The following is a 144,179-nucleotide window of genomic DNA, read 5'->3' as shown; positions in this document are numbered from 1 at the left end:
TACTGCTACAGAGACTGCTTGTGCTATAAGCAGGCAGAAGCTGTGCAACTGTGTCTGTAGCCTACATAGGACCATCCTTCACTGTCGAGTCACTCTGCCAGCCAGGCACCCATCAGGGACATTGGGTTTTGTGATGGTTTTCCTGGTCATCTAACTGTCCTTTCTTGCACAGCTCCAGAGTGGTGAGGTTAAACCTCCTAACCCTGTGAATACATTCACGAGAGCAGTGATTCCCCAGGTTTTCTCAACAACGTACCCCATTTCCTGGCACACTTACCACTGAATTCTTTTTTATTATTATTTAAATTCAATCAGCCAATATATAAATCACTGACCACTGAATTCTTTTTGAAGAAGAAAATTTTGGTGGAGAGCAACCCAACAAGGAAAGGACGTGTGGCTACTAAAATAGTAACATTTAACAAAATTGTGGCCTTAGAGGAAATTAACCTTCTACAGAATGTCCATAATAAGGCTCTGAGTACTAATATTTCAAGAAGGTGGTTCAAGAGGGCCACGCAGGAAGATCCTGAACTCATCTCTTCCCACGGACACAAAAAGTCTACACTTGAATATAGAAAAATTTGAATGGCTAAAGAAGATGTGGCTCATACATACAATGGGAATACCCACCATCTGCATTGACATGGATGGAACTGGAAGGTATTATGTTGAGCCAAATAAGTCAAGCAGAGAAAGGCAATTATCGTACGGTTTCCCTCATACATGGGACATAAGGAATAGCGCAGAGGACCATAGGGGAAGGGAAGGGAAACTGAAATCAGAGAGGGAGACAAACCATGAGAGACTCTGGACTCTGGGAAACAATATGAGGGTTACAGAAGGGAGGGGTGGCATGGGTGGATGGGATAACCAGGGTGATGGGTATTGAAGAGAGCATGTGCTGTGATGAGCGCTGGGTGTTATATGCAACTAATGAATCACTGAACACTACAACAAAAACTTATGATATCCTATATGCTAGCTAACTAAAAATAATAATAATAATAATAAAGTTTTTGAATTAAAAAAAAAAAGAAGAATTCCCTCTGAAAGAGACCTGAAAACTACCTGAAAAAGCTTTTCCATAACACAGGATAAGGGACCCACTGAGGTGGGTGAGAGAGGCAGAGGCATGGTTTTGCCAAAACCTCACAAACCACAGTTAGGAGAGATCTTAAAAATATGGAACTAATCCCTGAAGAGCAAGGGGTTTGTGCCCCCTATCAGGCACCCCAACCTTTGGGACCTGCATGACAGAGATGAGCCTCCCAAATGTCATGTGTGAAAACCTACAGGGTGAACATCCAGGAAAGCCATAGGGCAGTAGAACTCACCCTAGAAAAGCAGCAAAAAGAAAAAAAAAAAAAAAAGGATCTTAAAAAATGAAGATAGCCTAAGGAACCCAAGGGACAGCATCAAGTGCATCAACTCACACACTAGGGGTCGTAAGAGGAGAAGAGAGGGAAAAAGAAAGAGAAAAACATATTTGAAGAATTAATGGCTGAAAAATTCTCTAGCCTGGGAAAGAACACAGACATCCATTCCAGGAAGCCCAAAAAGTTTCAAATAAGATGAACCCAGAAGACCCACACCTAGATATGGTATAATTAAAATGTCAAAAGTTAAGGATAAAGAGACAGTGTAAAAGCAGCAAAAGAAAAATGGCTTGTTATGTAAAAGGAAACCCCTATTAAGACTATTAGAAGACTGCATAGTAAAAACTATGCAGGACAGAAAGGAGTGGCACAATATAGTCCTAGTGCTAAAAGGAAAAAACTGAGAGGAATATGTTACTGGAAAGGTTTTCAGTCAGAATCGAAGGAGAGGTAAAAAGCTTTCCAGAAAAACAAAAGCTAATTCTGAAGAAAACAAAACACTAAACTAGTCTTATAATAAATGTTAAGGTATTTACCCCAAAGATACAGATATAGTGAAAAAAAAAAAAAGGGCTATATGTACCACAATGTTCATAGCAGCAATGGCCACAATCGCCAAACTGTGGAAAGAGCCAAAGTGTCCTTTAATAGACTAACGGATAAAGATGTGGTTCATATATACAATGGAATATTACTCAGCCATGAGAAACAATGAATACCCAACTTTTGTATCCATATGGATGGGACTGGAAGAGATCATGCTGAATGAAATAAGTCAAGCAGAGAAAGTCCATTATCAGATGATTTCACTTACTTGTGGAACATAAGGAATAACATGGAGGACATTAGGAGAAGGAAAGGAAAAGTGAAGTGGGGGAAATCGGAGGGGGAGACAAACCATGAGAGACTGTGGACTCTGAGAAACAAACAGAGTTTTGGAGGGAGGAGCATGGGGGAATGGGTGAGCCTGGTGGTGAGTATTAAGGAGGGTATGGATTACATGGAGCACTGAGTGTCATACACAAACAATGAATCATGGAACAGTACATCAAAAACTAATGATGTACTGTATGGTGACTATGGTGGGTGGGATACATAAACAATGAATCTTGGAACACTGAAAAAAATACAATTAAATTTAAAAAAATAAAGCACATACAACCAAGTAAAAAAATAAAATAAAATAATAAATGTTAAAGGGACTTCTTTAAGCTGAAAAGACAAGGCACTAATTAGTAACAAGGAAAATACAGAAGTAAAAATCTCACTGGTATAAGTAAGTACACAGTCACAGTAGTGGATTAATCACTTATGAAGCTAGTATAAAGGTTAAAGAACAAAAGTAGGAAAAATAACCATAACAAAAACAATTAAGGCAGACACAAAATAAGGAAATGTAAAACATGACATCAAAACATAAGTTGGGGGGGCAGTTAATATAGAGATCTAGAATGCATTCATAATTAATTGGTATCAACTTGAAATGGGTTGCCTTATATAGAGAGGCAATAGTATTTATGAGCCACAAAGCAAAAACCCATAGTAGACACACAAAAAATAATGAGAAAGGAATCTAAACATAACACTATAAGAAGTCATCAATCCACAAGGGAAGAAACCAGGAGAAGAAAGGAACAGAGAGAAGCTACAAAACAACCAGAAAACTATTAACAAAATGGCAATACCTATCCATAATTTCTTTAAATATAAGTGTACTGAACTCTCTAATTAAAAACATAGAGTGGATGAATGGATAAAAAACACTGAGACCCGTCCATATGCTATCTACAAGGGACTCACTTCAGAGGTAAAGACACATACAGCCTGAAAAGGAAGGGATAAAAAAACATGTTTTAAGCAAACAGAAACCTCAAGGAAGCAGGAGTGACATTGGAATACAGTATGGAGGTACCTCCAAAAACTAAATTAGAACTACTATACAATCCATCAGTTCTAGTTCTGGGCAGTTATTTAAAGAAAACAAAAACACTAATTCAAAAAGACACATGCTTCGCTATGTTTATTGGAGCATTATTTACAATAGCCAAATTATGGAAATAACTTAAATGTCCATTCATGGATGAATGGATAAAGGTGTGGTGGCCATATATACAAAAAAAAAAAATACTTATCAGCTATAAAAAAGAGTGAAATCTTGCCATTGTGACAGCATGGGTGAACCTCAAGAGTATTATGCTAAGGGAAATAAGTCAGGCAGAAAAAGACAAACAACAGATAGTTTCTTTTCTACCTGGAATCTAAAACACAAAATAGATGAACAAACAGTACAGCACAAAACTCACAGATACAGACCAGAGATCAGATTGGTGGTTGACAGAGGGGAGGGAACTTGGAGTAGGCAAAATGAGTGAAGTAATTCAAGAAGTACAAACTCCCAGTTTTAAAATAAGTAAGTTAAAGGTTGTAATATACAGCGTCGTGACTATAGTTAGTAATATTGCATTATGAATTTGAAAGTTGCTAAGAAAGTAATCTTAAAAGGTATCACAAGGAAGAAAATGTTGCAAATTTGTACAATGACAGATAGTAAACACACTTAACTGTGGTGATTTTCACGCAAGGTGTACAAATGTGGAATCATTATGTTGTACCCCTGGAACTAACACAATGTTATACTGCAATTACACTTCAATTAAGGAAAGAAAAGAAAAGGAAAGGAAAGAAAAGAAAAGAAAACAGCCCTGTACCAGACCTAGTGTGTCAAAATTTTTAAGGATGGGTCCCAAGAAGAGGTACTTCAAAAAAGTTTTCCTGAGATGGAACCGGGGAGGGAGACAAACCGTAAGACTCTTAATCTAAGGAAACAAACAGAAGATTGCTGGGGGCTAGGGAGTAGGGATAGGGCGGCTGGGTGATGGACATTGGAAAGGGTATGTGCTATGATGGGTGCTGTGAACTGTGTAAGACTAATGATTCACAGACCTGTACCCCTGAAACAAATAATACATTATATGTTAAAAAAAGTGTTTTTTTTTTTTCCTGGCACTTAAAAACAAAAATGGAAGCACCAAGTGATATTTGGTATTTTGTTATTTGACATGTTTGATTTCCCAAACCTAAGCCCTGATTTAGATTCGTAGATCTCGAACTAGTCTGATTCAGTCTGGAATGGGGCCTGAGATTCTGTATTTCCGAAAAGCTCCTAAGGTGCTGTAGCTCTCTGAGAACCACACTTTGAGTCGAGTCGTACAGTTCAGGAAATGCAAATGCAAGAATGAATGGCTTTTCTCCAAAATCCGCCAAGGGCTGTACCTGAAGTCAATTAGCATATGGGGACCTTATTTACAAGTCCCTCTCCCCAAACCAAGTCATTTTTCAGGGCAGAGAGTGGGTCTTTGTTATCGCTATGGCTTTCCATCTCAATACAATTCTCAGCACATTAGGAGCACAATAAATGGGCTTTGAATTGAATAAATACCATGATGTCCTTAGGGTCCAATCTGTGGAGCCAACTGAAAGTGAGGCATTGCTATAATGCAGGCCTTCTGCCACTTCCAGTCATAAATTCCAATTGGATGAAGTCCAATGCGAAGCTGTGTGTTACCAAAGCCTGCTCTGTAGGGGGTAGGGTCAAAGCAGGCCTCTGGAATATTAATAATTCTGAGCAGTGACCACAGCTATGATATTTACAGACCCATGAGGCACAGGGGACAGCCTGAGTTTGCGCACACAGCTATAGACTCCAAGGACTTATTCTGCTCCAAATGGAGCATGTATATTGGCCAAGGCTGCCAAAAGCCATACGGTTCATTAGCTTTCACTATAGAGAGAATGTGCCAGGTCTGGTGCTAAAATGACATAAGGAAGCACATTTGACAGCAATGGTCAAAGGAAAAAGCACAGTGGGAGCAGAACTGCTCTGCGGGCCTCTGCTCATGCCTTTGGAACAGGAGAAAAATACCTCTGTCTCTCCATTTGGAGGCCCAGGCTGGTTGGAATCTGACAAGGACTTATTACTTTCGAAACTTTTTTCAGGGATTTGGTTTCTTACCCTGGATTCTACTTGCATGGTGATGGATGTTTTTTCCCCTGAATATTTTTTGATACTATGACTATTTGTGTGGTTTATGAGTTACATATTGGGAGAGGGTCAAGAGACAGAAAGGAACATAGAGAGAGAAAGCACCAGAAAGAGACAGAGAGGTAGAGAAGGTTAGGAGGAAGAGAAAGAAACATAGTTGCAAGTAGAAGGAAAAAGGCAGAGAACAGTAGAGAAAGGTGTGAGGAGTCAGGGAAGGGTTGGGGGAAGGAAAGCACCAGGCCAAGGTTCCCCCTTCTTTTTGGTTCCTTATACTCAAGGATGGTCATTGTATCCTTCAAAAGGTACTTACACAGGACACCCCTTAAGCCCTACAGGAAGTACAGAACTAGCCTGCTGGGTCCTGCCCTCAGCCCTAAACCCTCACTTTGTGTTCTCACCATGAACTCTTCTCCTATGTTGTTTCTGCCACCATCACTCTCACTTTCTGGCTCAGGTGCAGTCACATTGTAAGGACCTATTTAGCAGGAGGCTTTCATTAAGGATAAAAAATAACCTTGTTGTTTAACCCTTAAACTGTCTCTGCTCCCCTTCCCCCAGGGGATTTACTTAAAAACAAGTCCCGGAAACCAGCTCCAGGTAACAAAGCCCAGATACAAGGGTGGGCCAGGCCAGGTGGAGACATCCGATCAGTGGGGGGACTCATACTGTCTCCCTAGCTACCAAGGAATATGGGCCCCGCCCTTTGGGCACCTTTTGGGCACCAATTCTGACCAAGGTGATAGGCTGGTTCAAATGTCTACTAGGGTAAATTGTAATTCAATTGGTCACCTAGCATGACTGTGCAGCTTTCTCTGTGTGTTACAGTTTCATTGGCCACCTGTGCATGGCCAGGCCTGAAAGCATGGCCTTTGCCCTCAAAAGCTAGTCTGTAAAACAGAGAAAGGTCGCCCTCTCTCTAAGAGGTGCGGCCCTGGCCAGTCAGTTTGATTCTTGATGCTTGGCGTGAAATAAGCTTTGCTTGACCTTTGCTTTATATCAGTCTCGCTCCTTTAATCATAGACCCATTCTGGAGCGGGGGGAGCATAACAACATTTTATGGGTTAAAACTCAGTAGTGGTTGGAATAATTAAGATCTAGTCTCTTAGTAAGCTTAACAGTTACAATACAATATTTTTATCTATATTTACTACACTGTGCATTAGGTCTCTAAGGCTTATTTACTACTTGCTTCAAATGTGTATCCTTAAACCACATCCAACATACCCCCCAACCCTGCATCCCCTAGAAACCATTTTACTCCCTGTTTATACAAGTTTGGCTGAAAAGAAATGATACTTAATGACAAGATAGAGGTGCTAATTATCCCTACAGTGGCAATCATAATAGGTAAGTGTTTAAAGTCAACATGGTGCACATCTTAAAATTACACAGTGCTACATGTCAAATATATGTCAATAAACAAAAAACTTCCTCTGGCTATTAGAACCCCACTTCATCTGATCCTGCTACACTGAAATTTCCTTACTGAGTTTTCACCATGCCTTCAGCAATCTTCTCTGCCCACAGCCTGTGATAAGATCTCAACCTGTGCTTCCCACACCTCCCCACCCCATCCAAGGTTTAGTTACCACATGGGATTTTACCAATAGCTCCCTGTTTCCCAAAGTGTGTGCCCTGGACTAGTTACTTCAGAATCACAGGGGCAGGAGTAGAGGAAGAAGGGAGGAATTTTTTTTTTTTTTAACCTGCAGGTTCCTGGATCCGGCACCCCACACTACTGAAACAAACTGGGGAGGAGGGATGTCAGAAAGCTGGATTTCTCATTTCTGACCCACAAGATTCTGATATACAGGATAGTTTGAAAACTTCAATAAGACTGGCTCGGGGCACCTGGGTGGCTCAGTGGTTTGGGCCTCTGCCTTTGGTTCGGGTCGTGATCTCGGGGTTCTGGGATCGAGCCCCATGTCAGGCTCTCTGCTTGGTGGGGGCATGCTTTCCCCCCTCTCCCTCTGCCTACTTGTGATCCCTCTCTGTCAGATAAATAAATAAAATCTTAAAAAAAAAAAAAACCAACAACTAGTATTTCAGCCTTCTCAAGTTCTTCCTTCTTCAAGACTCAAAAGATCAGAGACCACCCTCCTCCCTTCCCCCAACACACAGGGTGCTATCCTGAACCTGGGCAGACACACAAATCACCGAATCCCTCCAGCCCTACATTTTCTCATCTAAGAACAGGAGGTGGCATCTAAGTGAAGAGAAACAGGGGAGGACAGATAATAAGCACAGGAGTGCAGCGAGCCTGGCCTGATGGGAATGAGGGGAAGCTAGAGGCTGCAGGCTCTGAGGGCACCACTGCTCGTCTCCTCCATCACAGTCAATCGTGGCTAGGTGGACGTGCCACCCAGAGATGCAAAATATTTTGAATTTTTAAGAGATGCCAGGAATTTAGATTTTTATGTTAACTTTTCTGGCTTTTAATTTCTGGCTAAAAATGTTACGATGCCAAACAAATACATGTGGGGGCATATTCAGGCTGTGAGTCCACATTTGTAACCTCCAGACTAGAGCTCTTCAGGGTTACCTTTAGCATGAGAGTACAGGGATATGCTGACCCTGAACTTCCCTGGCTAAGTTAAATAAGTTGTTCTGTGCTTGTTGGTGCATCTCTGCTGCCCCCTGTCCTTTCCAGGAAAAAACAAAGTTTTTGACTACCCCGGGCCCAGTACATGGGTATCTGATTTTTGGAAGGTGCTAGACAAATGGTTCTCAAACTTTAGCACTCACCTGGAGGGCTTGTTAAAACACAGACTGCTTAGCACAAGCTCCAACAATTGTGATTCAGAGAATCTGAGGTAGGGCCTAAGAATTTGCACTTTTGACAAGATCCTGGGTGATGTTGCTGCGGCACTTTGAGAACCACTGCTATAAAGCCCTACTTACTACCTAACATGGGTTCTTTTCCCTTGGGTTAGCACTCAGTCCTTAGCTTCTCTCTCATTCCTGAGTCACTTTAACAGCAGTCACTTTGAGCATTCCTGGGGTTGCTCCCATGATCAAGAGCAGTTTGACAATTGTAACGGTCACTGTTGAGTGTTTGCTGGGTGCCAGCCAATCGTCTGAGCGCTTCACTGTATTAGCCTTAATCTTCATCATGACTCTCTCTTTTTTTTAAAAGATTTTATTTATTTATTTGACAGGGAGAGATCATAAGCAGGCAAGGAGGCAGACAGAGAGAGACAGGGAAACAGGCTCCCTACTGAGCAGAGAGCCCAACTCAGGCCTCGATCCCAGGACCCTGAGATCATGACCTGAACCAAAGGCAGATGTTTAACCCACTGAGCCATCCAGGTGCCCTCATCATGACTCTCTTAGGAAGGCATTATCACTCCCCATTTCTACAGGAGGAACTAAGGCCCAGAGAAGTTAAGTAACAGTGAATGGCATAGTGGGCATCCAAACCAAAAATGTCTGACTCCAGGCTCTCTTCATCCTAGTATTCACAAACCAACCTGGGACACTTTTGAGAGCAAAAGGAGACCCTATTAATCATTTCATCTAGACAACAGGTATAAATCATGACTCTCACAGGCAAACTAGGACATAAGTTTCTTTGTATTCTGTCATTCCAAAGGTACTCTTTGAGTGGTCTACAACTTCCTGAAAAGGGTACAGATTTTGCAGCTATTTACATTCTAGCTCAACTGAGAAAAATGTGAAAGAATCTAGCTCAGGGCCCCCTACATGGTAAAAATCCAATGTCTGTTTCCTTCAGTTGAGCTTCTAAATCCTTACTGGCGAATATGAGCAAGTGTACTATCTGACCCTGATTCTTGAAGCTTTCAGAGTACAGTGGATAGGAAAAAAAAAAAATCTGAAAGCAAACCCTCAAAAGATCATACTAAGACTAATAATCCATGGCTCCACATAACAGTTCAGAGAGGGTGACTCCCTCGGGTCTTAAATTTTTAGAGTGGGATTTGAATTGAGTTTTGAAGACTGAGAAGAAGATGGGACGTGTAGAATCAGAGAAAGCTAGAGAAAGACAAAAGAGTTCATGCAGAAGCTAAAGACTAAGAAGCATTTCTGTGATGGAACTCTGTTGGATATTTTAACTCCACCCAAACTTTGAAATATTCCAGACGACAAAATAAAGAAATATCTTTATTTTATGTATTTATTTATTTTTAGTTTTGTATACTCTGTCATTATTTTGCACCCACTCAGAAACCCCTAGAGAACCCAATGAAGATTTCATTCTCCAGGGCACAGAAGTACAGACGGAGAAACTTCTGAGGAGAATTGGCCTGTGGTTTTTAAGAACTTATGAATTTAGGGATTTTGAAGCAAATCCTGCCCATCACAATGATTTTTACAGTAAGAGCAACAGCTGCTGGGTACTTAGTCCTCCTGTTTTAGTACAAAGGAAGGGCAATTTCATCATACTTTCTCTCAGTTCGAAGAGCGGGAAATTCTAAACAGGCTCAATACTGCCCTCTAGTGTGCGAATGGGGCAGAGGAGAGGATCATAGAGCATATTTGGTTGTGCCAAAGCCAGCTGGAAGACTGGAGAAGACGAAAGAGATGTTCTTGTATCTGCAGAAGGTCTCTGAATTAATAAATATATCCAACTTCCCTAAAAATACAAATAATAATATCTATTATGGTGTTTCCCATAGAATATAATGTTCTGTGAAGCACCAGTCCTACATGATAATCCATTGACACAGCCCCTCCCAGGGCTCATGGTTAACTAAGGAGTTTTCTGCACATAAGTGTCAACTACAGAGGTTGTGTTCAGTAAAGCCTCAAACAGCAAAGGCTCTGGGAAGTTATGCAAGTGATGAAATCCCATTTCCCACACATATGTGACCACTGAACATTTTTCTGTTTTGTTTTCTTATAAATCTATGTCATTCCTTTGGACAACTGCTCACGGAGCATATTTTGGACAATGTTAGAAGAAAAACCACAGTGTTCTTGCCTCAAGCTCTCTATATGATGAAAGAATTCCTGTTCCTTAGGCTTGTGAAGATAGAACTCAGTAGTAGATCAGCAGAACTAAGATACAAAAGGGCAGAAGAACAGGTATTGACAGAAACCAAATACCTAGTCCGTGGCACCAAGGACTGGAAAGTCCCACAAGAGGCTAAGAGGCCATCCAGTTCCTTCCTACCTCCCACCCTATCTTGGTCTTTACGTAGGACACAAAGCTTCTCACAGTTCTCCTAATGTACCATACTCATTCTCTCTCTGAGTTCAACTGAGGTTGAGTTCAAATGTCCCCTTCTTCAAATTTTCTCATGACTCTAGGCATCTCAGACACCTATTATGTGCACACCATAGCACTAAGAATACAGACCTGAAAGACAAAGAGCATACTCTCAACAAGCTCATGATTTCTACTGCTGGAGAAAGACGTGAGGAGCAGAAGACACGAGTTCTATTCTAAGGAAGACCTCAACAGATGAAGAAAGAGTATGTTGCAAATACATTATCTTTTAGAACAATCCAACATGGTTCTTGCTGTGATCACATGGAATTCCTAGAATAAACAAAACTTTTCTCATGGTAAGCATTCTGTAGATATCAGCTTGCATTGTTGTTGTTACTACTACTATATCATATGTTACATTTCTTTGGAATTACTTTATTCTCATTTTGTTGTCCAAGGAAATAGAAGGGTAAGATGCTAATCTACTCCACAAGTGGTTTAGTTGGTGAAATCACTTCTTTACCCAATACCAAAAGCTATGAAACTTGAGTTCTCTATGTGTAAAATGATGCTACCAATAATTCTATTTTGGCTAAGTCCATTGATTCTTCAGTTTCTTCCTTCATTTATTTAACCAAGTAGTTATGTAGTTCCTAATATATGCCAGACTTTGTGCCAGGGATAGGGAATATAGTAATAAGTAAGACAGTTACGGTCTCTGTCTTCCTGGAGGTTGCTATATTCCAGGATTTTGGAGAAGATTTAAGATGAAGTTATGTTATATGAACATATTTTGCGAGATGTAGGTCTGGATAAATGTAAAGTATCATTATAATTTAACAACTTATCAACAGTACTGTTGATAAGCTTTACCTCCTCTTTCTGGAATAGAGCATACCATAGGGCTTACTTGGCACTATGGTTTCACAGGCATCTTCAGAAATATCTGCTGAGTGAATTAATGAGTAGAGGAATTAATTAAAAGTATCATTACTGAAATTCCATTTGCTGGATAAGTAGTAATAATGATGAAAAGAAGGGAAATCAACAAGAATACATATGAATCCATGAGCTCCTCTTATGTGATAAATATGATACCAAGGACTTTATAATCATTGGCATCTTAACATTTGGTATCATATTCCCATTTTAGAAATGAGAAAAAGTGAAGTTCAAGGGCTTCACTTGCACAGGGCTTCAAACTGTAAGCATGGATAGTAAAGGGACCAGTGACCTGAGAGCACATTCACATTTTCCTTCCCTTTAAGGGGAAATTTCATTCTTTCCTCAGATCCCATTTATTATTGGGGAACACAGTCTTCTTTTTCAAACTAAACTGAGAAAAGATGAAGCAGTGCATGCTACCTAATATGTTGCAGCTGGAGAAGAGTACCTTGGCAATTAGCTGAAATTAATGTCCCGAAGGCAATCATTACCAGCCCCAGCCTAATAGGAACCTAGGGTATCTCTGATAATGCAGTCTTGATTCCTTTCAACATTTTCCCCAATAAAGTGAAACAAACAACAGATTCCTTAATACCAAAAGGCCAGGAGTCTCTGAGATGAGTGAGACTTGAAGCAGAACTCACACCTCTGGGGCTGGAGAACTCACTCTTTGGAAAGTCTGCTATATATTGAGTTGAAACCTGCCTCCTGTTGCTTCTATTAATTGGCTTTGATTTGGGGGCCAGACATCCAGGACATATGATGTGCTATTCACATGATTAGTGTTTCCATATTGTTCTAATGTTACTTGTGGTATTAATACTATTAATACTATTATACACTTAATATTTTTTCTTTCAGCTTATTCTAACTTAGACACCTTTTTTAATCTCAAAAATTAAGCATTAATATTGTGAAATCATTGGTTTGATGTGTTCACTTCATATTTTTCTAATAAATATTAATTATAGTATCAACATTGTATTAATTACACATATTATGTGTATTATGATTTTATTAAATATTAGTGGTGGTATAGCTATCTCATTTTGAGAAACACCATACATGTGCCTTCTCTACACAGTAATTCCCTCCTTATCCATGGGGGATATGTTCTAAGACCCCCAGTGGATGCCTGAAACAGCAGATAGTAATGGACCCTATATATACTTTGTTTTTTTCTTATTCACACCTGCCTATAATAAAGTTTAATTTCTAAATTAGGCACAGTAAGATACTGTGATAATAAAAATAAAAATAAAATAAATAAAAAATTAAAAAAATAAAAATAAGAATAATAAAAATAAAGTAGAACAATTGTAACAATTTACTGTAATAAAAGTTATGTGAATGATCTCTGTCTCAAAATACCTCATTGTAATGTGCTCACCCTCTTCTTGTCATGATGTGAAAAGATAAAATGTCTACGTGATGAGATGAAATCAAGTGAATGACTTAGGTATTGTGATGTATATTAGGCTACTACTGACCTTCTGAGTATATGTCAGAAGGACCAGCTGCTTCTGGACTGTGGCTCACTATGGTAACTGAAATCATGAGAAACAAAACTATGGATAAGAGAAGGATACTATGTATATACTACTTGAAAATAACAGAGGTTTCATTAGAACAAACATACCCAGTACTTTCAATCACATAATATTATGTAAAATTAATTTACCATCCTGGTTATTTGCTCCAGTTTTTTATGCCTGTTTTGGTTTGGGGAGGTCAGTCTCATATAAGATTTTCTCATTATATATGGTTGGTTTTATTAATATAATCGGTGTTTTCATTACCTTTCCTAGTTGTCCAACTACTGCATGTATTTCTAAAGAGTTCACTGATCCTTCCAATCAAGAAATGGGCAGAAGACATAAACAGACATTTCTGTGAAGAAGACATCCAGATGACCAACAGACAAATGAAAAAGTGCTCCACATCACTTGGCATCAGGGAAATACAAACCAAAACCACAATGAGACACCACCTCACACCAGTCAGAATGGCTAAATTTAACAAGTCAGGAAACTACAGATATTTGTGAGGATGCAGAGAAAGGGGAACCCTCCTACACTGTTGGTGGAAATGCAAGCTGGTTCATCCACTCTGTAAAACAGCACGGAGATTCCTCAAAAAGTTGAAAATAAAACCCACCACCTGGTACCCCAACCTCCCACCTCCCCGCCACTTCAAAACCCTCAGATGGTTTTTCAGAGTCCATAGTCTCTCATGATTCACCTCCCCTTCCAATTTACCCCAACTCCATTCTCCTCTCTAACACCCCTTGTCCTCCATGATATTTGTTATGCTCCACAAATAAGTGAAACCATATGATAATTGACTCTCTCTGCTTGACTTATTTCACTCAGCATAATCTTTTCCAGCCCCATCCATGTTGCTACAAAAGTTGGGTATTCATCCTTTCTGATGGAGGCATAATATTCCATAGTGTATATGGACCACATCTTCCTTATCCATTCGTCCGTTGAAGGGCACCTTGGTTCTTTCCATAGTTTGGCGACTGTGGCCATTGCTGCTATAAACATTGGGGTACAGATGGCCCTTCTTTTCACGACATCTGTATCTTTGGGGTAAATACCCAGGAGTGCAATGGCAGGGTCATAGGGAAGTTCTATTTTTAATTTCTTGAGGAATCTCCACACTATTCTCCAAAGAGGCTGCACCAACTTGCATTCCCACCAACAGTGTAAGAGGGTTCCCCTTTCTCCACATCCTCTCCAACACATGTTGTTTCCTGTTTTGTTAATTTTGGCCATTCTAACCGGTGTAAGGTGATATCTCAATGTGGTTTTAATTTGAATCTCCCTGAGGGCTAGTGATGATGAACATTTTTTCATGTGTCTGATAGCCATTTGTATGTCTTGATTGGAGAAGTGTCTGTTCATATCTTCTTCCCATTTTTTGATATGTTTGCCTGTTTCATGTGTGCTGAGTTTGAGGAATCCAGGAGATCCTGGATATCAACCTTTTGTCTGTACTGTCATTTGCAAATATCTTCTCCTATTCCGTGGGTTGCCTCTTTGGTTTTTTGACTGTTTCCTTTGCATGGAGCACTGGGTGTGGTGAAAAAATAATGAATACTGTTTCTCTGAAAATAAATAAATTAATTTAAAAAAAAAGTTGAAAATAGAGCTACTCTATGACCCAGCAATAACACTACTGGGTATTTACCCTAAAGATACAAATGTAATGATCCAAAGGGGCATGTGCACCCAAACATTTATAGCAGCAATGTCCACAATAGTCAAACTATGGAAAGAACCTAGATGTCTATCAACAGATGAATGGATGAAGAAGAAGTATGTATATATATATATATACACATATGTATCAAAATACCTCATATATATATATAATGGAATACTATGCAGCCTTCAAAAATACTGAAATCTTACCATTTGCAATGACATGGATGGAACTAAAGGGTATTATGCTGAGCAAAATAAGTTAATCAGAGAAAGACAATTATCATATGATCTCTCTGATATGAAGAATCTGAGAGACAGGGCAGGGGGTTGTGGGAGGTATGGGAAGAAAAAATTAAACAAGATGGGATCGGGAGGGAGAAAAACCATAAGAGACTCTTAATCTCAAGAAAGAAACTGAGGGGGTTGCTGGGGGCTGGGGGTAGGGATAGGGTGGTTGGGTGATGGACATTGGGGAGGGTATGTGCTATGGTGAATGCTGTGAAATGTATAAGCCTAATGATTCGCAGACCTGTACCCCTGGGGCAAATAATACATTACATGTTAATAAAAATAATTTTTAAAAAATAGTTCACTGGTCCTTAACACCTTTCAGCCTTATTTTATCCATGCAAGTGTTATAGCATCTTTTCTCATCTTCATTTTTTTTGCCAGTAAAGAATGTTCTTTCCCTGCCCCAGCTTATTTTTTTAAATTTAATTTAATATTTTCAGTGTTCCAAAAATCATTGTTTATGTACCACACCCAGTGCTCCATGCAATACGTGCCCTCCATAAAAACCACCACCAGACTCACCCAACCTTTCAGCCCCCATGCCCTCTAAAACCCTCAGTTTGTTTCTCAGAGTCCACAGTCTCTCATGGTTTGTCTCCCCCTTCAATTTCCCCCAACTCCCTTCTCCTCTCCATCTCCCAATGTCCTCCATGTTATTCCCTATATTCCATAAGTGAAACCATATAATTGTCTCTCTCTGCTTGACTTATTTTCCTGCCCCAGCTTATTGAGGTACAATTGACATATAATGTTGTATAAGTTTATGGTATATAATATTTGATTTGATATACTTATTGCAAAATGATTACCACCATAACATTAGCTAACATCTTTATCACCTCACATAATTATCATTTATTTTTTATGGTTTAAGATCTACTCTCTTAGCACTTTGAAGTATTTAATTCAATATTGTTAACTGCAATACCCATGATATATATTAGATCCTCAGAACTTATTTCTCATACAACTGGAAGTTTGTATCCTATGATCAACATCTTCCCATTTCCCCCATCCTCCTAACCCTTGGAAATCCACTATTTAATTCTCTGTTTCTATTATTTCAGCTTTTTTAGATCAACATGTAAGTGATATCATACATTGTCTCTCTCTTTCTGGTTATTGCACTTAGTATAATACCAAATTGAAGAGGATACAAAATAATAAATAAGATATTTTGTGTTCAAGGATTGGAAGAAAAAAATACTGTTAAAGTGTCTCTATTACCAAAAGCCATCTATAAATTCAATGCAATTTCTAAAAAAATTCCAATGACATTTTTCACAGAAATAGAAAAACAATTCTAAAACTTGTGTGGAACCACAAAGACTTTGAATAGCCAATGTAATCCTGAGAAGGATTATCAAAGCTCCAAGAATCACACATCCTGATTTAAAATTATACTACAAAGCTATAGTAATCAAAACAGCACAGTATTGGTACAAAAATAAACAGGTAGACCAATGGAACAGAATTGAAAGTCTAGAAGAAAATCCGGGTGTATACGGTGAACTAATATTTGACAAGGCAGCCAAGAACACTCAGTACAAAAGTCTCTTCAACACTCAGTGGGAAAGTCCCTTCAATAAATGGTGCTAAAGAAACCAGATATTCACATGCAGAAGAATGAAATTTTCCCTATGTGATACCATTCACAAAAATTAACTTATAATTCATTAAAGACTTAAACATAAGACTGGAAACCATAAAACTTCTAAAAGGAAACATAGGCAGAAGTTTTTATCTTGATTAAGTCCCAAAAGTTCATTTTCACTTTTGTTTCCCTTGCCTTTGGAGATGTGTCTTAAAAGAAGTTGCTGTGACCAATGTCAAAAATGTTACTGCTTATGTTCTCCTCTAGGATTTTGATGGACTCCTGTCTCACATTGAGGTCTTTCATCCATTTAGGGTTTATTATTGTGTATGGTGTAAGAGAATGGTAAAGTTTCATTCTTCTGTATATAGCTGTCGAGTTTTCCCAACACTATTTATTGAAGAGATTGTCTTCTCAAAAAATGGCTAAAATTAACAAGTCAGGAAACTACAGATATTCACAAGGATGCAGAAAAAGGGGAACCCTCCTACACTGTGGTTAGATATTTGGATATTTGGATATATCAAAAAAATTGGATATTTATTCCTGCTTTGTTGAAGATTAGTGGAGCATAGAGTTGAGGATCCATATCTGGACTCTCTATTTTGTTCCACTGATCTATGTGTCTGCTTTTGTGCCAGTACCATACTATCTTGGTATCTTGGTGATCACAGTTTTGTAATATAGCTTGAAATCAGGCAATGTGATGCCCCCTGCTTTGTTTTTATTTTTTAACATTTCCTTGGTGATTTGGGGTCTTTTCTGGTTCCATACAAATTTTAGGGTTGTATGTTCCAGCACTTTGAAAAATGATGATGGTATTTTGATTGGGATGGCATTGAAAGTATAAATTGCTCTGGGTAGCACAGACATTTTAAAAATGTTTATTCTTCCTAATCCACAAGTGTGAGATAGTTTTCCATCTTTTTGTGTCTTCTTCAATTTCCTTCATAAATGTTCTGTAGTTTCTAAAATATAGATCTTTTAATTCTTTGGTTAGGTTTATCTCAAGGTATCTCAAGGTTTTGTTGCTATTGTAAATGGAATCACTTCCCTAATTTCTCTTTCTAACGTTGTTAGGTGTAGGAAAGCAACTGATTTCTGTGCATTGGTTTTGTATCCTGCCATATTACTGAATTGCTGTATGAGCGCTAGTAATTTGGGGGTGGAGTATTTTGAGTTTTCACATAAAGTATCATATCATCTGTGAAGAGAGAGAGTTTGATTTCTTCTTTGCCAATTTAAATACCTCCTATTTCTTTTTGCTGTCTGATTGTTGTTGTTAGGACTTCCAGTACTATGTTGAACAATAGTGGTGAGAGTGGGCATCCTTGTCATGTTCCTGATCTTAAGGGAAAGGCTCTCAGCTTCTGCACAGCAAAGAAAACAGTCAACAAAACAAAGAGACAACCCATGTAATGGGAAAAGATATTTGCAATGACACCTGGTATCCAAGATCTATGTGCTATGGTGAGTGCTGTGAGATGTGTAAGCCTGGTGATTCACAGACCTTTACCTCTGGGGCAAATAATACATTATATGCTAATAAAAATAATTAAATAAAAAAGAACTTCTCAAAGCCAACACCCAAAAAATAAATAATCAAGTCAAAAAATGGGCAGAAGACATGAACAAACATTCTCCAAAGAAGACATAGAAATGGCTAACAGACATACGTGAAAATATACAACATCATTAGCCAGCAGGGAAATTCAAGTCAAAACCACATTGAGATACCATCTTACAAGAGTTAGAATGGCAAAAATTGAAAGGCAGGAAACAACAAATGTTGGAGAGGTTGTGAAGAAGGAGGAACCCTCTTACACTCTTGGTGGGAATGCAAGTTGGTACAGCCACTTTGTAAAACAGTGTGGAGGTGCCTCAAAAAGTTAAAAATAGAACTACACTACGACCCAGCAATTGCACTACTGGGTAATTACAACAAAGATACAGATATAGTGAAAAGAAAGGCCACATGAACCCCAATGTTCATCACAACAATGTCCACAATAGCCAAAGTGTGGAAGGAACTGAGGTGCCCTTCAACAGATGAATGGATAAAGAAGATGTGGTCCATATATACAATGGAATATTACTCAGGCATCAGAAAGGATGAATACCCAACTTTTGCATCGACATGGATGGAACTGGAGGAGATTATGCTAAGTGAAATAAGTCAAACAGAAAAAGACAATTATCATATAGTTTCATTTATTTGTGGAACATAAGGAATAGCATGGAGGACATTAGGAGAAGGAAGGGAAAAATAAAAGAGGGAAATAAAGGGGAGAAATGAATCATGAGAGACTATGGACTCTGAGAAACAAACTGAGGGTTTTAGAAGGGAGAGGAGTAGGGGGATGGGTGAACCTCATGTTGAGTATTAAGGAGGGCACAGATTGCATGGAACACTGGGTGTTATACACAAACAATGAATCAGGAACAGTACATCAAAAACTAATGATGTACTGTATGGTGACTACATACATGGTGACATAATAAAAAAATTCTGCATTTGCAAAACTAACATATAACAGCTATCTTGAAGAATATCAAATCCACTGCTAAGCGATTTGATTCGGAAACACTGAAAACCTTAGTCACTATATCTGCACAAAATAGAGGCTCATATAGAATGAAGATGAGGTAGACTTTGACCTTGTGAGGAGTCTCAGTGTGCACACTAGTGTGATACTTCTAAACGCTGGTCTGCTAAGCCAGAAAGTAGAATTTTAAATGAGTTTGTCTGTAGTCTTTAACTGTAGCACAATTCCATTGGAAAGGAAACAAATGTTTTCTGGATTGATCCCCCAGTCCTGCAACTACTGCTTCTGTAAGCTACCACTATCTTGTTTCTACCGGATGAGTAACACAGTAATGCCATCTCTAACCACTGGGCTTCTCCAACCACATTCAAGGACACATAAGAAATCCAGTTCCTTTCCCTTAAGAGTTGCTGTCCTAGAAACAGGGATACAATCTTCTTCCCATCCTACAGAGGGGACAGAAGGCCAATCAGCATGGGAACCATTTCTAAGTGATGTAGGAGACTGATGGCTCCCAAAGGAAAGACAGGCTGCTGGCTGTGCCATATGGACTTCAATTCCTGGACATTCATACACCCCTTTGGGAGAGAGTTGAGATGGCATTCTTTCAATGGGTACAGCCTTTCTGCAACCTTGGCTCTATTTCTTAGCTCTTAGAGGGTGGGTAACATGCAAACTTTTCCAGTAGAAGGCTGTGTTTCTGGTTGCCAAAAATGCACTTGGACATGGAACTGTTGCAGAAGGCCTCTGGGGGAGCCTCTGTGTTTTTGCAGGGTTGTGGGTTGCTAGGTCTGGGATAACTTGGGGCAGGCTGCATTGCTCACAAATCCTTAAATGAAGTGTATCAGCAGAGGAACACAGGATAAACTTCCCTGGCTTTTCTGTCATGGTTGGCAAAGCCAACTATAGAGCTGCCATGTTAAAGACCTCATGCAAGGTATGTCCAGCTGAAAGCATGGAACGACTTGGTCAGACCAGATGGTTGGTCAGTGTGGGAGCGAGCTAGTCATCTACCAATGCTTGCTTAAGGTAATTTGAAACATTTTTTTAATAATAATTTTATTAGAACAACTTTCCACCTGCTTCTAAATAGCAGAGAAGCCAAGTCTACATAACTAGGGAGAATTTCATTACAGTGGAAACTGTCTTACACACATTGTTTTCTTTTGTAGTCCAGTAACTATGCTCTGCAGAGACATCAGGCTGAGACTTCCCAGGATGCACCACATCAATGATGCCAGTGTCAACCTGGATTCTCAGAGAACCTGAAATCTGATTCAATTTATAATGTGATCTGCTTGGTTGCTCGAACAAACTGAATGCCTTCCTGCAGCCCTAATGAAAGGCTTATGTCAGCATCTGGATATACCCTCTGGATATAGCCCCACTACTCAGTAGAGTGAATCTTCCCTGCATTGGATGGATGCTTCTGAAGACACCAACATGTCTTAACAATGGCTAGCTGACTCAGAGAACTTTCTTTAACTTGTGGGGATTGGTATTTGAGGTTCCATATCTGTTTCCAACCTAACAGCATGGAAAATCTGTCTCCACAGCTGCCCAGTGTGCTCTGATGAACATGGAAATAAAGGTGTATTTAGATGTTCACACAATACAATGGGAGAAATTATGTTATTTCGCCAAGTGGCTGTTTTGATGCCCTTCCCCTTCTCTGGCTGAAATTATTGCCATAATCTCCTAATGATCTCCCTTCTCCACCCCCACCATCCCCTTAGTCTGTTCTCAACACAGCAGCCAAAGTCATGGTGTTCAGACCTAGGTCAGATCATGTCACTGCTCTGTTCAGAACCTTCCAAAGACTTCACACATCACTCAGAGTAAATGAAAGTGGAAGTTCTCAAGCTAACCTGTAAGGCCTTATTGATTCTAACATCATCTCCTGCTGTTCTTCTCTTTCTGCTCAGTTACACTGGTCTCCTTGCTCTTTCTGGGCACATTCCTACCTCGGGTCCTTATTCTCACCTTTTTTTTGGGGGGGGGTAACCAGATGAGTCGTTCTGGATTTGCTTCAATACAGTCTTCTCAGTGAACCCTTCTCTGACCCCTCCTAACCTACTAGCACCCCCCTCTCTGCTTCTTTGTCTACTTTTTCACTTCGGTATTTATCAATGTCTAATACACTATAAATTTCACTCATCTGTTTCATTTATTGTCTTTTCTGGACAAATAATCTCTGGGAGCAATGATTTTTGCTTAATTTGTTCTCTGTTGAATCCTTGTGATCTAAAGTGTGTTTGATATAAGCACTCAGCAAATATGCGTTCAGTAAATGAATTATATCACTTAATTCTCTCAAAAAACATGTGAAGCAGACTCTGCTATGTTCATCTTACTGACAAAGAAAATAAGGCCTAGAGAGGTTAAGTGACTTGCCCAAGGTTGCATTGATTGTCATCAAGGTTTCCTTGTCCTGTTCCTTTACTGTGGGGCACCATTATATTGCTTCTCCTGACAGCATGCATACTATGCAATATTCCTAAATTCAGTAGCTTTCAGATACAGTCCTACCACCTCTAACAATACCTAGTTGCTTCCACACCAGTTCCTAGAGACTAAAGTTATCAGCACTTGACCATAATTTCTCTTAGGCTTTCTAAAGTAAAAAGCCATACATTTTCATGTGGTAGCTCCTGCTCTGTCCACAATGGAACGGGAGAGAATGCTCTCTTTTAGCCCAGTCCAGTCAGATACTAAATAGAAATCACAAATGAGAACATTCTAAGTACACTGTCCATAACATATTGGCTATAAAATGTTACTTCATAAAGCTTTTTTATTATGTGTGCTTCCTGACCACTCCAGGTAAGAATGTTGACCTTAGACTCAGAAAGTCCCACTTCAAATTTCAATTCTGCTGTATGCTAGGTGAGTGACCAAGGGTAAACTACTTAGGTATCTGTTTGACAAGACTTCCTCTAACTATTTAATATTTTTTTAAAGATTTTATTTATTTATTTGACAGACAGAGATCACAAGTAGACAGAGAGGCAGGCAGAGAGAGAGGAGGAAGCAGGCTCCCGAATAAGCAGAGAGCCCGATGCGGGGCTTGATCCCAGGACCCTGAGATTATGACCTGAGCTGAAGGCAGAGGCATAACCCACTGAGCCACCCAGGCACCCCTAATTATTTAATATTTTTTAAAGATTTTTATAGTACATTATTAGTTTTTAGTATAATGTTCAATGATTCATTAGTTGCATATAGCACCAGTGCTCATCACATTACAATAAAAAAAGAAAAACAAAAACAAAACACAAGACTTCCTAACCACAGGGGACGATTTTAAGTTGTGAACGAGATTATGTTCCTGAAGCACTGGTGAACATGATGAGAATGCACAGAGCATTTAGATGTAATAAGGACACGGTAACATAATTATCCAGAGTAGGGATCTAAAGAAGACCTATGGCTAGTGGCTTGTCTCCATTTCATGGTTACAGCCACACTCTTGATCCCAGAAAACCTGTTTAATAAATGAATCTACTACTGATACATTAGCCCAAGTTAGAGTGTGTGAATTAATTCGTTACTATGGCTAAAAAGAAAAAAAAATCATCAAATCATCAATCAATTTTAAAAATGTTAACAAACTTCCATTATGTTCTCTTCATTACCAGGTCCTGCGCTTAAAAAAAAGAAAAGAAATCTGCATAAAATACAGTATAGTAGTATATTTGTGGACATGAATATTTATAAAGGGAAAAAAAAGTTAATAGTACCCTCCAGTAAGTGGGGAGGGCCAAAAATACCCCAGTGGCCATCAGCATTAAAGAGGTACAGATTCTTCCCAGAAAAGGAGGATTCTGAGTAGAGGTGATACTTTGGGCTAGCCTTACATGGGAGCTGCATCTAAATAAGTAGCAGGAAAGCAGATGTATCTTTAGAGGAATAGGCTGGGCTGAGAGCTGAACCTGAAAAGAAGAGTAGGGTCAGAAACTAGAAGTTCTTGAATAACAGTTGAAGAACTTTGGACTTGATCTTACAAGCAATGGGAGAATGGGTCAATGTTTAAGAAGAAGAATGACATGGAATCAAAGAAAGCTGGAATGATGGAGCTAGAAGTTGTCTCATCCAGTTCAGCCTCCACCCAGGAATGAGAAGGAAATTGAGGACTGAAAAACGAAGTGACTTGACCAAGAGACCATGTCAGTCAATCCCTGACAAAACCAAGACCCACTCAGGTCTGATTCCTAGTCTGGTATGCTTTCTACCGTGTGATCTTCACAAAAGGGCAGCACATCCATGACTAATTTTAGAGATCATAAAACAAAACAAAACAAAACAAAAAAGTCTTATATCGCTCATCCTATCTCCTTATGTGGGAAAAAACCATAAATATAAAATGTACTTTTCCTGTTGCTAAATTTTAAAATCATTATATGATCTAAGATAATTAGGTCCAGTGTTCTAGTGAGCAAAAGAGAGGAACAAGAGTTAACAAGTATCTATGCTTGTCCTTCCAATAGCCTGAAATCAAATGACACTTGCTTTTCCTTCACATTGGATCCTCTCTCCTTGAAATCTCACTTCTTCCCTTCATCCATTATTCAATCAGAAGGTTATTTTTTTTTTAAAAAAAAAAAAAAGGTCTTAATTCCAGGTTCTATCCCTTGTCTGAGCCTTGCAACTAGGTCCTGGCTTGCCAAGAGCCAAGTTGTTTCGCTTCTTCTTCTTCTTCTTTTTTTTTTTTTTCCTTTTTAAGAAACTAGAATTGATTAGGTCTTAGTTGGAATAAAATTTGTTTTTAATTTACATAATTGAAATAAAATTTAAACTTCTGCCTGGTGTATTGAGAGGAGTCAAATAATAAGTTGACAGTGAAATTGTTGTCCCTCCATAGGGCCGAGGACTGCATGGGAGTATGATTTGTCTGGACCAAGAAGTGATGATGGAGATGACCTTGTGATAGGCTGAATGCTGGATGGGGATCTGGTATGGATACAAAATATGTTTCTCCAGAAATTATTTCCTGCAAACAAAATACCTCACTCTACTGAATTCTTGGATGTGCTTTTGTTTGTACCTCTGTTAATGGAAGGTTGGCAGGTGAGTGGGTGAAGTAGATGACAAGATGATCTTAGAGATTCACCGAAGCCCTATAAGAACTTTATTCAATGTTAACCAAAATGTCTCAAAATCAGTTTTTCAGGATTTTAATCATTAGGAGAAAAAAGTGTATGCCATTTTGCATTGTCTATGTTCTTATACCTCATACTATATTCCATACTCAGAGACAACAAAGTATTCACTTATTAAAGGCCCCAAGAAGTTCTACAGTAAGTAAACTTTGCTCAAACAGCTATTGCCCAAACTTATTTGATCGTGGGAATCCTTTCTTTTCCCTTAAGAAATTCTTAGTCTGATTTTCCTAAGTTTGTAATTTAGACAACAATGAGTGAAAAACAAAAGAATAAATACTGTAAGAACTTGTCATATTCCATATCTGCTAACAAAGGAACATGATTCAGTAATTCATGATAGCATTCTCTAGAGAAGAAAAACACAAAGTGGTAAATATGATCTATAGTCACATAGGAAAGGCTACATGAAGGGATAATTCAAAAAATGATTCCAGAACTGCTCACCTGTTAGTTTGTTAAAATAATGTTATTTTAGAAAGTTCACATATTCTGAAGGTAAATTTCTATATAAAACAAATATTACTATATTTGTAAAAATACATTCAAATATAATGAAGAATTCACAGCAGAAACACAAAAGTCCTGTAAACTCCCTTTAGTATCAACAACCCCCACTTAACCATGTTTTCAATAAAGTCTTTTCTTACACATTATCTTATTTGAGTCACTCAACTATTCTGATTCTCCAGTTTATACATAAAGAAAGGAAAACTCAGAGAAGCTAAGTATAGGGGATGTGGTGTGCTAGCCACATTCCCCTTAGCACCAAGTGTCCCTTCTTCAGACAAAATTGTAGGCTACTGATGGATCATAGCTGAGCCCCTCCCTAGAAAGGAAGTTGATTTGTACAAAGTCAGGTCCCCTACCCAAGATAACCCTCATCTACTGACCTGACAGGATAAGGATACAAAGCTTCATCCCCTTGCCTCCATTCAGAACATCTCTGAAGGGCCTTCCCACATTCACTGTTTCTAAACTGTAGCAACTTTGCCACAATTCCCTTTTACCTTACCCCATTTCTCATTCCCTCTTTCAGTACGGGTGTTTGGGTTTCCCCAGTTAAATTTTGGCATGCAAAACTCCACCACAGTGCCTGGTGCCTGGGGAACCAAACCTAATGTCTCCAACTAACCTGACTAAAGTTACTCTACTAGCAAATAATAAAAACAGAACCTGGATGCAAATTCTGTGCTCTGTCAGCACACCGATCTGCCACGTGGCAGGTGGGCCCATGAATGGATGTGACCTCTGCCCCCACATCTCCTGCCATAAGGCACCTCATTTGCTAACTTCAGGCACACTGCCCCCCTTTGCCTTCCTTGAACATGAAGCCATACTCAATCCCATCTTAGGGCTTTGCATTACCTCTTCCCTCAGTCTGGAAATTTCTTCCTCCAAATCATTACATGACTGGTTTTCTCATCATTCAGTGCTCAGATCCTAGGGCAACACATCAAAGATGCCTTCCAAATTAGGTAATTTACCTATTCTGGCCTTTCTTCCCTAGCATACCACACTGCTGTATATTCATATTAGCCCTTACTACTCTGCCATTAGCTTATTCTTTAATTTGTATAATGTCTTCTCCCCCAGTGCTTGATCTGCAGAAAAATGTCATCCCTATGAGAGAAGGGACTTTATGAGTATTCTCAGTGTTTTGAATAATGGATCTCAAAGTGTGATCCATAAAACTCTGATCAAATTATTTTCATAATAAGACATTAAATGTCTTTTTTTTTTTCTTACTGTGTTGACATTTTTCTGTGATGTGTGAAAGCAATCGTAGGTAAAACCACTGGTTCCTTAGCACAAATCATGAAGTAGCCATGAAGCTGTACAGACAGGGACTCCTCATTTTAAGTTCCTTCCAGAAAAATAAATGAATAAAATAAAAAATGTTTTAAAAAGATTTTATTTATTTATTTAACAGAGAGAGAGAGAGCAAGCACAAGCAAGGGGAGTGGGAGAGGGAGAGGCAGAAGCCAGCTCCCCAATGAGCAGGGAGTCCTGTGTGGGCCTTGATTCCAATACCCTAGGGTCATGACTTGAGCCAAAGGCAGACGCTTAACCAACTGAGCCACCCAGCTCCCTCATAAAATAAAAACATTTATTAAAGAATGTTCTCAACAAAACAACAAAAAATGTTTAAAAATTGTGACTTTGGAGTACACATCTCTTTTATATTCCATGTGATAAAAGGAAAGCACCTATAAAGCATGCCCCCTCAAAAATGGAGCATAATGGTTACCTTGAGGAAAAGCATTTCTGCAATTGTTTGGCTATAAGCAGCACTAGCCACCTTTTTCATGAAACCCAATTGTTACTTGAAAGAACAACCAACAGTCAAATTATGGTCATTTACATTTGGATATACGGTAGACATTTTCTCAAAAATGAATGAAAATGACACTTTAAGGAAAACAGCTAACAGTATAGTTGATGATAAAATTGAAATTTTCCAGTGAAAATGAGAATTTTGGAAAACCACATCTGCCACTATCATTTTGACAGCATCGGAATACTTAAAGACTTTTTTGGGTATGATAGTGATATTAGCAAATGTGTGATTTAAAAATATCATACATAGTCTTTTGTAATGTGTCAACTTTTAGACTATCTGGATAACTCAGTGAACTATCATTTTCCAAGTGAATGACGGATACAGTTACAAAATTATGCATGGTTAAAGGGTCAGTTTCAAGTGCCACAATAGACTAATGTATTTTAATGTACCAGAGTATGAAAATGTAATTGATATGGTTTCAAATTCCTCCTTGCAACTAAGTTTTTTTTTTTTTTAAAGATGTATTTATTTATTTATTGACAGAGTGATTGAGAGAGAGAGCACAAGTAGGCAGAGTGGCAGGCAGAGGGGACAGGCAGAGGGAGAGGAAGAAGTAGGCTTCCCACTAAGCAGGAAGCAGGATGCAGGGCTTGATCCCAGGATCTGGGATCCTGACCTGAGCCAAAGGCAGCTGCTTAACCAACTGAGCCACCCAGGCACCCTGCAACTAAGTTTTAAGAACTTACTATTAATCAAGTTTTATTTTGGCATCAAAGAAGATTATCTACAATCATCTGAAAGGCTATCAAAATACTTTCCCTTTTCCAACTGCATAACTATATGAGCAGATTTTCTTTATATACTTTAACCAAAACACATATCACAACAGATTGAATGCAGCTATCAGATGAAGCCGGATACTAAAGAAGTTTGTGAAAATGTAAAACAATGTCATTTTTCTTACTATTTTTTGTGGTTTTGAAAAGCAAAGCTATGCTATGATATTTATAAATGTTATTTGTGTTAACATGTTACTGATTTATTATTATTAAAGTCAATTGATCAATCTTTTAAAAAGTTTTTGGGTTTTAACTTCTACACTGGTAAATATTGGTAAATGTTGACAGATAGAACCCACATAAACAGAAGTTCTTTGGGGTCCTCAATAATTTTTAAGTGCGTAAGGGGATCCTAAGACCAAAAATTTTGGGAAACTCTGGCTTGAAATCAGTGCTGGCATAAGATTGACTTCAAAACTATTTATTGAATGATTTCAATATTTGTAAAAGGAAATAGGTAATAAAAATACACTCCCAGTTGGATTATAGATCAAGTCTCTGCACGTTACAAAAATAGAATATTGTATTCATCTGACTGAATGCGTATACTATCCTTGTAGCTCAAATTAGGTAGCTGTCAAGAAAGAGAGTATCCATCCCAAGTTTGATGGCCTTGAAAGGAAATCTCCATTTCCTATGGACAGCCAAAATCTCAGGTATTTTTAGAATGCAGGAGGTCTATCGGTTTAAAATTAGTTCTCATAAACCTGGCCTTGCCCAGTAGTGTTCTTTACCCATGTCCAAAGAACATTTATGAAAGGGAAGAATTCAGCACAGTCATGAACTCACATAGATACGAGTTCATAATCTATTCTCTACCCATCAGATTGCCTAAAGACATGGCGGGAAGTGCTGTTTGAACAGGAAGTGTGCTTTGGGAACCCAGACACTTGAAGTGTCTCTTTAATGGAGATGTGTCAAATCAAATCTATGGTCACGACCACCAAGCTGCACTTTTTCCTCAAGCTACCCTCTCAAACTAGGGCATGATAACTAGAGGGAAGAAAAACAACAACAACAGCAACAACAACAATAAAACTAAGATTATCATCTGAATAGGGGACTCTTTGGCAGTGCCAATGTTATGAAAGCTAAAATTAATGAGCACTGAAGGGAGCATTCTGAATATGGAGACTCAAAGATGACAATGGGGATTTCTGCCCAACATTTCCTGGAGCTGGCCTGGGGACTTTCAACAGTTTTAAAGCAAGCTTTAAAAACAGATTTTTTTTTTTTAAAGCAAGATTTAAAAACATTAAAAACCATGAAAGACTATGGACTCTGAAAAACAATCTGAGGGGTTTGAAGCGGCGGGGGGTGGGAGGTTGGGGAAACCAGGTGGTGGGTATTAGAGAGGGCACGGATTACATGGAGCACGGGGTGTGGTGCAAAAACAATGAATACTGTTATGCTGAACATAAATAAATTTTTAAAAAAGAATTGAAAAAAAATAGCAGATTTTTCGCAATAGTCCAGACCAGCTTTCATAAGAAGAATGCAAGAGACTTGCCTCAAATTTTGGAGCAAGAAGATTGCTTTACCTGAATTATAGCAACACCTTAATTAACTAGAACCAAAACAAGAAGATCTTTCAATTAAACACTTTTTAAATTTTGTTGTTATTATGTTCAATTAACCAGCATATAGTATATCATTAGTTTTTGATGTAGTGTTCAACAATTCATTAGTTAGGTCCTACATTTAAAAAATGAAGTGATCAGAAAACCAAGAGACATAAATAAATTTATGAGGAAAGGACTACTTTCAGAGAGTATCTGTGGTTAATTATCCTTTCAACTCAGTCTTCTGTACTTTCAGTGTTCAGTGCAATTGACAGAGTTGCAATTATGGCTCAAAATGATGATTCAGAGAAATGAGGCACTCACCAACTCCTTATGCATCTTAGAAAGTTAACAGACACAATTTATTATTGAAAACTTTTCATTATGTCTTGAGATAACTAGGAAGCCCATGAAGTTTTAAAGGGCTAGACTACAAATTAGCTAAACATATTTCCCTGGTGTGACACAGTTATACTGATAGACACTATTAGTAATAAATGGTTTGTTACTAATAATAGCTAAGATATTGGGGTGGATACAAGATCATCTTTATCATACCAAAACAGAGATAATAGTTTTTTAATGCATTTTACTCTCCTTTCCTTCTATGGACTTGACCTTCACTCTGCTTGACCTGGTCATTTATTTGATGGGGAAGTGGAGATGTCACAAAGGAGTTCACAGTTAATGTTCATTCAAAATAAGATTTCAAAGCAAGAAATAAGGTGTGGTATTGGATTTTTTGTTCAGAAAGTTTTCCAATCCTTTTATCTCCTTTTTCGCATGGGCCATTCCCAGAAGATTCAGCCCTAAGACCTCTGTGGGGTGGTGAATATACCCCTTAAATTGTTACAGAAGCTTGGAATTCATAGTAATAGAGTATGATATAAAAGAGTACAAGATAAAAGTCCTATCTTTCCCTCAATATGCTCAGGCACCAATCTCAGGAAAAAAGGAAAGTAGAGACAGAAGGCAAAATGGATAGATGATGTGTCTTGATATTCTCTTCTCCCACCTTTGGCTTCAAAACGGAAGTTACTTTAGGAAAGTGGAGAAAACTCTGAAGAGAGAAGGGCACCTCCTATCTCTCACACCCCTTTTGAGGCTCTGGAAGGTGCCACAAATCACAGGCTTCCCCATGGCATCTGGGGCATAGTCACATCAGAGCAAGTTTGACAGCCACGTGGTGAGGCTGAAGGTGGCCTTGAGTTGAGGTTATTATTAAAAAATGCTTTTTGTACCCATTTAAGGTAAATGTGGTATTGAGAGCCTAGAGGACTATGGTAGAGTCTTTTCTATGGCTAGTGCGTGAAATGATCCTGCAACAGTTGCTAGGTGGACCTTTATACCAGAGGAGAAAGAAGAAGCCAAGTTAGCAAAGAGGGGAATGGACAGTACTCCCCAAGAGCACTGACCGGGTCAAAGAATGCTTAGCATTAGAAGTCAGCTCTTCCCCTTCTCACAAGGTCACATGAGCCACCTCATCCTTCCATCCCCCCATATACCTAGACTCCTCTTACAGAATAATCAAGGAGGTGACCAGAAAACTAAAATCTCTGAGACACTGAACACTTTCTAAAGGGAGTATTTCAGGGAACAGGTGTTACTGAAGTGTTTAAGTAGCTAGGACTAAAATTTGTTTTACCCCTTTCTATCAGAAATAGTTTGGAATTAGTTATAAAGTAATAAAATTGCATTTTCCTTACACGTTTCAGTTGTTGGATGAGTGAATTTGTGGCCAGCTATGCGGATGGAAGAGTGCTGAAATCAACTAGGATTTCAAGGGCCTGTGGACGTCCTACACCTATATCTTAGGAAGATTAACAAATGCCCAAACTAAGATTAGGGAGATAGATGTAGAATAATCAGCAGATGGGAGGAACAAGATAAGTTCTCATGAAGCTCTTTCTTGAATTCTGAAAATTCTAAAAGACTAATTGTTATCCTACAAAAGAACCCTCCAGTTCTAGTTTGGACTCAGACCACTAATTCACTGACCTGAGACTTCTTCTAAGACACTGTGGAGAAAATGACAGGACTCTATAACAAGGTCAGAAAGAATACAGATAGTGATGTGGATGCCAAGACCTGTTTAAGAAAGCCCTGAGAAGCAGAGTGAAAGCCACATTGATCCTACAAGGGCTAACTCATCTAGTACCACTTTGTCACTCAAGCCAGGCAAGCAGAGGTTAGAAGGGGAACCTGATAGATGACTGGGTAGAATTATCAACAAACAAGCTACTCACTCCCAATGCTGTAGGACCCACTGTGGTTCAGTTCTGCTGAGTATACTTTGCTCCAGTGGTGAGCAACTTGGGGGAGTCATGGAGTCAATGTCAGGGGATCGTCAAACCTCTTTGGGGCTTGAGTAGTGACCCCCAGTGGTAGGAGGTGAGCTAACAACACCAGAGTTTACCAATGCAGAATTGGAGGGCTTGGAGGATGGAGAGAAAATTAGATATTCAAAACAGACTTGGGGCAACCAACTTGAAAAAGGTGGCTCTTACATGTAAGTGAAAATTATTTATGAGTATGTCAGAGTTTACCAAGGAAGAAATGAAATGGGGTACTATTTTGAAAATAACAATGTGTTTTACTTTTGCTTTTCCTGGTGCATGGTTCAGCAAATCCATCTGCAGAGGGGAGAAATTAGGAATGCTGCAATTAGAATGCAAAGAAAAAACACATTAATGATTTTCAAAATTGGTCCCTTTTATAATAGCCTCCCTCTCACTCATTTGCATAACAATGTGCTTTTTGGCTTGTGGAAGAGGTGGAGTCTGGGTCTCAGCCTTGAATTACACATATATTATACATACCCCACAATAGAGCTCATCTATTTCACAGTGTTTGATCTTGGCATATCTCAGGGCATCTGTCAAAAATGCAAGTGGCACCGACCACCTGTGCTTTGGCAGGAAACAGATTCAGAACAACTGCTTGAGACAATGAACCTGTGGTTTGGATAATAGGCAGCTTGGAGGAATATTAGGGCTGGTATGGGGTGCGTTGGGGGAGACCAAGCAATGGGCATGTGATCTTGGTCCAGTAGCTTCACCTCTCTGAGTTTTAGTTCTCACTTCTGTGGAAGGAGAGAGCTGAAGGCCATTTCTAAGAGACTTTCCAGAGGGGAGAACCATGAACTCTTCAACTCCTCAAGACATGGGATTGAACCCCCTGAGGAGTTCCCAAGGATACCAGAAGAGACACAACTGTGTCCTGGTCTATAGAAGGGACCCCTGAGAAGAGCTTCACCAGGCCCCACAAGATGGCTTGGCGGGGAGGATCACTTAGTTACCTGGTCTCTGGCATCTGCTTTCTTCTCTAGTTCCTCATTACTTTCTTCCAGCCCCCACCTCAAATACCACAAAGCCCTCAAGATGTCACCTCCGCAGAGACACCATCCTCGAATAGCCTGAACTTTAAGTCCCATTCCCCAGTTTTTCTTTGACTTTATTTTAATTTCTGCATTGCACCCACTACTCTGTACAGTTATTATATTCACATAGGTGTTTCCTGTTTTTCATTTGTCTCTCCATAAAGCAAGGAGGCTCTGCCACCTGGATATATGGTTTACCCAGCTACTGTCACAGTTTCCCCTAGAATCCAGGTTGCAGGTCTAATTTAGGGGCCTTTCCTCCTGTTTACCCAGAATGTAAGTTGGGTGCTGCAACCAGCCAGCCCTTGGCCTGCATCCTCGTTCAGATTCCTGGTAGCCCAGTGTCACCAATAAAGCCATTCTATCTCTGAGCCTCAGTTTCCTTGTCTGTAAAATGGGAGCAGCTATATCTGCCTCACACAATGCTTGGAAAGCACATACTGTGTTGTAAGGACTCAGTAAACATTAGTCGTCCCTAATATGACTACTATTGTTATCCTCCTATTTCAACTCCAGAATATTTAGCTTGGCTACTCCAAATTTACATACTGAATGCTGTGTTTATTTTGTGAGAGCTCAGACCCAAATCTATGCCTCTCAAGCCCCTATATTTCTACTCTAGCCACATGTAGCTCTGCCACCAAACTTCCTAAAGGATGGCTGACCTGACCAGAGTTACCCATGGTTGCCTAAAGTTAGTAGATCTCTAATACAGTGCTTGGGAAAAGAATTACTCCTCTTAGCAATTTTCTGATGAATTAGTGATCTCACCAGAGAAACCCTCTGTCAGGGTCTTATGGACAGTCCTATTAGGAGTCTGGGGTACCTTCCTGCTTCTTTGATGACACAGAGGAGGGGGAGTGTTGTTGAACTGCAGTGATTCTGAACCTACAGTGTAAAAGGGGTTACTGTGAACCCAAATTGTTACCAATTATGTCCACTGTTGCTAATCTGGGCTATAGACAGGATTCTAGAAATAATGACACTAGGAGGTTAACTATAAGCATCCCATTTATCAAACCCTGACACCAGCTGTGTCCTCACTCTTACTTCTTTAGCCTAAAAGTAAAGAAAAAAAAAAGGTGTCTAGTTAACTAAGGACTATTATTTATCAAATTTTCGTTAACTGAGGTTTACCACCATTCACATCAGGCAAACCACCTCTTGCATCCTTTGAATCAACCTTAAAAAAGGGAAAAGAGGGGCGCCGGGGTGGCTCAGTGGGTTAAAGCCTCTGCTTTCAGCTCGGGTCATGATCCCAGGGTCCTGGGATTGAGCCCCACGTCAGGCTCTCTGCTCAGCAGGGAGCCTGCTTCCTCCTCTCTCTCTGTCTGCCCACCTCTCTGCCTACATGTGATCTCTATCTGTCAAATAAATAAATAAAATCTTAAAAAAGAAAAAAAGGGAAAAGAATCTATTTTCTTCACTTTCTTATCAGTGTGTGTTGACCTGCCTTCCAACGGTCTGTGGACTTCCCCCTCTGGGTCTGTACCCAAGGCTCTGGGTTAGAGTCTAGAGTCCACCTAAAACATTTGCATTTTTGGATCCCAGCTAACAACAAGCGAATGTTTCAATTGTTCAGTTATGCAATTTTCCTATTTCTGAAACAGGAATGTCCTGCTTACCAGAGAGGATCCATGTGGACAGATAGTGGATGAAGGAGTCCAGAAGAAAGGGAGAGGGATGAGGCAGAAGGTGGCAGGAGGGTCAGCAGAAAGGCAGTGAGGGCAAGAGAAATGATGGGAGAGCTGACTGAAGCTCTTGGCTGGGGAGAGCTTGCAGTGTGAGCGCAAGGTTTCGCTCTTGGCCTAAGAAAACCTTTGCAGGGGCCTAAATAAAACTTTTTAACTTAAAAAACTTCAGCAGTAATGAGTTCCAGCTGTGTGGCAGAGTATATTCCCAAGTCCGAATAGTTTCCCTAGAAAGAAACAATTGTGTCTGCCCCTGACTTCTTAACTCTTTCATCCCTGTGGGAGAAACTCTCCTGGGTCTGTTCTTTGGTTCTTGGAAGTGGCATGGGTTGAGTGGCTCTGGTGTCCTTTGCAAGGTGAGCCTGAAGCAGGTTCATGTAGCCTCTCCCTTACCCACTATTTACCCCCAACCCTTTCACAGCCACCATCTCAATCAGGAGGCTGCTGGCCAAATCCTGCATGTTGTCTGTTGTCTGTTTTTGTCAATAGAGGGTACCGTACTGTGGCTAAGCTACTGTTTATAGCTGCTTTCCTGCTACATTGGAGTCGAGTAGTTGTGAAGTCTAATATATTCATGACCTGGTCCTTTACAGAAAAAGATTGTGGAGTCCTGATTAAATAAAATGTACATTTACCCGAGGCTTGCCTGTCTATATCAGTATCAAAGTTTTGGTCTTATTTCACCGTAGAATTAGGCAAACAAGTATCTTCAGAGATCATAGAATTCAATCCATTTATGATAAAAGCTAAGTTTCTCAAAGTAAAGAGGCTCATCCAGGGTTAGGTAATGGTTGAGTTGGGGTTAGTATGAAGTTCCTTCCCCAGCCCCCTAACTCCAAGACCAGTACCCATTCTGTTAAAAATATGGCGGCTTTCCTAACAGGGGAACTCATTCACACACAAATGAACCAAAGTGATAGACAGGACATTGCTTTCCATGACCAATAGCAAAATACCCACACCAAGCTGGTTTTCAGAAGGGACATATGATTAAGATCTTTATGCTATGTTTTCTCATGGAAATACTCCAGTGTTTGCTAAAACATATTTTGTAACTTGTGTGTGTGATGCTTTGATCTTTTAATAGTTTAATATCCATATCACTGAATCCAACAGAGAGAAAAAAAAAAAGTACTCTCTGCTCATTTGATCAAATACTATGAACAGTGGCAAGAACTTGCACAGTAATTTTAATGTGCTAACACACACATATATCAAATATGGAATATGATATTTTTTCCTTTAAGTTAAAATTTTTTTTTCCCTAAGAATCTTTCAAGGATAAAGTTTGCCTCTGCCTAACGGACTAAAGTTTCTTAAGAAAGAAAGTAACAGATATTTTGAAATGTATGCATTCTTTTTAGCTTTATTAGAACTTCAATGCTACACTCACACAATAGTGTAAACTTACAATTGAACTGGAGTCAGTCTAAGTCAGAGTCCTTGAACAACCGAAATTCAGTTTTTGGGACCCCTTTCCCATCACTCAACATGTAGGGAAAAGAACCTCATAGTAACAAAATAAATGGATGGAAATTTAGTTTAAGAATTGACAAAACAACCTCTGGAAGATGTCTCTAGAGTCAGTATAGACACGGAATGCGGAAGATGAGTAATTTCCTGGGGTCCCTACAGTTTGTTAGGTATAAGACCCTTGGGGGGCTGGGACAGTGGATTATGGGAAGCAGCCAGTAGAAAAGGTGGAGTCACCAGCAGGAACAGACCAAGAAACAAGGTTTACGTTCTTACAACCAGCCCTGAATCATATCATTCCAGGCATGAAAGCTCCTTTTAACTCACACCCATGGGCTTCTCCAGCCTTGTATCTCACTATCTCTAACCCCAGTGCTGAGCATCAACCCAACAGGGTCCTCATAAAGCACCCATTCTCTCAAAAGAGAGGAAGAGGTGAGTAGTGTGAACCCAGTAGCTTGATTCTCTGGGTTCAAAGGCTAGGTCTATTCTCTACCTGTTTTGTAACTTTGAGCAATTTATTTAATCTCTCAGTGCCTTTGTTTCCTCATCAGGAACATGATGTCCTCTCATGTCAGTGCCTGTCTCATAGGCTGTTATGAGGTTTAAATAAATAAATACATGTTAAGTGTGGAAGATAGAGCTTATTACCTCCAGTGTTAAAACATGCTGTTCCCTCAGCTTGGAACACTTTCATGCTACCTGGGCAGGAAAGTGATTTTTGCTCACTCTCCCACCTTGTCTGTTCCCATAAAAGCCTGGGTAACATTTCCTATCTCTGGGTTCACATGAAACCCTCACTAGTATATTTTATCTACTTGTCTGATTCTTCCATTGGCCTGAGTACTCTGGCAACAGTAATTTGGTCTTAAGCATCCCAGGGTCAAGGCACAATGTCTAGCATTGACTATACACCAGAGTATACTTTTTAAATGAATGCATAATGTACGAATGAATGAATGTATGAATAAATCAATAAGCAAACAAACGAAAACCGAATTTCTCTTCCATTGATCTGGACCCTAGATTATGTCCATGATACTCACCTATCTGGCTTTGAGTGGGTTAACGCGAAGAAATTTCCTCCTCAAGACGTTTCACTTCCATCTCAAAAAAAAAAAAAAAAATGGTATCGTACATTGATTTTGATAGAACAAAGCATTTTACTGTCACCTTCCAGAAATTCTTAGTAGCAAATATATAAATATATAGTGCCTCTCGTGTCAGTGGTACTTCCTGGGGTTGGGAAGGGTCAAACCAACACTGTACATGGTGGCCTGGCTGTCCTTCCTAAGGCAAGAAGCCAAACTGATATATGTAGAAATAAGTATTTCGCTACCTTTAAAACTTAGAAATCAGACTATTCTGTGAACCTACTGCTTGGTCTGGATGGGTACTCTTTTGTGGAGAACTGAGAATCTGTCTAATACCACACTGGGACACAACACGTGTCAGTCTCTTTGTTTGTTTTTTCCATCCTCCTTGACCGTCCCTACTCTGGGACTTCTATAGGCTTTTCCTCCCAACAGTGAGATATGCAATAAAAAGAGCATGTACTGGAAGCCAAGATACTCAGTTTTTGTTTCCGGCTCTACCAACAATCACTTGGGTGATCCTGGAAAAATCTATTACTTGATTTGAATCTCAGTTCCACCCTTAGAAAATTAAAAATAAAACAATCTGAAGATCACAAAACTCTCTGGAAAGATAAAGTACTATCATTATCAACATTATCATCAATAATAAAATATTATTAACAAAGAAAAATATATTATTATTTGGTAACAATAATAATTATATTTAAAATATTTAAATGTTATTTAGTAATAATACTGTTTCTAATACTAATAATAAATGCACCATGAATGCCACATTTTACATCGATTTGAATATTCTATAAATTAGGTGAGACAGCATATTAGTTCAGGGATGTTATCTAATACCATCCTTATCTTAGAATAGAGAGCCTAGGAGGGACTGACTCTTCCAAGTGTTGATCAGTAAGAGAGGAAGACTATGTAATACCTCCATAGCAGAATTTGAATCAGGGGAGCAACAGGAAGGCATGGGAAGCCTAAAAGGAGATAGAAATCTTGTCCCAAAAGGATTGTCTCAGTGTTTGGCACAAGGATTTCGCTGGACATGGTGTTCAGGGCCCTGAGTTTTTTTTTAATGGAAAGCTCAGAATTGTGTTGTGCACCATAACTTGCACATTTTTTGTGAATCAAACACTACAGTGACCCTGTTGATCTCAAAGGGTCAGTCCTAATTCTGGTTAAGGGAAAGATTATAACAAGAGCATTGTCTAAACAGAACTCTCACCCTTAAGATAGAAAGTTCCAGATCTTAGTGAAACCTTAGTCATGCCTTGGGGTTCAGAACGATGTTGCAACCTTACAGTTAAGATGTTTTGATGTAAAGATACTAGTGTTAGGACCAAGAACACAGATAATGTAGTCCAACAACATTTCTCCTAGAAATGAGGAATCTTAGGTAACTTGCCCAAAGTCCTACATCAAACCAGTATAAGAGCCATAATCCCAACCAAGTTACCCCAAATTGAGATATTAACTGGTCACTTTACTCCAAACACCTATACACCAATGAAGAGCAAACAAGAGTTCTTCAGGAACATCTGCACGCTCCATTAACGGGAGTTTTATGAATGCCTGTATCCAGTTACTCCCTGTGTAGTCACACAGACCCTGAACACCCCCCAGTTTTCTCCTGAGATTTGTCACTACATATTCATGGTGTAGCAATATAGACTGACAGGTGGGTGAGGCAGCAAAACAAAGACAAGGAACATGATGGACTGAAGCATGATGGATGTTGGAAATAATTCTTATGCAGATCTTTAGAACTGGTGTCAGGGTCGGTACCAGGCACAGAATTCTGGCCAGTGCTGGTCCTCTCTCTTGTCTCTCCTTCCCACTTGTTCTTTGGGAGAAGACTATACCACCAAGTGGATGCTCCTTTTCACTCCTTTATGTACAAACTGGGGCTCACCATAGTTCTATATGATGTTCTGTTTTTGCTTGGGACAATCAGCATTCATTGTTACTGGCTTTATGATCTCTCCTGAATCTCAGGAGCTGTAAGCTAGAGAACTACGTTTCCCAGACTCCAGTGTTATATCCAGTGTGATTGATATCCAGTGTGCTAGTGAGATCCACTGACTTAAGATGTGGAAGAGAGGTTATAGCCATCATTTGCTTTTGGAAGGAGCAACGTGTGGTGCCATGCAGACAGGAGGTTTTACAGTAGGCTCCTGAAACTTACATGCCTCAAGCCTGGGAAGGAGCTGGTTTCCAAGCTCTGGACAGCTTCCAAGTTCTATGACTCTTGAAACCACAACTTAAAAGCTAGTGGCAGTGCTCCTGACTCTTGCCCTTTCAGCCATAAATGGTTTTGTAAGTGCTTATATACCCCATGTTAAATACTTTTTTACTTCACAAATCTAGAGTGATTTTATTTTCTTTTCTGAATTCTGCCTGATAAAACCAGCCTTCCACTTACCATTGTATGATTGTGGGCAAGTGACTTCTCCATTCTGAGTCTCAGCTTCCATTCTGTAAAAAAGAGTTTGGAGGATCTAACGCTTGAAGATTGCTTCTAATTTTAGCATCAGTAAAACTCCATGAAACTATAAGTTCTCTTTCATAGGTTTGTGAGCAAAGGGGAGAAGGGAAGGGAAACTTGCCTTTCAAGAATCTAAATATGTCCTGTAGGTTGAGGATACAGTCCTCTAGTAGCCACAGAATATCTCCAGTAGCTGAAAGATATCCAGCTATTACTTACAGGCATGGGTTTGTGACAGACTACTCAGTGGTACACTTCTCTCCTGGAAAGAATACTAGTTGCATTATCACTCCTTTACAAAAGTGGAGCTCATCTTACCCAGAATCCCAAGAAAAGCTTACATATCTGCCTTATCTAAACAAAACTCATTTGCTCCTTTCCACCACCAAATATCAACTTCCTCTCTTATTTCCCAACCTAAATATGAGAGGCATTAATTTGAGTTAAGGCATTATCCCATCTGAGCTCTTTTTCAGGAAATCAGATCTCTAAGACATTTGTGGCAAATATCATCAGCCATTTCATTCTGTGAGATTTAGGGTGGTCAATGCTGTCAGTGCCCCACCCACAATCCTTCAGCTTTTGCTATTCAATGTGCCCAAGTTACTTCCAAATGTAGGTATCAGCATTGCTTTGCCTGAATTCTTTCTCTAAAACAGAAGAAAGCCAATATTCCCATGTGCGAGAAAGTCTAGAAGTGCTAGAGAATTAATACCCTTCAATCAGTGACTGACAAGGTGGTGTATAAATCTCCCAGCTCTCTCGTCCCTGGGTGGGATAACTTGGAGTAAGGTGGCATATTTCCCACAGAGTTTTTCAGAATCTCCACATGGAACTTGACCACTGGTAAATAACTCATAATACACACCTTATTGGTTGTCTTCCCTTCCAGTTTCTCTTCTCAAATAAACCACATGAATTTGAATCCTTGCCTCAGGCTCTGCTTCTGAGGCAACTCAACTAAGGCACTTAGTTTATCAAATTGTTTTCTTCATGACAGTCAGTTTCATCAAGGGACTGTGATAGTGGAATTTTTTATAGGTAAAGAGAGCAAGTAAATTCTGGAGTTAGGGCTGGAGACCAGCCTGGGTCAGGGGCTGTAGCAAGCACCTGGATGCCCCCAAGGGACTGTAGAAAAGCCAGATTAGAACAGGAAGCAGGTTGAAAAACATGTAACACTTCTTTAGTGTCATCACATAAAAAGCTCTGACATGTAACAAGGGCTTAGAGTGTTTGTAGTCTTACTGGGTAGGCCACTTTCTGTAGTCCAAGCCCTGAATATCAGGTTATTCATTTCATTCCTTCATTCATTGATTCAGTCACATATTCACTCATTCAACAATCAAAATCATTTCTTAGATGCTTTTGTTGTGTTAGGAGCTGTGTTTAGTGCTAGGAAGAAAAGATGAATAGGACACAGCCCCTGCCTTTGAGGTGTTACCAAAGGGCCATGAACGGAAGTCCTTACTAGAACCAAGGATACCTTCCCATTCAGGCTTGCTTGGCTGGACCCTTTGTAAAGAGGTCTTTGCTTGGTTCTGAAGGGGTGGGCTGCACACTGTATTTTGCTCATTCAAAGCAAATAAGCAATAATGTAATGGCAGGAAGCCTCATAAAATGGTTATTTCTATTCCCGGACTGCTCTGGGGTTCCATCTAATTTATAAACATTGTTTTATGAAAAATTGAGATCATTCTTGGAAGTGCCTAGAGAGAGTGACCTTTGCTTGTTTTGGTGCAGTGTTTGTGTGTGAATGTGTACACAGCTATTGTTGCTAAGGAGGCAATAGCCAGCCTGGGTTAATGGCTGTCTTTCCATTCTGCACATTTCCTTAGTCAGGGCGGGTGTGACTGATATCCCCTCCACACCCAGTTCTCCCCAGAAAGAAATGGAGTCAGCAGCCTGAGTGCCCGGAGAGGCTGGCCTCCTTATGGCACAATAAGGGTAAATTCCAACGATGCCTCTAGATGTTTTCAGACCCAGAAGTCTTTGGGCACATGAAACAGAGCTTCTATCAGCTCGGACTTCTGGAATTTGATGCAAACCCCCACAGACAGAGCTTGGCAGAAGCTTAGGATGGTGGGAAAGTATGGCTTATGTGGGGGGAACAGAGAATCAGACCCAAGAGAAGTTTAGGAATGATTAGTCTCAGGAACAATTCAGCATAAGAATGAAGAGTACTTAGGAAAAATCACCTTCCGGCTCTGCCACTTAACTTGCTATCTGGCCCTGGGCACATCTCTTAACCTCTCTCAACCTGTTTCTCAAATGTCCCTAAAAATACCTGTCTTCTTTTGTATGAACTAGTTCAACAAATATTTATGAAGTGTGTAAAATAGCAGCTCACCAGGTGTTTGGTAGGGCTCTTTCCTTTGTGTGAAATGTTCTTTCCTCAGGTATCTGCCTAGATCACCTCCTCCCTTCATTTAAGTTTAGACTCAAATGTCTCTTCAGGTAAGGAGTCTCCCCTGATCCCCAGGTTAATGAGCAGTCCTGTTTCTCCTTATTCTGTACCCCTCTTCTCTGTTTTCCTTTTCTTCAAGGACTTATCATTACCTAAAATTATGTCATATATCTTCTTAGATTAAATAGTTTATTTTTATTTCTGTCTTCTCTAACTAGAATATATGTACCATAAGGGCAAAGATGCTCTGTTCATGCTTGCATCCCAGTGCCCACAATGTTGCCAAGCACCTAACATTTGCTCAATATAAGTTAAATCAACAGCTATTATGTATTGCTATTCCTCCCTTTATGTAACCCAGAGTGTATATTTTGGGTCAACTTAGTAATAGGAAGACCAGATCAAACGTTAATGTTCATAAAAATGCCCCATCAGAATTTGCCAGGCTCGGTTAGGCTTGTAATTGGAAGAATGCATATTTTCCCTTATCCGCAAATGTCACTGTCTTCCCATGGGTATCATTCTATCTCTTTCTTCCCACCAGTCTGCCACCACAGTTTGTTTTAGCCCTGGGGCTGTTTTGGAAGTGAATCTTTTGACTCCGGGTTTATTTTTTTCTTTTTATGGACCAGTGACACTACAGAGGAAAAGCATCCTGCCGCCGCTCCTCTGAAAGCCCTTGGAGGAGGTTGCAGTAGGCTGCACAGCTCCCTGGGGGCTTTGCTGGAGCCATCACACCCATGAGGTAATGGATGTGACCCTCTCACATCGCCAGAGCACGTAAGAGCTAATTTGGAGAGCAAATTTCGAGAAGGGGTTGAAGTAATTGGCCCCAAGGGTCCCTGGGTGGGGCCATGCGGAGAAGACAGACTTTTCACTGGGCTGGCATGGTCTAACTCAGAATTAAACAATAATTAATTGGCAAGAATAAAAAGAAAGACAGAAGCAAAAATGTACATGGTAGCCCACCACTCTCAAAGGCTATTGGTGCTTCTATAGGGGTATTGCTGAACTAGATAGAAGTCAAAATAAGACAGTGGGATAGTAGCTGATACAAGGTCATACAGCTTGTTAGTGGCAGAGCTAGAATTAAATTTTTGTTTTCTCTATGCTGGCTAGACTATAAGTAAATTTAAGACAAGACTGTCTGACTTATTCATCATGGATCCCTCAGCACCCAGGACAGTACTCAGCACTTACATACTTGGAACATTCTATATGTCCATATATTCACCATTTTGAACTAATGTATTTAGAGAAAAAGAAGTCAAAAAGGCAGAGAGACCGTAAGGTTGAGTGGCTGCAGTGGTTATCCCTGAGAATTTATTATAAAGTCAGCATTTCTCTCTCTGTCCTCTGTTCTACTCCATCACAGTTGTCTCCCAGCATCTTGAGCAGGAAGTCCAAGGATCTTCCAAGAGAGCTTTGCTGAAATCTGAGCATTATTGTTTATTCATTCCAGGGTCATTTTTAAAAAGGAAATAATTTTGGGCCCCTGGGTGGCTCGGTTGGTTAAGCAGTTGCCTCGGCTCAGGTCATGATCCCAGGGTCCTGGAATCAAGTCCTGCATTGGGCTCTCTGTTCAGCAGACAGCCTGCTTCTCCCTCTCTCTCTGCCTAATGTGCTATCTCTCTGTCAAATTAAAAAAAAAAAAAAACTTAAAAAAAAAAGGAAATCATTTTTAGATTTATGTCTATATTACCAACAGGTCAACTGAATACAGTTCATAAACTCACTGGTGCCTCAATGGCCTGACCACAGCTGACTAGCTAAATAGCTAATTGCAAAGGGGCAAAATGATAGGCAGCACTTTGTGGGAGGAAATGCAGATTCATGAGTTCTAGCCTGAGAGGTTCTAACTCAGTAAAACCACCGTATAGCCTATGAATATGCATTTTCACAAGAATCCTGATGAATCTGAAGCAGCTGAAACATTGGGTGCAAAAGCCCTCATGTAGAAGCCAAGAGATAAAAGTTCTAGATGGGGATATGCCTCTGGGTGACTATGAGCACTTACCCAATTCACTTAACCTCCCTGGACATGACTTCCTCATCTGGACAATGAGCACACCATTTAAGGCCTGCAAACAGGCAACTTGGTGACTCAATATGGCATTGAGAAAAGTTTAGTATTGGCATTTTTTTTCAGGGCTCTGGGCACTTTTATTCTTGTAGGCCCACCAAATCTGTCAAGCATGTTAAAATCAATCATATTCCACATTCCAAATGAAATGTAATATAGCTGCAGTTTGTTGGTTAGTTGGTATGCAACATTTTATAGGCATCTAATTAATACATTACCTTTAATTTTGATTTTTTTTTATGTTTTGAAGCATATCTATCTACCTAGATAGATTCTTGGAATCTAGATACTAAGTCCTCATTAACACTAATGGATGAAACTGTTCTAATTTTCTTTGGCCGACAGAGTATTTTAATAAGCAATAAAACTGGCCGGGAGCTAGCCTGATAAGGATACAAGCTATTTAGCCTCTAGGGTCTTATGCACCATTCATTTCACACATTTGTGTTATCTACCTGGCCTTAGAATTGTTACTCATGATCTTTCATGTGAAAAATTTTAAGATGCCTTCCAGCCCCAATTCTTATTACTTCTTGACTTGTGACTTCCCTGTCTGCAAAGCATACCTCTAGGGCATAAACTGACTAATGGATCTGAGATAGACAGTTGGCTCTATTTGATCATTTAAGATTATCCATTTGTGATAGAGAATAAATTTTTGGCTAGATCCAAGCCTTAACTTCTCTACACACTTGCTTAAAATTGCCAAGGGTATTAACACGTAGACCAATGAATTCTCCACACCTACATGGCAAAGCCATCCACAAAGTCATGCAAGTACTATGTTCACCATTATTCTAGAAACTCTCTTCATGGATTGTGAAGCCAATATCTATAAATAAATGAATGAAGAAAAAGCAGTAGAGAAAAGATGGAAGAAAGGAAAGGAAAGGGAAGGAAGGGAAGGAAAAAGAAGAAAGAAAAGAAAGAAAATGAGGAGTGTTCATCAAGTTGAAATCTCCTCGGTTGTATAATTTAGTCTGGGAAAGGAATCATCACTTGGGAAGCAGGGAAAAAGAGAAAACAAGTTTTGTAAATATTTGATTTTGATTAATTTCCTCTCACACAGGTACTAGAATTTAGTACCTTGATTTTGTATCTTAGTGCCTGGATTATCTGGGCAATGCTTTCATGAACTTGTTCATGAACTGATGAAGTTTTCTGATCCTAGCAAGCCTCACCCACCTAGAATTTAAGTTCTGTGAAGGCAGGAACCACATCTATCTGGTTTAGTACTACATCTCCAGGATCTTGCCAAGAGTGAGCTTGCAATAAATGTTTATCACATGAATAAACAGGAGTTGCTTTTATAATACTTATACTGCTACCAAGTGGCAATAAAGAAAATAAATGTTTTTTTTTCAAAGATTTTATTCATTTATTGGAGACAGAAAGATACAGAGAGAAAGCATGAGCCGGGGGAGAGGCAGAGGGAGAGGGAGAACCAGACTCCCCACTGAGGTAGGAGCCCAACACAGGGCTCTATCCCAGGACCTGGAGATATGACCTGGATCTAAAGCAGATTCTTAACCATCTGAGCCACCCAAGTGCCCCCCAAATAAATAATTTTTAAGCTGCCAGAAAATCTGAAAATAACACTACCAAAAAAGACAGGTATATAATTCTATCCAAATTAAATTGACATTTATTCTATGTATCTGGAATCTAGACAGAAAATAAGTTATTTGGGTAAATTTTTGGTTTGTTATTATATGACTTATATGTGACTATCATCACACTATCCCAATTCTAATTCAATAGCAACTTATTAGAGCTATAGAACTGCTGTCGGATAGTATTGCTATGGGGAGTGCCTCTGGTTTTTATCAAATAATCTGCAGGTTAATATTTTGTTGGAACAACTTTACTTTCTGTGTTTTAATTTCTGTGTCAAATGCCAATATGGAAGAGTGTTCAGTGCCTTGGGTTAGCTTGGAATTGATGAAATGCCATTTGATGAAGTGAGCTTTGTGGTATAGTAATATATCTTACACTTGTTAGAAGCAAAAGATGAGTTTTTAAAAATTCAAAACCAGGGAGGCCTGAGTGTCTCAGTCAGTTGAACATCTGACTCTTGATTTCAGCTCAGGTCATGATCTTGGTGTCCTGAGATTGAGCCCCACCTTGCTCTCTGCACTCAGTGGGAAGTCTGCTTGAGATTCTCTCCCTTCCCATTTGCCCCTCTCCCAATCTCTCTCTAAAATAAATAAATCTTCAAAAAAAAATTCAAAATTAATTTCTAAATAACCATAAAGCTAATGTTAACACAAAGCTTCAATATAGATTGTCATAAATAAAATATCCCAAATAAGGAAGTTTTTATTTTTTTTTGGTTTGACAATTTATATCAAGTGTATTTGATGTTTTGTTGTAGTTATTAGAACCAAGAAAAAGATCATCTGTTTATGAAAGTAGATTATCTGTTTATTCAATCACTGTATTAAAATATAAGCAAAAGAACAATTGGTAATTTAGAACACACAAGGAAAAGTATTTGAAATTGTAATGTCAAAGTGACAACAGATTTCATCACTCATTTTTAGGCTTACTCTTTAAATTTATTTTTACCTTTAACTTAATCTCTATTCTACCATTCTCTTTTTTTTTCCCACGTCATGGCAGATTTTTAGCCTTTAGAAAAGCATTTCCAAAGACTGGTATTCATACCACTTTAGATGGATCACAGACAATTATTTTTAAATTTATATATTAGAAAAAATATAATCATTTTTTAAAACCATGAGTTCTCAGATATTAAGCTCTTTGAAAAATAGGTTTATACAAAGGCATAAGACAGTTTATAGAATACACTAGATAAATAACAGTAGGGTATCCTGATAGGGAAAAAAAATCATGAATTTAGTATATAAATGACTAAATCTTGGAAAATTCTGCTTAAAATAGCCACCTGGCTTATTTGGCATCCAAACACCCAGTAAATTTTCCCTTAACTCTTCTAACTCTATTCTGAAAAGGCCTTGAGTTGGTCAGAGATATCACTCTTGTTCCAGCTGTAACTCTTCAACATTATTTAGCATCTCAGTCTTATTTTTGGACTTCTATGAAAAAGTGAACATTTCTCCCATTTTCCCAGAACATTTCACACTATCATTGGCTCCCTGGCTAAACCTTGTAGCTTACAAATCATACCTCCCTATCCCATACCTTCTTCTCTTCCTCAGAAGAGCCAGTTCTGACTCGTATTTGACATTAAATACAGTCAATAGTCTGGATTCACTGGCAGTAGCTTTGAGAGCAGAGATTAGCATAGGAAGAGCCTTCCCATCAAATGACAATTCGAATGAAAGTTAACCACCAATTACATAATGGGCCTGTGGATGTATATTTCCAGTTAAATTTTAAAGAGGGATAATATTACTAATCACATGATGGAAGCATTTCTTAAGTGTGCTCTATTAAACATTAGTCCTCTACATTGATCAGAGGGAAGAAAAGAGTTTCAAAGCCAAATAAATTCAAGAAACACTATTAAATCCCCTCTCTTGGCGTCGGACATGGTGAAACATTATAGGAGAGTGGTCAGATATGCAAGTTCTGTAACTAGACGGCTTGGGTTTGAAACTCAGCTACCATTCAAGGTCTCTGGACCTCTATTTTCTTCATTTGTAAAATGAAGAGTGGTATTAATGCCCCCTCATAGGGTTATTATGAGGATTAAATGGGCCAATTATAGGTGAAGCACTTAGCACAGTGCCAGACACAGTGTGAGCCTGCCTCAGTATTGATTTTACACCACAAAAGCCTATCAAAGGTTCTGAGAAGTCCTATGGGGAGTACAGGTTTTAACTTTGTTTAAGCCAGAGAGTTACCCAGAACTTATTTGACTATCGAACCATTTATTCAAGTATAATTCTTCAGAATTAATATTTGTGGGATCAATCATTTGAGAAACACTACTCCAAAAGCTTGGGTTTGAAAGCTAGGAATTCAGAAACCCTATTGTTTCCTTGAGAGTGCTCTTCTACTTAAGGATATACTGCCCTCTGGTGGACTGAAGGGTCTTGGCCAGAAACCTAAAATAGGAAGAACCAAGCTCTGCACAGGTGCAGTTAAGAAAAGTGAAACAAACAAATGATTTTAAGATGTGTTTTATGATGTTAAGATGTGTTTTAAAATAGTTTGAAGAGGAGTTTTTATTAAAATACTTAAGAAGGGCACATATTTCATGGAGCACTGGGTGTGGTACATAAACAGTGAATCTTGGAACACTGAAAAAATAAAATTATATTTAAAAAAATATTGAACAATGAGAAAAAAATACTAAACATAAAACTAGATACTAATGGGCAGAAGGAACATCAGGAGCTAAGGTTTTAAGTTGTCCCCTATGAAAAGACTGTCTTGGCATTCTTCTCTTCCTCAACTAGAATATGACCCAGGCCAGCACAGCATAGGTAGTTGACATATATTTGCAGAAAAAATGAGTGGTTGATTGATTTCTCTACAAAGAGGGACAGAAAATTAAGATTGAATGTTGTTTTTCCAATCAGCTCTTAGGGAAATGCAGGTAGACATAAAGTTCCAGATAATATGGCTTGGAATTTTTTTCTCTGGGATGATGCAGTACATGCCAAAGAATGAAAGTAAGCTAATAACGCATTTTTAAAAAAATATTCTTGCCTTTATTTTTTTTATTTTAATTTTTAGTGTTCCAAGATTCAGCTAATAACATTTTAACAAAGAGTCAAGTAGGATTAAAATTCAAAGGTGCTTAATAGTTAAACAGCAAATTTAATTAACCAAAGTAGCCAAATCCATAAAAATTACAACCTTATACTTAAGTTTTTCTTTGAAACTGCAACATAAGAAAGTGGAAGGTGGGACCAATTGTCCTCAACAGACTCGTGTCAAAGATGTCCCTACTTGCCATTCTTACTCTTGTCCTTTTTCTTTCTCTTCCTTTCCCACCTCCTCCTTCTTCCCCTTCTCCTTCTCTTTATTCTTATATGGGAGCTCTTGTTGAATACAGTTGGGAATTATAGATATAAATGTAGTGATCTATTAGCAAAGCTGAGAAAGATTAGGTTGACAGTCAAAACTTGGGCTTTGTTTAGTTAGGAGCCTTAGGGTTGCAAGAACTCTAAGTGACTTTGATTGGATTAAGCAGAAGTAAGGACCTTATCAGAAACATCTTATGGAAATGAGTTTCCAATGTACAGAATGAATGGAAGCAGAAAGGTCAAGATTCTTCAGCAAGAGAAATTCATGGAGATTCTGTCATGAACCATGGACAGTTTCTAATGATAGTTTCTGCGGCTCAGTTTCCAATCTAGAGAAAGAGGAGCTGATTGGCCAAACTGAGGTCAGATGTGTGCTGAATATTTTCTGTTTGCTTCTCCAGGTCCATTCTCCACGCATATACCCTGTTCTGTGGCCCAGGGAGGTCAACCTGTATGGGCTGAAATACTTTCTATGCCTTTTGGATGTCCTTATACCTTGCCCTCTTTGTACCTAGTCCCAATATTAAATTATTCCAATTTACTCCACTTGAGTATTTCTTCTGTTTCCTCTGGAACATGATAGATCCAAAGATCTACCACATAATCCATCAGGCAATTATTTAACCTCTCTGGGCTACAGTCTTCTCAGCTGAAAGGTCCGATCAATAGCACACAGGGTAATGGTGAAGCTTAGATGAATTAAAACATATAAAGCTTGGCACATTTAAAACAAACAAAAAAAAAACCTTCAATAAAATTTGACTCTTATCATCATCATTTTGTCTTTGCAATGAAGTTATTAAATATATATATATATATATATATATATATATATATATATATATATATGATTCAAAATGTTATCTTTCTAAGGTTTTCACATAAGCACTTTCCAAAATCAGGAAAAATTTATGTGAGGCCAAGTGACCCCATTTTGGGGAGAGGGAACTGGATCACAATGGTCTGGCGCCCTTCCCAGTGGAAGTAAGTAGCACATTCTTAGCGTTATGGATTGACTTATATTAACATCTTAGAGATGGCTATAAATACCTCTTACACCTACTAATTGCCCCCTACTGCTAAACAAAATGAGAACAGGTCCTCAGAAGAGCACCACAGGCAGATGCTGCTCCTTTTTTCCTTAGAAAAACACACTACCTGCTGACCCATTCTGCAGGAAAAAAATATTCCCATGAGGAAAATCATTCTTTTTCCAGGGAAAGCTCTGGACCAGAAACTCTGGCGGGGGGAGGGGGGGCTTATTTATTTTATTTGTAGCATAAAGCCAGTTCCACAGTGTCTTCTTAACTTCAGTACTCCAGATCTATGTTACTCTAGAAAGGAAAAGACTAGCTGAGAAGGATCCATCCTTGGAATATGGCTCCATTTGTTCATGAAGGTTTTTTTTTTTTTAACCCCTTTCCTGAAGGGAAGTTATAGGAGTAACTACAGGAGTAACATAAAACGAAGGCGGCATGACCCAGTTGATGAAATTTGAGGTCTAAACAGAGAAACCTGGCTTTGAATCCTAATTTGTTCAGTTATTGGCTGGACGATCTTGGGAAAGATTTGCATCCTTTCTGAGCTGAAGTATCTTCCAGTAAAGTGAGGGATACTTCCTATTTTTGTGGGATTCTTGTGGGGATTAAGTGAGAGAAGATATAAAGTGCCTAACATGGTGCCTGGCATACTCAATAAATAATGACTATGATTGACAGTCATAGTAGTAGTTTTTACTTATTCTTTGTTCATGCCCTTGCTTGTCATGCAGAGTAACTCCAAAACATCTTGTAGACCCATAGACCTTCAGTTAAAAGGGGACAAAAGATCTGGCTACTTCAACATCCTCCTCCCCATCCCCACTCCCATGCTATAGAAAACTCAACAGAGCCAACTGAGCAGAATGTAGGGATCCTTCTGAGACCTCCAGCTGGCTTAAGTTTAAACATATAGTAAATAGTATGCATTTATTAAGATTTCACTTTATGTCAGACACTGCACTAAAAAGTCTATAAATATTTTCTAATATTAATCCTCAGAATAATCTGTTGTAACTTCCACTGTTGCTCCCATTTTAGAGATTATGAAACTAAGGTTCGAAAGGGCTAAGTGACCTTAGACCTTAGACCTCACTTATCTAGGCTTCACTGAAAGTTTCTTATTTAATTACTCTGGGGTGGATTCTGGGCGTGGACATTTTTTTAAAGATCCCCAAGTAGTTCTAATGTGCAACCAATGTTGAAAACCACTGGTGTAGACTCTCCTTGCCCTTGATGGGCTCTTGATGGTGTCAGTCATAGAGCGTCTTGGAGGCCCTTAGAGATTTGTTTACCTTGACATTCAGTTCAGAACTAATTAGCTGATCCTCATACACTAGGCAATAATAAATTGTGTAAATTCTGATTGGGACACCGCTTTGCATAGAAATATAAAACTTTCCAAGGAGAACATTTTTCTGCATTACTAAGAGTAGTCAAGTTTCCTTTGGAAAATGGCAACAGCCAAATCTTTCCCTACTAATCATGTATTACCAAAAACTTGCCTTAAAATACTGCAAGAGAGCCAACACCATTCAGTAAATTACACCATGTAACTGGCTTAGGCCTCATTAGGCTTGCCCTCTTTGGCTTTGTTAAGGGAACAGCCACTTCCCTTTGCAATCCCCCTTCTGGGAATGGATTTCTTCACTTTTCCCTGAAAGGTCAGGACATCCCACTTTCCCTGAATCCCTCATCAAGCAGTGGCAGCTCAGCCTTTTGCTATCTTCTTGCGCAGCTCCCTTGAGAGTGAATTTTGCTTACAAATAAGAGATGTCTGTAATTTTGGATAGTTTACATTTGAAAAAGAGACAGAACAATTTTATTTTGAATGAGGATCCTTGTAGTGAATCCTGTTAGATATCTATCGGGCTTTCCCCTTCCCCTTTTCTACTGAGACAGGATTTTTAAGGTACCACTCCCTTCTTCTGTATACCCAGGTATGCTCATATTCACTTGAGCTCACTATCCCACTAGCTCCTCCAAATGCTTCTTTATCTTCCTCCACTCTGACTTAGAGCCTGGGTGCTTGACCTGGTGATAGGTATGCATTCCAGCATCAAAGCCTCCCTTGCACTGTGGCTTTCAGCAAGTGGTACAACAATAACATTGGAACATTTATTCTGATGGCATCTTCCACTATTAAGTAGTTGCAGGTTGACAGCATTTCTCTAGGAACGGAGAAAGAGCCTCTTGGGCAACCCTCTCCATTTGATTCTTTACATGAGTATTCTAGTAACAGCTCCCTACTCCTTGGTCTGAGGATTAGTAATGGCTCCCTCTTGTTGCTAGTTCTTGGGTACTCCACCATTACTGAGTTCCTAACTCGGCCTACAACTTTGAAAATAATGACCTATTTAATAAAAGGGAAACTCTAACACTGTTGGTGGAAATGCATGCTGGTGTATCCACTCTGAAAAGCAGTATGGAGCAGCTTCCTCAAGAAGCTAAAAAATAGAGCTACCCTAGAACCCAGCAATTGCACTTCTAGTATTTACCCCAAAGATACAAACGTAGTGATCCAAAGCGGTACCTGCACACCAATATTTATAGCAACAATATCCACAATAGCCAAACTATGGAAAGAGCCCTTATGTCCATAGACGGATGAATGGATAAAGATGTGGTATTTATATACATTGGAACATTACTCAGCCATCAGAAAGGATGAAATCTTACCATTTACATCAACGTGGATGGAAATGGAGGGTATTATGCCAAGCAAAATATGTTAGTAAGAAAAAGGCAATTATCATATGGTTTCACTCCTATGCGGAATATAAGAAACAGTGCAGAGGATCACAGAGGATGGGAGGGAAAAGAGAATGGGAAGAAAGAAAAGAAAAGAGAATGGGAGACTCTTAACTATGGGAAAGAGACTGAGGGGATTGCTGGAGGAGAAGGGGTGGGGGCATGGGGTTTCTGGGTGGGTATTAAGGAGGGCACTTGATCGATCATGAGCACTGGTGTTATACGCAACTGATGAATTACTGAACTCCACATCTGAAACTGATTGTGTTCTATGTGTTGGGTAATTGAATTTAAATAAAAAAATAAATTCTCCTACTTCGCTAGTTTTAATATATCATCTGCTTCCTGCTGGGATCCAAATACATCATGTGACTCACATCCCCAGTGTCAAGGCCTGGCTCCTGATGAGTCTAGTCTAGTCTGGTCTGGTCTGGTCTGGTCACAGTATCCCATTTGGCAGCAGGAATCATCTAAGACCCCGGCATTAAGATAATCAGTGCATGGTATTCCCTTAAGAAATGTTTTAGATCTAGAGATGGGCACTTGACTTAAGTTGGCCAATTATATGAAAACAACTTTAGTACGTTCAGGCTACAGTAACAAAATAGCACAGACTGAGTAGTTTATACATAGTATAAACTAGTTAAACCTAATCTATTTTTCACAGTACTGGAGCCTGAGAAGTTTAGGATCAAGTCGCCAGCATGGTTGAGGTCTGGTGAAGTCCCTCTTCTGGTTTGTAGCTGGCATTTTCTCATGGTCTTCACATGGTGGAAGGGAAGAAGGGTCTCTGTGAGGTTCTTTTATGAGGATACTGATCCCATTCCCGAGGGCTCCACCTTTATGTCCCAAGAAACTCCCAAATACCCTAGGTCCTAATGCTATCATTTTTTGAGGTAAGGGTTTCAACACATAAATTTGGGGGGGGGGTACAAACATTCAGGCCACAGCAGAAGGGAAGCACCTAGCCTCAGCTTCTGCCAGTAGCCATCCTGTGATCATGAAGAAAGTCACTAGGAAGACAAAGCACATGCATAAGGCAGAGCCCAAAATAATGACACTAGAATCCCAGTTATCACATGTATGGACTTACTGTTATGGGGAATAGAAAATTTCCTTATAAGTTAAACCAGTTTTAGTTGGGTTTTTTATTTTTGTCTTTCTGCAATTTGCTACTAAAAGCACCATAACTAATATAGTTTTATCAGCATTTCCTTCATTTTTATAGCAGCCTTATGCTTTAAAACAACTCCCATGTATTGTTCCAGTTGATTTTTTTTCAATACCCATGTGATTGATTATTATAGTGATAGCTAAGGAAATAAGTAATAATAATAACTATGTGCCACATACCATTCAAAACACTTCATCTATAAATATTCATTTGGTTAAGCATCACAACAACTCTGTTCAGTAGGTACTATTATTATACCTATCACAGTATGACAGACGGCAGAGAGAAATAAAAAATACACATCAGGTACCTAGCTGCTAAATGGTGAAGTTGGACTTTGAATTCAGGCAGTCAAATTCCAGATTATGTGTTCTTTATCACTATATTCTACCACGTTGTGGATTGGAAAAGGTAGGTACGTATTCTTAATGCTCATTTTTCAAGTGGAGAAACCACTGTTCAGAGAACCAAAGAGATAGACTCTGGACTCACATTAGATCTATTAAATATTCTCCATGAGTTCTATTTCCACTATGACACATTTCCCACCCAGTCAGATTTCCATCCCTAGGGCCTTTCTAACAGTTTATGGAGCAATCAATGAAAGTAAGAATTCTTTACCCCTCTAAATTGTCCTTGAATTGAACTGGGACAATGTGTGAGGACAGACTCTCTTTACCCCTCCAAACTGTCCTGGAATTGAACTGGGACAATGTGTGAGGACAGACTCTCTTTACCCCTCCAAATTGTCCTTGAATTGAACTGGGACAATGTGTGAGGACAGACTCTCTTTACCCCTCCAAATTGTCCTTGAATTGAACTGGGACAATGTGTGAGGACAGACTCCCTCTAGAGGTCACTAAGCATGGCTGCAGCCTACAGATGGCCCATATGGTATTGAAACCTATTTCATACACTCTCTAAAACAATTTTATTGAAAAATTACAATTTTATAAAAAATTGAATATGTGCCTTATATATTTTGTTATCATCTGAAAGTGTTTATAGTATGTTGCAAAGAATGTAATTCCTGGTGAATTAAAACATTGACACTTAAAACTGTAGTTCATTCTGTAGGTATCCAGTGAAATCTGAATTCCATTGCAATTTGATATTCACCATAATCCATTCAAAATATGTGGATAAACACTTTGATAACCATTAAAATTTTATAATTTTATGTCTTCCTATTTTCTTAAATCTTATTTTCATTCCAAACTGCACATAAAATTTTATCCCTATGCAATATATTTTATTTCTAAAAGCAATTTATTGATCTTTGCAACAAAAATATAAATATAAATTAAAAGTAACTTTTAAAAAATCCCTGTTACCATAAGACCCTAACGGTTAAAATATTTCTTTTGAATTGGTAAAATTTACAAATATTATTAGTATATCATTTATGCTTATTAACCAAAAAAGTACACTTCAATTGCAAATGTATTTATTAATTAGATGTATATTTTTAATCTCTATTAATTCATATATGATTTATTTGCAATGAAAATAAGATAGGAACTAATATTGATTCTACTTCCATGGGTGATTTTTAATTTTTTATAGTTGTAGTTGTTGAGAAATCTTGACATAAATAAAAATGTAAGGTTTATTATAAGGATGTCACTTAATTCTTTGAATACCTTCAGATTATTTGCCAAGAGTACATAGTGATCTATCATTGGGAATTATTTTAATGAGTAATCCAAGTGTTTATTTTCTTCACAGCCCTTGTCACACAAAATAATTATTTTCTTTATTTCTTTATATTGCATGGCCCTTCCTGCCCCCCTGCCCACATACCAGGATGCAGGCTTCGCAAAATTTGGACCTTTACTTCTATTCTTTGGAATAGCGTCTGGCACATGATGGGCAGTTAACAAATGTTTGTTGAACAAATGGCTGAAGCCACCTGCCCCCAAAGGGAAGGTAATCCTAGTGATTCAGTTAGGGCAACGGGAATGAAGGAAGATTGGATGTGTAGGTAACTGAATTCTCCATGAGCTCAACTGTTGAGCTTCCTTCTTTCTTATGAATACACTGTTGTTTCAGGAGAAAAGACAATCTTCTTCCATCCTCAAATAGATAGTGGGTCATCTCCCCACTTCTATATCGCTGACCCCAGGGACCTCGGCAGCCATCCTCTATCCTATCCTCAGCAGGATCTCTTAATAGGTCATCCAATAAGGTGAATAAGCATCTGTGGTGTCCTTGGAGAATTTTAGTGTGTCTGTTGTCTCCATCAAACTTTGTTCATTCCCTCCTTGTGTGCAAAATAAGAGGAAGCTTCTAGAAATCTCCAGTGGTACCCTGGTTTACAGTTCCGTGCCATTTGAAGACCTACAAATCAAATTTTCATATCTAATTTTTATTCTTTCCTCAGCTTTGTGTAGAGGGCATCCCTTAATTTAATGATGAGAAAACTGGGGCCCAGGGAGATGGAGAAACATGCCCAATATCATAGGTAGGTGGCTGAATGTAGGTTTGAATAGCTACTCTAGAAGTAGTATAAATTTGAATTTAAATCCAGCCTGTTTTACTAATTTAATAGTGTGACTGTATGAAAGTAGCTTGGCTTCTCTGAACTTCAGTTAACTCAGTAAAGTAGAACCATTAAGGACATTTGATGTCAGGAAGAAATCACTTACTAGGTTTACAGCCTTATCACTCAACAGTACATTGCCTTTCCTGACATGAGGAGGTATTATTATTATTCCCACTCCCACTTTAAAGATGAAAAAACTGAGGCAGAGCATGGCAGAAGAGTATCATCACCAGCAATGTGTGCTTTGGGGTCAAGATGCCTGAGCTCAAGTCCTGGGTCCATTATCAACTAGCTAAGTGATTTTGGGCAAGTTACTTAATACATGCCTGGCACAAGGTAAAAGTCAATATATGTCAACTAATATGAGGCAACTTTTCCAAGGCCATAAACAAACACTGGCACTGCTAATTTCAAAACTAGTCAATCTTATTCAGAGGCCATGCTCTGACCCATCACACTATGTTATTTTTAGAGCCAAAAAGTCAGGAGCTAAGAACATAAATGCGTGTGTGAGAGAGAGAGACAGAGAGAGCTGAGGTTTGAGAGATACAAAGTACAGGAAAGAGAAAGGAGAAAATTTTATAGAATATAAGAATACTTTTCTGTAAGGAAAGACATGGAATTTTCCTTTAGATTCCCGTTCCAAATACTCCGGTAAAGAATTAAATTGCTCAAAAATTCCTCTCTGCCATGAAAATAATGTTTCTTTAGAAAGCAATATGGTGATAAGATAGGCCACAAGCCAGCATGATTTTGTTAGGGTTAAAGTTTCTGAAAGAGCTCCAGCCATTCACTCTGAATAAGACCTCCAACTTGGGGGCTTGGAGATATGGAGCAGAAATTTCTAAGGCAATTGCTGAAGTGCATGTCCCCAGCAGCAATGTAACCTGCATACTGTGGGATATTAATTCTATCCTGAGAAGCAGTCAACTGGACAATCTAGGTATCAACCCGCTGAAAGTGTTTAGACAGAAGGTATGCCCCCATCTCAGTGGAAGTGCATACTAATTAAACTCATTTTTCCCCCTGGCAAACTGAGCCCAGAAAATCCCACTTCTTCTTCCAAGATGCATAAGGTTCTGTCCGTATTCTTGGCTTAGAGAAAAGAAATGGTCCCCTATTTTAAGCTAGTGTTAAGTGTTACCTGTGGCCACCTTCCAGGTGACAATGAATAGGCTTTGCACTGATCTATAACCTTAAAGGCTTCCAACAACCAGTTCTTCCCTTTGTTTGTAGTTCCAACAGCAACACCAATACCATCATATCTAACATGTAGTGAGCAATTATTGCATTTGGTTCCTGAAACCAATTGTGGGCTCTGTAGAATGTTGTTTCTATCTTACCTCGGTTAGAGGATTGCTGTCCTGTAAGATGTCTATGATGTCTTTTTGGCTTCCAGAATCTATAAATTTTAGTGCATACTATATGGTGCCTTATGTTTCCACTGTCAAATGTTGTTGTTATTATCAGTAAGGAAAATGAGGGTCAATATTTCTTGGACTCTTACTATATGCTGTTGTATTAAGTACTTAATATACATTAGCATATTTAACCCCTAGGAAAAAGCCTGTGACGTATGTATGTGTATATGTATGTATATATTCTTATCCCCAATTTGCAAATAAGAAAACCAAAGTTTAGTTAGATTAAATGCCGTTTCCAAAGGTTACACAGTAGTGGTGGAGAAGTTAGGATGGGAACCTAGCTTGTCTAAATCTGTTCTACTCCCTCTCCTGCGTGGAATTGCTCCTTCCATGATACTCATGAATAGGAGAGTTCAATTTACCTTTGTCTATGTGTTTGGGTTTAGAATTTTTGATTTTTCTATATGCCTTATGTACTAGCCTAAATCCACATTCAAATTTCTATTCTTTGAAGAGATAAGAGTTTGCCTCTCAGATTCCTGTGTGACAGTGACAGTGATGGTATTTATTTTCAGAGCAGTTGAAAGCCTACTTTGAATCTTCTTTCGGAATTTCAGAGAGTGTAATAGTAAGTCATAGAATGGATTTCAGATAAACAAAGACATTTCACTTTCAGGGAGATAGTGGTCCAAACTGGGTCCATCCATGGTTACCAGATGGCGGCAGTTGTCAAGATCTTGTATTTTCATTAGAAACCAGGGAAACGTAAGGAAACTGAGTTAAGAGAGAGCAAAGAAACATTAAAATTAATAATTGCATAGTATTTGGGCTTCTGAGTGGCAATCTTGGAAGGACATAATGCAGAGGCTTGTATGAGCAACAGATGCTGCCATCATCATCACAAAACACTATGTACCTCTGTCCTAGTTTGGGTTCTCCCAGAACCAGACCCTGAGAAAAGAACTCTAGTGCAAATAGCTTAAGAATCAAAGTTAGAAAAGTAAGAAAGAGAAACAGAGAAAGAAAGGCAGTAACTAAAGGGAGTGTTATCAAGCAGCTATTATTGTGGGCAACTGAGCTTAATCCCAATTAGGAAACTCTGGGAGCCGGTGTCTTGGTAGAAGACTGATGGGAGGTTATTAATTTCAGGTTATTAATTTTAGTCTACCATTAAAGCAGAGAAAGTGCTTTGAATCAGATAAAACTCAGAAAGAGAAATTAAGCAACTGGCCCTGGAAGTTAGTCTTTTGCCCTGAAGTAGTAAGGGTAGAGAGGCTGGGTCACTGAAAGCATCTGAAGACAAGTAGAAGCTAGCATGTATTGAGTACTTAGGATTAATTTAATTATCACACTACCGTATAAACTGGGCACTATTATTGTTGACATTTTGTAGTTAACAAAAAGTGAAGGAGGGTAACATAATTGTTCATGTGCAAATATCTGGTAAATGGTAAAGCTGGGAGTTGATTCTGGGGTTCTGAATCTTAAAACATCACCTTATTCCATGGAAGTATGCCGACTGTAGCTTCAAGATCCTCAGTCTATTCCCAATTCTCCAGCTCTATTTCTTTTGCCCACAGTAAGTGGTAAGGTTTGTTTTGTTTTGTTGTTTATTTGTTTGTTTTGTTTTGTTTTGTTTCAGAGAAGATCCAAATTGCTCCTAACAGGTTTCCATTGCCCCTTGATTGACATTTTCTAGGCAGAGTTAGTGATAGTAACTACTGACACTTCACATTCTTCTAAGTTTGACAGGTTTTTCTTAGTTAATGCTCTTACCTCATCTATGAAGTAGGTACTATTATATCGCCACATTACAGATAAGGGAGCAGAAGCACAATGTGGTAGATAATTTGCATGAGGTCATTGATTCAGTGAATGGGAAAACAGGGGTTCCGTCTGATTTCAATTCCCTTGCATGATCACTGTGTTATTCTGTCTCCTTCATCAGAAAGTTCTAAAAGAGCAAAGCTTTGAGTAGACTGTGGAGCTGGGCAATTCCAGGAACAACTTTTAAAAGGAAACAAGGTTAATGAACATAACAAATCCAGGGAAATAGTAACACTTCATCTCTACTCAATTTTGATTTATGAAGTCTTAATAGAAACATAGGATATTCTTCTGGATGAACATGCATATCTCTGAAATCTTGTTTTAAGGTATCAACAACCAGGCTGACACTGGACTTAGAAATATTATATTCATGTAAGTTCCTAGCTGGGACAATGTACTCTTGGCTCTGGGAGCAGAACTTTATTCTAGATGGTGGATCTCTGTTTCAAAGAATTAAAGGGAAAGGTGGATCAGTAATTGACTCCTTCATGTACCTGTTTATTTCTGATTTCATTAGTATATTTTTGTTACAGAATATATTGAAATATGGGGTGCCTGGGTGGCTCGGTCAGTTAAGCATCTTCCTTCAGCTCAGGCTGTGATCTTGAGGTCCTGGGACAAATCCCCATGTCAGTCTCTCTGTTCAGCAGGCAACCTGTTTCTCCCTCTCCTTCTTCTCCCTGTCACTTGGGTTCTCTCTCACTCTCTATCTTATGTAAATAAATAAATTTTTTAAAAAGGAAAATTTTGAAATAAAGAAAATAAAAACAAGAGAAAAAACATAATTCAAATTATTTTTAATCACATCATTTTTCTTCTCTTTAAAATAGAATATAAGGTAAAGAATGAGAGTAGTCTCCAACCCCCATTCTAGTCCTAGTAGAAACAACTGTCAACAATCTGGTCCTCACCAGTCTTTTCTTACTTCTGTGATTATAGAAACATACCTATAGGCCATGTACATAACTATATATTATTGACAGCTTTTTTAAGAAAAAATAAAAATATGATCATGGTTTTTTCACTTAACAATACCTTCTAGACTTCCTTGATAGTCAGTATTTACAGATTTTACCTCATTTTGTTTTTAATTCATGCCTGTACATTTCATTATACAGATTGTAATTACCTAAACAATCTCTTACTGATAGACATTTGACCTGTTCAAAATGCATGCTAATAAAAAATTGCTGCAAAGTTCATCTTAGTGTCTTTTTACACTCTCCAGGTGGTATCTTTTTAGATCATTCAAGATGAAAGATGTCAGATGGTTGGGATTTTCCCCCTTTGAACTAAGAAGGTAAAGTCTAACTGAGCAGTTTTCTGATTCCCAAACTCCATTCCACTAATATTTCCTGCTTCTAATTCTAGTTTAGATGTTTGTAACCATTAACAATGATTTAAATTATGAATCCTTAAAGGCAATAGTGAGTTTGCATTCCCATTCTAATACCCAACCAAGAGGAAGACCTGGTAGGCTCCTTCCTCCATCTTCTCTCCATGATCTGCTACCTCCACCTAGGTGTAGCCTTCCAACCTGACCATTGTTTTCAGGGCCAGCTCTGAGTCTTTTTGAATTCACAGAGACGGAAGCCTTGGAAGCTGTTGCTCAGCTGAATTGAAATATGATTTCCATCCCTTCCCTTTATCCCCACCATGCTCACACAGAATGTCCAGCTTCTTAAACAAAGGCTCTATCTGAAATGTTTCTTCAGTCCTGGAGAAACAGGAAGGTTTTTTCTCCTTGCACTCTGCCTCTACATTTGTAATGGAAACCGGGAGAGAAGACTAACTTGAAGCAGAATAATCTCACATTCTCTCTTCACTTTTCAGCAGAAGGCAAGAGCCCCCAGGCCTTAATCCCAGCGTGGCCCTTGTCACCCACTTTCCTATCAGCTCTTTCCACAGGCCTGGACATTGCTGGATTCGGAAAGAGGGGATGTGGGGAGTGTGGAGACCACCCGGTGTCTGGTGAATCTGGGACAATGGAAAGGGGGACTGTGAGTAAGGGCATTACACATTTGGCCAATCCCTCCCCCAAGGAGTCAGTTAGGAAGGGCTGGAGTTGGGGTGTGGAGGGAAAAGCAGAGAGTGAGCTTATCACCCTGGGAAATCTCAGCTCCGCTGTGCGGAGTCTTCTGACACGTCTCTCCCCCTTATCCTTCACTTTGAAGGGAAAATGGACGTAAAGTAAGAAGCGGTACCTCGATGACTTAGGTTGATTTCAACAAGCCAGCCACCCCCGGGGGAGAGAAAGCAAGGTCACCTCTGCCCGGTCTACTCCCAGGGACTCCGCGGCTGCCTTCTCTCCGCAGTCATCTTCTGGGTGCTGCCTTTCTGGAGTTGAAGCTGAGCTCCCAGCGAGCTGAGGACTCGGTCTTCCTAGGGAGCCCCATTCTTGGTTCTCTGGCTTTGGCCCTTTGTGGGCGCCTAGCTCAAGGACAAACCCCAGGATCCTAAAGAACACACCCAGAGGTGGCTGGGGAGGGAGCAGAGCCAGAAGAGGCCGATCAGAGCAGCCGCACTCCCTGTCCTCTGGGGTGGAACTGGAGACTGCCCAGCACAGGAGAGGCACAGGGAACTGGGGCGGGAGCTGTCCGTGGTCCTGGCCTACGTCAACGCGTGGATATTTAAGGCCAAGAACTGCGCGTCCGTCTTCTACAGCTGATGAAGAAGTCCCGGATTGTGGAGCTGGAACTGATTTTAATGAACCTGCTCACATGCAAGGTCTGAGATTCACGTTTCCGCACCCTCGCGAGCGTAAGTCATTGCCTGGGCGAATGTGAAAGTTTCTTTTCACGTTCCCCTTCTGTGCCCCCTCTCCTCTTTGGATTTAAAAGACCTTTACTCTTTTGGCGCTTCCCTTCCTCTCACACTGCCCCCTCCCGGAATCTGTTCTTCCTCCAGCTCCCTCTCCTGCCCCACTTCTGGATGTAGGCGGAAAACCCAGAGGTGAAGTTTGCTTAGCCACAAGCTCATGTCATCTTTACTCCTGATCCCCAAGCCATCAAGCGGATCCTGACCATTTCAGGGCAGGCATAAGCTGGATTGGCTTAAAAGCCACTACCCTGGCCTGTTTGTGGAGGGGATGGACCTTTAATGCCGTCAAGTAGAAACTGGATCTTTGAAACAATGAGGTTTAATCCTCCTTAAATGAATCGTGTGCTTGAGGTTTCATCTGAGATGATTCTGAGCCAGGACTGTAAAATGAAGATTGCCCCCTTTTAGTTCGGACACTTACGAGGGAGGGACGGATAAAAGAGGCTGAAGACTGAGGTGGTGCATAGGTGGAAACATAGAGCTGCTTAATCAGCTCCAGTCAGTGGGACCACTAAGGTGCTGCTGCATCGCCCTCACAAAAAATATTTTAATGCTCCATTAAAATGTTTAAAAACATTTTAATGCTTTAAAGCAGCAAGAAATAGATAAACATATACTTGTTGAATTAATCCCAAAAAGTATAATAAGTTTTATTTTAATTATTATAATTTAATTGCGTATCTCTTCTGCCTATCAAACTATACAGTTGATGCCAGATTTCTGGCGACATTTTTCCTACAATCCTTTAATGAATGGGGATCGAGCAATACTCTTTCAGGAACAGGAGTCCTTCTTATTACATCGACTTACTTGAAGGACTAATTTGTTCTAGCCTATTTTGCAGGAATCTTTATTTCCATTTTGCCATATACATTGGCTTTTTATAGGGTCGACTTTGGAACAAAGTACTCAGAAGGGGAAACGGCTTGACCCACAGTTTCAATGACATTTATTTCTATAATTGGTCTCCACTTCCTGCCCTTAGAAAGACAAATAGCTTCCCAAATCTCGTTTCCTTTTTTTTTTTTAAGATTTTATTTATTTATTTAAGAGAGAGAGCATGTGCACAAGCAAGGAGAGGAGCAGAGGGAGAGGAAGAAGCAGACTCCCCAGTAAGCAGGGAGCAAGGCGGGCAGATCCCAGGACCCTGGAACATGACCTGAGCAGAAGGCAGATGTTTAACCTGCTGAGCCACACAGGCACCCCCAAATTTCGTTTCTTAAGGGGATCTTAAAATTAAGCAGCAAAGTGAAGGCATTTTTTTTCCTTGTATTTTTTCCTTAGTAAAACAATATGTCTGGAGAATTTTCGGTTTTTAAATCAATCTTGTTTACTTTAACTATTTCATAAATTGAGCACATGATATTCTCAGTTGAGAAATAATGTCTTTAGCACCAGAGAAAATGCTGGATTTTTTGACATTGTGATTAAAACTATACTGGTAATACTATAGCTCTGGAAGAAGGGAAATGCCTAATGGTGTCCGAATACCAGAAATGAAAGTGGAAAGTGAATTTCTATTGCCTTTAGCTTCAAGCAGGACATTTTCATTTCAATCTCCAGAGTTGTCTTTTTTTTGCAATACTGTTTTAGCTTCAAGTTGATGCAGATTTCTTATTTTACTGCTCACAATATTAATTTATAGGTACATATAGATTTGGACTTGTTGAAAGTTTTAAATTCTACTTTGGTCAAATTCTTTTCTCAAATGGAAGCCAGAGAGTCCTTATGTAGGGCACTTCAATAACTGCCCATATTTTTTGGAAAGAAGAACCAACTGAGATCATATTGCTGGACCAAGATGTACAAAAATATAGTAACCAATTCTTTGGGGAACTAATTTGTGTTTTATAACAGAATAATAAACATTTGAAATTGCTAGATACTGCTGAAAGTGATTGAGAGGCTTCCATTCACATGATAATGCTATTTTATCTTTGTGACAATCTTGTGATGTAAGCATGCATCTTCCCTATATTACAAAGGAGGAAATGAGACTAAGGGAGGGTAAGAGTCCGACCAACTAGATCCAGCTTGATGGAAAAGCTGGCATTCGAATCAGGGTTGTCAGAGCAGCACTACTGAGAAATATTACACCCTCTCATTTCAAACAGCCAAAATTTATTCAAAGTCTGCAGTGAGCAGAGACAATTATCAGAGTCGTGTTTCCTGGCCTCTGTACTAATGTCTTAAGGACCTTACCCTATCCAGAATTTTGTTCCAAAAAGGATAGGCTTTGGGACTTTACCACTCTCTTCCATGCCAGTGGTACCTTTCTGGCTGTCCGTGGTGCTAAGAAACTCTGCTCTGAAAGGCGTGAATAGTCCTGTCCTCTCACTCTTCCCCGGCCTCAGCATGCTCTCTTATGAGGCACTTCACATTATAAAACCACTGTATTCTCATCTCAATCTATTCTACTCAGACTGCTCTCTGCTCTAGAAAGCATTTTTTTTCCCAAGAGGGACTCAACACAGAGCCTCTTGTCTCTCTGACTTTCCCAAGGACATTCAGGGAATGGATACTTTTGGAAAGATTGTCTTCTCCTTCCCCATCCAAAATCTGACTTTTTGTTAGGCCAAGGAAATGGAGCTCATCAGGCCTCACAGCTTCAGGGCTTGTGGCAGAGAGCAGCATTAGGACCCTGGAGGAGATAGAAAGCCTTCATAGTCCAACAGTTACCTTTGCAATTAATGCCTTTGTTCTAGTCTGATTCTCTACTCCTGGGTGGTGCCAATCCTTAAAGACCTCCAAAGAATGGCTTTGACATATATTCTCCCACAAACAGGGTGGGTAAAAGGCTTATGGGAAAGGCCAGCTTCTCTGTGCTTATTTTGGTGGAGTCTTCAGCTCAGTTCCAAATCATCTTGTGGCTTCTTGGAGGTCAAAGGGATGGTTGTGTGTGTGTGTGTGTGTGTGTGTGTGTGTGTGTGTGTGTGTTTGGTGTGATAGGATGAGTGATTTCTCAAAAAAAAAAAAAAAAACCAACAAACACCAAAACCCACACTTTAGAGTCATAAGAGAAAAACTCAAAGACACAAATGAAGATGCATTCCTAATCCCTCTTTTCTAAATCCAAACTCCACTCTCCCCTGACCACTCAGAAGCAATAGTGGAAATCTGCCCTTTGTCACAACCCTCTCCATTTGCAAGGTGATTCCATGAAAGGACAGGCTGCAGCCGATATTTCTTTGAGAAACTTTAGGAATAAAGAGACCTCAGGGAGGACTAAGTATATTTCTTTTTAAATAGATCTTCCTTAATTTACTTCTAGGAAGAGTAAATCATAAACATCCAAAGTTTGCACCAATTTTAATAAACTCAATAGAGGATACTGATACACTTATTTTCTTTAGACATCATCTATCTCCAAAGAAAGATCTGAGAAAAAAAAAAGCTGCAGTTCAAGCTATAATCATTTATCTTTTCTCTATTTAGGCAAACTGGAAAATAAGGAGGTGTTGTGCCCCCTGTAGTAGCATCTTCAAATTGGAGACTTAAGAAATCCATTCATCTTTCAGGGAGGTACATCTTTTTTTACAAAAATTATTTATTTATTTTAGAGAGAGAGCATGTAAGGGGAGGGACCAAAGAAAAGGGAGAGAGAATCCCAAGCATACTCTGCACTGAGCACAGATCATGCGGGGATTGATCGCAGGACTCAGGGAGGTATATCTTTTGCTTTTTTTTTCCCCCATGAATGTTCTCTTAGTTAAAGACTGTTGTCATAAAAGAAACAGTGTGAAAGAAACATACAAAAGAAACATTGTTGAAGAACAACCCTGAACCACTATAAATCATTAGAGAAGAGTTGTATGTATATACTAGAGGGCTCAATTCGATCTTCTCTACAATTACTTACCACTCTAAATTTATTCTTTAAGCTTACCACACATGAGAAGGTAAACTATTTCTTGGAGCTAGCAGAATTAAAAGTTAAGATTATAAATGAGAAAATTCAAAGCACAAAAAATATCAGAGCCATTACTAGCATATATCAAGTCTACTACTGCTTATAGTTTTTGAAACTGCACAAGAAAGCTATTAAAAGACAGGGATCTTGGGGCGTCTGGGTGGCTCAGTGGTTTAAAGCCTCTGCCTTCGGCTCAAGTCATGATCCCAGGGTCCTGGGATCAAGCCCCGCATCGGGCTCTCTGCTCCATGGGGAGCCTGCTTCCTCCTCTCTCTCTGCCTGCCTCTCTGTCTACTTGTAATCTCTGTCTGTCAAATAGATAAATAAAATCTTAAAAAAAAAAAAGACAGGGATCTTGTGTGTATGGTGGGGGTAGGGTGGGTACACACTCCACTGGAAAGAAATTCTGATCATTTTTTTCCTCTTTTCTTTACAGAGTCCATTTTCATAGTCTTTTCTATTTTGTCTCCTCTATAATTTTTTGCAATCATTAGGCAAATCACTCATTGCTTTATGATCATTTCAGCCCCACCATGGATAACTGAAACATTTTATTGTTGCAATTTTGTTCCTTTATTAATTAGCAAACATTTATTAAGCACTTTCATATGTCAGTTATTGTTCAAGCAGTATAAACACAAATTACCTAGCCATGATCTATTTTGAAGGCACAATATCTTTTTTTAATCATAAATTACATTAAGATGCAAAATGTTCTACCGCATTTAAACGGGAAAATTGCAAATTTAGTTGTTTCTCAACTTTTTCTTTCAAAATAGCTTATTTGTGAGAGACAATCTTCACTACATGCCCTATGATTCGCCTCACTTAGAAATTTTTTAAAGATTATTAAACACCTACTGTGCACTATATGTTAAGGCTATTAGAGGTGAAGACAGGCAAGTTTCATGCTTTATGAAGTTGACATTTTAGTGTTAAATTCTTTGATAAGCAGTTAAGCTATATAATTTAGGAATCTAGAATTAAAATTTAAATTTATAAACTTATTGAGAAAGTTTATAAGTTATTTAGAAACTTATTGAACACTAATACTAAAAATGTATAATGGTTCTATGTATTTCTCTTTTTTAGATGCAATTGGCTAGTTATCGGTAAAGCATTACTATTTTTTCTAAAAAAAAAACCAGCTCATTTACTGAATATGAAACAGACGATAATACTAACACAGGAAAATGTGTTGAATCCATTGCTTTAGGTTGGGTTTTTATGTCCAGATAAAAAGAGCTAAGTACTGAATAACACATTACTTAAAAAATCAAAGGTTATCTTCCAGTCAGTATGTAATTTTTTTCTGCAAAATTGCAACCCAAACCTAAGTTTTAATTTCAAACACATTAAATTATTTTCAGTAAGACTAAGAAGCACTACGAAATAAAATATCTAGTCTAAAATACTATAAAATAGTTTAGTTCCAAAATCAAGAACTTAATATAAAGTAAAGAAATATTTATCAAAATAGTCCCTTTGCAAGGTGTTTGGGGTCTCAAGAAACAGATAAAAGAACATTTCCACTTTTAGAATCAGCATTTGTCAGTAGGTTCTACAGAGGCATGAGGAAATAAATATAGATATGAAAACCCAAATTCAAAGCAATGAGATCCCAGACACAATCAGACCAAATTGATCTTTCCACCCAGGTAGCATAGTTGAACTAGTATTATTACACACTGTTAGTGGGTCGGGGACGTCGGTTTAAAGACACATGTCAGCATTTGAATTGTACTTAAAGGCTGAAAGAAACCTTGATTCATCCATTTAAACTCCTTTACGGTTCAAGTAAAACTGAGATCCAAAGTAAATTATCCAAAAGAGACATAACTGGCAATTGGCAGCACTGGCCACCAGAAGTAAAGTTCTCTCAAACTTAATGTACCAATAGACTTGCTGGGCATTAAAAAACAAAAACAAGCAAAAGCAAAAAAAAAAAAAAAAGCAAAAACAAAAACAAAAGCAAAAGCAAAACAAAACACCTGAGGTACTGAAAGATTCAGGTCTCTGTGGTCCATCTCCAGATATTCTGACTGGATAGAGTTGGGATATGCCCAGGATTTATTGTTGATGATGATACAGCTGGTCTGAGAATCACCCATGAGCACATACTATGCAAGTCCTCTGAGATCTAACTACTTCCAAAGTAAAATGATAAGGTGGTGTGAAAATTTCAAAGCATAGCTTTAAAGATGCTGTATTTTTTCCTACTGTTTCTCAGATAGTCATGCATTTGTATAAAATGTACAGCCAACAGAAATCAAAGTCTGTTGACTATCAGACATAACTTAGATTATCACAGTGAACTCTGTGATGCGTTGGAAATCTGAGACTGATCATTTTTTTCATGCCACAAGATTATCCAGTTAATGTGTTTCTAAGACAATGGAGAGGAATATTTGAAACTGTAAAATTTTCTAACCCCTTGACTTTTTTAAACATAACTAAAATTCTCACTTTTGTTGAGGATTTGCTATTTATTTATATATTCCATTATTCTTTCACTGAGTATTTATTGAATATCTACCAGCCAAACCTTCAGTTAATATCAGTTGCATCTCATGTATCTACAAAATATCTACAAAAAAGTGACAATTAATTGGAAGATGATATTGAAATTTGTAGGAGTCAGGTGAGGACTTATATTACCTTCCATGGCAGTATTTATGATTACAATAAAATACACAGAAGTACTTCAATATTATGTTATGAACTTCAATCTTTATAACTATTTTAATGAGCTCTTGAATTAAAGGAAATTACATGGATAAAACACAACAATACTTAGAATTATAGTTTACTGAAACAAATTATAGTTTGTAGGTTAAATTTATATTAAATCAACAAATTAAATTCTAATAAGAGACTTGTGTTTTATATTGAGTGATATGTATTCCTTTAGGAATTTTCTATGGCCAATAACAAAAGCGTATATGAAGCTTGAGTAAATCAGTTCCCAATTTTAATTAATGTTGATGAAAGGTGACAGATTATTGACTTTAACTGAATTGAGAGTATGGGATTATCATCTATAAATCAAAGATGACCCCAGAAGATTATGCTTTTGGATATGCATTAATATGCTGTCATTTCAAGTTATTTTGATTTATTTGTTCATCCTATATCTTGTTCCAAAAAAGATTTAAGGCTGTCAATTCAAATTAAGGTTTACTTTTCAAACTTTTTCAGATGAAATGAAATTTCTATCAACAGATTTCTATCAACAGATTCTCAGTTGACAGGTTTTGTCCATGGTTTCACTTTATTTTCTGGAGGGCACTACAAAGGATTCCAACTTCACCTACAAAGAAAAAAAAATGGGCCACTCATATCATGAGAAAACACACTTTAAATTTCTACAATGTGTAACACATTAGGGGATCAATGGGATGTATAGATATGCTGGGTACGATCCCAGCCTTTAAGGAGCTTACAGATTAGTTATGGTGATATGATTTGGACAGTTATAGCATAGGGACTTACAAATTTTAATGTAATTACCTTCCTTTTTCCATGGGAGGAGTTAACAATTTTCTCTCTTTTTCTTTTACGGGACCATCTATAGATATTTGTAAGGACTTAAGCTATGAAACCTAAAAGTGTAGTTCACAAGAACCCCCTGTGTCAGAATCACATAGAGCCTTATTACAAATACAAACTCCCAAGACTTATCACAATTTTAGTAAATTTAGTCTGGGACTATGAGTCAGGGTTGTTAATTTTTAATTAGCTCTCCAAATGATTCTGATGTACACTAGGTTTGAGAATGCATGGTCTAAGCAGATAAATCAGCCTAGATTGCTAGACCATTGGACTACAATGGAGCCGCTCCCATTCATGCATAGACCAAGGGTCCACAGGAACAAATATACTTCAAAGAAGTGGAAGGAGCCCTGGAGGTGGACAAGCAATTTCAGTGGACTATTAGAGAGATACTTCAACTTCAAGTTCCTGGAGCAGAGTTTGAAGCACTGGAAAGGGAATCTAGTGAGAAGCAATGTAATACTCTGCTTTTTTTTTATGAGTAACTATTATAATATCCTCACTGTCCTGGAAGAGTGGTAGTCCCATGGATGAGCCACTAGATGGCCAATAAAGTAGCTAGAACCTGTCTTATAGGGGCTGAAATTCCAGGCACAGCAATATCCATTGGGCACTTAGAGGCGAGAGAGTATAGAGGCAAAGGAGAAAGAGGAACATGACAGTGAGAAGACAGAGTGGAGAGCTGGTGTGGTGCTGGGAGTAGCATGGAATCTAGGAAAGTCAAAGAAGAAAAGACCCTCAAAGCAGTTCTGACATTTTGCCAAGCTTTTCTCCCTTGACAAACAAATGGCTTACCTGGAGATGCTTTTCTCCTTAATTCAATATTTGATAAATTTCCTATTGTTCCTATGGTGAGGGTAAGAAAAATCTAACTCTCTATTTCTGGTAAAGAGAGTGGCCTCCTGGGGTGTGAGTTACTTACTGTTGATGGAGTCGGCCAAAATCTTAAGCTGCTGCGTATTGTCCAAGACCTCAATCCTTTGAGTGTATGGATCATAACGAACTGAGAAGGGCCGTGGGATTGTAGCAGCAAAGTTCCTGAAACCAAATCCACAGAGCTTAGTAAAGGGCATAATTCAGGGGGAAATAATTCTAAAAAAGATTTCTCAGTGGAATTTCACTTCAATCTCACTAGAACAAGGGTTTTAGAAACCAGGCTGAAAAGAGAAATGGAATTTTAGTGAGATCCTCTTGGGTAGACTTTGTGTGCTGTGTATGTGTCTAGGTGTATATACAAACACACTTTGGCACATATTTATTTAGTTACCTACCTCCAAAAAAGAGATATCAAAATAAAAGCACAGAAGACATTAAAGCCAAAATTCTTACCATTAAATAAAACCCAAAAAAGCAAGTAAATCTAAACAAAGAATGCTACAGAAAGAAATAAGCTCTGAGATGCTTGGAAATCAATGCAAGGAGGGAAACACAGCTCTCAAGAATGGAAGAAAACACTATGTTATAAATGAAATTTAACATGAATTGAGTGCCATTTATGTACCAAGAACTCTGTGAAGTCCTAATTGTGCTATTCTCTTTACAACTATCATCCCTAATTTAATCTTCATACAAATCGTAGAAGAAGGTACTATTACTATTCTTATTTTACTGATGAGAAAACTGAAGCTTGGGGAGATTCAATGACTACCAAATCATACTAGCAACAAATTGTGCAACTGAAAATGGACCCAGGTAGTCCGACTCTGGCCTGTGTTCTTTACTTATTTGCTTTCTTGATGCATTCATTACATCTGGGTCTTGGAGGAATGTACCAGGAGGTCCTTATGAGGGACATCAAGCAATACAACTAATAAGATACCCCCAAATAGCTTATAAAATGCAATGGCATCAGAAATGGTATTTCTAATTTGGCTTCCAGTAAGAGTCAAAGCTGCCATACTGAGAAGACAACTGTAAGGGAAACTAGTGGGCTCTCTCCATGTTTGCCAAGAGTGGTGGATCATAGTGGCTGGAAACCCAAGTTCTAGAACCAGACACTCAGCTCAAACCTTGCTTCTGCCAGTGACAGCCCTTATGGGCTGCACCTTGGTGTCCTCATTCTTCTATAAATGTGGAACTAAGAACAGTACTACCTGAGAGGGTCATGGCAAGTGCTTTTATAGTATAGAGTAAATCCTACATGAGCGTTAGCTGTTCTTTCATTAGTGACTGGGACTCCAGAAGAACAAATGGTTAAGTATGTCTTTCTACCGCTGCTTCTCTGAAAAGAGCTTTCTCAACTCCACAGGTGACATGAAGCTTGTAATGCATGTCTGTGATTTGGCCCGCTCTGAGCCTCTTCCCTCTCATTCCCATAGTTTGCCTCATCTTTGCTTTGGAAAATCTGCCTCTATGCTGTTAGAAGTGCTTCACCTAGGCAGTCAGTCTCAGGGCCCATCTCTCCTCCAGACAGGGATGGGGCACATGATCACACTCAGGGTGTTTCTTTCTACCTAGAACTTGAATTTTGAAGCTGAAAATGGTTAAAAGTGGTTTCTCTTAGCTGGGAGACTTTGAGAGAATACCTCCCTTTTCTGAACCCTGTTTTTCAGCATTCCCTTTGACTCTGTGAGTTAACCACTCAGCAGGATAGGGGTTTTGTGGTAGTCTCCTCTGGGCTGTAGGCACTGACAGAGTGTGTGGGATTTCTAAGGCCCAAGAAATCTAGGTTCTGGCAAGCTCTTCTCTGTTGGTCTGGGACTGATCACTTCCTGGGTTAGAAAGTCATCACCAGGAGGCCCCACTTAAATGTGACCCTGGTTTGACAAAGAGGCTATGAGTACTATCTCTGATTCAGTCAGCCCCTTACCAGCTTTATAATTCTGGGTGAGTCTCTTATCCCTTCTATGCTTCTGAACCCCACCTGCAAACTTCATAGTCTTATCTGAAGAGTAAATGAATCAATGCATGAAAAATACTTAGAACAGTGTTTAGTACATAGTAGGTGTTAGGTATTTAACTTGCTGCTGCTTCTGCTTCTTCTTCTTCTTCTTCTTCTTCTTCTTCTTATTATTATTATTATTATTATTATTATTACCCAGGTGGGGTAATGCACAAAACCACTTAAATGCATAACCCCAAAAGGGTCTCAGAAATGACAGAGAGGAATCCTTAGGGGCTAGAGGAAGGCTATACTACCAGCAGGGGATGGAGATTTAGGAAATAATTAGAAACGAATAACTGAAATAACTTGAAGGCCCTGGAAAGATAGAAGGAAAGGAGACATCTTAGGCCAAACCATGTGGACTTACGGACAAAAATTTTGCCTTCCATCACCTAAGCGCAATGCAGGGGAAGCTGGCATACCCAGCTTTATGGGATCCCAGAAACCTGTATATCTATGTCTATCATCCCTCATGGATAAGATATAAAACAAAAGAAACACCAACTATCAGGATAGTCATGTCTAGGTGGAACCTCTGCCTGGCCTGTCTCTTGTTGGGAGGAGAGTCACTTGAGCAGATTATAGATAGGGCTGTCAGCTGAGAGGGCTGAGAATCTGAGTCTTGCTAGTTTTCCATCTTTATCAGCCTTTTGCTAGACTGCCTCTGCGATTGATGTGTTTGCCTATTAACTTATTGCATGATCATTATGTATCAGGCACTGTTCCAAAGACTGAGGAAAGAACAGGAAAACAAAAGGATGATAATTCCTACCCAAATGAATCTTAAATCATGTAATATATCTAACATTAGCGGGTGCTAAGGGGAAAAATATACTGCAGAGGAGGGCAAGGAGTTTGGGGATGGGGATGGGTAGGGATTATAAGTAAGTCAGTTAGAGAAAGACACACTGAGAAGGTTAAATGAGAGTGAAGATTTGAAGGAGTTGGGGGGTGAATTTTGCAGGTATTGGAACAATAAAGTGACTCCTCCTGGTTAGGAGAATCCTAGGAGTGATTTGTTGGGGGCCTTCGTGGCTACTCTGTATATGGGGAGCTCAGTGCCTGGACTTAGTGGCTGAATTAAAACAAGGATCCAGTGGCAGAATTGTCTGCATAGGCCAACATGTCCAGACAATAATCTGTGAAATGGTGTCCCACTAAGGAACCCCTCCCAAACAGAAAGTGAAAAGGAACAAAGATGGGGAGGCTCTGACTGCTGCACACTCTTACTATAAACATTGGAGTCTACTCTCCTGGACAACCACCTACAGATCAATGGCACCAGACAAAATCAGGAGACCCCAAGTTCTTCTGACCCACCTTGGTCACCACCTCACCTCACTTTCTCCTTTGCATCGTTAAAACTCTCAGCCACATAATAGAGGGGCTGGAACTCTGTGACAGTGTACTCCTGGGTGGCTGTCTTCTCCAGCTCCAGGGGGAGGAGTTTTGGCTTGCCGGACAAGCAGTACTGCAGGTAGAAAGGGGAACGTTTTCACAGGCAAGTCTGGGTCAGTTGTTTCTGTTGCCTCCATTGGCTATTTGTGTACCTTCTCCTATCGCATCCTGACTCCTTCCACACCCCCCACCAAATGCATTTAACTAAATTATTTCACATACACTAGATCCTACCCTCATAGCCCATCTTAAAACCTACAGTCCAGATAGAAAGGAGTAATTCTCTCTAGCCATGATCAAAAGAGGATGTAAGAGCCAACTACAAGGATTTACATACATCTGTATGCACAGGTCAGCCCTGGGATCTGGAGGCCCTTCTGTTTTGTAGACCTGTGTACTTGCAGTTCAACTTCTATATCTAACACCCAAAGTCATGAACAAATCATAGCTGCTAAGGTACCAATTATTTGTGGATTAACCCTTAGGTTGAATCTCAAAATGGATATTAATGGGGTCATACCTGTAATTCACCAAAAGATGACAGGAGCCCAGCACCATATGCCTTTATGGAGTCTCCTTGTTTGCAGAGGCCAAACTCCACAGTAAACCAGTAAATCTGGAATGGAATGTGAAGTTGAGAGCACACCCCAAGGAAGCGAAAGGCAGCAGATGCCCCAGGGCTAAGGACAGGACTGTCCAGGTGAGAGTTTGTCCAGGTCTCTTCTCTGAATCACCATGACTTGGGGTCACTTCTCTGTGTTCTATGTCTCACTCTATCCAGTCACTGCTTGAATCAAGAGTTGGCTGAATGTAAGAAGTGATATGAAGTAGAGAGGGAGTGCTAAGGAAGCCCAAGAAGATACCACTAACAGGTAACTCTAAATGACAGGAAATCCTCAACCCCTTTTGCTTTGTTCTCTGTGGCATTAACTAGAATGAGATGTTCCATTTAGCTGGCCAGACTTATCATGCAATCCCATCAAGCTCAGTCATGGGAGGTAGGAGATTGGGTAGTGATAAAATCATTGACGGCATCCTGCCATCCATGCTAAAACCTGGGCGGGTTCTGATGTACTGCCAACAATTGCACTTACCCTCCTCAAATAACCAAGTCCTTTCTTTAAACAGCTCCCAGTCCAACATGTCCTAGATGCCTGGCCTGGGGAAGGTGATCCTGGAATTTTGGCATAACTTTACTGACCAGGGCCAAGAGAAACCTTGGGTCCAGTTAGCTGCTGCAGACAGTCACGGTCTTGGAGAATTAGGGATGGATTACTAGTTAAGTCTGTTTATTGCACGACAGAATGTGAAGTTTGTAAGCTTAGTCCTCCGTAGACCTTAGTCCTACATAGACCTCCTCATGTACAGACGAGGTGTTTTCAGCCCAGGGAGGTCAAGCAATATACATCTAGTTACACAGCAAATCAAAGTCAGAGCAAGAGTCTAGAGCTATTCCCAGCCCAGTATATATTCAATAGTAAGGTTTTTGTTTTTGTTTTTTGAGAATTTATGTTGGCGATAAGTACTCTTATCATTGTCATAACAGGTAACATAATGCTCTGAGTTCTGGGTTTGTTTTCTTCCTACAAATGAGAAGCTGCTTCTTGCATCTATATAGAGTCTGACATTTAAAAATCCATGTTCACATACATGTAACTCTTCATACAATTATGATATACTTTTTACGTGGGCAGAATATAAACTAATGTAACCATTTTTAGAGACGAGGAAGCAAAAGCCACTTGCCCAGGGGCTCAGAGCAGCTGCTCAGTGAGAAAGAAACTTCTGGAAATTTTTGCTCTTCGGATAAACTGAATTCATAAACTTCTAAACGGATACACATCAAATTGTAAGAAATGTGACTCAGATGTTGGGGAGGGGTAAACTCATTGGAAAGGAGTCTGTAGGAAGAAAACCCCCTGCTGCGCAGAGTTGCTGATTCCACGCTTCAATCCATGACTGTCATCACATTCACTGGAGAGAGGGAAGTGTTTGATAAGACAAGGAAAGCCCACCTCCATTTCCACCTGTGTCTAGTAAAGGAAAAATCCAAATGCTGGCTCCAGGGCAAAAGAGGGGTGTAAATATTTCCTCTTCAAAGCCATGAATCCAGGCCATTCCCCTTCCACATGCACACTTTATGCCCAAAGATTCTCAAGAGCTATCATTATAGCCCATTCGTGTTTAAGATATTTTGTTTAAAATTACATGTAAACATTTGCATGCAGCTGATTTCAAAATCAGACCATGAAGGAAAAATCAAAATATGAAATTTTACTTGTGTGAATGTAAGTCAGCACATTCTGATATGTCCCCCCAAATGACCTGGCTTTCAGGGAGGGATTGAAGCTTTGAAGACCCGAGGGCTCTAGCCTATAGCACTCTCACTATCCACCAGAGGCAGAAGGAACTTACTGTGGCGAGTTTCTCAATGTACTCATCAGGGGCACCCAGAGAGGCAAGGCCAATTTCCTGTAATTGTAGAGAAACAGAGTCACTGGCATGGCTGGGGTCTGCGTAACTTAAAACTTCACCCTCAGCTCCCACCTTGCACTATAGCACAAGAAGGTGATGGGTGACCAGACGCCTTCAGAAGGGCCCAGATAGACCCTGATTATTCTATTAAGTCTTGTCTAGCCACACATCATAGATCCCTAGAGCAGGAAACCTTACTTCGTCACTTGGTCCTTTATATTTACTTTACAAATGAGAAAAGTGAGGCACAGAGAAGGGAGGTGACCTACTTAAGGTCACACAGTAGGTTATGTCTAAAGCTTCATTCCTTGATTCCAACTCAGTGGTTATTCTCCCACAGCTCAAGCAGAACATTCATGGAATACAAGATGAGTGTCTTAAGCCAAGTATCCTCAAGACACCACAGAAGAATTACAGAGAAATGTTTGACATCCACCCATCTAGCTAGAGAGTCTGAAATGCTATGGACCACTTCTCATTCCAGCTCCAATTACAGGATGCCCTGAGTGGTCTCTTTGTCTTTGTCTCTTTTATAACATTTGCTCCAGCTTGCTTTGTATCAGACAGAGTATATACACAAATAAATAAATAAATATATTTGCTTTCCCTACTATATGCATTTATTCATTCCAAAATGTTTACTGAATGTCTTCTATGTAGTTGGCAGTGTACAGAATCAAAAGAAATCCTAGACATCATGGTGTTTACATTAAAGGCAGACAATAAATAATAAGCATATACATAGGTATATTAGAAGGAATATGTTATTTGAAAAGAAGAAGGGGACAAGGGTGAGTGGAAGTGCCAGGAGAATAGGAAGAGGCTGTAATTTTAAAAATCGTTTCAGAGCAAACGTCATTGAGAAGGTGATATTTGAACAAAGACTTGACGGAAGTGAGCTTATTGGCTCTGCTGACATGTGAGGGAACAGCGTTGTATAGATCACATGTATAGCCCATGAAAATGGAAATGTCAGTAGGTTCAATTAACAGGGAGGGACCAGTATGGCTAGAACAGAATAAGGGTGGGGAGAGAGGCAGGTGGTATCAAAGAGGGATGTGTGGCTCAGTCATATACAAATTTTTTGGCATTTTAGGGTTTAGGATTTTCTTTTCAGTGAAATGGTAGTCACTGCAAGGTTTTGAGCAAAAAAGCAGCAAGATCTGATTTACGTCATCCAAGATTTATTCTGGCAGCTATGTGAGAACAGATTGTAGGGGGTTGAGAGTAGGGCCTTAAGAAGCTACCACAGTCCCCAGGGTGAGAAACAATTATGGCTGAGACTAGCTTGACAGCAGTGGAAATGATGGACAATGGTCAGATTTTACACATATTTTGAAGGCAAAATACATACAACTTTCAGAAAGATTGGTTATGGGTATTTGAGAGAGAAAGAAGCTAATAATGTCCCCTAAGTGCTTTTGGTTTTAGCAACTGAAAGGATAGAGTTATCATGAACTAACACAGGGAAGGCTGTGGTTGGAGAAGGTTTGAACAAGAAGATCAGGAATTCAGTTTTGGAGAGGATTAATATAGATGTCTAATAGACACCCAAGTGGAGAAATTGAATAGGTTCTTGGATACATAAGTCTGCGTTTAGGGATTGAAGGTCTGGGTTGAAGATACAAATGTGCTTGTCATCAGGACAGAGATGATATTTAACACAGGGAGTTTGGGTGAGATAACCAAAAGAATTGAGGTAGACAGAGAAGGACTAAGGATTGGGCTTACTTTAGAGCAAGAGGCCACATGGTCTTCATCTCTGGGTCAAACTCAGAGCCTGGCCCATACTGCATGCTGAGAAAATGCTGAGGTAGAGTGAACTAAATTCAGACGGTTGGCTCTCCTTTCTTGTCCCTCTCCCCATCTCTGTCCACCCTTCCTGTCCAGACATGCCACAGTCTAACAGAAGTCACTGAAACAGTGCTCTGTTCTCATGGTCACCATTCTTTGTGAGCCCAAAGCTTGCCTTAAAAAGGGTCCCAAGATTTCCCTATGCTTAATCCCCATCTCTTCTCGCACTCTAGTGGGAAGTTAATCCTCCTTTTAGATCAAAAAGAATTTGCTCAGGGAACTTTCAAAATTACACCTCCCTTGGGACTGTCCAGGTATAAGTTGGAGCCATGTGACACTTATGGCCCAGTAGCATCTATCTGTTGACTCATGTAATTGTCCGCCCCTTTAGGGAACTCCCCCAAATGGAAATGGCTTAAGGAGGATTGTCACTTAACCTCTGACTGAGCAGAAGAGCTTCTGGTAGTGAGAATAAAAAGTTCCTATTCTCTAAAGAAATCACTGATTATTCTTTGGCCAGAGGAAGAAACCCCAGTTTTAAAGTTGTTCCAAGCAATCAGTGACATCTTGACAGCAGGAACCATTCTTCTGAACATTAGCCAGTCAACAATAGCCTCAGTCAAATGGTGATACTTACAAGTTAAATTCAGCTAATCCCCACTCAACTCATAAAAGTCCAACAATCTCTAAACACCACAGTTCCCTAAACCCCACATAAAAGCAAGGTTTTGTTTGTTTGTTTGTTTGTTTGTTTCAGATATTAAGTGGTAACCTCTTCAATCAACAGTGAAACTATTTATTTCTTCCTGCTGAGGGAAAAGATATAAAATTCACACACAATCCCATTACTCTGAAATTCATGCTTGGTGCAGTATTTGCTTATGACTCATTCCATTTGATATTTATCCTTCCCTATGAGGAAGATTATTGGCAGTCAAAACTTTGTATTGATTTTCATTTGTACAGACTGACACACATAGGTCACAGCTGGTTGGTGGCAGGGTGGGATGTATGGGTGCATCATTCAACTTTCCCATGATCCCAGCTACCCAAACATGGCTTACCCTCTCAGCGCTCTGAAGGAATTACTAGGATTCTTTCTCTCATGTAAAAAGCTCACCACTGTGATAGAGGAATCAAGGCATAGTCTGTTGCTTTGATGATAATGGCAAGACATTTGGCACATCAGTTCTTGCCAAGTAGGAGCTGGGTTATTGGAACTGGATCCTCAGCAAATATTATCTTATTTAATTAAAGCATATACAAAAACAACTGCCTGACAAGGTTGGAAATGGCAAGGCCCTAAAGAGGAGGGGAAAAGTGCCAGGAGAACTTGGAAGAAGGTAAGGTTATTTCTCTCTGGGGATCAGGCAGGCTTTCTGGGATGAAATCTCACTAAACCTAGTGAGATTAGCAAATTCAGCAGCACATATATAATTCAGAGGATGAGTGGCTCACTACCCCCATGTTGTGATCCCTGGAATGAGTATTTAGCCATCTCCATGGGACCATATGCCCATCTCTGGTGGGATCACAGAATGGTATCTGGTTTCCACTCTTGCAGAGGACACAAGGGCCCCTCCATAGACTCAATTCACTTGAGCAATCTAGGTCTCAATATTATAATTAAAAGGCCAAAAGCATCCATTCCTCACCTGGGAAAACTGAGCAAAGCTGCGATCTGAAAACAAGGGTACGTGTCCCAACAGTTCATGGCAGATGTCACTGAAAGAGAGAAAGCACAGAGCTTGAAGGTAAAGAGGGTTATAAGTCAAGTGAGACTCAGTTTTTCTACATGAGAAGTGGACAAAAGAAAGGAAGTGAGCCATTATCGTTTAAGACCTTATTCCCAACAATAAGTGGTATGTAAAGCTTGGGAACAGATGAGGCAAGGTATAAAAGAAAAGGAGGAAGGAAAGAAAAGTAGGGGGCAAGTCAGAGAACAACAGCAAGAGGGTCTTAGGTGTATGCTCAGTAGGGTGCAGAACAGAAGAGCCAATATTCCTTTGGACTTTCTCCTATACACCTGCGCATGTTGTGGGTCATGAGCACTTCCTATCCCAAGTCTTCATCTTGGTATTGACATCCTGGGCATCTTGAGCAGATGAAATGTGCTCAGTTATTCCCCATAAGAAACAAAAATTAAATTAAAAATAGTGCTATTGTTTTCTTATTCTAAAGGGGGGCAACAGTCATTCAGAGAAGAAAATTTACATTTATTTAATACATTATGTGTCAGGTTTTGTGGACAGGCTGCTAACTTCTTGTATAAATTGAGTAAGTTCTATTTGATTAAGAAGATGGCTAAATGCCAACATAAGGGACATGGTGGTCAGCCATTCTCTACCTTCAGACAAGACACATCTAGACATAAAAATATTAGAATCATCTAGAGGTATATTCTGGAGGTATTGAGATACATTGGCCACCACTTGTTCCTGTTCTCATTGGGGACATCATAGTTTTGATTCTTAAAATCCCTTTGGAGCTTGACTGTGACTTCTTATTCTCATGACCCAGGGAGATCTGAATATGTGGTTCACAAGATGCCCAAATCTCCAATCAGTATGGTCTGTTGGACAGAGAAAATACCCAAGAGAGATGATCTCTCTCTTTGTGCTAACATCAAACCATCCAGAAAATGATCTGTAGATCAGCCCTTGATGAACCCAAACCTCATCCTGAAGCAGTGAGAAATGGCACTCACTGTTGTTGGATACTAGCAGCAGGAGCAGAACACTCACGGTTCAGGTGTATACATGGGTTTGGACCCATGTCTGATGTACTGAGTGCAGTGGAAGACTCGGAAGGCCAGGCCACCCAAGAAATCCCGGGAGGAAAGCAGGCCAGCCACAGGTCGGAGGCGGAATCCAGTGCAACCTGCAAAGCAGAGAAAGAAAACTCAAAGCCTGTCATGGCAGAGCCAGAGGCACCTGAAGACCCTTATGTAGGAAAGTAATACTCCCAACTGTCTAGCAGCAGGGATATTGATGTCAAGTAGACTTGGGTTCACATCTCTGCACCTATATAGTTGGGCAATTTGGGTCATGCAACTTCATTTCTCTGAGCCTCATTTCCTCCTCTGCAAAATGTGGATAGATACTTCCTAGGGTTATTCCAAGAATCAAATAAACTAATAAATATAATGTACTTATCACAGAGCCTAGCACACTGGAGCATTTAAAAAATTTACCTTTCATTATAGTTTATTAGGATGAAACATTTATTCCTTATTTCTCTTGTCTCTAGACTAGGGTTGGAATTTTCATTCTACTTCCAGAAGGAAAGAGTATGAAAGGAACACTTCTAGCTTCTCTACTGATCTTCACACACTACACCCCAGAAAGAGCAAGGACTTCTCTGATTGGAACAGTTGGGAAGAGAAAATGGATATTCTCTATTTGACCCCTTTGGTCCTTTCTCTCATAACTGTCTGCCCACAGAGGAGCACATTCTGGTCTGCCCTGGGTCATGCAATAGAATATACACTTCACCAGTGTATATTCTGAAAAGGTTACATAATTCAGAGGTGAAATACTAGAAAATCCATTTTGTTTGTACATCCATACCACATTCTCTAAGTAGTTTTGTCAGTAATAAAGTTGATATTTTGATCCTCTCTCTGATTCTTATATCTGGCTCTCAATTTGTTTCAAACTTGGAAGGAGAATAATAATCACGGTGATAATGGTGATGATGATGATAATGATGATGACGATGGTAGCTAACACTATATATACTGCGCACCATATGTCAGACACCATATGTTCTAGACACTTTATAAACACTAACTAGTTCTCCTAATAACCCTATGAGGTAGATGTTCATATCATTTCCACTTTACAGATGGCAAAGTTGAGAACAAAGAGTTAAAAAGTCTTGTCCAAGGTCTCAGCTACAGTCAGTCTGGCTTCAAAGTCTATTCCTTAGTTACTTCTCTATAACTCCCCAGCTGCTATTATTACTATTTTTATTATCTCACTATTGGCTATGGAAACATGGATAATTGGCCAGAGAATGTCTTTAATACCTCCTTGCCCCTGTGCCATGTTCCCTGGACATGTTCCCTGGCTAAAACTGACTCTGCTTGGCCTCTCATTCCCCTCTTTATCTGATAGGTAGAGACTTTCCAAATAGAAGGAACCTGAAATGTCATCCAGCCCATCCCCAGTCTATCCCAGCTGCCACTTTTCTTCCTGCTACATAATATCCCTTGACCCTTGCCTCAGAGTCAACCATACCATCTCCACATAGCTCAGAGGCATAGAAGCTTCTTCATTTCTGTAAAGCTGTGGTCTGTCTTCCTACTTTCTTTAGTTCTACCTGACACATACTAGATGTTCAATATGTATTAGTTGAAAGTCTTATTTCAGTTTTGCTGAATTAATGCTTTCTGGCAGAAAAGAAAATACTTATCTCACTTGGAAATGGTGTGTAGAGACTAGTCATCTCAATAATGTATTTCCCCACAGAATTACTCAGATTCCAGTTCAGCCCAAATTCACTGAGCACTTATTGTATATGTAGCACCATGCTGGATATTTTCACTTGCAATGTCTTATTTCATTCCCATAACTTCCCTAAGAGACAGTCTCCATTTGACAAATGACTAAACTGAGGCAGGTAACCCCAAATAGAGAGGGTCAAAGCAAGATCCATACCAGTTGGATGTACAGACTTAGAGTTAAGGGCTCTTGTCATTGCCACAAAGATCACATTTCTTACACAAATGCACATTGCAGCCATCTCACAACACAGCAGGAACTACAAGGGAGCCCTGTCTGGGCACCTGGGGCTTTGAATATGGGAAAAAGTGCTTTTCAGAGACGTGGATATGGCAAAACCCATACAGCATGCCTTGTTTTGGATGACAGTGGATGAATGCAGAAGCCAACGGTGAGGCAGATCACAGCAGAGAAATGTTTCTCCGAGAATTAACCTGCATGCATTACCACAAACACACTCACACTGGCCTCGATTTACTTTCTTCCAAATCCCTTCACCCCCCTCCTCCCCTTTTGTCCCTAAAGTAGACTTACTCTGCAAAAATTGAGAAACATCTTCCAGCTGCGGAATGTTATCTTCACGGAAGCCACAGTACTTTTCCAGAAGTGGGAAGATGTGATTGTGTTCATAGCAAGCATGGGTTTTATACAAGGACTTCAGGGTCCTGAATACCGTCCCCCATGTTTTCTTTTCTTCTTCCGTGTATTGCACTTGAGGGATGGGCTGACCACTAGAATACAGGCATGAAATATTTGTCTCCAGCAGAGCAAATGTAAAAAAGAGGAAGAAGGAGCATTAGCAGAGAGAGACAGATACAGAGTCTGTGAGCTGCTGCCACCCAGGCTACAGGGGATTTCATAAGTTATTTGAAAGAGGAAAGCTCTATTTCATGATATAGGAAACATTCATGCAGTTTGGTTAAGCAATGATATAAGCTCTCAGCTCACCTGCACATCAAAGTTTGTTCTCACTTTGGAAACCACTTGGCCTTTCTGCTCCCCTATCTCTCCAATTATTTACCCAGAGTGGAAATTCACTTAACTGCAGGGACCCAGCAGGTAACATAAATGGGTAATGTAGCAGTTTTGGACAATAAGAGGGTGAGAGCCGAGACAACTGAAGAAGGCATCCTCTTTCTAAACAAAGGCATCCAAGTACAAATAAAGCAATATCATGTTTTGTACTGTGTCAACTAATGTAATTATATCTGTGGAATAAAGTAGATCTAATTTGTGGACCATGAGTTTGAGACCCTTTTTTGTGGACATGCACTTGCTGGATTTGATATTTCTGACCTTAGGAAACTAAAAAGGTATTTAAATGCAGGCTAGGTATAAGATCCACTTATGCAGCATTTCCATTATGACACATCAGAACTATAGGGAGCTGGTTAAAGTATGCGTGTTGGACCCTGCCCCATAGATCCTGAATCTTTTGGGGAGGGAAAGCCAAGGCATATATTCCAATAAGCTCCAGGGGACATAGTATAGTTTGAGAGTCATTAGTTCAAATGATCTTTTTGAAAATTCTCTAAAAATGAGCTGTGTTCTTAATAGTAAAAACAAATGAAAAAACAAAGCCTGACCTTAAAAACCAGTGACTGTTCTTTGCACCACAGGCCTGTTTCCTAACAGGGTACACAGTGTCTGGGGACAAGGCAGCACTATTTACTTCGGAATTATGGATCATCTTCAGGCTCCAAAGTAGGTTTCTCCTGCCCTTTCAAAGTTGTAGCTCATCCAAAGTCATTAAAGCAAAGACACTGTATGTTCCCCAGAAAGGTGGGCAGAGATTAGGGAAAAACGATAGAGTTTTGGTGAAGAATTGGAAATAGGACAACTTCAGAAGACTCTATAATGACCACTAGGGATTGTGAATAGAACATCAGGTAAGCTCCTGCCTGAGGATGCACCATTATTCTGGGCCATGAGCTAATGGAAGGAAAAAACAGGCTCTGATCATGACTCTGATCAACTCAGAGATGGGTTCATTACTTGGCTCTGCCAGTTCCTAACTGGATAGCCTCTGGAAATTTAATAAACCTCTCTAAGCCTAGTCTGTGCAACTATTATATGGGTTAATAATAAGTAACTATTTGGAGGGTATAAAAGAAAATTAAGTGAAAAACTGTGTATAAAGTACCTAATAATGGTGCTGACCAATAATACCACTGGATAATGGATGAGCATTATAACTGATTCTTATTTGAAAAGAAAGCTATTTGCTATTTTGTAACATATTTTTAAGAGATAACAACATCCTGACTATTAAGATGTCTCCCTGGTTGGTATTTGCTGATCTAGAGGTTCAATATCCCTTCCCCATTCCTTCAGTAAAGCACACTCCTCCCCTCCCAGTCTGAGATTCAGGTGGGAAGAAACTCTACCACTGCCACCTGGGCATGTGACCAGGTCTGGCTAATTAGACTGTTTCCTTTCCCTGGTCCTAGAGACTGGCTGAGAGGTGGGCCCATATCCTAATCAGAGCCAGTGAGACTCAGTGAGAAAACCTGTGTGGACTTTTGTTGAAAAGAGCTAGAACCTCTGATTGAGTTGGGGTTTCAGCGTGGTGGCACTGGGCTCACCTTTAAGAGATATGAGACCCAACTTATGTAGCAACATGGACGGGACTGGAAGAGATTATGCTGAGTGAAATAAGTCAAGCAGAGAGAGTCAATTATCATATGGTTTCACTTATTTGTGGAGCATAACAAATAGCATGGAGGACATGGGGACTTAGAGTGGAGAAGGGAGTTGGGGGAAATTCGAAGGGGAGGTGAACCATGAGAGACTATGGACTCTGAAAAACAATCTGAGGGTTTTGAAGGGACGGGGGGTGGGAGGTTGGGGTACCAGGTGGTGGGTATTATAGAGGGCACGGATTGCATGGAGCACGGGGTGTGGTGCAAAAATAATGAATACTGTTATGCTGGAAATAAAAAATAAAAAAAAAAAAAAAAAGAGATATGAGACCAATGCCAGAGACTAAGGCCAAAGTAAAGGACTCCAGAGTCAGAGAGAGGGAAGGAAGTGTGTGGGACTCTGAGCGAGTTATTGCTACTTTCTGGGCCATATATACATTCAGTATAAAGACAATCAAATCTATCTTATAATGTTGTAATGGTAATCAAGTAGATCGTATCTAAAGTGTTACCTGGATATAGTAAATATTTCAGAATTTTTTTTTCTGTCTCTCACACACACATATACACTAACTTCCATGGTCTGCTTGGGAATTAAACACAACACATTTTATTCCATCTTCTATTTCCTTTATGAGACCTGAGGTTCTATAAGGTCCTTGGTCTTTGAAGAAATTGTCAATTATTTTTACCAAATCATGATCTCATTAAGTAAAATAAACTAAGATATTTTTAGGAAGAGTGTCAATTTGTTTTGAAACAAAAAGGATATTTATAGTTAAGCCAATTAGAATCCTTCTTCAAAAAAAGTTTTAAGTAGAAGACATTGTTTCTGAATTATTCTGCCAACCAAATATGGCATTCAAAATACTCCAAGACCTGGCATAGACTTCCCTCTCCTTGGTGTCTTATTTTACTCCAGGCCCTTCCTCCCGCTCATGGAATTATTAAAAGACAAATAATTTGGTGTCCCCAAACACAACTGTATCTCCCGCCTTTCTCTTTGGTTGTAAATTCTAACTCAATCTTTAATTCTCAGCCTAAACTTTACATCTGACAGACCAGTTCACTCAGTCTACATTTAAACTTCTAATGATATGGCCTCAAGACACCTGAGTTTTGACTTTGGTCAAAACTATCACATTTATTGCTACTATTGTCGTTGTCGTCCCCATTGGTCCCCCAGAGGACATGGGCTCTGTTGATCTTGTTCTTGGGTAGGCTCTGGAACTTAGTAGACATATTTTATGACCTGATCAATATCCTGTGATTCTATGACTAGTGATGCATGAGTCTGTGCTTTATTCCCTTTGTGGAATAATGATTGGGAAAGTTCCAGAAATCTTAATGTAGGGGCTATTGGCATAGAGGGTGGCAGACTGCCAAGGAAGAGGGCCAAAGTTGAGTCCTGATAGACATTACAACTTCTGGAGTGGGATGAACAGGCCATGGAGAACTGAGTAGGAGCCTCAAAAAGTCAGGAAGGAAACCGGTAAAGAGTAGAATGCATTTGATACATTTGACTCTCATTATATATGTTAGTTATGTTACGTACAGTCATCATGAACTCTGAACATTGGACCACTAATCCAAAAGGAAACCATGACTAGAGTCCCATTAGCTTCTGGTCACATTTTAGTCAAATCTTACTTTTAGTGAACTTTTATATAAAGAAATCTTATTTAATACATATGGTTGAGTCATCAACATTGAACTCAACAGCCCTATAACTTGTGCCTGAAAGAGGCTTACTTAACATGTATTTTCTATACAAGGCACATCTCAGCCTTCTTGCACTTAGGAACCACACAAAGTATTTCACCTCCATTCGGGGGGGGGTGGCATTTTAAGCAGCAAAATTGCCAATGAAAAATATAAAAATTTGGCAAATGTGGATCTAATCTACATAGATCACAAAAACAATGGTTGTTTACAGTTTAAGAGCTGAAATAAGAAGGTGGTGTCACCTTGTTCGACCTGGAAACTTGTTCAACAAGGCAACATAAATTTTTCCCCATTCTGTTCATGTCCTGGAATGATCACAGAAGTGCCACAAATATTGATACTTGCTCAAATAAATGTAAGCAAGTAATCCTTGAATAATGAGAAGCCACTGTGCCAAATACTGAGCCAGGAGGCAATTTCAAAGAAGAAAGAAATGATAAACAGCATCAAACGTTTAAAAAAGGGTAGGTAAAATGTATTGTGAAATAGGCTTTAAATTTGAGAACATATTCAACCCTACTAGCCACATGACCTTGGCCACATAGCTTAACCATCTGAGATTCATCTGTAAAAATTGAGAAATTGACTAGAAGGTCTCTAACTTTCCTCAGAGAGCCAGCCATCCATGGACGGTTTTCAGCAATCCATTCTACTTACTTGATAAACATCCAGGATGGTGAAGCATTCAATCAATTCCATGCTTCTTCATTAGGTTTAACATTTTTATGTAAAGGAGGTTAGGGGATCAGTTTCTTCCTTCAAGTCCCAACAGCCAAGTAGTAACTGAATATACTTCCTAAGGAGCTCCTGGATTATATGGCAAGTTGTGATCTCCTGAATCTGAGATTCCTAGCACTCAGGGAAGAGGGTGAGAATGCTCTGGAGTTAAAGAAACCCGTATTCAAAACTGGATGATGCCACCTATGAGTTAAATGATCTTGGCAAGATACTTAACTGCATGGAGCACGCCAATGTGGAAAATAGGGAGTTATTATTAAGACTAGATGAAATCAAGAAATCATGGAGGCAAAGCATGTAGCAAAGCCCCAGACATAGCAAGGAAATCATAAGTACAATGTATTTTTGTTGATTACCTGAAAAAGGGCTCGTGTCTGTCCCTGATTGATGGTGTTCACCTGTCAATACTAAAGCAAAGATAGGGACAAGGGCTGGCCATGTTCTGTGATTCCTGCTTGTCACAAGCCAAGGCCCAGAAGGGCCTAGATTTAACCAAAATCAGCAAAATTCTGGATCTTTACACTGCCAGGAATCATCCAGAGAAGGAAATTGTCTTATCTTCTCTGGAGGTCTTTCCATCAGGAAGGTCACTTTGTCTTCAGTAAACACAGCTCTATCTTCTTCTTTATCTGCCTCATATTTCATCAAAGCTGTTCAAGTACCATTCTGTTAGGGCTTGGGTGAACTTTTAAGCCTCTTCTTGAACCTGTCGTTTCTCATATCCTTAACTCAGGAATGGAGCTCAGGGCTTAGTCACTAATTTCCTCATGGTAACATTTCTATAGTTCCGAAGGACTCAAAATAGCAAGAACAGTTCTCTTCCCAAATGACATCTTTGATATTTGCATTTTCCTTTGGCTAAAATAGGGTAGAATCCCAGACAGAAAAAAATAAACTCATCCAAAAATTGCCCTACGCAGCTGGGTCAGATCAGATAAAAGTAGAACACTGAGGCAGGGCTCATCTGAAACCTCAAATGATTCATTATTTCAGTAAAGCAGCCAACTCCTCCTTGAATGTAAATGATTCTCTTTTTCCTTCTTCCCCATTTAATGTGGAGAATACCAGAGGCTGTTTTATTCAGGGCTGAAGCCTTTTATAATTACCTCAGACATTAGTGCATAAGGAAGCAACAAAGCTGAGAGAGAGCTGGGCCCCTACTCAGTGGGTAATTTTGTTTTGTCTAGCAGCATTTTTTTAAAAAAACATGTGTTATTAAAGGGAGCGTTTAAATACACACACACACACACACACACACACACACACACATGAAAGACAGGACTCTCTATGTTAGTATTTTCCAAACTTGGGCGAGGAAAAAGTAAGCTAGGAGTGTGTTCCTCTCTCTTCCCCCAGACAAGCAAAGCAGACTTACTGTCGGTAGTTGTAGGCAATGTCAGCAAACTGTTTCCGTCTTGCTCGATACACAGGATCTTTAAAACCCTAGGAGAAAGGAGACACATGAATTCTCAAGGCTTGAGCAGAGAGGTCTGGCATATTTATGTATGACTCAAATGGGGGGGCTCATGAACTCTAACAGTCCAGGTCTCCTTCCTCAAATTATGCCTGGAAAATAAGTTTTCAGTGAAACCATGTTAGGCAACCTCTCCCACCAGGTATGAATGATACATTATTAGCAACACCTTCAAATCAGTGTGGGCCTCTCTGCTATGGAATTCCAAAGTGCTAATGGTATACAAGTTTTTTTTTTTCTTTTCAGCATAACAGTATTCATTGTTTTTGCACCACACCCAATGCTCCATGCAATACCTGCTCTCCATAATACCCACCACCTCATTCCCCCAACCTCCCAGCCCTCGCCCCTTCAAAACTCTCAGATTGTTTTTCAGAGTCCATATTCTCTCATGGTTCACCTCCCCTTCCAATTTCCCTCAACTCCCTTCTCCTCTCCATCTCCCCTTGTCCTCCATGCTGTTTGTTATGCTCCACAAATAAGTGAAACCATATGATAATGGACTCTCTCTGCTTGACTTATTTCACTCAGCATAATCTCTTCCAGTCCCGTCCATGTTGCTACAAAAGTTGGGTATTCGTCCTTTCTGATGGAGGCATAATACTCCATAGTGTATATGGACCACATTTTCCTTATCCATTCATCTGTTGAAGGGCATCTTGGTTCTTTCCACAGTTTGGCGACCATGGCCATTGCTGCTATAAACACGGGGGTACAGATGGCCCTTCTTTTCACTACATCTGTATCTTTGGGGTAAATACCCAGTAGTGCAATGGCAGGGTCATAGGGAAGCTCTATTTTTAATTTCTTGAGGAATCTCCACACTGTTTTCCAAAGTGGTTGCACTGATTTGCATTCCCATCAACAGTGTAAGAGGGTTCCCCTTTCTCCACATCCCCTCCAACACATGTTGTTTCCTATCTTGCTAATTTGGGCCATTCTAACTGGTGTAAGGTGGTATCTCAATGTGGTTTTAATTTTAGTGATGATGAACATTTTTTCATGTGTCTGTCAGCCATTTGTATGTCTTCATTGGAGACGTGTCTGTTCATGTCTTCTGTCCATTTTTGATATGATTATCTGTTTTGTGTGTGTTGAGTTTGAGTAATCTATACTTTTAATGCCATTCTGATCAAAATTCCACCGGTATTTTTCAAAGAGCTGGAGCAAATAATCCTAAAATTTGTATGGAATCAGAAGAGACCCCAAATCGCTAGGGAAATGTTGAAAAACAAAAATAAAACGGGGCATCACGTTACCTGATTTCAAGCTTTACTACAAAGCTGTGGTCAACAAGACAGCATGGTACTGGGATAAAAACAGACACATAGACCAGTGGAACAGAGAAGAGAGCCCAGATATGGACCCTCAACTCTATGGTCAAATAATCTTCAACAAAACAGGCAAAAATATACAGTGGAAAAAAGACAGTCTCTTCAATAAATGGTGCTGGGAAAACTGGACAGCTATGTGTAGAAGAATGAAACTTGATGATTCTCTTATACCATACACAAAGATAAACTTGAAATGGTTAAAAGACCTCAACGTGAGACAGGAATCCATCAGAATCCTAGATAGTAACCTCTTCGACATCAGCCACAGCAACTTCTTTCAGGATATGTCTCCAAAGGCAAAGGAAACAAAAGTGAAAATGAACTTTTTGGGACTTCATCAAGATCAAAAGCTTCTTCATATCAGGGAGATCATATGATAGTTGTCTTTCTCCGCTTGCAACATGGGGGCTTAAGTGGGTAGGAGAAGAATCAATGAAACAAGATGGGATTGGGAGGGAGACAAACCATAAGTGACTCTTAATCTCACAAAACAAACTGAGAGTTGCTGCGAGGAGGGGGGTTGGGAGAAGGGGGGTGGGATTATGACCATTGGGGAGGGTATGTGCTTTGGTGAGTGCTGTGAAGTGTGTAAACCTGGCGATTCACAGACCTGTACCCCTTGAGATAAAAATATATGTTTATAACACACACACACACACACACACACACACACACACACAAAGATCAAAAGCTTCTGAACAGCAAAGGAAACAGTCAACAAAACAAAGAGGCAACCCACGGAATGGGAGAAGATATTTGCAAATGACAGTACAGACAAAATGTTGATATCCAGGTGTACAAGTTTTTAAAAAATCTCATCTACAGCATTTCTAATTTACAAACTTGACTAATTAGGCAGATATCAGGAATGATGTCCATGATAGAAATATACAACATCCACTAAATTCCTAGCCAATGGTATGTGTCTAGAACTGCTTCCTCACTTCTTTTTTTTTTTTTAAAGAGTTATTTATTTATTTGAGAAAGAGAGAGAGACATAGATAGCAGAAGCAGGGAGAAAGGCAGAGGGAGAGGGAAAAGCTGGGAGTCCAACTCGGGGATCCATCCCAGGACCTGGAGACTATGACCTGAGCTGAAGGCAGATGTTTAACCACCTGAGTCACCCAGGAGCCCTTCCTGACTTCTTAATAAACAAACAGGCACATACTTGGTGCTGTTGCAATTTTTAAAAATGCTATTTATTAGTGCTTGCTATGTGCCTATCTATGTGAGCTAGGGACTCATTTATCTCTAAGTCTTACAAAATCTCGTAAGGTAGATCAGTATGATTATCCACATCCTTCTAGAACAAACAGTGGCTCAGGGGAAGAGGAGTCAAGCAAAGATGAGGCCAGGGTTGAATCACCCAGTTTCATGTTCTTTTCACTACACTTCAGTAATTGGTAACCTTTGTATTAAGGCAAGGGATCAACGGAGAAACCAATCCAATATGTAAAAATGAAGATAATCATTTCTCCTGAGACACACCTGCAGGCAGCCTTTCCCCCAACAATTCATAAGCAACATATTTCTAAACAGTAAAAGGTATCCAAGAGTGCTTTTCAGGGTTAGTACAACATATCCTTTAGTCAGAGGTAAGCCCAATTGATTGAAAGAGCCTTTTCCATGCACTTTTTTCTAGGATTTCTATGGTTAACGTCTTGCATTTAAGTCTTTAATCCAGTTAAGTTAATTTTTGTGAGTGGTATAAGATAGGTATTTAACGTGTTGGAGAGGATGTGGAGAAAGGGAAACCCTCTTACACTGTTGGTGGGAATGCAAATTGGTGCAGCCACTTTGGAAAACTGTGGAGATTCCTCAAGAAATTAAAAATAGAGCTTCCCTATGACCCTGCCATTGCACTACTGGGTATTTACCCCAAAGATACAGATGTAGTGAAAAGAAGGGCCATCTGTACCCCCGTGTTTATAGCAGCAATGGCCATGGTCGCCAAACTGTGGAAAGAACCAAGATGCCCTTCAACAGATGAATGGATAAGGAAAATGTGGTCCATATACACTATGGAGTATTATGCCTCCATCAGAAAGGATGAATACCCAACTTTTGTAGCAACATGGACGGGACTGGAAGAGATTATGCTGAGTGAAATAAGTCAAGCAGAGAGAGTCCATTATCATATGGTTTCACTTATTTGTGGAGCATAACAAATAACATGGAGGACAAGGGGAGATGGAGAGGAGAAGGGAGTTGAGGGAAATTGGAAGGGGAGGTGAACCATGAGAGGCTATGGACTCTGAAAAACAATCTGAGAGTTTTGAAGGGGCGGGAGATGGGAGGTCCGGGGATCCAGGTGGTAGATATTATGGAGAGCAGGTATTGCATGGAGAATTGGGTGTGGTGCATAAACAATGAATTCTGTTACGCTGAAAAGAAATTAAAAAAAAAAGAAGAAATCTAATAGAAAATGTTCTTATTGTTAAGACTAAAATGCTTATTTATACTGGTCAAGCCCCTCCTTTTTTTGAATTAGTGTACTAGAGAAATAAAATAAGGGGTTGTTTGACATAAAAAAAAAAGATAGGTATTTAACTTTGTCCTTTTTGCATGTGATCATCCAGTTTTCCCAACTCCAGTTACTGAAGAGACCATCATCCTTTCCCCATCAAGTGTTCTTGGCTCCCTTGTCAAATATTAGTTGACTCCCTATGCATGGGTTTATTTCTGGGCTCTCCATTCTGTTCTATTGATTGGTCTGTATGTTTTTATGCCAATGCCACACTGTTTTATTTCTATAGTTTTGAACTATAATTTAAACTCAGGAAGTGTGATACCTCCTTCTTTGTCCTTCTTTTTCAGGATTGCTCCTTCATGTTGGTTTTAGCAAAGATTTTTCTGGATATGATACCAAAAGCACAAGCAACAAGAACAAAAGTAAACAAACAGGACTCTATTAAACTAAATTCTTCAGCACAGCAAAAGAAACAACCAACAAAATAAAAAGGCAACCAATGGAATGGGAGAAAATTCTGCAAACCATACATCTAATAAGGGGTTAATACTTGAAATATATAAGTAATTCATACAACTCAACCAAAAACTCTCAAAAACAAAATTTCCAAAAATAAAAAAAACTCAGTGGAACTGAATAGATATTTTCCAAAAATGAAATACTCATAGCTAGCACTCAACACTAATCATCAGGGAAATGCAAATAAAAACCACAGTGAGATATCACCTCACACCTGTCAGAATGACTATCATCAAAAAGGCAGGAGATAACAAGTTTTGGCAAGGACATGGAAGAAAGCTAACCCTCATGTCCTGTTGATGGGAATGTAAATTGGTGTAGCCACTATGGAAAACAATATGGAGGTTCCTTAAAAAATTAAAAACAAAACTACCAATATGAGCCAGCCATCTCACTTCTGTATGTATCTAAAGGAAATTAAAAACAGATATTGAAGAGACATTTTCTCTCTCACTTTCACTACAGCATTTCTCACAAGCCAAGGCAGATGTTGATCAAAGGGTACAGACTTCCATCTACAAGATGAGTAACTTCTGGGAATCTAATGTATGCACAGTTACTATAATTAATAATACTGTATAATACACTTGAAATGTACTGAGAGTAGATTTTAAGTATTCTTATCTCTTGCACACACATGTATACACAAATATTAAACATGTGAAGTAATCAAAGGCATTAACTAACCCTACTGTTATAAAACATTTTTCAATATATATGTGTATCAAATCATCATGTTATAACTTTAAACTTACACAATGTGATATGACAATTATATCTTAATAAATTTGGAAAGTGAAGCATTCTACAAAAAGAAAATGACTGTAATATGAATTTTACAAAGACAAGAGACTAGCATCATCACTATTGGATTTGCTTTGTTCCTTCCAAGCATTTTCCATAAACAATAACATCTGCCTCTTTAGCTTGCTCAGAGAGGAGCCTGCTTCTCCCTCTGCCCATCGTCTTGCTTGAGCTCTCTCTCTGACAAATAAATAAATAAAATAGATTGGAAGAGGCATGTTTATAGCAGCAATTCCCACAATAGCCAAACTATGGAAAGAACCTAAATGTTCATCAATAGATGAATAGATAAAGAAGATGTGATACACACACACACACACACACACACACACACACACACACAATGGAATACTATGCAGCCATCCAAAACTGAAATCTGGCCATTTGCCACGATGTGGATGGAATTAGAAGATATTATGCTAAGTGAAATAAGTCAAACAGAGAAAGACAATTATCATATGAGGAGTTTGAGAGGCATGGTAGGGGGTTGTGGGCGGTAGGGAGGGAAAAAAATGAAACAAGTTGGGATCAGGGACGGGGACAAACTACAAGAGACTCTTGATCTCGTGAAACAAACTGAGAGTTGCTCGGGGGTGAGGGTGTAGGGCTAGGGTGGCTGGGCTACAGATATTAGGGAGGGTATGTGCTATGGTGAGTACTGTGAAATACGTAAGCTTGATGATTCACAGACCTGTACCCATGCAGCAAATAATACATTACATGTTAATTTAAAAAGATAAAAAAATCACATCCAAAAAGATAAAATCAATCAATCAATAAATCAGAACCTGCCAGCATTTCCAAAGAACCACAGGTGTGTGTGGTGTGTGTGTGTGTGCATGTGTGTGCCTGTGTGTGTATGTGAGTGTATATGTGTGCATGCATGTGTGTGTGTGTGTGTGTGTGTGTGTGTGTGTATATATATATATATATAATCTGAGAATCTGTAGCACAGAGTCTGCCATATAGAAAGAACTACAAACAACTGTTGAAAGACAGAAAGAAGGAAAGAAGAGGGAGGGAGAGAGGGATGAGCAGAGGGAAGGAAGAAAGAATCTCTTTGCTTATTAAGATACATTTTGAGAAAGAGAGAAATTTAAGTGTTTCATGTTGGAAAATCAAAATCACCATAAATGTTTATTCCAAACCTATATCTCAAGATTCTATGATACAGTAACTACAAAGCATAGCTCTTCACGTATCCTCAGAATACTAAATGGTTTTGTATCATTCATTACAGGTAGGGAGGCTTAGGAATCTAAAAACTTAAAACTACCCTTGGTGCACTTCTGCTGGATGAAGGTAAGTTGCCTTGGGATGGTACAGTCAGGAAACTGGACACCGTGATCTGATTTCCAAGTACCACTAAACACACCCCTTTAGGAACCTTCCTATCAGACTAAATGAAGGACAAATCTCCATACTTAAGACTCAAAATATAAACTTAATGCTTGCCAGTCATTAAGGTTTGATCATCACAGTTCTCCTCACCTACCAGTCTTATTTGTCATTAATAAATGGCTCTCTCCAGCCCCTAAGTGTATACACCAATTTACATTCCCATCAACAGTACATGAGGGTTAGCTTTCTTCCATATCCTTGCCAAAACTTGTTATCTCCTGCCTTTTTGATTATAGCCATTCTGACAGGTGTGAGGTGATATCTCATTGTGGTTTTGATTTGCATTTCCCTGATGATTAGTGTTGAGCACCAGCTATGTGTATTTCTTTTTTGGAAAATATCTATTCAGTTCCACTGCTTATTTTCTTATTGGAATTTTTTGGTTGAGTTTGTATGAATTACTTATATATTTCAAGTATTAACCCCTTATTAGATGCATGGTTTGCAGGATTTTCTCCCGTTCCATTTTTTTAAAATTTAAAATCAATTAGTCAATATACAGTACATCATTAGTTTCAGATGCAGAGTTCAGCAATTCATCAGTCAATGCACTTTGTCTAGTCTAAGTAGTTGAAAGATATTTCCATTAGGGGGGTGGAAAAAAACTTACTGCATATCCAGTAGGTGTCAACTCTGTCAAAGGGAATATACAAATGAAATAATAGAAAAAGTATACCAGAGTCTAACAAATGTTATGAAAATGAGAAACAGTAAGTGCGTTATTTTTCTATACTATTTATGTTTTGAAGTTTTGTAATGTAAGTGTAGATTTTTTTTGTAATTTGTAAAAAAGTAAGAGTATTACAAATCCAAGTCAAACCATTATGAAGTAACAGAAGATTCACACACTGAGTTATATCAACACACACACACACACACACACCAACACACACACACATACACATGTAGTATACCGCATGGATCTTCCATAGGGAACGTTTCTGACGACAGTCCTTTCCAGCTCAAAGTACCTAAGAAGTTCATTATCGGTCTTCAAGAAGCCCCCACTGGCCAGGCTGCAAGGGCTTCTGTCCCTCAGTTACCAGTTAAAGAAAGCCGTGGCCTCGAAGTCCATGTCTTGGTGGTTTGGCCTTGTATCGGTTGGACTTCCAGATGACCACAGGGCCTCTGCAGCCATGCAGAGTACACTCTGAATTAAGTACACTCTGAATTAAGCTTCCCTTGATGATGACTAATCATCCTGTCTCAATTTAGACTAATAGCAGCAATTTCAGTAGCACTGCATGTAATTTATTTATAATCACCCTGTCTCAATTAAGCTAATAGCAGCAATTTTGGTTGCACTGCATGTAACCAAGTATGTTTTGACAGGAAAATATATTGTTGGTGAAGGAGGAGAGGGGAGGAGGGAGAAGAGGGGAGGAGTAGAAGGGACAAAATGGAGAGAATTTTATAGGGTGCAAAGTTATAACATCACCTGCTGTCTGCATGCAATCACTTTCTTTAATCTCAGAATTGTTGCAACTTGGCTGTTGAAGTGTGTGGTTTTGTTTTTGTGGGGATTTGGGGGACTGGATATGGTAAAGTCTTTTGGGTATTCTAGACTGAGATCTTTATTTTACCATTTTTATGTCATGGCTGAGGTTAAGCCTCAGAAATGCCATCTTTAGACTAGAAGGAGAACAGGGGATTTCAAGTCAGACAGGTTGGGTGGCTTACTAACCCCCAGTTACGAGGAGCTTGACTTAAGGTTAGTTAGTTCAACTCTCAGAACCTACTTTTCTTCATCAGTCAGATGAGACTGTCAGCTACCTCAGAGTGTTGGGTGGGTTAGGTCAGATAACATAGTCAGGGCACCAAATAATATTCTGAATCAAAAAATGATGTATTTGTACAAAATGGTGGGAAATCCAAAAGCTGAGAAATCTGGCTCAGAAGACAAAAAGGATAAATTCTGTAATGGGTCATTGAGCCCTGTCACCCAACCTTGGGCCTTCTAAACAAACAACATCTGTAGAATTCTTACCTTACAACTTCCATTTCATATATGCCAATAATGAGAGGCTGTTTGCATTCCATCGGTCCCACACCAGCTAAAGGAACCATGCATGGTACACGGGAGACAAGAGGTTCAAAGTGGTACAGTTATCTACCAATACCACCCTGAAGACACTGGCCAGAGATTTGCAAACCAATAGGCCAGGGCTGCACTGACAACAGCCCCACCTCTCGCCCACTCTCTGTTGCTGGCCTTGGCCACCACTAATAAGGCCAAGAAATCTGTTTTGGGAAGGATTATTCAGATACCTCGTTGTCCAAGCCTGTAAGCTGGGAGTCATTGTTTTCCTTCAATCTTCCTTCATATCTGATAATCAACTTTTGTCCATTCTTTCTCCCAAATATCTTAAGTCTATCTTTTTTTTTTTTTTTAACTTTATTCTCACTGCTATCCCTTACTTTAGGTCCCTATCACTTCTTGCCTGGACTACCATAACTGCTTCTCAAGTGACCCTTCTTGGGTTCTCTCCCTGTGTCCCCCCTCACGCAGCCCAAGTAGATTTATGAAGCACAGATCTGGTGAGATTGTTCCCATCCTTAAAAACGTTCAATGGCCTCTCATCAGTTTTAGGATAAGGTCCAAAATTTTTACACAGTCCACAGGGCTTTGTGTGACTTGGCTCTGCCTATGTTTCTAACTCTGTGTAGAACTACAATTGTAGTTCTGCGTACTACATTCCAATTCATCCAAATTGGTCTTATTTTAATTCTTTAAACACATCATGTTTTCCCCGAATTAAGGCCTTCACACATGCTGCTCCCTCTTACTGGAATACTCTTAACCACTCTTCCAGACCAATAAACTATGACTTCGCCTAAGGACAGGGGTTAAACTGAATTTTTAGAGACTTTTGCTTTTTTCAAAATTTTATTGGTTTTCCTCTATAATACAATTTCTCAATAACCTGAGTGTTTCTCTTTCCAGATAATCATTATGCTTGTTACTATCATTAAACTCAGGAATCTGTTTCAGTTATCATTGGATTTTCAGTGCATGGCATAATCAGCATACTTCTGAGTAGGAGCTGTTAAGAATTATGCCAAAAAATTAGATCACTGCCTAACAAGCTCACTGTACACTCAAGGAGTCTGTGTATTTGTTTGGTGTGCGATTTACTGCTTAGTAAGGCCCAAACTCTTAAGGTAAGATGCTGATTTATAGAAGATGGACAAGTAGCAAAATACTTATTTTATGACCAAGTTGCAAGTGACTTCTATCCAGTAGAAAAAGATACAGATATAGTGAAAAGAAGGGCCATCTGTACCCCCATGTTTATAGCAGCAATGACCACGGTCGCCAAACTGTGGAAAGAACCAAGATGCCCTTCAACGGATGAATGGATAAGGAAGATGTGGTCCATTTACACTATGGAGTATTATGCCTCCATCAGAAAGGATGAATACTCAACTTTTGTAGCAACATGGACGGGACTGGAAGAGATTATGCTGAGTGAAATAAGTCAAGCAGAGAGAGTCCATTATCATATGGTTTCACTTATTTGTGGAGCATAACAAATAGCATGGAAGACAAGGGGAGATGAAGAAGAGAAGGGAGTTGAGGGAAATTGGAAGGGGAGGTGAACCATGAGAGACTATGGACTCTGAAAAACAATTTGAGGATTTTGAAGGGGCAGGGGGTAGTTTGGGGAAACCAGGTGGTGGGTATTAGAGAGGGTACGGATTGCATGGAGCACTGGGTGTGGTGCAAAAAACAATGGATACTGTTATGCTGAAAAGAAATAAAAAATTTAAAAAAAAAGAAAAAAGGAACATTTGTGGTTATGGCTTTATTGCCTTCTAGAATATTGATCACTTGTATAGCAATTTCTATTATCTTGTTCCAGCACTCAATTTTTCAATGATTATCCACACTTTGGTCTTGTAGCTTCCTTCACACCAAAATTGTCATCTGGCTGGTTTCCTCACTACCAAGTTAATGAATTTTTGACAAATCTTGACTATATACCTGTATGACAGTTGTGTTGGAGGCTACGGCATGGTTGGAGTCGAGGACCAAACCAGGCCCTGACTTGTGTCTCCTTCAAAGTCTGGACACCTTGACAAGGGGTTAAGGACAGGAAAGTTCAGTAACACTGAGAGAGGGTCTGTGCTATGTGTCATGCGCTCGCCTATGTGACTTCCCATACCCTCTCCCTACAGAAGGGAACAATGTGGTCAGGGTCATGAATTCTTAGTTGGTCCTTGTTGTTCCTGTACCTCCCATAACCCACTCCCTGGTTGATTGTCTTGCTAATAGCATTAGCCGAGACTACCTGGCATCATGAGGTTTGCCTGTAGTTGATATAAACTTATTATAGAAACTTGCGGTCATCTGACTACATACTGATGTATTACTCCTTCTATTGTGGTCTGCCTTATAAGTGCTTGTAAGATGTGGAATAAAATCGGCACTGCTGGACATCCTCCTCAGTGTCCCTCCTGCCCCCATCTCTTTGTCTCTTAATTTCTTTTCACCATCCTCTTACCCTCACATTTCCTGATCGATTTGTCGGCTGACTGTGACACAGTTGTTTTTAACTTTTTGAAAATTATGCTTTGACAGAGCAATTTAGGAGGAATGCAACAAGTCTTTGATGACTGACATCCTTAGAACAGACTCTAATGGGGCCCACGGTTGGAGAAGTTTGAATGGGAGAAAGGAAGAGAAGAGAAGCACTAGAAATAGAGTCGTGCTCTTGGGAAGGGCAAGTCTCTTCCTGGAGAGAAGAGAAACTCAATATCTATATCTGAAAGACGGAAAAACAGTCGAAAGTTCAGACAGTAGAAGAAAGGACAGTTGAGTTAAGTAATATTTTCTTCCCCAGAAAGCCCCCCAGTGCAGATCTTCAGCTTTAGACACTGGTGTAGGCACAAGGGGGTCTGGAATCGGGAACTCTGGGGTTAAGATCTGTATGGCAGAGGCTCTCCAAGATCTGTGTCTCATCCTTCTTTCAGAGGACACTTCTCAACCACTTTTCTCAGTCTTCTCTGAAGCTCATAGTGGCCATGTGACTAGGCTGCATTCAATGAAATCTGAGGGAAAGAGATGAGTCCCCTACAAACCTGGCCCATAAGACCTGGGAGTGATTCTCACTCTATTTTCCCATGTGCTGGCAGAATGAAAAGGGCTTTGAGGACTTGGAGGAAGGTGCTGACCTTAAGTGGAAAGGGCTTAGTCTCTAAAAGACTGTGTGGAGCAATTTCCTTATTGACCTATGCTAGAAATAACCATCCAGTGGGCTAAGCCATGGAGCTTCGGGGATTGTTTTATAAGCAGTTAGTCTACCCTAGTTGTTAGAGGGCTCAACTCACATTTCCCTCTTTCCAGAAGTCCTCTCTAACCATTCCAGTCCGCAGTGACCTTAGAACTGATAGCACATGCCATCTGATTCATTAAACCATGATGAAACCTGGTGTTTAATCATGTACTTTTGTGTGTTATGACTTAAACTCAATATTACCCAAGCTGAGTTCTATGGAACACTACCATTTAAGATAATGTTACTAGGTATTCCAAGAAAAGGGAGCTCCATAAGGAAAAAAGTTTGATGGACATTAGGTTGAAAGAGTCTCATGTTTGTAGGACTTGCCAAAGCCCCTAATGAGATAACAAGGCTTACATATGCTTAAAATGGGGTTCAAGAATATAGTGTTTCTCACTTTGATAGTGAGATGATTTTTTTTTTTTTTTTGTAGATTACAGTTTGGGAAGCATGTCTATAACCCTTTCACGTGTGTGTGTGTGTGTGTGTGTGTGTGTGTGTGTGTGTGTGTGTTTATCTCTATATCTCTATATCTCTATCTTATGCCTTCTATGAGGTTATAGTTCATGAGGAAGTGACTTTATTTTTCTCTGGTGCTCTGTGCTCAAAGTTTAAAACACCACACACACAGTTCTATAGTATCAGCATTAAAAACTTGGCCTGGGGAAGAGGTAGGTAGAAGGATTCAAGGAGGCCAACATATGAGTTGGGCCTTAGGAAGTGAATAGAGGTTTTTGCGGCAGGGATAGAGCACATGAGAGGAAAAGGAAAAGTATCCCCATGAAGGAGACCACACGGACAGTCCCACCGAGGCTGGGGAATGGTCAGAGAAAAGAGACTCAGTTTTAGAATGGAAACCAAACAGACCACTTGGATTCTGCCTGCCAAGCAACTGTACAGTTTACCACTTTATAAAGTCTTAACCTATGAGCTGTAAAGCTACAACCCAGTCACGTCTGACCCTCCCCTCGGGAAAGAATAGATACCACTCCTCCCTGTATTCCCACAACCGGAGGTCCCTGAAGGATAAGGGTCATGTCTTATGAATCATTTCAGTTCCTGTTCCTTTACATAGCCTGGGACACAGCTCACGGGGCTTCCTGTCTGAGATTTCTCCTCTGCATGTGAACACAACCCTCCCAGGATGGCTATCATGCTTAAATTTTTAAAATGCTGGTAAGGCATTTAGCACAGTGACCGGCCTACAGTCTATGCTCAAGAAATGCGAGCTGTGGGTATCACTTCCTTAGTAAGTGTTTGGGGAAGGGGGGAAGGCAGAAGGGAAGGAGAGAGGGCAAGACACTGGCGACAAAAGAAAGGCCGAGTGTAATGCAGTGATCCTATTTCATTCTCCCACTTGGCGAAGGCTGGGAGGGAGATGCCCTTTACCCTCTGTTGCAGGAACAACCCTTCCTTGGCTGCATTTCTCCGAGTGGTTGTTTTGGAGGCTCTGAAGTGAGATATTGAGTTAAACTTCAGCGCACACTGCCAAGAGCAGGGGAGCGGACTGCGCCAGGGACAGAGAGGAACAGAGGGTCCTTTGGGGAAGAACACCCGCCACTCCTCACGCTGGCAGCCAAGGCCTGTGCGGCCGGAGGGAGTGTGGGGAAGCACTCCGGAGGGTTTACTCTGTCCTTGGCGCAGGGGTTCCCAGGCTCTAAGGAAGGAACAGAGAGAGCCTGGCCTCCTCCGCGGGAAGACCGTGTACCTGACAAAATTGTTCAATTAGGATAAAGTTCATCAGAGCGAGAGGCCTGGGAACTGACAATGTGGGCTGGGTCTGCAAGAAGAAATGAATTCCAGGGAATCTGAAGACCAGCTCATCTGCGTGAGGGGACACAAGAATAAGAGGAGGGAAATGTCCGCGTCTGTGGCCTCTTCCCTCTTTCCTCTCTGCCCCCAGCGGGCAGGAAGTGTGGCCAATGGAAGGGTCTTGGGTCAGGCCAGGAGGCCTAGAGACTGGTATGAGGAGGAAACACTCTGATGGGCCAATTCCATGGGCTGGGTCAACGTGGCCACATGATTTTTTCCAGAGGAATGATCTCTTTGCAGACACTTTGCTCCCAAGGCCCACAGCCAAAGGCCTGTGGAAGGGGATCTGGGGCCTCTCCCAGAGCACGTCTACGGCCCCCCAGGAGAAGGCTGTACCATCCCCAGGAATGATACAGCCTTGAATCGGGATGAAAATCCTCCAACCTCACCTTTAGTTTTTCAGGGGAAAGGTACTAAGGTGTATATAGATAAATATATTTGTGTGTGACACACACACACACATGTGATACTGAAATATGATTCCTAGCCTGAACTAAATAGTTTCACAAGTGAGAATCAAGGAAGCTATGGGACATCCTCATCAAGATGCGCACGCCAGATAACTACTGTACTAGGGAGACTAGAAACATGTTTGCCATTGGGGTCTGCTTAGGAAGTTACGGCAATGCATACAAAATTGTATATAATAATTTTATGATATACATAATTTAATCATTCATATTAGTGTCTAAATCATAGAAGGAGAGGCAGGGGAAAGACATGGGGAGGAGGAAGGAACATACCAAAATTAACACCTATTATTTCAGGACAGTGTGAGAATAGCTGATTTTTTTTTTCCCCCTATTTTGACATCTGGGTGTCAGGAGGGAACTCAACTTTGTTTCTGTTAATAAAATAGTTTCTCATAGTAAAAAAAGAAATGCCGAATACCACCAAGAGGAAAAGAGAAATAACTGGAATCATGGATTATCTTCAATGCTTCTCTGTATTTTCCTCATGCTTCTCTGTATTTTAAAGTCCACTGTAAGGGATTTACAATTTGAATGAGAATAAGCAACATGTGTTCATATTTTTAAAACCAGCCTACTCCAGAAATAACTCTCTGAGAAAGCTCTGGAATTTCTGCCACTGGCTGGACCTTTGACTTCTGGCTCTGTGCGCACTGGGTTAAGAGTCTTAAGGCCCCAAGATTAACACAGGACTTTAGAAAAGTCATGTACTCTCACTGGGCCTCAGCGAATCTATCTGTAAAATGGGAACATCTGCTTTGCTTACTGCAAAGAACCTTTGTGAAGATCAAGTTCACAACTTACACAACTGTAAAGACCCACAGAGATGTAAGAAACAGACTCCAGATGAAATGTAGACACTCTCACTGAGTTACGCTAAACCACTGTAAATGAAAACAGCTTCCAAGTCCTTTAAAGATTAAGAAGGGGTTATGGACATTGGGGAGGGTATGTGCTTTGGTGAGTGCTGTGAAGTGTGTAAACCTGGCGATTCACAGACCTATACCCCTGGGGATAAAAATATATGTTTATAAAAAATTAAAAAATTAAAAAAAAAAAGCCATTTGCCTGGACAAAAAGTAAGTGATGGGCCATTTGATAGTGGCCCTTTTTTTTTTTTTAATTTTTTATTTTTTATAAACATATGTTTTTATCCCCAGGGGTACAGGTCTGTGAATCACCAGGTTTACACACTTCACAGCACTCACCAAAGCACATACCCTCCCCAATGTCCATAATCCCACCCCCTTCTCCCAAACCCCCTCCCCCCAGCAACACTCAGTTTGTTTTGTGAGATTAAGAGTCACTTATGCGGGGCGCCTGGGTGGCTCGGTGGGTTAAAGCCTCTGCCTTCGGCTGGGGTCATGATCCCAGGGTCCTGGGATCAAGCCCCATGTCGGGCTCTCTGCTCAGCGGGGAGCCTGCTTCCCTTCCTCTCTCTGTCTGCCTCTCTGCCTACTTGTAATCTCTGTCTGTCAAATAAATAAATAAATTCTTTAAAAAAAAAAAAAGAGTCACTTATGGTTTGTCTCCCTCCCAATCCCATCTTGTTTCATTTACTCTTCTCCTACCCACTTAAGCCCCCATGTTGCATCACCACTTCCTCATATCAGGGAGATCATATGATAGTTGTCTTTCTCTGCTTGATAGTGGCCCTTTTTACCTAAGGAGGAAGGCAGACCTGGCCCTGGCCTGAGTCCTGCTTCTCCCCGGAATCCTCTGCCCCACAAAAAATAGTGATTAAGTTCCCTCACCCTGGTCTTTTCAGAAACCAGTGGGGGACCTGCTCCCCTGCCCACCAGACACAGATATGGTTTGAGTACTTTGTCTGGTACATCAGAACTTTAATTTTTTTTATTACGTTTTAAAAGATTTATTTATGCATTTGAGAGAAAGAGAACAAGCACAGGGAGGAACAGAGAGAAACTTTAGCAGACTTCTTGCTGAGCTCAGATCGGAGCCTAGTGCAGGGCTGGACGCAGGGCTTGATCTCTTGCCTTTGAGATCGTGACCCTGAGATCCTGACCTGAGCCAACACCAAGACCAGATACTTAACCGACCATGCCACCCAGGGACTGCCCCCGCCCCCATCAGACCTTTTAAAATCTGGCCCCCCTCACACCTAATGCAACAGCCAGTCATTTCAAAATATTCTGCATTTCAAAATATTCCGGATACTTTCAGGACACTGAACCTTTGCACAATACTGTTCCCTCAGTTTCTTCTCAGGTTTTAGGATCCAAGTCCAATTTCACCACTGCCCTTCTATACCTGGCAGAGTTGTTAGTGGGTTACTGTGTCTCAAGCTCCTGACTTAAACCTGTACAGTTGTATGAAAACCGAAAGAAAGAAGATTTACTTATATGAGTGTGTTTGTGTATGTGTGCATACATACATACACATGTATACATATAAACAATAGTTTCCAGAGGCCAATCTATATTTGCGCCAATAATAATAACAACCATGATAACTATGGCAGTGATGCTGTATAAGAAGAGAGCCTGCAAATGTCTGTCCTACAAGCAAACAAATGAAGACACGTTGCTGGGGATCAGGGAGTGGAGTAGGGTCAGGGAGCTGAGGACTAGAAGGGTCTCGTGGGAAGGGGCACTGACGTGGGGGACTTACAGGATGGTCTGCATCCAGTTCTGCTCCATAGCTGAGAATCTGATTGGCAAATCTGTCAAGCTCTTGGATGGTTCTTGGGAACCAGGGCACTGAAACAGAAAGGGCAAAATCCTGAGTGGAAGATCGGCAGGACATGGCCAAAGGTCTCAGCAAAGACAGAAGCATGGATCAGCCCCAGTTAGACAAACCACTGGGGGGGGGGCACGTAGGGCCCCCTATAACCCCCAATTTATTCAAATGTTCCTTGGGAACTAATTTTTAAAAAACTTTCAGTTCTGTTGAGGTATACCTAACAAATAAAATGGTAAAATATTTAAAGAGCACATCATTGTGATTTGATACAGGTACACAATATGAAAGCATTTCCCCATCTAGTTAATTAACACACACATATTTATCTTTGGCAGTTAGTAAAAACATTTAAGTTCTAATCTGTTAGCAAATTTCAATTATATAATATAGTGTTATCGCCAACGGTCACCATGTCTTACCCTAGATCCTCAGAGCTTACTCACCTTTTAGCTAAAATATATCCTTTTACCAGCCTCCCCCTCTTTTTGCCAGCCCCCAGCCCCTGGCAATCATTTACCTACTGTTTATTTCTGTAAGATTGGTACTTTTTTTTTTAGGTTCCTTATATAAGGGATACCATGCATTATTTGTCTTCCTCTGTTTGGTTTATTTCACTTAACACCTCAGAAAAGAATTTTAAAATATCTTCCCAGACATATTCTCTTTCTTGAAGATTTTCTCTGAATTATCTCAAAATTTACCTAGTCTAGTGGGGGTGGTTTTTGAAGATTTTCTTTAGTAGCAGAGTATTTCTTTAGTAGTATGTAATCCCAGAATATACATCAGATAAAACCAGAGCTGTTCTCTTTTATACAAGGCTGAGCCCATGAGACCCTATCTTTCTTTTTTTTTTTTTTAAAGATTTTATTTATTTATTTGACAGAGAGAGATCACAGTAGGCAGAGAGGCAGGCAGAGAGAGAAGGAAGGGAAGCAGGGCCCCTGCTGAGCAGAGAGCCCGATGCGGGACTCGATCCCAGGACCCTGAGATCATGACCTGAGCCGAAGGCAGCGGCTTAACCCACTGAGCCACCCAGGTGCCCGAGACCCTATCTTTCTATCAAATATAACCCTCCCAAATATTCCCAGGCATCATCCTGGCAGAATCTTTTGATGCCCAAGCCAATTTGAAAGTCATGGATGAAACAGAATGGAGTCAGGCAGCTTAGGATTTGACAGTATCTTATAGTACCTAACGAAACTGCAGGCTTACTTTTGGAGTAACATAGTGGGGAAGGAGATGAGACCTGAGCTATGTGGTCTGTGGGGAAGAAGACACGTGGGGGGTGGGATTGTCCCAGGAATTAACAGAGACTTAGACATTCTGGACTATAAGGTCCATGAAGGCAGAAACCATGAGTGTATTGTAGTTCATGTGCCCAGAGGGGAGGGAAGGCATGGGGGTCGGGGGCAAGAAGCAATGGAGGAAGGAAGGAATGAATGAAGTCTGGTTATGCTAACTTGTACGGCATTCACAAAAGTAACTACCATCCCTGGAGCACCAACTCTGGTCTAGTTGCTGTTTCTGATTTCTGAAGTATCTCCAAAATAAGGAAGGCATTAGGACCTCTATTGCACGGATGAAAAACTGCAGCCCTGAAAGTCTAAAGAACTAGTGGACAGCCACACAGAAAGTAAGAAAGTGAGAGCTCCTGGAAAACTCATGGAGCCTAAGGAGACAGGGGAGGGGGGTGGGGGGCTGTGAAGGGAGGCCAAGGCATCCAGTGCTTCCTCTGAAATGAAGTTTAGGGGAAAATATGCTGAACTTGGAGTCAATAAGGTCTGACTTGAAATCCGGGCTGCATCTACCTACTTTTGCTCTCTGGGCCTCAGTCTTAACTATAAATATGGGAATAACAGCCACAATAACAGGAAGAGTAGCAGATGTTTGGGGGGCCTTACCACGTGTCAGCCACCGTGCTTACCATATTAGTGGAATATCTGTTTTAATTTGCGTATTACTGAGAGGAGTAAGTGAGAATGTAAGCAAAGGGCACAACCCAATGTTTTGCCCATAGAAGGAAGCTTCCCATCTCAGGCAGGTATTTTCGGATTCTGGCCCCGCCAAGTAGGGCGGGAAAGCACACGCTTGCCATCTAGTGGCCAAACTGGGGAAGCGCCATCCGTGATTTCAACATAGAAGAGGCAGGCAAGAAATCAGCCCTACCTTCCACAAAAATGAGATGCTTACTCCAACAGCATTAACAGAGAGCCATTTAGAGCCTTGTTTCCACAGCCGTAAGGTGCAAAGCTGTCTACCCATACGTGAATGATAAAAAGTAACACTGAGTGCAGTTCTAAATATTTAACCTGCGACGTAGGTACTATTGGTGTCCCCAGATCACAAACGTGGAAGCTGAAGTACAGAGAGGTTAGGTGGCAAACCCAGATACAGGGCTTCCTCTGCTAGGAAACAGAGGAGTCAGGATTCAAACTCAGGCCTGGATGACCTGGTGGTTTCCACTGTGACCATGAATCCATCCTGCCACTCTGGGGAGTTAGAGTACGTTGTTAGCTGGGCTCTGGAGCCTGACTGCCTGAGTGTTCTTGCTGTCTCCCACCTAGAGGCTCCATGCCCCTAAAGCCCAGCCCACTTCTCCAGGTTGTCTCTCTGTGGTCAGAGTCACAGGAACAGACCTTGCAGCTGTATCCAGCTAAGACTTATCTAGCACTGGCTTGCTGACAGGCGCCACCCTCTCATATTAGATTTTCCCCCTCACCCAATCCACATAGCAACCCCAGGAGCTGGGTGTTATTACTATTCCCATTTCATAGATGGGGATGGGGAGGAACAAGGAAGATAAGTCTCTTCATAGACCTCCTGGGCCCCAACCGTTAGACTTTGGAGTCTGAGATGACTCCGCACCGGACTCTTCACCTAGCATCAAACCTGGCTTCCCACTTTGTCTCCACAATGTTTCTCCAGGCTTTTCTTTCCTCTTGAGTCCACTGCTTTGCCTCGTACAATGGATCTCTGTAGTCAGCACTGAAAATGGGGTCTATTCCTTACCCGCGTTTGGAAGGACTTGAGAAAGGACATCTACTGTAGTCATCCAGGGCCCAGGATCTCCTCTGAGACCATTCCGGCTTCCCCAGAATGTCACCATCCCATACCTCTCTTCCAGGGCTCCCCTTCCACACTCACTCCTTTTCTCTCTTGCCTGAGAATCATCCACAATCCCAGCAGTCACAGTTGCCCCCAGAGACAGGGCAAGCCAGCCTTGTCTTGCTGCCCCCACCTCTGACCTGCGGCACTCTTCACCTTGTCGAAAAAGATTCCATAAATAAGTGTTCAGCACCTACGACTAGGGCGCTAGACATTGAAGGAGTCTTCACCGCCGTGGCGCTTACATTCTAGTGGGGGTGGGTGGCCAGAAAGTAAAAATAAATACATTTAAATAGATAAAGTGCCAGGACATTCTTTTTTTAAAGATTTTTTAAAAACTTATTTGTCAGAGAGAAAGAGAGTATAAGCAGTGGAAGCAGCAGGCAGAGGGAGAACAGGCGCTCTGCTGAGCAAGGTTCCTGATGTGAAACTCCGTCCCACGACCCTGAGATCATGACCTGAGCCAAAGGCAGATGCTTAACTGACTGAGCCACCCAGGTGCCCCTGCCAGGACATTCTTGAAAAAGAAAGCGGTGTAAGGATATGGAAAGTGAGGGAGATATTATTTCATATATCATCCTGTGATTCCATATCCCAGAGGGAGGGTCTTGGCACCCTGACACTGCCTCGCCATAGTTCAAGGGGATCTGGGATAGTCAGGATCTGTCTTTCATCCAGAACTGTCTCCCTGTTTGTCTCAGAGAGAGTCAGTCTGGCAATCGTCAAGACCCAGTGCAACAGAGCTGGCCACCTATTGGCTGGAACGCTGTCTCTGTACTTCTTATCTGTGACGCCCAGAAGAAATTATGAAACCTCTTTGTGCCTCGGTCTCCCTAACTGTAAAAATGGGACTAATGACAGCACAGTGCAGTACTACTTGATTGGAACAATACGAGGTTAAACCAGTTAATAGTTGTGTTCACTGAGAACAATACTGGAACATAGTAAACACAGTTATGGTTCACTAGTAAGCTCCAGGGAATTTTTGTTAACTCTGCCCTCAGCTTAGCAAGCAGAGTAGGAAGCCTTCAGGCAAGACTAGAAAGCCCGCTGCTTATTTTGTTGTGTAATTGAGCAAGCATTTTATCTCTTAGACCCTTAGTGTTTTATCTACAATGTAGATTAGAATCATCTTTCTTTTTTTTTAAAAGATTTTATTTATTAATTTGACAGAGAGAAATTACAAGTAGATGGAGAGGCAGGCAGAGAGAGAGAGAGATAGGGAAGCAGGCTCCCTGCTGAGCAAAGAGCCCAACGCGGGACTCGATCCCAGGACCCTGAGATCATGACCTGAGCCGAAGGCAGGCGCCCCTAGAATCATCTTTCTATATTCCTTCATTTTTGCATGAGTTAAATACTATAGCAAATGTGATCTATCTTAGCACAGTGCGTGTTTCTCAGTAAGTGCTTTTCTGTATTAACCATGAGGGTGATGAAGAATTTAATGATGGTGATAAAAAGAAAGAAAAAGCAGGAAGAGGAAGAAGAGAAGGAGGGGGAGGGAGGAAAGGGAGGAGGAGGAGGAAGAGGAGAGAAGGGAGACTGCAGTCAGAAGCCCGTTCACAGTTAAGGTCCGAGACTAACAGGCTTTCAAATCTTGAGCCTCAGTTTCCCCCCTTCTATACTACTTGGGGTATGGGATTCACTTGTTACTGTAATCCTTTTTGGGTTTTGTATTTTTGAGCCCTACCAGAATGCTGTGAAGGGCTGAGGCTGGCCAGAGGGCATGTGAAAGATGTGCTTCTAGTTCATTCAGGATGCCCATCTTGCTTGCTTCTGGGAATACTGAGCACAAAATGCATTGCTCCTCCCCTTTCTCTCTCTCCTCTCACCGAAGGAACAAGGTTCTGCTCCACAGATACGGGATTCAGAGCTGTGTGTGCGGCCGTCTCCCCGCTGAACGCCAGAGGGCAGCAGAATCAGCATATTTTCAGCTCTGGGTGTTTTTCTGTTTTTTTTAGCTCCTCCAAAGGGAGAACACTAGTTGGACCAATGGGTTAGTTCAGACAAACCCAGAAAAGAAAAGAAAAGAAAAAAATCAAAGAATATGAGAAGATTGCAAAACCTCAAAGTATTCGAGTCTTGAGGAGACAAATGTGGAAGCAGCCCACCAAGCCCCTAGTCCTTGTCACAGAGACTATGAGGGACCCCCAGGCAGCACTGCAAGACCGTGGGGGCACTAACCCCTGTCCAGGGAACTCTGGTAGTTTTGGAGCCTTGTCATCAACCAGAAAAGACCCAGAACACAGCTAGGCTGGAGAAGTGGCGAAGCTTGGTGGCTAATTATACGGATTTCAGAGCCAAATCGCTTGGGTCCAAATCTTGCCTCTGCTACTTGATAACTTTGGGACTTCAGGAAAATTACTTCACCTCTATCCTCCAGTGTCCCACTAGTAAAATGACTATAATCATATTATGGCCTTCAGAGTATGTGAGGACTAAATGAGCTAATGCGTGAGTAGTGCTTAGACCCATGTGTGGCACACAACAAGTGCTTTTTAAGTAATTGGTTCCATTATTATCATTACTATCATTGTAGAAGGCCAAGTGACAAGGGGTGACAAGCCTGGTATACACTTTTCCCAGGCAGCAACCCTACCTTTGGATCTATTCACCTGTCCCCTCCCCAGACCTCACCTGAGGCTAAAGCATCATCTCCCAGAGGACACTGTGTAATGCCTATGTGTCATCTGGGGTAGAAGGAAGACTCAGGCCAGGCTCACAACTAAGAGATGGAGTTCACCAGCCTCACCTTGGAGAGCAAGGCAAGGCTTAAAGAAATGAGACCCAAGAGAGGCAAGTTCTGGTTGTTGGGGATGGGAGAAGCAAGGTCCCGACATGGTTCACTCCCTCAATGTGGCCATGAAGCACACGAAGTGACCAAGCACTAAAGGAAAGGAGACTACAGAGAACCCCAGACAAAACAGGAACAAGCCTTTGCCTCTTTGTATGAAGCCTACACTTTGTTTTAGAGCCTATCATATTTATTTCTTCCAATATTACACATACATTTATATACGTAAATCATACACATTTATATATGCAGGTAGGCATGTGTCTCAGAGTTCAGAGAGGCCGAAGTACTGCATGCCCCTATATCTACGTATCTGTATTTGTTTTTCTGTACCTGTAAGACCATTAGTCTCCTGTGTGATGCCAGAGCTTGAAGTCCCCGGGGCAGGAGACAGAAGGGAAGACTGGGGTAAAATGGAGGAGATGAAGGCCGGAAGCCCACAAGGACAGACAGATGGCTAGTCTTCAGAGAGCAGCAGAAGCCTACAGCTGGTACACGCCAGTCCTTCTTGCCTCCCGACCCTTGATGGAGCAGGTGTCCTGCAGAAGCAGGGGCCCTTCATCTGCAGTTGAAGATGCACCCAGCCCAAGAGTTGGCGAGACTGAGCAGCTCCAGGGAAAGTGGACTGGTTTCAGGCCCAGTTGTAAAGCTTACACCTCACCCTGTGCAAAGTGTGTGCACATCCTGGGCCTGAAGCCGGCAGGTCTGTGTTCAAGTTTCATCTCTCCCACCCACAAACTCTGTGACTCTGAGCAAGTGACTTGATTCCTGAGGCTCTAGCTTCTCCTCTGTGAAATGGGTGAGGCGGCCGATCCCTGCCCTGCTTCTTTGGTTAGGGTGCGAGCGACGGACCCGTGCACAGTAAGTGGATCTCCCATCTTTACACATGAACCTCACAAAGAAAACCCAGAAACACTTCTCTGGTTAAGTAGGGTCTCAGAGGCCACTGGTGGCAGGGTCATAACTCGTATCTATGAACCTGGGATCTTCTAATTTTCCCAGTAAAAGTTAGAGCTTTTTTTTTTCCTTTGAAGTTAATTTTTTGCGAGTTTAGCATGCGCCAGATACTACGGTAAGCGTATTATTTCTACCGGTTTAATTCTCAAAGTGATGCTAGCGGGTGGACATTATTTCTGCTTTTCTGATGAGCAAACTGAGGCTTGAAGGGAGAAGGGACTTGTTAAGATCACTGCGCTTACTGTGAAGTGAGGATTCTGAAGAACTACTCCACTGGGCTTAGAGAGTTGGGGGGCAGCAGGGGGGGGTTGATTTTAGATTCCTGATCTCCTACCTGGAGACAGAAAGGAGGTCACACACTAAAGCAGGAATTTAAAGTGCTTGAAGAAAATCCCTAGAGGAGCTCCGGGTCCTCCCCATCTTCCTTCCATCTCTATCTCCCTTCCCAAGCCTCCCTGGTTTAGGGGTAGAAACTTCACGTTTCCTTTCTCTTCTTCAGTGGCAGTGGTGGGCCTCTCCCCCACCCTGGCACAGTGCTGGGAAGAGAGACTGACCCCGGCGACCCAGGACTTCGTCTTGAAAAGTTAAATCAGATTAGCTCATTAATGACCTTTGCAAATATCTCCGCGGTGGGCTGGCTTCTGTGGGCCCCTCGACCGCCTCACGGGCCGCTGGGCTTGGCGTTAATGAATGACTTGGGCAGGCTGGTGCAACAGAGGCCCTCTGTGAAGCCAGAGGCACTGGAGGGGGACAGATCATTAATAAATATTGATTTGGCTCCAAGGGAAGCAGTCTGCAGGACAACTGACCCTGGACACCCACGTCGTGGTCTCATTAAGTCGGGGTCAACTGCTCAGCCCGGACGCCGAGGGGTGGCTAGCTTAGGAGTGCTCCTGAGTAAGAGGCCCCCACAGGCCTGGCGGAGCCTGCTTCCTGATCAATGGGTCAGAGAAGGCCCGTTAAATTTATAGCAGTTTAAGGTGCAGGCTGAGTCCCATGAACCCTCTCCCTCCAGCAGACATCCATCAGCCCCAGGGGCTAGCCAGCAAGGCACCCAGACTTGCCCCAGACTTCTGCCTCCAGCCTGTCTCAGGGAGGGCAATAAATCCTTCTTTCCTGGGCCCAGAATAGAAGGGTGTTCTCACTCCCTCTTTCCAGGCTCCTGGATGTCTCCTCTGAAGCAATGGCCTCCAGCCTCCTGGAGAAGCGTTGGTGTGCCAATCCCAACAGCTCCCCGAAAAGGAGAAGGGTAGTGTGCCAACAACGTGCAGGTTGAAGGCTTTTGGCAGTTTTATTTCTCTCTTTTAAGAGAGAAGAAGAAGGAAGAGAAGGAGAAGGAAGAGAGAAGGAAGGCCCCTCAAGAAGGTCTTGGCAAGAACAGGTGAACCAAATTCTGGCTGTTGGTGTCAAGCTAGTTCCTTCCTCCTGGACAGAGCAGAGGAGTGGTGGGTTCAGGGCTCGCTTTTATCAGTGATGCGAAAGGCAAAGCATTTGATCTCTTCATCCACATGTTAAAATACAACGAAAACCAGACAAACGAAAGGGCCTTAGCATGAAGAAAAGAGGTAAAAAGTATGCTGCAATAAATTGATGGTGGAAAGAATGAATGGATATGTGTGAAATCATGAATAATATCATGAATAAAATCATGAAAAAAATAAAAGAATGACCCACAGCATCCTTGATTCCAACCACCATCCTAAACTGGAACTATCCTCCCAATATCCTTGTGAAGATGTCACGTATCTTATAGACATCTACTGGCAAGTTGCCCACTATATCCCCAGATACCAAGTTCTGGTTTCTGAAAGCTTACATTGTCACTCAGTCTGAGTACCAGCCACTTACAACTGGAGTTATGGACGATCTACCTGAAGACAAACAGAATACATTGAAAGGCTCTTGCATACCCTGTCTCTCCCTTCTCACTACCATGCCCAACACTGGCTTCAGTGCACCTCCTAGGTGCTCCTGTTGCGACCCATGCTTTCCTATTCTTGCGTGTATCATGCCACATAGAAACTACTTACTCGATTATAAGACACGTGGGGGTCTAGGCACCATGTTTGGTTTTTTCCCTACTGCATCCTTATCTTGTGGCTGACACTGAATGGGTACCCCATGATTGTTAAGTTACACAAATGAATGTTTAACTGAATTAGAACATAGATGTGGGTGTGCTGCGCGCTGTTAATTGCCCATGTCTTCTCACAAGACTTTCAGGATCAAGCGATTCCTGGCCAAGAAACAAAAGCAGAATCGTCCCATTCCCCAGTGGATTCGGATGAAAACTGGTAATAAAATCAGGTACAACTCCAAGAGGAGGCAATGGAGGAGAACCAAGCTGGGTCTCTAAGGCATCCCACATCACGCGATGACACACCTAATTGGCACCACGTATTTAATTGAGCTACTTGAGGATCATGTGTTCTATTCCATCACCCTGTAAACACCTTTCTGCCTGGCCAATAGATACCATTTATCAGCGAAAGATTTTTCTGTTACTATAGTTCTGCACCAGTGGGTTGGTTTGGTAATAAACGTGAGGCCTTTGAGCTGTAAAAAAAAAAACAAAAAACAAAAAAAAAACATAGATGTGGATGAAAGAGAAGAAAGTGACAAAGCTGACTGTGGTTTTTGAGAGGGAGAGAGGGAGTAGTAAAAGAAAAAGAAAGAAACCCTCAAGAGTCAGGATTTTAATAAGTAAGAACCACATAATTTATAAAATACTAAGGAAAGAGAGATTTCCAGGGGTATCATGGATTAAATCATTAATCCATGGCTAAATGCTATAAAAAATGATTAATCCATGGTTCAATGCTAGAAAAATTTCAAAGAGAATGAAAACAACAACAACAACAACAAAAAGAGGATACTGGTTTGGGTCATCGGTGTTGCCAGAATGGTAAGGAAGAGGAGAAGGAAAGAAAGAAGGAAGTGAGAAGCAAGGGAGGAAGAAGGAAGGAACCGACACGAGAAGCCGGCCTTCTATCTCTTAGACCAGTACTACTGCTAATACAAGACATGGACAAGCTGATAAGGGTATGCATCAAAAGCCTATTCACAGGAAGTAAGATTTGGAAGTGACAGGTCATTCCCAGCACCCCTCACATCGTCCTACACATGAAGCTGGGTCCCCAGTTGCCAGGTAAGGTTGGACCCAGTGAGCGTGTGGCTGTCACCAACTCCTTATAGATTAGCTTAGTCACTGTCCATACCTACACAGCTGGTGGTGTCAAATAACCTAATAGTTGGCTGGTGTTGTGGATTATAGAGTCCCTTCCTACTGAGGATTAAGGATGTGTAAGTTCAAGGGCTATTCAACTCAAGCAATCTCAAGCCATCAAACACCATAACCTTCAGAGTATCTTGCATGATCTTCCCCATAAGCCCTAGAAAGTGGCCGAGTTGGTCTTAGCTCTATTTCACATGGGAGAAACAAGAGATAAGGAGGTCACCCAGCTGTCAGGTGGTCAGATGGGATTCAAATCTAGCTGGCAGTTCACAGAAGAGGAATCCAAGTGCTAATTCTTGACTCTAAATTCCTGTTTTTTTCTGCGTCACTATGGTGCTCCCTCAATGCAACGTGAATGGCAAATCGACATTGTTACAATCATTTCATATTCTCTTATCACCTCAAATCACACCTGTCACACAGAGAAAACGTATTTAACAGGGTAAACCTGAAGGACCGCATGGACTGCAGAAACTTCATTGTTCCAAAGGAGCACTGTGTCTCCTTTCCTAATACTGAAGATGGGAATACCAGTATCTTCTCGCTCCAGCGAGTTGGCTGTTGCAAAGCTTAAACAAAACAACCGAATAGAAAAGAACTTTGAAAACATGGGATTGGGCCTGCAAATAAGAGACCGCTTATAAATTTATGATCTTCCTTAGCTTGAAGCCCTGCGACCTGGCAAATGGAGTGGGCTCTAGAAATAACGTTAGCCTTGGATCTTCCCTTGCCAGTGAGTTGAGCTGCCTCTAACAGACTGCAAGGGAGCGAGCCCCAGACCAACAATACCAGCTCTGCTTCCAGCTCCGGGCTTGGTACACACCCCTTGCTTTGGTTTATCCTCTTAGCTGTGGGTCTGCTCGTATCAATGCAGCATTCTGCTGAAGCAAAAGTCTCACGCTCAGCTGTCATGACTTATGACATCAATCGCACCCAGCAAGCATCCAGGCGGACTGAAAAAAGCTGTCAATCCTGTGTGTTTTTACAAACATGCATATCCTTGGTCTCCTGCAGGCCCAGGGCCACAAACAAGCATCTTCAGCCCTGAGAGGTGCCCTTGGGGCAAAGTGAAATGCACAGGAGTAGGTTTGGAACCATGAAGAGGACAAAGGGAAGACGGCAGCACAGAACAGAACAACAGAGGCAGGGAGAGAGGAAAAGTGGGCACGGGTGATAGGAATGGGGAACCCGTCCCCTCAGCCATCTGGGAACCCCTACAGCCCTAAGCAGCTTCTCTCTAAGGGTCTTCAACTCCTTGGGAACCATGATCCCTTTGAAAATCACTCTTTAAAAATATGCATGCACAGGTATATGTACCGTCTTGCCCACAATCTTCAAGGAATTCTAGTCTTCCTCCCCCAACAACTGATCTGAGACTGCAGCCTTATCCAGGCCCTGCCCATCAGGGCAGCCCTACTGGAACAGCAAGGGGGCTGGACTGCTGGGCTGGAAGCAGGCAGGGGTGTGTAAGGGGGAAGGAATGAATGTCATGATGTTGCTCTTGTCTTTTCACAGTAACTATTTCCCTTAAATCACTGCTTCAGGAATCGATCCAATAAAAAAGACAAAACTGGAGCACCTGGGTGGCTCAGTGGGTTAAAGCCTCTGCCTTCGGTCCAGGTCATGATCTCAGGATCCTGGGATCAAGCCCTGAATGGGGCTCTCTGTTCAGCAGGGAGCCTGCTTCTCCCTCTCCCTCTGCCTGCCTCTCTGCCTACTTGTGATCTCTGTCAAATAAATAAATAAAATATTTTTTAAAAAGAAAAGAAAAAAAGACAAAACTATAAGTGCCCCCAGGCCAAACAGAGAGAAACACAGACAAACAGACAGACAGGTAAACAGATAAATAGATAGATGAAAAAATAGATAAGTAGCCCTCCCACTCCCCCACAGAAAATGTGGTCATACTGGCAGTGTGGACTCCCTTTGCCTCCACCACAGACTCTTATAATTACCACAGCTTGAACAAAATCCACCAGATGTCCATTTGCTCTTGGAAAAATAATTCCAATCGGATAAATTTCTCAAAAGGTGATAATCCTATACCTCTGTCTAGCCAAATCAGTCCGTCCGTCTGCTTCTCCCGGCTGCAATCTGCCTCCATGTAGGAATTTTCCATCCCCCTCTAAACGTAATGTCATGCAGAAGACTCAAAGGGAAAGGTAAAAGGATTAGTAGATTGATCGATAGAAGATATTAATGCTCTTTCATGTTAGGTTGAAGAAGGATTTGAGGTCATCAGGAGAGAGGGTAGCAAGAGAATAGACCTCAAGTATTCAAAAGACTCTCTGGATTAAAATCCTATTAAAGTCACATCAGCTTCTCCAGGAGGCATTTTAAGAGGTTGGGATTTCTTTAACATGTCACCATAATTAACCTTCCCTTACGCTGTTTTGGGTGGGGAACTTTAGCAATTAAGAAACTGGAAACTTTCATTTTCTATCACCCACATGTCCTTTTGAATGGTTTAAAAACGAGCGCGGAAAGTGGTTTAGCCTAATTGATTCGAGGGGTTCAGCTCTCCCACTTCAACCTTCTGTCAAACTCACTCCTGATATCTGAGCACCTCAAAAGAAAGGGCATTTTTGTTAAGTGAAAGAACCAAAGGTTCAGATCTACCATAATGATATTCCTCCTCTAATCATTCTCGCACTGAGTACCATGAAAAAGAACAGCTCCGCAAAGGGATGGCTGTTTTTCCTAGAAGGATCTGTTTCTGGGCCCAGACTCCAGGTCACAAAACCAAGAAACCCAAAGAGCCACTCCGCTCTGCTGGGGCAAGACTGTGTTGTTTTAGCACCATTAGCACCCTGAACAACTGTTCTGTTCCATGGACACTGGGGTCAGGAAACTATGCCAGATGGGGGGAGCCTATAGGGGCTGGGACGATCAACCACATGAATAAATGAAATGAGACACGTGTTGTTTTCAAGGGTTTGTCTTACCAGGGTTGTCTTCACTAGGTCATATGTCAACCCAGTTCAAAGGTCAACCCCCTGCCAGATTCCATCACCTGCTCTCATCACAACACCTGCCCCTGGGCTATTCACTTGGGTGTCTCCTCACCCTTGTCAGCCAGTGAGCATCTTCAGAATGTTGAGTGTTGAGCCTTTCTACCCCAGCCCCTATCATGATGTCTGGTGCAGAGTGGTGCATGATGCAGGCTTACCCGTAACCATACAGAATTCACTCTGTGCCTTCAGGCAAGTCATGGCCTCAGTCTTTTACAATGAAAAATTAAGGGGTCTGTTGGGCTGAACGACCTCTGAGGTCATTTGGCAGTTCTCAGAATCTCTGAAAAAGTGGTTGTGTACAGGCTGGCTTTTCATGGCTCCTGTGCTGGGGTCATGATTTATAATAACAGTGAAGGTGATGGTAAGAATAGAGAACATCTATTAAACCCTTAATCACCATCTGCGAGGTTCTCAATGCTCCACCGGTATTATTTCATTAATCCTACGAGGCCGACTTTTGTTACCCCCATTTGATACAGTGGGAGATTGCGAACCTCAGTCATTTGCCCAAAGTTACACCAAGTGTAATGCACATTGGCTCTGGAGTCTGGACTTCTAACTATTCTTGCACGGTTCCATTAAGAACTTCCTTTCTGAGCCTCCAGTTCAGGCTGCCCGCCCTTCAGTTGATCTACATGTGTCTTCCCTGGCTCCCCAAGGAGCTGCCTGCCTTGCTTGTCAATTGCTTCGATTTCCTACCCCAGGACCCCAGCTGGCCCAGCCTCCACCTGCTCCAAGCAGGGGCAGAGTGTGCCCCAGGATCCGGCAGGCCCTTTGTCCTGAGGGTCTGCAGCTCCTGTTGGGAGCAGGTGGCCGGAAAAGCAAGAGAAGGCGTTCATCAGCAAAGCAGTTCGGGAGGTAGAAGGGAAGGAAGGCAAATACGGTTAGTCTCAAAAGGAATTCCAAGTGCCTGCCCTTCAGTGACCTGAGCCCGTGGGCTTGGCTTTCTATGCTCTGCAGGGGCAGAATCCGGGAATAAACTTCCCCGTCTTGGTAGCAGCCACAGGAAGAGAAGGGGAGGAAGAGAAGAGAGATCTCCTAGGAAGGCTTTGCAGGTATCTTTTAGAAAATGTTTCAATGGTCTGTAGAAAGAGGTGGGTCTTCTCTCATTTTAAGGCATCTCTGCCAACTAAAATGTTATTTTCCGCTACAGAGTTTGAAATCCTTTTAGGTCCCAGTCTTCACTGTTCTGGCAAAAAAAAAAAAACTTTAATAGTAGAACAAAGTGTTTTGATTATTGAGGAAAAAAGAAAACAGTTCATTTCAGCAATCACACTACTAAGTATTTACCCAAATGAGTTAAAAACTCATACCCACACAAAAACCTGTACATGAATGTTCATAACAGCTTTATTCATGTTTGCTAAAATTTAGAATATATAAAACTGCAGCAAGAGAAAGAAAATTACTAATACAAGGAATAGTTATCTTAAGGAAGTGAAAAAAAAAGCACATTTATTAAATGTCTAAAATGCGAGGTACTCCTTTAGGTCCCTAACATACTTCCTCCAGCTTAGTCCCCTGCAGTGGTGTACAAGAATAGACACTACTTTTGCCAGTACTTTTTGAAGAGAATGAAAAGTTGCTTGTGTTGCAAAATCCCTCTGTTCCTTACCTGTGTCTTTTGTCTTATCCCGAGAAAGCTCATGGACAGTGGCCCCGATGTCATGCCTCAAAATCTTGATGATGTTTGCTAGGACAGGCATGCTACGTTTATCCAGATAGGTAAAAAATTCATATTCATCTTTCTTTAGGCGTGAAGGTCTGGATTCAATGTGGGTCAGGTTTATATCATTCTCCTAGAAAAGAGAAGTGGGAGTGTGAAAGGGACAGTCACTGGAATGAATACAGACAAAACACACACAACTAGAGGGGGGCCTGGGTGGTTGGTTAAGCTTCCAGCTCTTTATTTCGGCTCAGCTCTTGATCTGAGGGTCGTGAGTTCAAGGCCCATGTTGAGGCTGTAACCTGCTTAAACACACACACACACACACACACACACACACACACACACACACATAACCAGAGCAAAACACGCAACGCAATAAAATGCAGAAAGAGAAAGAACAGGACTTTTTTTATATATAAGAGTAGAAGAAGGTCCTTAAAGTAACAAGAGTTGTTTACTTCTCTGTGCAAAACCAAGTAGTAAAAGGTGGAGGAAAAGTGCAAATGCTACAGAAATCTGCTAAAGGCTTAGAGTTGCAAACCTAGGATTTTGGTTTGGTTCAAATGTCTAGGGCAGATGTTGGCAAAAATGTATACATAGGGAAACCTCCTTCCCAAATGAAATCCCCTGGAATCTCAATGATAATATCTCAGTAAATTAATAATACAGAAGCAACATTGCCCAGCTTAAATAGGATCCCCAGGAATCAGGCTTATTGGGTTTAAATCAGAGTTCTCATATGGATTGTAAGATTAGACAATTTGCTTTCATGTTTCTAGTGCTCAGTTTTTCCATCTGTAATTTAGCAATATTAATGATACCTGCCTCATAAATGTGTTGGGAGCATTGGTTGACATGGGTTTGTATAACCCCAGGTACATGGTAAATGCTCAGTAAAAATTAGCTAGTATAAAAATGGTAGTATGACTATCATTCATATTTTTATATAATTAATTTTCATTCAGGTTATACAACAAATGTAGGTAGTACCTCCCAGGTACTGACCAACCTTCCAGGGGGTTGGCATATATTAGTGAGCGAAACAGACCAAGATAGTTTCCCTTATAAAGCTTACATTTAAATTGAGGGAGACAAATAACAAACATAAACTATAACTAACGGATTTATGTATTATTATTTATTATTTATATTTTGTATTATTTATAATATTTATTATTATATATTATTATGTATTATATTAATTATTATTATGTATTTATGTATTATAATGATTGTAATGAAAAAGCCCAAGGGGAAAAAAAAAAAAAACACCAAGCCGAGCATGGTGAAGGGGCTAGGCAGTCCTGGGGGTGGGGGGGCGTGGGAAGTGAGGACAAACTGTAGAACTAAATAAGGTGGGTACATGAGGCTTCATTGAGAAGGGAACATTCATATACACGTGGGTTTTATTAAAACAATAATCACTAAAGCTACTCAACTTCCATGTCTTTGGCTATCATGTTTTAGCTATTATCAGTTTTGTCATGAAAAAGAAAAAGTCATTTATGTAACCTGATCCTCAAATTTAAATGCATAGTAGTCATCTGCTTCTTATTCTGAAAAGTCTGATTTCATTGACGGACTGTCCTCCTTTGTGAAGAAAACCAAGGAATATGCTCTACATTTTCTTAAAAAAAATAAATAATAGGAGTTATCCCAAACATTTAAATGAATAAAATAAAAAAAAAAAATCTTACTTGATTGATTCTATAATTCCAAAAAATGAAGTTCATCTATCTTGTACTTCAGGAAGTATATTTTTTGCAGGGGAGTGCGGGGAGGCAGAGGGTAAGGGAGAGAGAAAATCCCAAGCTAGCTCCACACCAGCGTGGAGCCTGATGCGGGACTCAATCTCATGACCCTGAGGATCATGACCTGAGCCAAAATCAAGAGTAGCACACTTAACGAACTGAGCCACCCAGGTGCCCCAGGAGGTATAACTTTATCCTTGATGGTTAAAGGCATGTGGTTGAAGAGAAAACATGGAGAATTACAATGATGACACTTTTTGTTTTGATTATCACCTCACAATTTAGAATTACGTTCCGTGGCCTTCCTAAAAAGGCTTTGAGTAGGTTAAGGAAGTTGTAAAATATGAAATCAGAGATAATGATGCTTTTCCGGAAGTGGCTGGAGAGTCATTGGTGTTCTGACTCACCCTGCCTTCCTGCCAGGGATATCATGAGAATTCTGCAAATATCAGCTTTTATCATTATTATTACTAGTGTGCAAAGCACAAAGATAAAAAGTTCTGGGTATGGAAAACCAATAAGTAACCCCAAACATGTACTCTTACTGTACTTTCTTCCTCATGATCGGAGGGCACATGATAGAGCCATTGTTTGTGGGCACCAGCTTAAGAGAATCCAGCCAGGAAGCCCAATGTGAGGGTCCCACCTAGAGAAAGAGAGTGTGTGTGTGGAGGAGGGAAGACCAGAGATAACGGGTGCTCTGGAGCTTTCCAGACAAACAGAGGTAACTCCCTAAACAAAGCAAAGAGCAATGTCACCCTTCTTGGCTCAGAAAGAAAGAGAAGATCCACCTACTATTTGCCCAGGTTGAAAGTTTAAAAGAAGAGATTACCTGTTCCTGCCTTGTGTAAAGCAGAAAATACAGCAAAGTTGAGAACCAAGAGTGGACACCTCTGGCATGCTTGTTTGCAAGAATAGAGCAAGTGATGGAAGGGGTAGCAAAGGTGGGAGCCGGAGAAAGGGCTTGAAGACCGACTATAGGCTGTTGTGTTCAACACCAAACTTCCACCCTCCTCAAAAGCACTTCCAGAGAGAAGACTCTCACTTTAGGAATAGCCATAAAACAACATAGACCCCATGACTGCGTTTTTATAAGGTTGGAGATCAAACTTATGGGGAAAAAAATTCACCAAAATTCATAACCTAACCAAACTCCCCACAATAGGGAAACAATTAGGAAAATTATAGTGGAATCACTCAGTGGAGATCATGCCACTTTTGAAAAGCAAATAACATTCACAAATCAATCAATATGATACAAAATGTTTAGAAAATTAGAAGCTTCCAATTGGGGGACAGGAGAAATAAGTGAAGGGGATTAACAGGTTGGAAGCTTCTAATTACAAAATAATAAGTCATGGGCATGTAATGTACAGCATGGGGAATTAGTCAATATTATTGTAATAACTTTGTATGGCGACAGATGGTAACTAGACTTATGGTGGAGATAATTTTGTAATGTATAAAAATATCAAATCACTATGATGTACATCGGAAACTGATAGACTGTTGTATGTCAATTATACTTCAATTAAAAAAAGAAACTTCCTCTGCCCCCAACCCCTCACCCAGCTCATGCTCTCTCTCTTTTGCTCTCTCTCTCTCTGACCAAATAAATAAATAAAATATTTTATTTATATATAATGTAATTACATATGATATACAATGGTATTATGTATAATATAATTATATATCACATATAATTAAAATTAAAGATTTTATTTATTTATTTGGTCAGAGAGAGAGAGAGCACAAGCAGGGGAGCAGCAGGAAGAAGGGGAAGAAAGATCCCCGCTGAGCTGGGAGCCCCATGCAGGACTCAGTCCCAGGACCCTGGAATCATGACTGGAGCTGAAGGCAGACTCTTAACTGACTGAGCCACCCAGGGGTCCCAGTAAATAATATCTTTTAAAAAAAAATGCTTAAAGCAGTATCAGTAATCACTCTAAAATATGTTAACAGTAGTAGTCTATAGACAATGGGCCTACAGATGATTTTTGTTTCTTTCTATTTTTTTCATCATAGTTCAACTTTTCTAAAAACAACACTTACACTTTTGCAAAGAAAAATTAACGTTGCTTTTTAAATGGTTACAATGATAACCACTTGGGAAAATACTTATGATTAATTTAAGTATGTGATAATTATAACATGTTTTAAAAAAACTATGCCCAGGTCAAAAAAAAAAAAAAAAGGAAGAAAGAGAGAAGGAAAGAAAGAAAGAAAAAAGAAAGAAAGAAGACTAGAAGAAAATGCATCAAAATGAGTTATTATGAGATTATGTACAACTTCTATTTATTTGTCAAAAGACTTACAATATTACACATATAATGAAAAGAAAAATATATCTTTTAAATGTGAGTGAAGTTTTTGGCTAAGAACACTCCGCCAAACTCTCTAAGCTATTTCTTTCCCATTTGAATCAATTTGTTGAAAATTAATTCTCAAGTTTGGCATGCAATTTGCTTATTGGAGTTTTTCCAGCTCAGATACCAATAATCTTGGTTGCTAAGAGAGACTTTAGAAATCAACCTTCAAACCTGATTATGATCATAGTTACCTTTTAGTAAATGAACTTTTATTTTTAAGCAAGGGGCCTGCGTAGGTATACAAACAGACCCACATACACTCACCATATTTTTGGGTGAGGGACAAAGAAATAACTCTTTCTGTTATTGACATGGACATCTGAGTGGAGGCAAGAAAAGTTTAAAGCTAAACATTTTGAGGACAATTTCATGATTTGTCCCATAGCCAATCTACACATAAAAGATAATGCTGTAACACCTTAATTAATTAGGACTCTTGAGCAGAGAGTGTAGGGACTCAGAGAAAAATAAACTGAAATGAAAAGCCTCTTTTAATAAGGATTGGCCAGGGCGTGCCTGGGTGGCTCGGTGGGTTAAGCCTCTGCCTTCAGCTCAGGTCATGATCTCAGGGTCCTGGGGTTGAGCCCGCATCAGGCTCTCTGCTCTGCAGAAATCCTTCTTACCCTCGCCCCTCTGCCTGCCTCTCTGACTACTTGTGATATCTCTCTGTCTCTCTGTCAAATAAATAAATAAAATCTTAAAAAAAAAAAAAGGAATTGGCCAGAAATCCTTTCCTGTTCCCATCCTTAAGAAAAACCTTTCTACAGGGGTCTTGGTCAGTAGTGAATAAAACTGTAGATACACAGAATTCCCAATGGTGAACAATGGACTTGCCCTTGTGGATCTCTTCAAGTTTGGGGTTCATTCTTTCTTCTTCCATTTCATTCCTCAAGAAAAGGAGAATGGTGTAACAGAGGAAAGATGGGCTTTGGAAACTACTCTGAGTTCAACTTCTGGTTCTGCTGCTCATCACCTCTATATGCATTAGCTGGTCATCCTGAACTCTTATTTATTTATGTTTAAAATAAAGACAATAGTGTTACCTGGTAGCTCAGTAAGAAAAAGAGAAAAAGCACCTCACACCATTTTGGCTTCATTGATAGATACCCAATAAGGACTTATGATACTTTGCTTCTCTCAGCTTGGTATGGATATACATTCCCCCGGGAGGCAAAATGCATTATGTTTTATGAGTTCTTTCACTCTTTATTATCTAAATTTTTCTCAGCTTCTTTCCTGAAAACATGTTTCAAAAAGGAGAAGGAAAAGTTGAAGATATTTTCAGATGGAATGAGGCTGGAAAAGGAGAGCTTCTGGACCACTCCATGCTGTTGCCTTAGAATAAACTTAAAAGAGTTATGTTCTGACCTATTCCAGAGATTTCTGAGGGCAAATCAAAGACATTCACAAAGAATGTCCCAAATCATTGGTCTGAAGTAAACAGGAGCTTTCAATAATTCATTCAATCAAGCACCTTCCATGTGCCAAACACTGTCCCAGTGCTGGGATACAACAGTGAACAGAGTGGGAAAAATCCATGCTCTTCGGGAGGTCACATTCTCAAAGCAGGAGACAAACAGTAACTATGAAAAACAAATAGAATATACAGTCTTCAGATGGAATGGAAAAAATCCAAACCAAAGAGGGATTGGATATTCCAGGGGTGCCATGAAGGTGCTATTTTAAATAGTGTGGTCAAGAAAAACTCAAAAAATAAACAGGTGACATTTAAGCACAGATCTGAAGTCAATGAGAGAGCAAGCTGTGAGCGAAACAGCAAGTGCAAGGGTCCTGGGGCAAGACTGTGCACAAGATGACTCAGAAACACCAAGCATGCCAGAGTGTCTGGAGCAGAATGAACAAGGAGGAGGGCAACAGGACAGGAGGAAGAGCAGTAACTGACCGCGACCTATCAGCCATTATCTGAACTTAGTTTTCACTCAGATTGGTAGTAAGAAGATACATATAGTAGGTAATGAAGAACAGAAGGTACATTTTGGGACTCATGTTTTGAAAAGAGCGCTCTGGCGGCTGTTTTAATAATAGACTATAGTGGGGTGCCTGGGTGGCTCAAGTGTTGAGCTTCTGCCTTCAGCTCAGGTCATGATCTCAGGGTCCTGGGATCGAACCTGGCATCTAGCTCCCAGCTCAGTGGGAAGCCTGCTTCTCCCTCCCCCTCTGCCTGCTTGTGTTCCCTCTCTCACTGTGTCTCTCTCTGCCAAACAAATAAACAACATCTTTGAAAAAAAAAATAGACTGTACTGGGCCCAGGGCAGAAGCAGAAGCAGTCTGGAGACCCCTACAATATTTGGGGTAAGAAATGACAGTTACAAGGATTTGAGAAGAGATTTTATGGAGATGGAGGTGGGCTTCTTATTTATTTTACTGATCTCCTCTTGGGAGAGGGCCAGGAACAGCTCTGGTTGAGCAAGAATCTGGAAACCGAACCCACTGGGATGAACAGGAAGCCAAGAACATTCAGGAAAGCTTGGGCAGCACAACTAAATTCTAGAGTGGGCTCCAGATTATTCCCCACCCTGCTCTGGAGGAGAGTTCTTGGTTAGGTTCAGGCTGGATGGTCAGCCAGGTTAATACACCCTGAAGACCATCTTTTGGGACACGATGCTGCTTGCTCTGGAAGAACCTCTGTTGTAATCTCTGGGACTTCTCTTCCCTCTGTCTTCTCCCTCTTTGTTAGATTATTTCTTCTCTGCTCTCCCCTCCATTGGGTTGGGGTTGCATCAAACTCAGAGGATACCCCTGTCTGGAGAGATCTGGAGTAGCAGCTTAATCTAGGCTCTTTTCGAGGCTTTGGTGAGTAGAGCCTTTTTGTTCCTGTGTTCCTCTTTGTACACCTTTTCTTGCCAAAAAGATCATAAAATGAAAAAGGACATGCTTCAGTCCAGGGCTCCTGAGGAGCAATCACTACTCATGGACCATCAGGGGGATCATGGCACTCTTTCAATTTTCACCATGTGAGATTGAACTTCATCAGAAAAGTTCAAACTGTAAGCTCTGTGTTGCTATTTCCCAAATATGCCCACCTCTGAAGGGTTTTGCAGCTAAAAACAGTGCCAGTTTTCAATCTGAGGTTCTTCTAGTCAATACATAGTCACCTGACCTGTACAGAAAGTTAAATGCATCACCATGTGTACAGGTAAATAATGAAGGCAACCTAAATGTCCACCAACAGGAGAGGACCAAGTATAGTCATACCATGAATGTGCAAGGGGGAGAATAAATGAGCCAAAACACTATGGACTCGAGCAAATCTCCAAAGCAACATTCACCACTCTGTCATCAAGAAAGAAACTACAGGGGCACCTGGGTGGCTCAGTGGGTTAAAGCCTCTGCCTTCAGCTCAGGTCATGATCCCAGGGTCCTGGGATCGAGCCCCGCATCGGGCTCTCTGCTCAGCAGGGAGTCTGCTTCCCTCTCTCTCTCTCTGCCCACCTCTGCCTACTTGTGATCTCTGTCAAATAAATAAATAAAATCTTGAAAGAAAGAAAGAAAGGAAGGAAGGAAGAAAGAAAGGAACTACAAATGAACTGTTAAAATACGATTCCAATTTTCCAAAAAGTCAAAGCTTGCAAAAGTAGGCCATGCATTGTTAATGGGTAACTAAACATAGCAAAGGCTAAAATGATATGTGGAGTAACATTGAATTCAGATTAGTAGCTACATCTGAGGAGGAAACTCATGGAGAAGGGTATCCAGACTTGGGTCACTCATGCAATGTTTCCTTTCTTAAGCAGGGGGTGAGTTGCATGGCGTTCTTTCTATCGTGATAATACTGGGGGCTTGAAAGAATATATTTTTTAAGGATTTTATTTATTTATTTATTTATCAGAGAGAGAGAGAGAAAGAGAGAGCGTGCACAAGCAGGCAGAGGGGCAGGCAGAGGCACAGAAAGAAGCAGGCTCCCCGCTGAGCAAGGAGCCCAACGTGGGACTCAATCCCAGGACCCTGAGATCATGACCTGAGCTGAAGGCAGTGGCTTAATCAACTGAGCCTAGTCAATACATAGTCACCTGATGTGTACAGAAAGTTAAATGCATCACCATCTGTACAGGTAAATAATGAAGGCAACCTAAATGTCCACCAACAGGAGAGGACCAAGTATAGTCATACCATGAATGTGCAAGGGGGAGAATAATTTTAAAAGAGAGAATATTTTAAAAGTCATCTGTGTTGTAAGATTTTATTTTTTCCTCCACTGGAGCTCAACGTTCTTCTTATTTTGATTAAAGCAGCAATGTTCCTGTAAACACGTGTACCGCTCACGACCGCTCTGGACTTATGGCCAGAGGGGTAAAGGCAGCCCTCGTGATTCATTCTAGATCCAGTCCCGCTCTCCAGGCCCAGGGGTCACAGGCAGGACCTTAAAGTCCAAACTTCAGGTGATAAACATGACACATAAGCCTAGAGGTCTCCCCACCTCTTGGAACCCAGACTCAGTCCCCAGAAACGCTGAGGTTGGCAGACAGAAAGGCTGTGAGGATTCTGTTACCTGACCACTTGTTTATTCTCTCCTTTCAAGTTATTTGTTTCTTTGTTCTGGAATTAAGTTTTCCCTTCCTCTCTCCTGGTCACCCCCTTCAGGTTTCAGCTTAACCACTACATCTGCAAAAAATATTCCCTGGCCAATGCTGCCTCATGGAACCCTGAGGTTCTCTCATTTTTGTAGGGACAGAGAATGGCTATGACTCACCCCAGTCTCCCCAGCACCTTTATAGAGTCTGATAACAGTAGATACTCAAAAAATATTAACTGAATGCATAAATGAGAGAGATTGAGCTCACTGAACATCCAATGGGGAAAAGGCATGGGTCATCTGGGGACAGGGAGAGTATGGGAAGTGAATATGACCAATATTGACTGGGTATTTTCCTTTTGTTTCCAAAAGCCCTGACCACTGTGAAAATGGAAAGTCAACTCTGAAGTGGTTTTGGCCCCAAGTGTCTAGCATTAGGCAGGTTGCTTAGTCAGAACCTCCGTGTCCCCATCAATTAAATGATGCTAATTGAGCATACCCATGAACCTCAGCACTCTGTATATTCATATATTTGCTTGTTCCCTTCCTTAGAAAATCTATAGTAAGGTGATTGGTGTAATGCTAGCAGAGGGAGGAAGACTTCTTCTTTGCCATCTCCCCAGGGAGCTGGTATCTAATTTTACAGTCCATTACTGAGGCACTTGCAGCAAAGACTCTCAGGGGACTATTTTTCTAAGAAGGTGCAAGACATGAGCTAGCAGAGGATAACAATATAGAGAGCTACAGACAATGTTTAGATAAAATCATGAAGAATTGAAAATTAGAACAACCGAGAACAGTGGGATGTTGGCAGATTAGCAGGTAGAGGTTTGGGTGTATTTCTAATTATTTGACCCCAAGTCACAAAAACAAAGGCTCCACTGTCTCAGCACTCAGCCAACACATGCAAACACAGTACTTCTGTATATCTCTTATAAATACCAAACCGATTGTGTTACGTTCTGATGTAGTTACTAGTTAAGGCTGACAAGGATGCAAGTCCATTGGCAGGCAACATTGTCCCTTAATGGGATGGTGACTTGGGTGTTAAACATCTGAGGAAAAGAAGGGCTCCCAAGCAGGGAATGAAGCCTGACCATGCTGGGAGAAATCTGCCCTTACTCTGCAGATTTCACGTTTTGTTTGAGGAGCTAGGATGTCTATATGTGCTCCCAGTGGCTAGGGGCTAAGAAAGCTGTCACCATATGGAGTCAGGCCAGGGGGGCCAGATGGTCCAGGTTCACACAACTGTTGGTGTTTCATTTATTACTCTGAGCATGTATTAAAGTTAAGTTAAATGTCCCTGTTGCCTCTCTGCTATGCTGCAAGCCATCAAAGGATAGTCTTGCTCGTTAAACATAGATAGAACCACAGTGAGAGATTCATAGGGTACAGGTGATTCTCCCATTATGGAATGTTCTCCTACCATTGCCAATCTTGGGGGAGCTGGATAGATTTGTATCCTTTGTCTCTATTAAGGATAAGTAAGCTTAATTATACCATCATTTTGGTTTTGATTCTGCCCTGCCTTTTGCTGGCTGTTTTCATAGTACTAATACTAGAAATCAATGACTTCTGGCATCCTTCTACAGTAGAAACATTGCCTTTAACTGATTTGAAATATACTCCTTGTAATTTCTACACCTTGACCTTTTACCTCTAAAGTAATAAAAAGTAAGTAGTATTTTTCTCCCATAAGAGCCCTTTAAATATTTCCTTGCCCCATCTACCCTCTTCAAGACATAAAATCCTAATCCTTTAACTCCTTTTCATATTGCTAGGAATTTAAGAATCCCTGAAGTTCTATGACCCTCTAAAATTGTGGTGCATAGAAATAAAAGTAAACATTTATTTTTTTAAATATTTTATGTATGTATGTATGTATTTGACTCAGAGAGAGAGCATAAGCAGGAGGAACGGCAGGCAGATGGATAGGGAGGGAGGAAGGAAGGAAGAAAGGAAGAAAAGGAAAGGAAGGGGCACCTGGGTGGCTCAGTGGGTTGAAGTCTCTGCCTTCGGTTCAGGTCATGATCTCAGGTCCTGGGATTGAGCCCAGCATGGCGGGAGGGGGGGGCGGTCTCTGCTCAGCAGGGAGCCAGCTCCCCGCCTCCCCCCGCCTCTCTGCCTACTTGTGATCTGCCTCTGTCAAGTAAATAAATAAAATCTTTAAAAAAAAAAAAAAGAACTACTCTTCAGAAGTTATTAACTTGATCCGTATGTATCAACAAGTATATATCTCAAAACACTGCATTTAGAAAAAAAATACATAGCAATTCCTCCTGAACACCTCATGTGTAACTAGTTTGAGGGTTTTACCTGCATTAAGTCATTTAATCCTCAGAACTACCCTTTGAAACTGATGAGATTATTATTAAGAGGAACTGAAGTACAGAGAAGTCAAACGATTTTCCCAAAGCCACAGCTGTTTCTCCAGAGTTCGTGCTCTGGACGGATCTACTGAACTGACACAAAGAGGCTGCAGAACAGCAAGCACAGCCCAATACTTGCCAATATCCTTATTATGTGAAATATAGGAAAAAGTATACTAAACTCACAATAAGGCTGCCTTGGCCAGGAAGTTCACAGCATGACAGGATTGAGAGGAGACCAGAAAGCACTTCAGCAATATCTTTAAAGTTGTGATTCTTTTTAAAGAAACAGTATGTTAATTTGTAACTTTTGAAACCATAATCATACATGAAAGAAAATGAAAGTGAACTTGTCGAAATGTTAACAGTGGCTGATGTGGATGAGGGGAATATGGGTAGTTATTTTTCTTGCACTTTGGTACACGTTTCAATTTGAAGGAAAGAAGGAATACTTAGTGACAGATCCCTTTCCCTCAAAGAATAGGAGGATGGGGTCATGATATTTGTATTAAAAAAAAAAAAAAGACTCCAGAAGTATTCAGATGTACTGGGACAAGTGTATCTGTCAGAGGTGTGGGGTGCCAGAGAGAACTTATGGCTGGCAAATTCAGAATCCGATCACCAGCATACATTAGCTGTGTGACCTTGCACAAATGACTCACCCTCTCAGAACTACTTCCTTCACACAAAATATAGTAATACTACCTTCACAGATTGAATGGGGACCAAATCAAGGATCCTCTGTGCCTGCTTTATCAGGTACTATGGTTCTGCAGACACCAGAATTCAATTTTCTATCTTCCCTCAACACTTCAATAAATTTAACTTAACTCTGTATTTTGCCAGTCTGTTAAGGGTAGAAAGGATGCTGTTCTATACAATGTCTAGGGCAACTTCTGAAATATATTTGGAAAAAAGTGCAACACATACTAACAAGAAACCCTTCACCAATCCCGATACAGTGACCTCTGTTTCCTCCTCTGTGAATGTGTATAAAAATGCCACTTACTAACCAGAGCAGTTGAGTTTTGAACAATGCTTTTAAATGTTCACCCAGAGTACACACACACACACACTCACACACACACACAGACACACACACACAGACACACACACAAAGACACACACACACCCTCTGGGTGCATTTTATCTAGTCCTGGTAATTTAGTTACTTGTGGTTTATTTATTAGGTTGAAAACATCCTGTTAATTTACTATTATTTAATTTATTAACTGATTAAGGCCTGACCTCTCAAGGGGAAAATGCTGATTAACTGTATAATACATAGGAGCGTCTTACAGATACCTTCTTCCTTCTGAATAGTTCCTCATTCAGAGAGTCCTCTTGCCTCTCTTCTCTGTGCTCATTGTTTGCTCTCATTCAGGCAAACATTCCCCTACCCACCCCCACCTCCTTTGGAAAGCCAGGTTTCCAACATTTTTAAAAACAGACTTTATTTTTTAGATAGATTTTCGATTTATAGAAAAATTAAGAGGATAGTATGAAAAATTTCCATATACTCTGCACCCAGTTTTCCTATTACTAATATTTTTTTTTTTAACTGTGGATGAATTTTTTTATTTTTTTATTTTTTTATTTCCAGCATAACAGTATTCATTATTTTTGCACCACACCCCGTGCTCCATGCAATCCGTGTCCTCTATAATACCCACCACCTGGTACCCCAACCTCCCACCCCCCGTCCCTTCAAAACCCTCAGATTGTTTTTCAGAGTCCACAGTCTCTCATGGTTCACCTCCCCTTCCAATTTCCCCCAGCTCCCTTCTCCACTCTAAGTCCCCATGTCCTCCATGCTATTTGTTATGCTCCACAAATAAGTGAAACCATATGATAATTGACTCTCTCTGCTTGACTTATTTCACTCAGCATAATATTTTATGTTAGTATGGAATATGTGTTATAATTAATGCCCTAATATTGCTGCATTTTCAGAAAATAAAGACCATCCTGTATTTGAATTTTTTTTTTTTTTAGTTCATATCTAATGTCCTTTTTCTGTACTAGGCTCCCATTCTAGACCCACATTACATTTAGATGTTATATCCCTTTAGGCTCCTCCCTTGACTGACAATGCCTCACACACTTCTTGTTTTTGATGATTTTGATAGTCATAGTTTTGAGGAATATGGGTCAGGTATTTTGTAGAATGTCCCTTAACTGGAACTTGTCTGATGTTTTTCTCATAGCTAGACTGGGATTATGGTTTCAGGGGAGGAAGACCACAGAGGTAAAATACTATTTTCATCAAGTCATATCGAGGGTTCATCTTCTTACGTGAGTCGTCACTGTTGACCTTCATTGCCTGGCTGAGATACTGTTTGTTAGGGTCTCCAACTCCTTTCCATCCTATCCTGTTTGGAAAAAAGTCACGCTGTGCCATCCGTACTTAAAGAGTGGGGAGTGATGCTCTTCTTTGAGTATAGAATATCTAATTAAATGATTTAGAACTCTTCTGCATGGGAGATGTGTCTTTTCTCCATTGATTTACGTATTCAGTCACCAGATACAATTTTTAAAAAGATTTATTTATTTATTTGAGAGAGGGAGAGAGAGCGAGAGAGCACATGCATGAGCAGGAGGTTGGGGAGAGATCAGAAGGAGGAGAGAGAAACCCAGGCAGACTCTGCACTGAGCCCAACATGGGATGCCATCTCGCAACCCTGAGATCAGGACCCCAACTGGAACCAAGAGTCAGATACTTAACCAACTATGCTCACAGGCACACCATGAGATATAATTTTATTAAAGAACTTGGGGTAAAAATTAATTGGTTCAAAGATATTCCTTCCTAAAATCCAGGACCAAAATGAATGAAGCTTAATTTGCTTTGCTTCTATGAAATTTAATTTCATTCTTAATTGAACATTAAATCTGTATAAAACTGGTCTGTAGAGGAGATAAGGCTGACTGAGCTAAGATTCCTTTCCTGAAAAGCAGGCCCAGACAGAAAATGTATATACATAACAAGGCAGATAAGTACTATAGCTAAAAGTAAAGTGCTTTGGGAGCACTGAGAAGATAGTAACTTATTCAGGGAGAGCTTGATAAAAAAAAAAAAAAAAAAAAAAGTCTGAAACCAGGGCCGGCTTTCTGTGCATGTAACCAGTGATTCTGAATGATTCCAATTATGAATAGAGAGCAACCCAGATAGAATGGAAGGCTTCACTAAAGTCACACAGTTGGTTAACGCCAGCATCTGAGCTGAAAATGAATTCTTCCAGTTCCGGATCCCATGTTTCTCTTGCTGCATTTTATTAGAAAACAACCCAGAAGTCTGCTATGCATTATCCAAGATGGAAACGGAATGGCATGGAAATTACCTCAAATAAGCGCAAGACTTTGGCCAGGGCACCAACTTCTTCTTTGAGTGAGAAGATCAGTGATATGGCACCATTTTGACTGGAGTTGTCTTCAATATAGCTTGTTTCCTAAAAGATGAAGTGTTCTTGGTTAAAATGCTTTTCTGTGAAACCTCCAAGGAAGAGGCTGCCATGAACTCTCTCTTCTTGTCAAGGCTTAGAATACAGTAAGCTACATATATTCTACATAGAAATATATAATTTCTGATGGAAAATAAGGAATTCAAGGGATATATTATTGAATTGAATACTGACCCTAGAGCATTATTGAAAATATTTCACTAATGCTGTATTATTCAATTTTAGAAACCTTTAATTATTTACTGATATCACCAGTCATTCTATAGCTTCAAGACCTTTTAATGAGCACCTGCCAAGTGCTGGACACCATTAGGGCCCTGAGATCCAAAAGTGAGTAAGACAATGCCCCATCATTTAGGAGCTCAATATTTGGCTTAAAAGACACATAAACCACACAAAGATCCTTAGAGATCGTATAATACAGTTCAAAAAGTGTTCGGGAAAACAATGAAAAATATGGTATGGAATGTACTAAAAATGGGTGTTTGAGACCAAAGACCTGGGCTGAAATTCTCTGTCTTCCAGTTACCAGCTCAAACAGTCTAGGCAGATAGCTTGGCCTTCTAAGTTTCCTCATCTGGAAACTCTTGGTAATCATAAGCTCTGTCAAAGCAGTATTCACATAATGAAAAAAACAAAAAAGATAAAATAGTTTACATTTTTAAAAATGAAGAAAAAATATATATACAAGAATGACTTCTTGGCCTTTAGCAAAGATCTCAAGGAAGCATCACACTCAGGAAACATTGTTCTGTATGCTGGGATCCAAGATATCCAATTAAAGTCACAAAATACATAAAAGTAATACAAATAATCTGTTGGAAGATGGATATCCTACACTACAAAGCAAAGTACGACAAAGATCTAGCACTTTCTACATGCATGTGACAGCAAACTAAGGTGGGATTAGGGTTGGTATTGCAGGGTTTGCTGCAAACTTTAAAAATTGTATAGTCAAGTTTTACAGTAATATATAAAGCTCCATATGTGCCCACAAATCAACAGCATATACCTAAAACTAGGAAGAAAAACCCGTGCAGAACAATTACTCTCTTGTAAGAAAGCTGATGAAATCAATGGAATAGATGTTACATCAGCTCAGTAAGAAGGCTGTGTTGGACGGTTCTCCCAGTGACTCAGCATAATAAGCCTTGCATGAAAATTGATGGCCCCTACGATGAAATTCTTTTCATTCAGAAAGTTCAGATTTTCACAGAACCACACCCCAAACAGAGGTGGGGGGCAAGAACCAAAATTATCAGCAGGTGTCATTAGATGGAGCTTCACATGACTTGAAGATTGAACTAATCTACATCCCTAAATGGACCATGATTTTCTTTCTTGAAAAAAGCTTTTTCTTTTAAAAAAAATTCCAGTATAGTTAATCTATCATTTCTTAAGAGCCTGTAATATCCCAGGCATTATAGTAAGCACTTGATTTGGATTATCTCATTTAATTTTGATACAATTTAGGAGGCTTTACCTCCTAAATCCACCAAGTGTCAGCTTTTATTGACAACAAAATGAAGCCTTAGGGAAGGTAAGTAATTGTCCACAGTTACACAGTCAGCAATGGAGCCAGGGTAGGACCTCACACCATCTGACCCCAGCCTATGTCCACCACTCACAGCTTCTTCTTGCAGGACTATGTCCTGCCTCTCCCTCTTTTAAACCCTGCCAGAGATATGCAGAGGAGTCTCTGACATTAGTCTTCTTCCTCCCAGAGAACATTAAGCCCTTAGTCCTTTCTGGTTTCCTTGAAAAGATGAAATATTTCCATTTCTGGTTCAATTGGCAACATTCTATTCTGGTGGCCTCCAAGAAAAGTTACACATTCCAGATAGACATCAACAGACACCACCTATGACTGGGGCAATTCAGGCTTGAATGCACCCTTCCTCAAGATTCCCATCACCACCACCTTCCTGCTCCTGTAGCTCTGAGTCCTATCTGACTTTCCCCAGAAATGACCCTTGGGGTTATGTCCTCCTTTTGTTCCTACTGCTACCACGCTAATCCAGCTCTTAGTGATCTATATCGATCTGGCCCTAACAGACTTTTGCTTGTGTCCCTCTTCTCCTCAGAATTCTTCAAAGCCTCCCCATGGCCAGCAGGATAAAATACCTCTTTCTGATATACAGGAGTATCTTGAGACCTCATCTCCAGAGGCCCACCCACAGGAACGACCTCACCAGCAAACGGGCTTTCTCCTTGTCTTTTCAGCTTCTCATTAAAGCAAAGGCCATGCACCACTCTGCCTCGTCCCCTTTCAAATATCTTAGCCTGCCTCAAAAGCTCTCTTTGGGTCTCACTTCTGCCAGAAGACCTCTGTATTCCCCAGCTGAGGTGAACGATCCCTCCAGGTTCTAGGCATTCTATTTGGCTTCTGATGTCGACATAGGACTTGACTCGCAGAGCTGGCCCTGTTTTTAGGGTTCATCTAGTTTCTTCCCATTATTTCTTGTAGACCAGTTATTTAATACCTCTCTCAACAGCCTACTCTTACCCATGCCTGTCCCTTTCACTTTCTCCCCATACACTTTCTAGATCAGAGATTTTCAAAGAGCGTTCCTTGTTTCTCCACTTCAAAATTACCTGGGGATTCCTTGTTCAAGAGCAGATTCCAAGGCCTCACCCTAACCCATTAAATTTGAGTATTTGGGGTATAGGCTCTCAGCACCCACATCTTCAAAAGATCACAGATGATTCTTAACCACAAAAGATTTTGAAACCACTGATAAATGCACAGCTTATTTTTTTAATTGTGACTTTTCCCAAATATGTCTGCAAACTCACATTTACCATATGATAAGGTACTACTTTCATTGTTATTAATATTAATAATGGGACTTGCCATTGAATGAATACCCACTATGTACCAGGAGCCATATTGGTGCTTTTTATAGTTAATAGACATCATCATTGGCAGCAACTAGCACTGTTACAAGAGTTCACATGTAATCCGTTCATCGAGTCCTCACAATAGCACCATGAAGTAGGTGCTATTATTTTGCAAGTGAAGGAATAGACTCTGCTAGGTTCAGTGAACTGTCCAAAGACACCCAGCTAATGAGTAGCAGAGCTTGGATTTGAACATGGGTCCAACAATTCCACAATCCGTATTCTGCCTCCCAGTGACAGACCAACTGAGACAACAGCTCCCTTTTTCCAAAACTTGAGGGGACTTAAATGAAAAGAAGCTCATGGATGTTTGTGATATGGTGTGGCCTTGGGTGGATCCTGATTCCAGCTTTGTTATGTTCATCCCGCATGGGACCTTGGGCAAATCTCTCCCAGGAAAAAAAAAAAAAAAAAAAAAAAAAAAAAAAATATATATATATATATATATATATATATATATATTTTAAAGATTTTATTTATTTATTTGACAGATAAAGATCACAAGTAGGCAGAGAGGCAGGCAGAGAGAGAGGAGGAAGCAGGCTCTCTGCGGAGCAGAGAGCCCGATGTGGGGCTCGATCCCTGGACCTTGGGACTATGACCCGAGCTGAAGGCAGAGGCTTTAACCCACTGAGCCACCCAGGTACCCCATCTCCCAGAATATATTTTTACTGGCTCATAATCTATACCTTATTTGCTTTCAAAAGGCATGAGAGTTGACTTAGAAATATGTACACCCAGGGAGGGTAAAGGTAGAGAAGTAACTCAGAAACTAGATCAGAAGAAATAGGGCAGGGAAAATGAACTTTACTAACACCCAAGAGAAAGAATTTTGATCATCGTGCAATCCATTTAACAGGAAAAATATATTCCCTATGGTTGTGTCTAATAAATATACTCTGTTATCTTTGGAAAAGAGCATTTTTGAAAATTAGGAACAAAATTTAGCTAGGTATTCCTTTTGATCTTAGTGCTTTTTGGAGCCATGGTAGGAGGTTTCTATTTGCATATGGGATTATATGCATAGACATCCACAGTGGAAGACAGCCAAAAACAAGATGTGGATATCCTTCCATGGACACGCTATAGCTCTATATTCCAGTGTGTCTCTGCAGGAGGAGGCAATGTGGGAGAGGGGTGCCCCGGGGAGTTGGAAGTGAGATCTGTGTTTGAACCCTGGTTTCACCATTTAAAGCTCTGATTTCTGAGTTTCCCTCATTTTGTATTCCATTGCCCCATTCTATTTTTCTTCACAGCTCTTTTCTCTACATGAAATTCGTGTCCATCTCATTTGTTTTTGTATTGTTTTTCTTACCCACTAGAATATGTTTTACTGGCACAGAAACTCTGCTGTGTCTGGCACCTAGTAGGGGTACAATAAGTCTCCTGGGTGAATGAATGAACCAAATATCTATTGCAGGGTTGTCATGCCTGTTGTGTGTGTAGATCACATAACCTATCACATGCTCTCCAGCCTTGTATCAGAATTACGTCCAGCATGATCTGTTCATCTGGGTCAGGAGATTCGGGAAGGCATAAACCAAATCTTTTTTGCAGACTGTCAGGAATCCTAAAGACTATTCTAGTCCAAACTCTCCTCCCCACCACCACCCCAGTTTTACAGATACCAAAGTGAGCTTCCTCCTCCTAGTTAGGTGACTTCCCCACTACACAACTTCAGTAAACAAAAAAAAAAACCAGAGCTCACACCTCCTCACTCCGCGTCCAACATCCCTCCATGGTGTAGCTGTACCAAGCACTGTGCTTGACTCAAGCTTGTCTCTCTTGCCAGTGTTCCAGACACATTTTGTCAAGCAAACAAATAATTTCTGGCTAGACACCATGCTCCAGGAACTGTGCTAAGAGCTTTACAGACACTATTTCATTGAATTCTCATCCCAACCCAAGGGTATGGGTATTTTTATTCCAATTTTTCAAATGGACAAACCTGAGGCTTTGCAAAGTTTAACATAGTGCTTTCAATGCAGAGGTATTACCAGGACTGCTCTAAACCCTCCTCTCTACCCCCAGTCTTCAAGAGTAACAATCTGTGGTTCTCAATCTTCTAACTATTCAAGAAATAAAGCTTTAAGCTCCCATGTCTCCCTAACCAGATTGCTGTCCCACTTCCTCCATTGCCCATGGCACTGGAACTAAATGATGACAGAGCCAGGATCTGTTCTGGGATCTGTCTGACGCCCATGCTATCCCTCCTCAACACAAAGTTCTGTTTACCAAGCACTGCAAATCTTTTTTAAAGGAAAATTTTCTCACTGGACTCAAAAAAAAAAAAAAAAAAAAAAAAAAAAAAAAAAAAGCCAGTCCAAAGTTCTGTGGTCTCTCTAGCTATAATAAAACACCAACCGTTCTCTCCTCTCCAGGCTGTTTATTCTCCAGATGGCTCTCACTAATCCTGCAGATGACACATGTCTGTAAAGTTGTGTTATCTCCCAGGGCTGGGCTTTAAGTCTGAACCCTAAAGCCTAGGAGTATGATAAGTCAATTAAAGAATGTATTCTGCAATTTTTCACCTCAAGAGAAAGCTCAACAAATCCCGAACAGAATGTACCCGGAGCATTATTCACATCCCAAGTCACATCTAGGGTTCTGTCCCATTCCCAGTCCAGGGCTAAGCCTTGTTCATTTTCCTCTCTGTTTGATTTTCTCTTTCCCCAGGTCTGAGTAAGTCTGAGACTTCTTCAAGCCTCACTTTCTCCCAATGGTGAAAGAAAGGATTCAAATTTCTTACAACTTTGCCATGTTGATAGGTGGCTGAGAGCACTTCGTATGTACCACAATAAAGCAGATCTAGAAGAATCCCATCTCCCATTCCAGATTACAAACCAGTCACTTCAGGCTAGGAACGAGAGTAGGCAACAGAGAGGGACAGTAACTTGTCCAAAGACACACAGTTGATTGGGGGCAGCTCTGAAAGCCAGATCCCCAACCCCTAAACAGCACTCTTTCCCTGAAAGCCGCACAGGACAGATGTCCCTCCTGAGGGAAGAGCTGTCGAGGACCTGTGTTATCTGTTGCCTTCCCAGACATTTTCATCACCTTCAAATAAGTTCCGATTTCTCCATGAGTTTAAGGGAGTAGGAAACATCAACATTCCTCAGACCTTTTACCACTAGGGACCAAATTCCCCTTCCTGAGCACTGGCAGCATGCAGCCAGGCCAACTCTGGCTCACCTGTCCCTCAGAGAGTTTCCTGCCAGGGCTTCCGTTCTCCAGGACCACAGCTGACATGCTGGCTCCCCTTGTGAGCGAGATCTCTGGTAGGTGGCAGGCAGTTTTGCAAACAGCACGTGCTGCTGAGGTTTTTAACCTGGCGTTGGGAGGGGAGGACAGATTCCAAGGATGTCCCCTGCGAGTACAGGCCACAGTAACGCCCTCGGTAGGCGTTGTTCTGACGCAGTAGACTCCAGGTCACCCAGCGGCCCCTACCAAGGGGAAGGTGTGGCTGACACTTGCAGGCTGGACTTGGTTGCAGGCCCTGAATGGAGCCTGAATGGGGCTACCTGTGCGCTGGGAATTAAGCAGGGTTGGCGAGTCCTAGACTCAAGAGCACGGGCAGTGGTTTCTCTGCAGTGCAAATAACCCTGAGCTCTGCTGATGAAAAAATTTTAAGAAATCATCCTTCCTTCCCCCCACCCACCTCCCCATGGGAGAAGAGCTGGAATCCTGATTTAGATTTCGATCCGGGGTCAGGGGCAGGGTCCTTTCTATTAACCATTAAGCCAACTACTTTTCTGTGCTTTGACTTCAGAAAGCTACATAGAGGTAGCATTGTGAACGCTGAGCACAGCAATAAAAAGCAAAGGTAAGAAGAGCACAAAGTGAGTTGCAATGCACTGACACATCCTGGAGCTGTTTACATAACTGCTGAGAGCGTAGAAGAGGCAGATTTAGAGCCACCTTGCCAGGAACTTGGGAGAATATGAAGAAGAATGAGGTAATGCATTGAACATTTAGTACAGTTCTCGCCATATAGCTGAGCACTCAATAAATAGAAGGCACTGTTTAGAAGGATGGGACAACCAGTAATCACGGAGGACCTCTCCTGTGGGCCAGACAGTGTTCCAGGCGCCGAGGAGCAAGCAGTGAATGAAGTAGAGGATATTGCCTCCCCGGCCAGCCTGCTGTTCTGTGTGCAAGACAGAAAATAAATTAATAAATTTAGTCAGAGCTAAGCTTTCGGAAGAAAATGAAACAGGGAGAGGCAAGGACTGAGCTGGTGGGTACGGAAGAGTGGACTCCTTCAGACAGGTAGGAAGATGTCCTTCCCCACTGTATTTTCAGATCGGGAATCTGAGATGAGGCATTCATTGCCAGTGCCTGGGGTGGGTGAGGGGAAAGTAGGGGGAGGGCGCTGCAAAGTCAGAGGTTCAGAAAAAAATGTGAAAAAAATCAGGGGCATCAAAGCATCAAAGCCTTGAGGGCCTGCCTAATATTTACCCAGGACAGAAAACAAGCCAATAACAGAGGTTGCTCGAAATCCACCCCCTCCCCTCCCACAATTCTTTGATGGAGTAACCAAGCATTGCCAAAGGGGGGAAAATATTCCATAGTTGAGATTCAAAACAAATGGACTAACTCCCAGTTCCACCACTGAGGAGCTGTGTAGCTTTGGTCAAATCTGTGCCTCAGTTTCTTAGTCTTTAAAATGGGGGTTTTAAGGACTATTGTGTAGGATTCCTTGAGCCTCTATGATGTGCCAGGCTTTCTATTGACTGCTAAGAATATAGACATAGCTAAGTCTCATTTCTGTCTAAAAGGTGTCCTTGAGTGTCTGATTCATATGTTCTATGGTAACTGGAAGATTCGTGTTGTTGAACACAGAAGAGCAAACCCTGACCTCCACCCTCAGGAGAAACTGTATCCTTTAACTACCTCCAGTAGTTTTTCATTTTTGTTTTTTTAGTGTAGCAGACATGAAATAAAGAGTTTCCTTGAGCTCTAGAACTGCCTGACAAGCACCGTTCATTCCATGCTATAGCTGTCATACTGAGAACAATGGACAGGACAGCACCTGCAGTAAATAAAGGCTCATGCAGTAAATAAAGGCAAACAATGACAGCTACTTATTTACATGCACACTGTATGCTGGGTGCCACGCCAACCTCCCCACGCACATAATTTCATTTATTCTGCTCAACAGCGCCATGCCCGATGCACCCCTTCACAGATAAGGAAACTGAGACCCAGGTAGTTTAAATAAGTAGTCCAAAATTGAACTACATTTCACCCAATTCCAAGACACTGGCTCTTAAATATTCTTTTCTTCCTCTTTGAGATATAAAACAAGAATGATTTTTGGAACAGCAAAAATAATAACACATCTCTTTTCTCCTCATACCAGCAAAAAATGGAATTATTTATCCAATCTCACATAAAAATACCCCAGACCTGGGTTGGGAGCAGAGCACACTTGATTTGCAGATACCCCAGAGAAAAACACTGATATATTTTTTTAAAAAATTATTCCAGCAAAAAGGGAAAGTTTCTCTACGCAGTAAGATAAAAACTCCCATTGCTTGTGATAGAAATTTTTGTAGGCATTGTTTAAATTATCTTTTTGTCTAATTAGATGGAATATAATGTATTGGTCTTACTAGTGAGGGCTGTGCTGAGTCCTAAGAAGATTGCACCAGACCCCAGTACAAATCTAGAAGGAGCATCCAAGAACGCAACATGTAGACCACTGAGGTATTGTGAATGGCCACACAGACTGGCACCATGTTGCAAGTGGTGTAGCTGGTACACTTAGAGCTGACTTTCACTGATTTGGAAGGTGAAGATTTCCCAACTACTGCAGGTTATCAAGCAATCTCTTTTCATTTAACCTCATTTGTGGAGGATCGAGTTAATCATAATCCATGATTTCATGACACGTTACAAGATCGTTTCTTGGTTTATTTATTCATTCTCTTTTATCTTCATTCCCTACCTCCATTCCCTCCTCCCAGAGGTGATATCCCTAAAACTTTTAATACTCAGCCTTG

General features: G+C 40.5%; 2 protein-coding genes across 2 annotated transcripts; one reads left to right on the top strand and one right to left on the bottom strand.

Moving 5' to 3' along the window:
* Nucleotides 1–66,591: 66,591 nt before the first annotated feature.
* Nucleotides 66,592–141,748, bottom strand: PAH (phenylalanine hydroxylase). The gene is made up of 13 exons (XM_032346577.1): nucleotides 141,367–141,748; nucleotides 135,154–135,261; nucleotides 120,736–120,919; nucleotides 105,944–106,032; nucleotides 89,122–89,189; nucleotides 83,176–83,372; nucleotides 80,881–81,016; nucleotides 79,792–79,861; nucleotides 76,283–76,339; nucleotides 74,388–74,483; nucleotides 73,807–73,940; nucleotides 70,508–70,623; nucleotides 66,592–69,343 (listed from the first exon to the last, which is right to left on the bottom strand). Exons 1-13 carry the CDS (start codon nucleotides 141,421–141,423, stop codon nucleotides 69,300–69,302), a joined length of 1,356 nt encoding a protein of 451 aa, XP_032202468.1. The 5' UTR covers nucleotides 141,424–141,748; the 3' UTR covers nucleotides 66,592–69,299.
* On the top strand, nucleotides 115,048–115,366 carry LOC116592930 (60S ribosomal protein L39-like). Its single transcript, XM_032346578.1, has one exon. The coding sequence runs from the start codon at nucleotides 115,072–115,074 to the stop codon at nucleotides 115,225–115,227; it is 156 nt and encodes a 51-aa protein (XP_032202469.1). The 5' UTR covers nucleotides 115,048–115,071; the 3' UTR covers nucleotides 115,228–115,366.
* Nucleotides 141,749–144,179: the final 2,431 nt, after the last annotated feature.

This window comes from Mustela erminea, chromosome 6 (genome assembly GCF_009829155.1).
Source record: "Mustela erminea isolate mMusErm1 chromosome 6, mMusErm1.Pri, whole genome shotgun sequence".
In the NCBI taxonomy this organism is placed as follows: domain Eukaryota; kingdom Metazoa; phylum Chordata; class Mammalia; order Carnivora; family Mustelidae; genus Mustela; species Mustela erminea.
The sequence above is the reverse complement of the archived record's forward strand: the minus strand, read 5'-3'. Positions and strand labels throughout refer to the sequence as shown.

Bases quoted from the DNA above. Each gene is read 5' to 3' on its own strand.
- LOC116592930 (XM_032346578.1), top strand. From the start codon at position 115,072: ATGTCTTCTCACAAGACTTTCAGGATCAAGCGATTCCTGGCCAAGAAA.
- PAH (XM_032346577.1), bottom strand. From the start codon at position 141,423: ATGTCAGCTGTGGTCCTGGAGAACGGAAGCCCTGGCAGGAAACTCTCT. The intron at 106,033-120,735 runs GTAAGGAACAGA...TTTCTGTTTCAG, and splicing joins GGATAAGACAAAAGACACAG to TGCCCTGGTTCCCAAGAACC. The intron at 70,624-73,806 runs GTGAGGTGGTGA...ATTTGGTTTCAG, and splicing joins GATGCAAAGGAGAAAGTGAG to GAACTTTGCTGCTACAATCC.